Below are 144179 nucleotides of genomic sequence, written 5' to 3' on the forward strand. Positions count from 1 at the left end.
AGTACAAATCTAAATCTCTATTTTTTCTCTGTTATGTATTTAGAAACAATAGGAAGACTAAAGAACAATCGAAGTTCGATTCACTTCAACTACTATCTCATTCCATTGTTCTTAAAGCACGTTCGTCACGGTTTTCTCGAAATCATTTACGTGAATGTAACGAATATGCGATGAACACACAACTCTGATTTCCTATTCATACTGCTAAACAAAAGTTGAACACTTTCGGGACTTTTCTAATTTTATCATACGTAGTTCATACATAAGGGGCTTGCTGCACCAGTCAGGTTGGAGTTCTAGCGTAACGTATTCGTGATGCTTACATTTTGAATGCCTTTCGTTGGTTTGATCACAATATTTCAAGCAATGCCAAATATAGAAAAAACGCTCATTTACAAAATTGGCAAGCAGTACCAAACCACGTGTAAATCAATTCAGTACATCGAGCTTCGTCAAACTTTGTTACAATATTCCAAGAAATAGAATATTTATATACAAACTCATTTTTCACGCTGGCAGCCATATTGGATTACAGATAATACGTTTTTGGTATTTTGTGGATATCTACTATAGACCATAAATGTAAATACCACATTTCGCTTCTCCAACTCCAGTGGTTTGAGCTGGACATGCGTTCGATACATAGTCCGGCATTTTGAACTCAAGATGTGTTTTTGAACATTTGGTATCTTTTCGTCACCTATTGATCAACATTCATGCCAAATTTGGTTTTCCTAGCTTCAGCATTTGGTATGCCTATCTTTTTGACATAAGTTTTAAGCGGCCTTTTGTTTACATTTTGACCCGCCTCTATTTAGCACAGTGTTGTCTTAAAGAGTCGAGACTTGCTCCATCTTCTTTCATTGAACAACAGCTTTCAAACGATGTGCTACGTAACTCCCTTTGTCATTTGAAACTTTTGAGTTGTACCCCACCTGGTACCTTGTGGAGGCCCTGGGACAGGAAGTTTTAACTTAAATAGTTATACTTTGAAAATAATGCCACACGTCCTTTCCTGTTTTTACATTTGAACCACCGTTTCCGGTTTATAGGGGTGGCCATGGACTTTTCAATTAAGTTTATGTTTACATTTTGACCCGCCACCATTTTGCACAGATTTGTCGTGGAGAGTCGAGACTTGTTCCATTTTCTTTCATTTCACAACAAGGTTGGATTCCGTCTGGAACCTTGCGGGGCACAATGGGGCAAACATTTTTACCACAAAAAGTGTGCTGTTGAAAATGATGGGATACGTGTTCCCCGAGTTTTCCATCTACCCAACTGTACTGAGGATCGTATCACATGTAAGGCCGATAGTATTGAGCCGACTTACGCCAAGCGCAGAGTTTTAAGGATTTCTTTAATATGCCTATAGATCAACTCAAAGCTACTCTAGACCTTTGAAACAAGAAGGATTATGTAGAATAGGTAAAATATTCAGAATATGGTATGCTTTAGTGCAATGAATAAGGTGTTTTACCTGGAGGAAGGGGACAGCGCACAGTGGTCGAAAAACGGAATTAAGCCGGACAAAAATATTTGCCGTAGAACTGATGCTACGAGAGTATTTATAATGTTACGAAAACGTAAGGCAAACATTACCCGTAATATAGTATGCAGTTTGGACCAAACCTTTATGTGTAGCATTCTAATATGTATAGAAATAACTAATATTACCTGTGCTACTTTATGACGGCGCAACTACAGTTACCTTTTCTAATGACTGTGCGCTAACCGTGTCATGGGCAAACACAGAGACAATGTTAACAGAGAAATTATTAATTGAATTGAAACATTTACTTTTAAATATACATATTTAAATGGGAAATGCTACAACATACGCTAATAACAACATCCAACATGATGCATGTCTTCCCATAATTATGATTACAGAAGCTTATTTCTGCTTGAAATGTTGTGGTTTACATCAAATAAACATAAAGGGCCTTATGCAGAGTCGTTTTGATGCGTGATAAGTGCCATATTAAAGAGTTCGACTAACATATATTTCCTGCAGTAGTCAGGCCTTTAGTATGACGCTAATCATACGTCAAAACGAATCTGCATAAGGCGGAAAGATAGTAAGCATAATAAACCATTTGAGAATGCTCCAAGAGCATTCCAGAACGAACTTAAAAAGAATGGAGATATGGAGCGGGAAGGATAACTGTCATTGTTCCTAGATGTGAAAGTAAATCTTTTTATCCGCACCTTCTTCTCTTTCTCTCAAAAATTAGCAAAATATCATCTCTCTATGACTGACAGTTCTCGAGATATGGCTGCTTAAATATCTAGAAATTCGAACTTTTTTGGCCAATATCTGAGGAACGGTGGCCAGTTGGCCAGTAGACAATTAATCAATGGCCACCGGTTACTATTTGCTACCAAAATATTTACCATCCTCTTAGGTATTGATCAACGTCAATATCATCTCTCTACAACTTATGGTTCCCGAGCTATGGCTTTCTAAATATGTAGAAATTGGCCATTTTTGGCCAATATCACGGAAACGGTAAGTCATAGAGAGATGACATCCGCAATAATCAATACTTAAGAGTATGGTAAACATTTTGGTACCGATAATAATGGGTGGCCTCTAGCGAACTGACCATTGGTCAAACCAGTGGCCAGTTGGACAGTGGCCACCGGTTACTATTTGGTACCAAAATATTTACCATCCTCTAATCAACATCAATGTCATCTCTCTGCAACTTATGGTTCCCGAGCTATGGCTCGTTAAATATGTGGAAATTTGCCATTTTTGGCCAATATCACGAGAATGGTAGGTCATAGAGAGATGATATTGGTGGTAATCAATTCCAAACTATTGGCCAGTTGGACAGTGGCAACCGGTTACTATTTGGTACCAGAATGTTTTCCATCCTTTTAGATATTGACCAACACCAATATGATCTCTCTATGTCTTACGGTTCCCGAGATATGGGTCCTTAAATTTCTGGAAATCGGCCATTTTTTGGCCAATATCTCGGTAACGGTAAGAGTGACGCGAAAAATTTAATCACTTTCTCTGATAGTTTTTGATGCTCTATCGAATGCAGTGTTCAAAATTGAAAAAAAATCGCAAATAAGAGACAGACAGAGACACACAGACAGAGAATTCAGTAACGAACTTTTTAAGTTCGTTGAACACGAAAATACGTTCAGTTTACATTTACCTAAACTTGACCAAATAATAAAGTCTTTTTGAGTGTAAAATGTCCATTTAATTACAAAAAGGAAGCTATTCTTTTACTGTGAATTAGAAATAGTATGAACATCCACATGCATATAAATTTTATCCTGATGATATCTGGGGCTTCATTCCGCATCGTCATCGCTCTCATCAGTTTCGTCTTCTGCGTTATCTGTGTCTACCCCTTCTTCTTCAGCTTCAAGAAGCCCAGGCCCAGGCGAAGATATTTCGTTTCCTTGCAGCAACCGAAGTGCTTCCTGAGGCATTTTCCTTTTTGGCATTCGCTTTGCACTAGTAAGCGATGAGATAATTGGATCCGACGACACGAGCAAGTTGTGTAGTGTGTCTGTTGTGACATGGATTTGAGAAATCTTCCTGGAAATTTTTGTTCCTAGATTCCTGTGCCTCCTCCGAAAGAATACATATAGGAACTAAAAAGTGTTTGATCACCTGTGATCCGTGCATTAGAATTATATGCACTGTTGGTGGCATCCGATACCAAGCGTAATGTTTTACGTACAGCAATGCAGTTGCCTTAGTGTACTCATCAAATTTATCCGTTTATCACTTTAGTATCTAACATTGTACTAACAAGCAAAGGATAAACGTTTACATGTTCTTCAGTTCTGCAGGTCTCAGTTCACTGACTTCCTTCCGAACTTCTTCCACTTCCTCAACTGTAGACTGTGTGGTTTCTTTGACGTATTTAAGTCTGATTGGTCTGCAGTACTTTGTGGAGGAGGGTACTGGAGTTTTCTACACAATTACTTTGGAATCGGAATTAGTTACAGCGGTGAGTTGTAATGGCACTAGAGTAAACATGAAAACTGTTTCTGTTGAAATCCTGTTATCAGTTACTTCGTTGTGAGCACGAGCTGCAGAGCTAGGGAGACTCAACATGAATTCATTGTGATTGCTGCTGCCACCACAGCCCCATTTACAGAGCAGTTCCAGACGGGCGAAACACATGTATTCAGGAAATTGAATCGTCTCACACAGGCGCTTTGTGGTATGATCGATAAGACACTGCAGTGGAATATGTGCTCCCTCTTCTGAAACGACAAACCTAACACCTCTTTTTTCGCACTTAGGATGTTATCGTATGGAGGATAGATGTCTTCGTTTCGAAGTTTAGCCTCCTGCCTGGTATTAATATTTGAACTTTGACATCCTTGTTTTTATTAGGAAAGCCAACGTTTCATCATCAGGCAATGGCGTAGGTTGGTTTGATTGTATTCTGACTTCTCGCCAAACCTGACGGATTTTCACCGCATGTGAAGGAGAATATTCTGTGGATTGCGACAATAGATCTGCTGCAGCGTGTTTCCCTTCTGAATAAAGAACTGATTTAGTAGCAAATATAAGCTCTTTAGTTGGTGTCCTCGACCGTAGTTGTTCGTTTTTTCGGCGTTTGGATCTATCTGCTACCGACGAAAAGTCTTTGACTGGTATTTCATTAGGCCTGGTAATGCTGAGGTTTATCAAGTGGTACAGAAGCTGGAGTAATTCAGGGTACACTGAATCTTCTATAGAGCCAACTACGGTTTTGCGAACGAAATAGCTGATCTCTGTAACCAGCTTTTACCCACTTGCTCTGCAGAGTTGTACAGTAATCTTACGCAGAGTCGATTACGCAGCTGAAGCTCACCGTCTTCATTCACTTGTGCAGGATACTGTGAGAGCACGAACGTCACCAAGTATTCTACGGTATCAGCTGGCCTAGGTGACAACAGTTTGGAGTTTCGTTTGCGTAGGGCCTCAAACAGTGTTCCGTTTGTCACCATGATTCTTTATTGTTTTGCCTGTAAGTATACATTACAATGCAATTCTGTAATTTAAGATATAACAGTCCAAACATAACTTATAAGTTGACTTACTGCACAGCATCACATTCATATGGTGTTTAATTGTTTCTTATAATGATTCCCCATACAATTTACTACGCACGTCTGAAAATGAAAGTTAGTTGGACAAAAATACCCGCAAATCCTAAAAAAGGATAAAGTGAGACGAGGAAATATGTCGATTGCATAGGGAAACGTACTCTTCAAATGAATTCACATGCCGCAGACCTCTACTAGCCTCTTCTTGCAAGTTCTAGACTATTGAAAATCCATCTTGAAAATTTGTATAATCAAGTCATCGGATGATGTCATACTTAATAGTGTAAAATGTAGGAGCACCACATCCGTGAGAGCATAACAGGAAAGTGTCAACACGTCATACATTTAGCCTCTAAAATTACTTTTCGAAAGCCACACTTGCATTTATGAACCTTCATTTAGCAAAGCTTTTATTCGGATTAGCGTATCTAAAAACAGGAGTGGTAACAAAGAAGACACATTCGCGTGGTTCTGGGAAAGGAAAAATAAAGCCCCCGACAGAAATATCATGAAAATGGTATATTCAGTCTATTGGCAGCACACACTGAGAAAAAAAACAGATGTAGGTGGCGTACTTAAAAAGATAGGTTACATGCGTAATTCCTGTAGTTTTTGGACTTAACGTACTACTATGAGCAAAATAAATGACGCGTCTCTTTATTTTGAAGTTTTTTGAAAATATCTCCGTTTTCTTTATATGTTCGAAATTTCAGAAGGTTTCCCCAGCAGGACAGGTTAATAACAAACCCGTTTTTAATATTTGTGTTAGATATTAGCTTAAAATAAATAAATTAGAAGCAAAAAACATTAAATCGACAGAAATCTCGAGAATTACCAACTCTGCTAAAGTGGGAAATTTTCAAGAACGCGAGGGAGTTATGCAGTTCAACACGAAGCAGCGACATCTATGTCATTGAGAGAAGCGTGGATTAGATCTACAAACGAAAATTTTAACGAAATATTTCTAGTATGTCTTATTATATGCATTATCAGCGAACTCCAAATATATGAATCTATGCTAAGTATTAACGTATAGATAGTGCAAATAGTGGAAATTACCTATGGAAAAAGACGAATTGTTAGCCCAATCGTAATGAAAAATCGTCTTTACTGTAGAACAGGTTCAGCTTACGTAAGAAAGCAAATAGCTCAGTTAGATAAAGCAACGAGTTTGTATACCGAAGGTAGACGGTTTGAATCCCTTGGAAGTACTATTGTCATTTTTATCACTAAGGTTATTTTATTTAATTTTTATTTGGGAAAGAATCAAATTGTAACATATGTGTAAAACTCATGACGATACAAAAAAAAAGAGAGAGAGAAAATATCGTCGCATTTGCATTAGTGTGTCTAATTTTTGTTTGCAAACAGATTCGTAATTATTTCCCCTGTGCTCATTGATGCATAACGAATGTTTTCCAGTAAATGTTAATTCTAATTTGGAGAATTTTATAGTTTCACAATGTTTCTCACTACATAGTCTTCTATCTACGTGTTTGGATATTTTGATAATAGATTTCCCTATTAAATGTTTAATTTTCTCTCTAAATATTTGTCTTAAATTGAAATTGTTTTGAATTTACTACATAAGCAAAGTTGCCCGAAGGAGGAGAGCTCAAGTAATAGATATTCTACGTAAAAGCAACCTATTGTAGAATGATGATGCTTCTTACCTTCAGCACATAATCTTAACGTTAGAGAGTCAGAGAGAGAAAAATCCTGTTTTTCCTCCCCTATGACCACTCATCTTAAAGCTCTACCTATAATAATTCGTGTCACATAATTTCGGCTCTCCAAAGACATTCATATTTATTATTATTATTATTATTATTATTATTATTATTATTATTATTATTATTATTCCTAAATATGCCACCCTTACATAATGTTGTAACTTTAGACATATTAGTTTAAAGTGCTTTCTTTAGTAATAATTTGAGCAACCACGTCACAAAATTTAAAATGTATGATTGGACACGACGTTTTATTTCCCCTCCTCTCTTTTCAGCACCCTCCAACAGAAGGTATATAATTTCTGAGAAGGAGGGCAGACAAAATGAATAAGAAATATATTTAGAGCATCCTTTCCTCCTTCATGAATGTAATATCACGTAACATTTTTTATTCTACTGAAGACGACCCTAGGCCGTTATGGTTAGGTAACAAAAGAAATACCTAATATATTTATAGCGCCCCTTAACTATAATATTACCTCTTCTTTATTTGTTCGAGGCTTCCCTACACAACCAAGGGTGGCAAAAAGAATAGGAAAAGTGTCTAAAGATTACAAAAGACTTTATATTTTGTCAGAAACAAGGCAGTATATACACAACATTGCTTTCGTTAACAAGTGTTTCACCCTTGAGTCGCTTATAAAATTAGGCAGAATAACTTTTGCCCATCATTGTTCTAGAGGGATTTGTCCAGGATGGTTTGGTGTCGAGCTAATAAAGATGAGTATGTTTATTTACATCAATGTTAAAGAAATAGCAAACTTTCTGAAAGGAACTTACTTAGGAAACAGATCTTCCTTCTACTTAGCCAGAGCCCACTCTGAAAAATTGCATCTGGCGTTCTGAGTGAAAGTTCTATGGGACTATTAGAAAAATATATTCCCGTTTCCACGCTGATGGTAGAACTTCTTAAACAGTTATTGAATTACGTTCGAAGGGTAGGCGTAAATAGCACCCCCGCAACAATGTGGCGTGGGGACCGTACAAGCTGCAAGGCCAAAAATATACAGAAAGTACGCAGGGGCGGAGCAGGCCAAATTTGCACACGGGCAAAGTGACTTTTTGGCGCCCTTCCCCTAGTAGTAGCCTATATTTTACATTTTATCATAGTGTTTTTAATAGTTTAAACCAGGAGCGTCATTTCAGATTTTGCCTTGGGGGAGGGCAAGACCTCTTGATATAAGTAAAATTTCACGTTTTTCACTGATTTACTACTATTCTTATGATAAAATCTATATACATCTCAAACTCAGGGGGGGCAAATGCCTCTCCCTGCCCTCCCTAAATGACGCCCCTGTTTTAAACCCATTTTCAAAAAGAAATCCATTACCTAGGAAAACTTCACAAAGAATATGGCCCGCTATAAACAATACCAACTCCAGCCCCCCTGGTCTAGTGGCTAGCACGCCTGCCTTCTGTGGTACCGGGTCCAATTCCCGGTGGATTAGTGTTGAACGATAAAAGTGGTTCGGATTCCACTATAATTAGTATCCACATCTCCCTTGGCCATTAAGGCATAACCGTGGAACGCTAAACTCAAGCAAACAAACAAACAATACTTAATTCCCGGCACTCTTTATTCTACATGCCATCTCTCAATTTTTCGATACAGCCCCCTTAGTACTACGAAACTCTCTTCTTCCATAGTGAAATGGAAAAAGATCATATAATTGCCACTACTTTACAAGAATATAAACCAAAAACGTCAGTAGAAAGCACATTATAAAATTTACTTTTTGAGGCTCGTTTTCGTGCCCCTCTTTCTCTGGCGCCCCGGGCAGTCGCCCGGCCCTTAGTCCGCCCTTGAAAGTACGGACGCATAACTAAGGACTGCGGAGGAGAGGTTAACCTTCATGTTATGCCACTGGTTTGACGTGTTTGAAATGTTCAGTAAGTGATCGGTTAGTGAAATAATTTCGACGGTTACTGATGTTTAAAGTTTAGCTAAGACAAAGCTACCTAATCAAATTCATTTGATATCGCGATGTCAAAACTTGATTTTTCCTCACATAAAAAAGATAAAAACAATAGTAATAAAAACCCTTACTCGTACTGGGCTCCTAACTAACTAACAACCTAATTCTTACAGACCAGTTGCTCTGACCAACTGAGTTTCGATTTCTTACCCGAAAGAAGTCTGTTATATTAAGAGGCATGCTTTTCATTATCAAAACTGTCCGAAGTAATACGAACATGGCTTAAGAACAGAGACGGAACTGAATTACCACTCGATTGACCTTGAGGGCAAATCACCAAAGCGTAGCTATAAACGTAAGTTCAGCATGCATTTCTCTGGAGTTGTGTTCAGTATTCCTATCTGCCAGTCATGCTTGTTCGTAGGAGTAATATCTTACAAACCTAACCTTTCGCTAGAGCACAATGACAGAGAATCAGAGGAAAGGAATTCTTGCCATTGTGAACGTGAGATACCACCATGTGCAATAAAACTGACGCGCGTGTCCTTGAAGTGATATTTCATCGAAAATAACTCGTTTTCCTTTATATAGTCTATCCGAAGTTTTTGATGGTTTCAAAATGAAAAAATGTTACTGACAAACAAGGACGCATTTAGGGGTGGGTCCAGGGGGTCCGGACCCCCTCTAAAACCCCAAATTTTATGTAAATTTAGCGTAATTTTGGGGATTATCTTTTAAAATTTTATTATAATTTATCCCAATATTGAAGTCGGACCCCTCCCGAAATAAATTACTGCATACGTGTCTTTGACAATTTTCAATATATTCGTTAAATAATAAAGTGAAATAACTAAATTAGGAGCAAAATCTTTAACACGGGCTAAGTTTTGTCCACTGCCAATATTGCTAGAAGGGATATTAATAGCAAAAACTGCTAGTCAATGCTGAACCTTGGAACGTCATCCCGAAAACAAGCCTATTATTGAGAACTACATATGAAACATGTTATCAAAACTTATCCAGGTTTTATCTGGCATGAAATTATTATATACACCAAAATGCACTCTCCTAAAATGTGTATCTAAACATTGCTCTACGTATCTACGAAGCAATGAAAATTTTTTTATCGAAATATGTGAGCAGGAAACTCTAACAGCCAGCCATTTTATTTAAATCGTAATAAACCCTGTAACCGTACGTTAACGTGAGGACAAAGCTTGGTCCATTGGTAAATTGTTTGAAGAATAAAAATTCAATGTTCGTAGGTTCGAATCTATCCAGTCACCACAACATTTTATTCTTATGTGTAACGATGAAATAAGAAAAAAATGTATAACCGTTAAGACAAAACTTCAACCAAGTCTGAAGAGACCAATACAAAAATAGTAACACAATGAAGTCAACCAAAAATTATTTCACGTAGCGTTTGGACGAAATTACAGCTGTTAACAATTGCAGAAATAAAAACAGGCTGATAGCTGTAATGCAGTCTAGACTTCTGAATGCATTTACTTCCTGAAAACTTCCGTCTCGTCATTGGTATGCCGTTAATCATTGTAAAACCTTTCAATTGGAAGTGAAATGACACAAACTAAAACAGTTTTAAATCAATAAATGTCTATGTGTAAAAGTAGGTGTCTTTTATCTGTAGTTCTGAGTTCCTTTTACTTTGAAGTGACAAATGAGAGAAGAAAGTATAGTGTTCGAAAAAAAATCAAATTTGAGATTTCAACTAATTTACACGTATTATAGCCCCTAACACCGAAAAAGTTATTTTTCGATACATGTCTATCTGTTCGTCCGTCCGTTCGCTACACTTTTCTCTGCACTCGCCTAGAGGCCATACCGTTGAACTAATCTGCACCAACTTTTAGTTTAAGATTTTCATAGTATTTCCTATAGTTTTTTTTATTTCCCTCCTACTCCCAAAGCAAGGGTAGTTTCCTGTACGATGAAAATAGAAAAAAGATATTTTCTCATAACTGGCTCTAATGATCTTGTTTTCTTTCTTTTTTATAAATCAATATTTAATTAGCAACCCTATTTTGTGGTATAAGGCATTTATCTGAGAGAAATCTACAAGGGGTAGTTTATACTAAGGGGGTGAGTTTTTTCTCAGTGATTTTCTCAAAATAGACTCAAGTGTTTTCGTTCATATTTCATAAATAAAGATTTCATTAATAACTTATCAATATGGCATAACTCGTTTGTCCTAAAAAAAATGCGAGGGGTAGTTTATTCTTGGTGGAGTGTTGTCTGGGCGATTTTCTCAAAAACGACTCAAAAGAGTTTATTCATATTTCAAAAATAAATATTTCGTTAATAACCGAACAATATGGCAAAACTCGTTTGTCCTGAAAAAAATATGCGAGGGGTAGTTTACTCTTGGGGGTGTTTTTCCTCCACGGTTTTCTCAAAAATGAGTCAAGCAATTTTGTTCGTACTCAGAAATAAATATTTCATTAAAAACCTAGTAATATGGAATAACTCGCTTACCCTGAAAGAATCCTCAAGAGATAGTTTATTCGGGGATTTATTTTTCCCTCACTATTTTCTCAAAAATTACTCGGACAATTTTATTGATAATTCATAAATAAGTATTTCATTAATAACCCTATATTTTAGTATAAGTCATTTCTATGAAAAACAATTACAACGGATAGTTTATTTTTGGGGTCAAGGTTATTTCCCCGACAATTTTCTTAACGACAGGCGATTTTTGTTCAAATTTCGCAAATAAATATTTCATTAATAACCAAAAGTATATCTTAACTCATTGTTCGAAACAATTAACAAGAGGTAGGTAACTCCTGACGTGTTCTTTTTGAACGACTTTCCCAAAGTGACTCATTTGATTTTTTTCATATTTCATAAATAATGATTGCATTAATTGGTCTATTATATGTCTAATGAAAATGTGCTCAAAGTGTGAGTTAGTTTTGTAGTGTGGATTTTCTTCAATCGAAGTTTTTTATTCGATAATCTGACATTCGATGTATTTGAATAATACGATAATTTTCTTCGTATTATCCAAATACACACTTCAGTAACAACTGCGGCCTAACACAGTTATGAAATTGAATTGAAAAAGTTTAGTGCGGTGGCCCTGTAATTGAATATTTTTTGAGAAACTCCCAAGCTTTTTGTGGTAAACTCAGACTACTCTTTTTCGAGCGACAAAAGAGAGAAGAAAATATAGTGATTGTGAAAATAATGTATCAAATTCAGATTTCAACGGATTTACATGTTTCATGGCGTCTACATACCGAAAATGTGACTTTTGGACACCCGTCCTTCCGGTCCGTCCGTTCGGCACACTTTTATATGCACTCGCCTAGAGGCCATACCGTTCAACTTATCTACACCAAATTTTAAACTTAGGGTTTACTTAGTATTCTTACAGGAGCTTTTCCATTTTTTCCTACCACCTAAAATAAGTGTGGTTTACAAACAGCCGAAAATCGAAAAACGCTATTTTCTCAAAAATGGTTTTAATAATTTTGTTTATTTTTCAATAATCAATATTTAATTAACAACCCTATATTGCAGTATCAGATATTTCTCTTAGAAAAATTTACGAGGGGTAGTTTATTCTTGGAGGTGACTTTTTCTCGACGATTTTCTCAGAAAAGACCCTGGCGAATTTTGTACACACTTCATAAATAAATATTTGACCTTACAGCATGGTATAAGACAATTGACCTGAAAAATATATGAGTAGTAGTTTATTCTTGGACTTGAATTTATTCCCAGTGAGTTTCTCAAACACGACCAGTTGGCAACCCTGTATCTCGACAACGAAGCTGAATTCGAAAACTGCAAGAGGACCATTTGTCTCCTTTTGATGTCACGAATCACCTTCCGAAGTTTGTGGACATCTTTCAGGTTCACCCTTAATGAAGCTTCTTTTCGAAAAGTTAACTATTAACTTTAGGCATTGGTTATCTTTTTTTAAATCACAAATGTCGTTATTAATTTTAAGGCAGAGAACTACTTCTGAGAGAATAGATCTTGAAAAATAATTTTAAAACTTAGACTTTTGTTTTCGAGACATTCCAGACAAGACGAGACATTTTACAAGCTACCTCGTGTCCAAAACATTTGCCTCGTATTATCTTGGATGTCACAAAGCGCGTCTTGTCTCTTTTTCGAGACATGTCTTATCTCGTGCGCATTCGTTAACACTTGGAAAGGATTATCTTTCTACTCAAAGCATTGTTTTTATAATGGTTGCATATTTATGATAATTGCTGTCCACATAAATTACAGTCCTTTCAGTTGAATTAATTTTTATTATTATTATTATTGAAATTGCAATATCTAGTTTAACGTTGGGCGATTATGCACCTACGCTAAGGGAGAATGATGATGAATGAAATGGTGAAATGAAGAAAGTGGGAGGAAAATGGAAAATCTCAAGAAAACACATACCCATGCACACAGTATTTGTCCACCTCAAATTTCACTTGGCACGAAGTGGAACAGAGCCACGGACCCCCTGCACCAAAGGTCCCTGCAATGCTTTATTATTATTATTATTATTATTATTATTATTATTATTAATAATAATAATAATAATAATAATAATAATAATAATAATAATAATAATAATAATTGAAGCGAGCTTAACGAGTTTCAACCGTACGACTCAACCAACGTTTGGGTGCCTGTTCGTTCGTCTGCTGCTCTCATAAAAGACATTTCATTTTAATGAAACTAGTAAGTGCCTTCTTTTAGCTCTGCGAAGTAACTATTGCTTGGAATATGAATCTGCAAAACATAAGAGGTAAAATTAACCAAATGGTGCAAGTTTCCACTTATATATGCAAAACAATTTTGCAATATCAACTACGTGAATCTTGTCCCATAAAGAAGCCGAAACCCCTACACCGAAGAGCCCTCCGAGATTTGATCATTGTCCACACGGACTGAAATTGTCATTTGAAGCCAAGACTTTAATATGAAGCCAATAATTTCTTTAAAATAGACGGAAAATTCGGAAGTTATAATCATTTTCATATTTTTGCCTTTTTTCATACGGGAGCCGTAGCCCCCTATACTGAAGAGCCCCCCCCCCGGAGATTTGATCATTGTCCACTCGGACTGAATTTGTCATTTGGAACCAACACTTTAATACGAAGCAAAATATTTCTTTAAAATAGACGAAAAATTCGAAAGTTATAAACATGTTAATAATTTTGCCTTTTCTCATAAGGGAGACATAATAGCCTACACTGAAGAGCCCCACGAGATTTGATCATTGACCACTTGGACTGAAATTCTCATTTGAAACCAAAACTTTAATATGAAGCCAAAAATTAAACTTTTACATCAATTTAAACTGACTGGGTTCCGGTTCACCCCACTATTGTTTAGTTTAGTTAAGTGGTAATTTGTGACAGCTTCACATCATCAAAAGAATGTTTCACTTCCCCTCCCCTCCCCCAGGAGTTCGTGCTGGATCCACACTGGAATCAATAGACACTCTTCCTATTCTTTTTGTCACCCTTGATTGTGTAGGGGCTCCCTCGTACAAATAAAGAAGCGGTAATATTACAATCAAGGGGCGCTATATATTAGGTATTTTTTTAGTTACCTACCCCTAGCCGCACAGGGCCATCTTTCGTAGAATAAAAAATATTACGTGATATTCCAATCATGAAAGGGGAGAGGATGCTGTAAATATATTTCTTATTCATTTTGTCTGTCCTGCTTATCAAAAATTACTTTCTGTTGGAAGGGTACTGAAATGAGAGGGGCAAAATAAAAAGTCGTACCTCTTACTACATGGTTGCTCAAATAAGTACTAAATTTGTATTATTATTATTATTATTATTATTATTATTATTATTATTATTATTATTATTATTATTATTATTATTATTATTATTATTATTATTTGAATGTTTTTGGAGCACCGAAATTTTGTGAGACGAACAATGATATGTAGAGGTTTAAGATGGGTGGTCATAGAGGAGGAAAAACCAGGATTTTTCTCTGTCTGACTCTCTAACGTAAAGATTATGTGCTGAAGGTAAGAAGCATCATCATTCTACAATATGTTGCTTTTACGTAGAATATCAATTACTTGAGTTCTCCTCCTTCGGTCTACTTACCTTATGTAGTAAATTCAAAACAATTTCAATTCAATACAAATACATTGTAAAACTTTTCCGTAATTAAACATCTAGGGAAAATTAAACATTTAATAGGGACATCTGTTATCAAAATATCCAAACACGTAGATAGAAGACTATCTAGTGAGAAATATTGTGAAACTTTATAAAATTCTCCAAATTAGAGTTGAGTTGAGTTGATTTTGAGTTTTACGTCCCGTTCAGCAGCGAGGCTATATGAGACGTGGACCTACTGATTAACGTGGAATCCGAACCACATGAGCTCCCGCCGGGAATCGAACCCGGGTCTTTCTCCAAATTAGAATTAACATTTACTGGGAAACATTCGTTATGCGCCAGCGAGCATATGGTGAGCAGTGAGCACAGAGGAAATAATTACGCAACTGTTTGCAAACAAAATTAGGGACGCTAATGCAAGTGCGACAACGGCATTTTTTCTTTTTTTGGTATCGTCATGAGTTTTACACATACGTTACAATTTGATTCTTTCCCACATAAAAAAATAAATAAAATAACCATAGTGATAAAAATGACAACGGCACTTCCATGGGATCGAACCCGCTACCTTCAGCATACAGACTCATTGTTTTAACTAACTGAGCTATTTGTTTCTTTACGTGAACTGAGGCTGTTCCGGTAAAGACGATATTTCATTACGATCGTCCTACCAATTCGTCGTTTTCCATAGATAATTTCCACTATTTGCTCTATCTTTATGTTAATACTTAGCATATATTCATATATTTGGAGTTTGCAGATAATGTATATAATAAGACATACTAGAAATATTCGTTAAAAGTTTAGTTTGTAGATTTAATCCACATTTCTCTCAATGACATAGATGTCGCTGCTTCGTGTTGAAATGCAGAATTCCCTCGTGTTCTTGAAAATTTCCCACTTTAGCAGAGTTGGTAATTCTCGAGATTTCTGTCGATTTAATGTTTATTGCTTCTAATTTATTTATTTTAAGCTAATATCTAACACAAATATTAAAAACGGGTTTGTTATTAACCTGTCCTGCTGGGGAAACCTTCCGAAATTTCGAACATATAAAGAAAACGGAGATATTTTCAAAAAACTTCAAAATAAAGAGACGCGTCATTTATTTTGCTCATGGTAGTACATCAGACGTATAACTGGAAACGCATCTTTTATAATACTTTCCGTATAAGTGTTCCATCTATACGTACTTTCCGTATGAAACAATATAGGCGGTCAGAATCTCACATACAAATACACATATATATAACATATAGCTGAGGAATGTAACATAAGTATATGCATGTGATATACGGAAAACTGTTAGATGTCAGACATCCTGCAACGGCATGATGTAACAACTAAGGGCAGAGCCTATGTTGTATACGGGTAACATATGCTCCGTGCTGATTTCTATAGTTAGCAAGAGGATACCGTATATTTGTACAATATACGGCTGTCCGGAGAACGGATTTTTCTCAGTGCAACCCACCAAGATTTATTCAATTTTGTGATACTCAATTTTACGACTTTTGTCCGGCTAAATTCCATTTTCAGACCACTGTGCGGAAGGATTTTAAAATGATGTTGTACGTTGCCTTTTCGCGAGAAAGCGGTTGAACTGCTTTGAGGTTAATTTTTGAACAATTTCAGTGGAATTTTTAGTGTTATTTCATCTAAATTGAAATATTTTTCTAAGAGGAATAAAAAATTTTCAAATTGCTTACAAAAAATACAATAGGCCTACTTCTCGTGACTCATAAGTTAATGAAATGAAACTTGGCATATAAACTCTTCATTAAAAATAAGTAAACACGTTTAAAAACGTTTTCGAAAATTTTGATTCTAATGAGGAAAAGGAGTCAATTTTTAAAATATTTTATTGTCTGATTTTATATTCCTAAAATGCTTAACATAAGGAAACGACTGATCCGTTTCCCTATACAAGTTTGGAACATATGTAGCATTTAGGTTTTGCTGGTTTATTTATTTTTATCATTTTATTTTGTTTGAAATACGTATCCTAAATGGGAGGGGACGAGTTTAAAGTTTTGCCAAATATGAAGTATTTCAGGTCTTTGTTGTTAGTGAGATAACAATTGCAATATAAAATCATTACAAATAAGTAAACCTATGATTCGGCGTTTTCAAAAATTCCGCTTTTAAAGAGAAAGGGGCAAATGTATTAGGGCTTACATAAGTGAAATCAAACTTGCATCAACAATATCTTGGAAACAGGAAAATTTAATAAATAAATTTCAAATATTTTCCATAAATCTTATGTTTCCCGTCCGAATACCAGGCATTCAATTAGTTATTGAATAAGAATAAAGGTTTGCCCCTCAAGCCGAAAATCTGAGTTTAGGATGCAGGCAGTAATGACATGAAAATGTTCCGTGGGGTGTTTCGAACAAAATAACCTGTTTGATATGACGCATACAATGTGAATTATTTTCCCCGAACCTGGACTTAAAGGGATACAAATGTAATCACAGTCAAGGCCATTACCAAATGGGAGGCGAGATATTCTGGTATATTCCTCACCTTCAAAAATACAGTCTGTTCTAGAAGGAGAAAGGTCATGAGCTATGGACAGCCAGATGCACGGGCGTCTCTGGCGGGGAAGACGAGGGGTACACATCCCCCCAATGCTTCGAAGTACAAAATATTCAATATTTTATTCTAATTTAATTTATTTACTAATGACAGAATAACTTATAAATGGCTATGAAACGATTATAACAGAGTTTTTGTTATACCTCAAGGGGGTTCATGAAGGTAAACAGAAAGGTAACAAATGGAATCGAAGATAACAACAGATGGGCTAGGTAATATCATTAGATTGAGTTTCTTTGATGCCCCCCCCCCCAAATTTACATGCCAGAGACGCCAGTGGCCAGTTGGCTTTTATTCTCAACATATCTGATCTTATTCTACTCTTATTTTATACGCCGAAGTTTGCTTTTCTTTAATTCAAAAATAAAATTTCTAGTTTAACATCCCAGGATGATACACGAGGCTAAAGAAAACAGTGATATGAGGTGGATGATAATGATGAAATGGCTGAAGTAGGAAGAAACGGAGGAATCCAGAAGAAACCCATCCACGCTTTACTACTGAGCCATCGCGCCCCTTTAAATCAAGTAGATTTCCTGTGATTCACAATGTTGGGTCAACTCTGAAAATTCTGTGCTCCAACAAGAAATTGAACTGGTAATACTAACAACGCTATACAAATTATAGTACTAAACTTTGTCGATCTATAACATGTTTAACTATCTTTGGGAGAATGAAAAACTGAATTCGATTCCAGAAAGCATCAGATTACTTTTAGAGAATTATTAAGCCTAATAGGACTTGGTTTCACAAAACAAAATACAACAATGTACTTGTAGAAGTCATAAAATAATATGAAACAAAAGCATTAGAACAATGACAAAAGTTACTTATTTGATTATATCTTATTATGTAGAAATTGAAGTTATTTTATTGTATATATATTTTTTTCTATAATGCGCATGCTTCAAACCTTGGGATAAAATCTTGAGTCAATTCTGATCATGACATTGGACAAACAGGACACACCATTGAGTTTGCGGCAAACTATATAAAATGCCTCTAAGCAGACAAATCGGAATTGGCAGAACACAATATAAAGGAAGGGCATGCCATCTCGTTTTTTCCTCAAGTTGGGAATATTGGGATAGGAAAATAAAAGAAGCCATAGCAATTTTGAAAGAAGGCAGTAATCTAAACAGAGATGTAGGCTATCAATTCAGTAACACCTGGATTTCCCTAATCAGAAAGTATTAACCACCAACTAGTTGCAGCCAGTGATTAGGCCAACAACTGATTGGATACTCCATTAGCTAACCAAATCCCATCTTGCCCACTCCTGATAGTATATATATGCGTATGGGTGATTCTCCAGAAAAGTATACAGTTCGCGGCATAGAAATTGTTACAAAAATTCTAAGTCTAAATTAATAACAAACATTTGCCCCGTTTTCTTATGCATCCAGAAATACATGTCTCAATCGATTAGTTGCTTCTAGTACGATTCAACTTCAACTCCTCCCCTCCTCCACCTCTCCTTGTCTAAAGCAGTGTGTGTGACGTAGTACACTATTTCCATTCAGACGAAAAAAAATAGGAATCAAGTTTACAATGTTATAGCTTTAAAATAGTCTCTTTCATTCGTTTGTTCTGAAATATCTTTTAAGAGCCTATTTTTTTTAAAAAAAAGTCTCACAATCTTCCCATAGCTTCATTAATACCTTTAGTTTCATTCTTTTCCTTCTTTAAAGACTGCAAGCTAGTAAGATGCTCCCTAAGAAATATATGGAAATTGCCAATAACGGCAGTAAGTTTTGTGCTTCCTAAAGTCTGTAATGCACGCACAGAGCTCGAGAATATCTACTGACAGAAATGAATGTTATTCAATGATTCATTTCATTTCTTTCCAGTAATTGCAAGCAAATGTTCCAAGAGTGTCATTTGGGCAGGACAGGAGGGTGTAATTTCCCCTCCCTTGAGCTTCATAAATACATATTGTTTGAGCAAATGTGTAGTAATACACTAAAAAAAAGGGAAAAATTTTTGTCGGCGGAGACTCGACCCCCCCCCCCCCCCCGAATAAAATCTAAAATGACACTGCTTTCAGCAACAAACCTATAGAGTTACGATAGCACATTGCTAGAGAGCTTACATTTGATTTCAAGAGTCGAAGGTTTGATCTCAAGAAATGTGAGTTCCTGGGCGACATTGAGAGAGACAGACAGAGAGAGAGATTGAAATATAGAGATAGAGAGGAACGACTTATATACACAGATTTAGAACTGGGGGAAAATGATCGGACAGCATTTGTATTATGCCGAAAATTGTGATTTTCTGAAACAGAAGAGGGGAAGGTTTCGAACTGCGAGGATCACATTAGGCAGTTGTCGAATTAAGGTGGAGAACACTTTTGAGAGCATCAGATGATTACGAATGAAGAGAAAGATCTTAAGAACTGAGGAATTAAGAATTTAAAGAATCTGCAGCTTCCGAGACGGGTTTCGAACCACGAACCTTGTAGTTATCGAACCATGACTTTATCCATTCTGCTACGGAGAACTCTACTCATACACGTACGTTTCCTTTAGCTACGTTGAAAGCTAACTTAATGAGATATTCCAAAAGTTGACTTGGTGGATGCGCCGTTCTGATAGGATATAAATCTCTTGTAACTTAGTTGCAATGTGCATAATGAACTTCTCCTTGTTCAGAACACTTTTTAGGCCAGTGTAAATTAGGTTACATTTGATAGAACCATCTGATAAAGTAGTGCCAAATCCTGTGCGTCATTGTCTGTTAGGTGAATGGTTAATGTAAGTTACTCCTACGTGTATGGTCCGAGCTTCGAATCAACATCATTCTTATTGATTATTTTCTTTTAGCTACGCTCACACTGTGTATTCCACAAATTCAATTTTGAAGTAATGTAGTCACAGCTAGTTTAATTCGAAATTATTTTCAAATATGATATTTGTTATTACATGAGTTTCTTTAACTTGCGATGTTTCAAACTTGATATTAAATCTTACAACCTTAATGCAACTCATTTCCCTACGGCATATCATCATGAATGTTTGCACAACGACGACAGTCAAGCGTTAATACAAAATTCAGTTCTTACTGTAATGTATATATATATATATATATATATATATATATATATATATATATATATATATATATATATATATAAAGTTTGACTCAGAAAAAAACGTACAGGGCAACATTGACTCTTGGAGGAATTTCAAACGTATTTACTATACGTATAAATTACCATCTCAACAATCTACTGTGGGGGCTAAGACCATTCCAGGGAGGAAAAGGGGTTATAAGTTAAAAAAAAATAATATAATACAAAAAATATAGGTGTCAAATTCATAGTTTTCTGGTTCGAAGAGGTGAATAGTGGCTACCAGATGGCACTCCTCACTTGTTTGTAGCCTTGCATAAATGGAAAATTGTTTTAAAAGTATATTTTACATTCAAGTATGATTGTTTTAAAAAAAGCTTGTCTTTCAACATTATGTTTTATAATTATTTTCGTCTGTATTTCTTATTTATAATAACATGTTTTCTATATATATATTGTATTCTATGTTATACGTTTCTTAATTACATTTTACGCCTTACATTTGAAGAGGAGCTTATGACAATTCAGAGCAGCAAGGACATACACAGAATGCAGGCCTTGGCAATCCAGAGCTCCTGCCCTACGAAATCACTACTTTTCTGTAAATTATAGATGCTGATAGACATTTTAGTAAAACATGCCCTCAAAACGCCTTGTCTACGCCCCTGCAAAGCAGTGAAAATTTAGAGAGTGAGCAGTTAGTAATGTTTCACCAGAAGTTACATCTCCGATAATTCCGAGTGTGATATTAGTATTTGTGCATTATCACTTTTCACCCGCAGTGTATTGAAACGCACTAAAAAGAAACTGTTCTGAAGTCTTCAGTGGTTCCCCCTATGACCTCATGCCAATAGGGTCAACCTTGGACATATCCATATCTGAAATATCACCTTTTATCTCAGTGATTCCGAAAATTATCCATTCGACACAAATATAGGATATTTTCGATTACTTTTGCCTGTCACTCTCCCATTGTCAACTCCATGCAAACCAAGGCTTAATTTGGACTTACGCAGCATCCACAGTGTCCCTATTCATCTTTGCACATGAATTCGACACTAATATCGCTCGTATTTGACGTCTTTTACATTGTATCTTCACCTCTTGGTAGGGGTGGTTTCAGTGTCTCGCCCCCATAACTATGGAGAAATATCAACCAACGTAAGTATAATTATAAATTACCATTTGAAAAGTAACTGTACACGTGACCTTTTTCGGAGAGGAATTCGTTAACTACTTTTCCGATATCAATGAATTGCCTTTTTAAGTAAAATCCTATACTCAAACACAAATCATGTCTTTCAAAGCTCTAATGGAAAACGAAACGAATCGTCGTATACATTTTACGTTTTTGAAGAGAAAAAGAGCAAAACATTGCACAAACGTACAATAGTATCATTTGCATGCAAATTTATAACTTGTAAAACGTGCTGGCTTGATAGATGCGGCATTAGTGAACTGTTTTTCTGCTGGTGGTAATACGTTCGAATCTCATCCATTCTTGTTGCGTTTTTCTTTTACCTACACTGAGTTTGTGCATTCCATATCTTCAAGCTTGAACCAAATCTAATACCAGTTAATGAATTAAAAGTAGCTGACATTATTATCAAATACGAGACGTTCTTACAAACTTTCATTAGCTTACATTACTCAACTTTGATATCAACTCTTCCATCTATCATTTAACTAATTTCTTGACTTGTATTGTTACAAAATTCATGAATCCTGACGGAAAAAATGCTTTACCAGTTAATGGTGACTGTTTGAAAGCAAGTGCAAAGTATGAGAATAAAGTTTGTCATACCTGTAGTTTCCTGTGGGGAAGAAACAAACTTGTGAACCAAAGGTTTAAGAACAACTCAAGTTATTAATATAAACTTTACGAGAGATTATTCACTTATATCATCATAAAAGAAATACGAAAGACGTTCTGAAACGAAGAAATACAACATACAACTTTGCAAGCGGAAGCAAAGAAACCTAAAGTAACAAAGAATAAAGACGAATTGTTTACGGCGTAGTGATCGTGGTTGAGTGGTGTAGGCACTGGATTAGTAATTTAGAGGTTCGTGGTTCGAATCCGCGGCGAGCACTTTTTACTTCAGGATTTTTGATGGCGATTGATCGACGATAACACACGTTGTACTATATTCAGATATTTGAATACTCGGAGGTTTCAATACTTGAACTATCAAATCTTCAGGAATAATAATACTTTTATTATCTCATAGAAGATTAAAAGCTAGGAGCTAATTATCGCTCCGGTCATACCGTTACAAGCATAAACGTGACATTAGGCAAGAATATTTGTTTTGTTTAATGTTACCCACGAGAAGAGAAATTTATCATCTTGTTTCTAAAACGAATAAAATAACATGAGAATTAATATTTTATATTCGAGACGGGATAAAGTTAACTTAAATTATCATCTCGCTTTAGATATGAGAATCGAGACGAGACGAAAATAATCGTAAACATTTCTCGTCTTGTTACGATTCTCGAAATTGTGTATGTCCATTGTTTAAGTAACAATTGCTCTGTAGACTGAATCTTATAAGCTTTTTGCTACTTTGTATTTTACAGCTCATTGAATTATGGTCTGTGTAGGTTTTTTTTAGCAAAGCTTTTATAATTACCTCTGCATATCCTAAAAATTAGTATATCAGATGCCTTACTGTTGAGTGATATTCAATTATTTCTATTACAGTTATTTTTCTTAAAATATACAGTAGAACACTTTCTACATAAAACGTTAGTGGAAAGGTTCTGTTTAAAGTGTGAGTAGTCGCAGAGGTGTATCTTGAATGTGCGGAACCCATTTCTCCCAAATCCTTACGTTTAAGTAAGTTTTTCCAAATTTTAGGGCAACTTTAAAACTTTCAATACCATTCTTCTTCTTCTTCTTCTTATTATTATTATTATTATTATTATTATTACTATTATTATTATTATTATTACTAAGTTTTGTTAATTTAGTGGTTCACCCTTTTCCACTCAGCTCCCGTCTAGTGGGTATTGTGCTGAATAAACACCGTATGTGTAGTTTTCTCCGGATTTCGCTTCCTCCCAGTTTCTTTATTTCAATATTTCTTTCATTCTCATCATCGACTTCTTCTGTAGCTTAGGCGGCATAACCATTACTTAAAAACAAATTTTTGTATGGTTCTTCTGAGTTCAGTATCCCTACTTTCTACATGAAATTGACCTTTTAACTTTCCGTTTAACAATTAGCTAGTTGTAGGGACGTATGCAGAGGGTATGTCCTGATCGTCCTGACAATTTTCTCCAATCCCGACTATTTTCTAAATTTTGCCTAACGCTAGGGGCGATTTTACAGATTTTAATATAATCTGTCCTCATACGGAATTTGTCTTCTATATGATTATTATTATTATTATTATTATTATTATTATTATTATTATTATTATTATTATTATTATTATTATTATTATTATTATTATTACTGATATTTGAGACCTAAATATTACGTCCTATTCCAATGCAAACAAGATAAAAAAAATCGAAAGAAATTTGTTGGACCCTCTATAAGGATATATTGCCTTATAAGAGATACTTTGGAAGGGAAAGAGGAGGGAAAAGAAGGTGTCAGCTACTGGACAATATGAAAATCGAACCTTCAATTGCCTTAACAGAAACTAAGTAGGATTTGTCTTCATCACGATACATAGTAATGCCCTTTCTTTCGGTAAAATACATTGGATTATGTTTGCGTTATATTGATATTTTAACAAAATATATATACAAAAAATAGTTCGTATTTACCAATTTTAGTTGAACGAATATATGAAACATGTTGAAAATGACGAACGGAAATACTATTATTACTTTTGGCAAGAGTGGAAGAATTTAGAAACAATTCCACAAAGTCGTTTCAGATAAATTTATGACTTATACTAGACCTTAAGGATGACCGTTTTGAATTCATGAATGGTTTGCGAAACACGCCAAGTTTTCAGACAGTAGGAATCGAGAGTGTAGACTGTGACGTTATGTTAGTTTTCCCCGTGTGAAGGAAGTCGTTTCAACTCTAACTTGTAAGAACGAGAGAAATTGACTATGTTTTATGTTATTATACATCAGAAATATCAACTTTGTAAATTATAAAATATTTCTAAATTTCGTCGGAGGGACTCGAACCGCGGATCCCTGACTCACGAAACGACTGCTCAAGCCACTATCCTAAGACTGCTCTTTTAAGAAAGAATCAAGAAACACTTGTGTATATAACAAATTGCAAACGTTTACGATTGCAATATTTTATTAACGATGAAACACTGATTTCGGCCATGATAAAATATTATGGTCCAGAGAATTCAAGTTTAATTTTTTTAAAAAGACCCAAAGTATCTCCGTAACTTATCTCTATTATATTCGGTTATTCACGTTTTACAAGTATTTCCAGTAACCTTAAACGAGAGGGACACGAACACAGATGCATCGAGGACATTTAATATTTCAAAGGCTCTCCCGCCGGGAATCGTAACTGATACCCCCTACTGAACTATCTGGTGGGTGAGGTCCCTAGTTCGTTCCCAAGACAAGTAAGCTTGAGATGGACAACATCGTGCTCGTGGGTCTTCTCGGGACACTCCCACTTTTTCATTCCACCAATTCGTCCATCATAATTCACTTGCTTTAATCACAAAACACTCGCTTTTATCATAATTACTTGCTTTGCATTAAACGTAAAGATTATATTTTCAAGCTGTTAACCCAATATTTTCAAGCTGTTAACCCAAACCAATCCGAATCGAGAAACAGTTGCATATTATTGCTCATTAACGTACTTTCACAAAAAAAAAATATGTAGAAAAGAAACGTGGAATCGTAATTCCATTCAAAAGTGAAATAGCAGACTTATAATACCTTCACCTAAAACGAAACACGATTACGATTCCCCGTTTTTTCTACATATTTTTTGTGAAAACATTTTAATGAGAAATAATATGCAACTGCTTCTTGATTCGGATTGGTTTGGGTTAACAGCTAGAAATTGTAATCTTTACGTTTAATGTTCCACGATTATGCATGTTAGGTTGGGGAAGACTATGATTAAAGTAAGTGAACTATGATGGACAAATTGGTAGAATGAGAAAGTGGGAGTGTCTCGAGAAGTCCCACGAGCACGATGTTGTCCGTCTCAAGCTTACTTGCCTTGGGAACGAACCAGGCACCCCACCCATCAGATAGTTCAGTTGGCGGGGTCTCAGATCCGATTCTCGATGGGAGAACCTTTGAAATATTAAATGTCCTCGAAGTATTTTTGTTCGTGTCCCTGTCGTTCAACGATACTGGAAATAAATGTAAAACGAGAATAACCGAATATAATAGAGGTAAGTTACGGAGATACTTTGTCTTTTTTTTAAAAAAAATTAAACAAATTCTCTGAACTATAGTATTTTATCATGACCGAAATCAGTGTTTCATCGTTAATAAAATATTGCAATCCTACACGTTTGCAATTTGTTATATACACGAGTGTTTCTTGACTCATACTTAGAAGAGCAGTCTTAGGTTAGTGGCTTGAGCAGTGGTTTCGTGAGTCAGGGATCCGCGGTTCGAGTCCCTTCAACGAAATTCAGAAATATTTTATAATTTACAAAGTTGATATTTCTGATGTATAATAACATGAAAAATAGTCAATTTATCTCGTTCTTACAAGTTAGAGTTGAAACGACTTCCTTCACACGGGGAAAACTAACATGACGTCACAGTCTACACTCTCGATTCCTACTGTCTGAAAACTTGGCGTGTTTCGCAAACCATTCATGGATACAAAACGGTCATACCTAAGGTTCAGTATGAGTCATAAATTTGTCTTAAACGACATTGTGGAATTGTTTCTAAATTCTTCCACTCTTACTAAAAGTAATAATAATATTTCCGTTCGTCATTTGAAAACAAGTTTCATATATTCGTTCAACCAAAATTGGTAAATACGAACTATTTTTTGTATATATATTTTGTTAAATATCAATATAACGCAAACATAATCCAATGTATTTTACCGAAAGAAAGGGCGTTACTATGTATCGTGATGAAGACAATTCTTTCTTAGTTTTGTGTTAAGGCATCCGAAGGTTCGATTTTCATATTGTCCAGTAGCTGACACCTTCTTTTCCCTCCTCTTTTTCTTCCAAAATATCTTATAAGGCAATTCATACTTATAGAGTCCAACAAATTTCTTTCGATTTTTCATAACTTGTTTGCATTGGAATAGGACGTAATATTCAGGTCTTAAATATTCAGTAATAATAATAATAATAATAATAATAATAATAATAATAATAATAATAATAATAATAATAATAATAATAATGGTATTAAAAGTTTTAAAGTAGGCCTAAAATTTGGAAAAACTTACTTAAACGTAGGGATTTCGGAGAAGGGTTTCCGTACCTTCAAGATACACGTCTGCAACTACCCACATTTTAAACAAAAGCTTTCCACTAACGTTTCATTAAAAAATTCTACTGTACGTTTTAAGGAAAATAACTGTAATCGAAATAATTGAATATCACTCAACAGTAAGGCATCTGATATACTAATTTTTAGGTTATCCATGGGTAAGTATAAAAGCTTTGCTAAAAAATACCTACACAGACCATAATCCAATGAACTGTAAAATACAAAGTAACAAAAAACTTATAAGATTCAGTCTACAGAGCAATTGATACTTAAGCAATGGACATGCACTATTTCGAGAATCGTAACAAGACGAGAAATGTTTAGAATACTTTTCATCTCGTCTCGATTCTCATCTCTAAAGCGAGATGATAATTTAAGTTACCCTTATCCCGTCTCGAATATAAAATGTTAATTCTCGTGTTATTTTGTTTGTTTTAGAAACAAGATGATAAATTTCTCTTCTCGTGGGTAACATTAAACAAAACAAATATTCTTGCCAAATGTCACGTTTCTGCTTGTAACGGTATGACCGGAGCGATAATTAGCTCCTAGCTTTTAATCTTCTACGAGATAATAAAAGTATTATTATTACCCAGATAGCACGTATACTTGCGGCAAATTTTTGCTTCGTTTAGTGGAGCAAACAATCTGAAAGTTTGCGAAGGCAAAATTTCTTAATATTTATTAAAAGCTTTCAATATGATCTGCAAATTTCCGCTGATTTATAGAAATAAATTCACCACTGCAATTAATTTGCATCTTTTTTGAAAATATAGCGTCGAAAGTTTGCCGTCACAAACAGTTTGCAACTCTGTAAAAAACTTGTTTCGAAAAACTTGCTAAAAGCAAATATGTGATGATATTACCGAGTGCGCGCGCATGATATCCAGAATTCACTGCGCTACATCAACTGTGACAAAACAAGCGGGAAGTGAGAATCAAGAAAAACCAATACATCAGAGGACTCCAGAATAAACTCCTGGTCTTTTATCAGATGTTTTTATTGACCCAGGCAGCCTGACGTTATTTTGTGAATATGTGTGAGAGTAAGTACAGGAATATGATCGTTGAGTAAGTAGATAAATTGCGATATCCTTTGTCTGTGCGTTTATCGTTCGCAACCCACCCAACACAAGTACATACTTATCATGTGTAAAGAATGTTCCTCGAGGTACATTGGAATGTACATGATAGGTACGTGAATAGAGCAATCATGTGAAATACACATGTAAGGAATAAGGTTACTTCCGCCCAAAAGTACGTGCATGACACATACCGAGGAATGTATCTATTATGTGTATATCACGTACCGTGTATGTACTTGACACATTTACTTGGCATTGGCATGTGCCAGGAATGTACTAGGCATGTCAGTAATGTTCCTTAGGGCAGTGCTATGCAACTGGGGGTGCGAGTACTTAAATACTAAAACCTTAACGCTTCATTTTTACGTTCGAATTTAGAAGCTTGTACTTTTAAAAAAAGCCAAGCAACTAACTCTGAAAATATATGCCCTCCTCCGGCATCTGTGTGGCAATTTAACTATCTATGAAAATACTACATGAACATTCACGAGCAACCGAGCTCTAACCTATAATCTTAGCATTCAAACCTTTGATTTACGGTTATTTGTGATTTCACGTTTATAACAAAGACAAATATTTTTAAAAGAGTGTAGTTTAAATAAATTACTGAAATAAATATTTTTCACAAAGTTTATCCTTTTAAATTATTGTTCAAAGGCCTTTGCCTTTAGTAAGCCTTCTCCGAAATACATGCAAATGAATTGTGCTGCCATCTTTGGAGCTCTTTTAAAATACACATATATGTTTCTCGACAATGAGATCTCAGAAACTACAGGCTCTAGAAAGATGACGTTTTCACTGATCGATTGCAAATTTCATGTAGATTGTCCAGTTCTAATTGAATATTTAAAAAACATGGGCACTATTTCTTTAGTACATTTTTACGGGTACATTGGAAGTGTTGAAATTTCAAAAAAATAAAATACAACATCACATCCTAATCATTACACATTCCAACACCACACTGTTGTATATAGCGGTTGTATATGTCTCCGGCATTTGTTTCATAGCCAAATAATAATGGAAAAGGAAGGATAACCATTTCTCCAATCTAAGATGAACTTTTTTGGGGAGTGTTTTTCCCAATAAGCACCATATATAGAACTGACAATATATTAATTTTGTATGTAATGTATTTGCTTATTACATACTGCATGCAAGAAGAAAGAAAACACTGGTCGTACATGAATTAGAAACTCCAACCGGAAGTAGGCTCAAATCTTGCAAACGGTGCGAGATATTCAGAAAAATAATCGAAAAATCCCCCTTTATGATACCCCTTGGCTATTTTTAAATCAATACGTCTTTAACTTGTGTCTGTAAAGAGACATGTACAGATGTTGTAAGGAATGATACGGCGATATATGCTCATATGCGAATAATGCGCTGTGTAGAGAGCGCAGGTTCAGCTAGTTTCTTGCAAAAATTCTTCAATCGAAGATTTATAATCGCCACTGATTTTCAATTTTGTCGATATTATCTTCAAATTCCACAGAAGGTGAAAGAAGAAGCTAAATCAGTAAAAGATGTTTCACCGGTTTCAAGCTTATTGCCACTGAAAAGCGACATTTCCTGAAGGATGTCTATATTATCAGGCTGAATTTCTTTAAGGAGTTAGTTTATACTTAAACTTACGTCTTCCCGAAAATTTTATTTAACGTCTAGTTTTAACGTACCGGTTTTGAACTAATTCTCTGCTGTGTAACGTCACAATATAACCATCAATGCTAATTTTATGAGGACAATTCTGACAGTGGGGTTTAGAATGTTACAACCTAGAGAACGCATCAAACGTCAGAAAATTGCAAAATGACACACACAATATATTACAATGTGGCTAAACTCAGAAAGTGGCTATAGAAGTGCAAAGCATATGGCTAAAAAGCCACTATTGGCTCTTTGGAAATTATGTGACTAACGACGTTCTCAAAATGGCCAGATCTCGTCACAAAGTGGCTAAATTGGCAACCCTAGTCGCAATACGAAGCAACTTACGCACAACCATGCCATGGTACATGGGGTATGTGCCATTCACATTCCTCACATTCCAGTGAAGCATGTAAAAGTACCTTTCAAGTGTCAGAAATTCCTCGAAAGGCACGTACCTAGCGACACGTGCTATGCATATGAAATGTACATTTTTCAAGTACCAGGTACGTAAATGGTACGTATGGAACTTAAATGGCACGTTCCTAGAATGTACCTGGTTGGGTGGGAAGTTTCTTATCTTTGGCAAGTAGCTAAAGATGTTTAATACTTGCCACTAAGAAAAGACGGATCCACATTATAAAAATTTTGATGTTGCATAAAGTTAGGTTTCACTTTATAAATTTGCAGGAAACATTACCTGATACATTTGCAGCAAACATTACCTGATACATTTGCAGCAAACATGATCTTGCGATCGTGAAAACACTTTCTGCAATGTTGCTGCAAACCTTTTAATATTTTCACCAAATTCATCAGCTCATTTTCGGAAATTTTGTCAAAGAAAATTTGCACAAAATATTTGCAGCAAAGTCCTGGTAAACTTTCTTGCTGTGCAGTCGCAAACATTTCGTTTGTATTGGCAGATGTTTTCATTTTCTGAGGCAACTTTGCTCCAAACTCAGCCAGCGTCAACTTCGTTATTTGCATTGAACCTTCGGCAAATTTTATCATTTGAAAAGGCAAGTGTTTTGCAAACTTTTTAGTTTGCCTTTGCAAATTTTTAAACATTTTTAAAAAGTTTTCTGTTCTATCTGGGTACTATTATTATCCCTGAAGATTTGATAGTTCAAGTACTGAAACATCCGAGTATTGAAATATCTGAATATAATAAAACGTGTGTCATCGTCGATCAATCGCCATCAAAAATAATAAAGTAAAAAAGTGCTCGCCGCGGAATCGAACCACGAACCTCTAGATTACTGATCCAGTGCCTTGCCCACTCAACCACGATCACTACGCCGCAAATAATTCGCCTTTAGTCTTGTTACGTTAGGTTTCTTTGCCTCCGCTTGCAAAGTTGTATATTGTATTTCTTCGTTTCAGAACGTCTTTCGTATTTCTTTTGATGATGATATAAATGAATAATCTTTCGTAAAGTTTATATCAATAATTTGAGTTGTTCTTAAAGCTTTGGTTCACAAGTTTGTTTCTTCTCCACACGAAATTACAGATATGACATTTAATTCTCATATTTTGCACTTGCTTTCAAACAGTCACCATTAACTGGTAAAGCAATTTTTCCGTCAGGATTCATGAATTTTGTAACAAAACACGTCAAGAAATTAGTTAAATGGAGGATGGAAGAGTTGATATCAAAGTTGAGTACTGTAAGCTAATGAAAAGTATGTAATAACGTCTCGTATTTGAAAATAATGTCAGCTACTTTTAATTCACTAACTGGTATTAGATTTGGTTCAAGCTTGAAGATATGGAATGCACAAACTCAGTGTAGGTAAAAGAAAAACACAACAAGAATGAACGAGATTCGAAAGTAGGACCACCAGCAGAAGAATCCCGTTTACTAACCCCTCATCTTACAAGCAAACACGTTTTATAAGTTATAAATTTGCATGCAAATGATACTAATATACGTTTGTGCAATCAATGTTTTGCCGCAAAGTAATCGGTATCGTTTCGTTTCCCATTAGAGCTTTGAAAAACATGATTTGTGTTTTAGTATAGGATCTTTCGTCTCCTTTAAGAATCAGTTCTAACAAATACAACTCAATTCACACATCAGTAAAAAAGAAAAAAAAACTCGTACTGCCTTAGAAAATATTCCTAAAAGGGCGAAACTGTATCATGCACCCGGCGTAACTAACAAGAGTGTGGTGAGGGAGTCCTACAGCGAAAAAGGGCAGTAGTATGCCCCGACGTATATTGCGCCGAGTCTGCAAAAATTTTCTCGATTCTGATTGGTGGAGAGAGGTCACATGATGTTAGACCCCGCCCATGCGGGAAATTCAAATTTCCAGGTCACGTGGTATGACGTCATGAGTCACCCTGCGGGGAAATCCCTAACTTTGGATTTTTGAAATTCGTTCCCTTTTACGGGTAAGATTAGTGTTTTGATACCTGTTTATGATTGGCTGACAGATGTCACGTGATCTTTGACTCTGGGATATTTTAAATTCGTTCCCTTTTATGGGTAACATGAACGCTTTGGTACCACGATGGTGATTGACTGATAGAGGTCACGTGATCTTAGGCTCTGGGGTTTTTGTTTAAATTCGTTCCCTTTTACGGGTAAGATGTGTGCTTTGATACCTGATTCTGATTGGTTGATAGAGGTCACGTGATTTTAAGCTCTGGGATATTTTAAAATTAGTTTCCTTTTACGGGTAAGATGAGTGCTTTGATACCTGATTCTTATTGGCTGGTAGAGGTCACGTGATCTTAGACCTTGGGATTTTTGAAATTCGGGTATCCTTTTTGATAAGTACTTTGGTACCTCGATTCTGATTGGAGGATAGAAGTCACATAATTTTAGACCCGCCACACGGTGAACAGGTTACAAGGTATAACGTGGGGAAAATCCCTCACTCATTTGTTTCCTTTTACGGGTAAGATGAATGTTTTGGTACCTCAATTTTGATTGGTTGATAGAAGTCACATGATCTTAGCCCCCAGCCTATGAGGGAAATACAGAGTGATATGAGGTGATCACCCTAGACCTGGATTTTAGAATTTTGTTCCCTTTTATGGTTATCCTTTTTTGGTACCTTAAAGTTCCCATGGATGGTTCAACCTCCTCCTTAAATAACCCTTTTTGGTATCATGATATTGTACTGAAGTTTACATTAAATATTATCGTTCTCTTTGACAGATAAGATGATTACCAGCTTTCTTACCTTGATGGAGAGACAGCTCGAATTATATGTTTACGTATGGAGATCCTGTCCTTGAATTAGTAGTCTATGTCTCTGAAAGGAACAATGGTGAAAGAGGGGTCCATCCTTGTCGCTTGTAGATTTCTTATAACACATTGTTATGAGTTTAAGCGATTTTTTAAACGCTCAGTTAGCGCTTCATTAATGGAAACAGTGTTGCCAGATTTTTCTTACCTAAACAGCTCCGATTCTTTTCGAAACGGTTCCGCAGAGTGCAAAAATTTTAAACTAAAATTTTTTCTAACCAAAAAAAATTTCAAAAAAAATTCGAACTAAAAAATTTAAAAATTTTTCGAACAAAAAATTTTAAACTAAATATTTTGGAACTAAATTTTCAAATCAAAAATTTTTCGAACAAAAAATTTTAAACTAAAACTTTGGAACTAAATTTTCAAATCAAAAATTTTTCGAACTAAAAAAATTTTAAAAAATGTTCGAACCCCAAAAAAATTGAAACAAAAAAATTTAAAACTAAACCAATTTTTAAAAACAAGTTTCGAACTAAAGATGTAAACCACATCTAAAAATTTTCAAATCAAAATTTTTTCGAACTAATTAAAAATCAAGTTTTGGACACTAAATTTTCAAATCAATTTTTCAAACAAAATCATTTTAACAAATCTTGGAAATATTTCACACCTTAAATCTTCAAGATTACCATTATTTGAAAACAAGTGTTCAGGGTTTCAAGAAATAATAAAACATTTTTTTTTCAACTTGTTGTATTTTAACGAAAGGTATGTGCTCTTCCCATACAAGTTTGTTAACATAATAAATACAGGATCTAGTTAATGAATATTTTGGACGTGTCATCATCTTCGAATCTTGTAGACGTATCCTGTAAAGAAAAAGAATAAACAATGGATTACTTTATGATTTTTTTCTGAAACAATAAAAACGAGTAAATATTGATAAGAGAGAAATAAAACTTACTCGTAAAAGATGGATGTGTTTTGTTTCATCTTCCTCCTCGGGTACGAGATGACAGCATTTCTTCCACTGATGGTGGTGTTGGTGGTTTATGAACTCTTCTGGGTACTGCATTTTTCTTTGTGTTGCTGCTTTATGGTCAAGGTTCCCCCTTGGGTACGAGATGACTACATTTCTTCCACTGATGGTGGTGTTGGTGGTTTATGAACTCTTCTGGGTATTTCATTTTTTCTTGGTGTTGCTGCTTTATGGTCGAGAAAAAAAGGAAAAGGAAAAAAGAAATGGCGGCCTCATTGGGTATTTACAGTTTTTTCTTCATCTTCTTTTTCCAGTTCCAACTTCCGTTTTTTAACGTACCCGTACGGAACCGTATCATAAGAATTGAGTTCTTTAAATCGACGTTTTGTGTATCGGATGCTGTACATTTTTTCTTCTTTGCGTGTGACAATGGTATGGTCTTTGGTCCTGCATATTTTATGGGGGATGGTAATGGTGACTTGTCCACGGCATTGATTTGTAATCATTTCTTTTAGCGTGTTGAAATTTAATTGCTGTCCTGCATCATAGTTTAATGTAAATCCTCTAATTTTACATACGTAGCTGGTGACGTTTGTGTCTGGATTGTATATTTCTAAGCTGTAATTTTTCGGCCCTCCACTAACAAATGTCTTGATGTACGCTCTTTGTCCATAAGACTCCATCTCATCCGATAAGCATCCCAAGTATGTGGAAGGCTCAATGGTTGGCTCCCCAGGCTTTTCTGTAAATATCACAGAATCCGTGTCGAAATATAAAACACGTTTCTGCAACATTTCCAGGTACTTGTACAGTTCCAGACGTGCCTGACATGTTGTAAATGCACCTAACACGACATTGGTGTTTCGGTTTTGAACAGGCACATGTTCATTGTACTCCCAGAACGCATACAACATCGTATCATTGATGGGTACAATTTGGTGGAGTTTAATGTCGGGGGAAGTTTTTCATAAAATTCTTCCGGCCGATCAATAATTGTGGTCTGGCTAAAGTTTGTACGCTGAGAAAGCTTTCCCCATAGAGCGTTAACACAAAGCTTAGATAAACTTCTTCGTGCAGGATTGTTTTCAATTTTGGTCGGATCCAATGCAATACCTTCACGCTCCAGGACGGTTTGTATAAATTTTGATTTGTCTTCTTCGGTGACACATGAACTGGGCCAGCCAGAAGCTTACATTTTCGATTTCAAAAACGTATTGATGTATTCCGTGAACAAGCCACCTGCTTTCGTGATGGGGTCATATTGTTCAATGTCATAATCCCAAATTTCAAAGATTTCCACCGGTTGATATCCTAATTCTATTGCCTTTTGTATTTCATATGATACCCATGTTCCAGTGAGGCACCGCTCCTGATCGTTGTGCGTACACGTTGCTGTAGGGTCTGGGTTCATTTCTTCGGCACAAGCAGCACACAGTGGAAACAGTAGTTTCTTGTTGCATCGGTAAGGCAGGAGACCATGATAATGATGTCGACTTGACAATATCGCCATTTTGATCAGACCATTGACTTTATTTATTGTTGGTATATTTTCATCACCCTGTAGATAAATTCTAGGATGTCCTACAGGGTATTTAGCACATTTATTTATGTAAGGATAAAGCGAAACAATATCGAAATATTTTATTTTTTCTTCTGCTTTTTCGTCAACTTGATGGTACAATTTCACACAATTGGTCCTTCCTCCAAAAAAGCTATCTCTTGGATTTAAGGGTCTGCGGTTCATGTACGGGTGATTCTTGAGATACGTCGCTATTGCTGGATTTTGTTTCAAGAACTGTTTAAATTCGCACTCCCACATTTCATGTACAATGTACCCCAATTCACGCAGTCTTGCATTTTTTCGTTGCGTTCGTTCATAACGGAATTCCATGGTATCTTCTGGATTGCCGTAGATGGGCTGATTACGGCCTGTAGTAATACACACTTTACAGCCGTGATAAAAACAGCCGGCATGCTCATAGACGTGCTCCTCTAACGTCTCAGGATCTTGATAGTAGCCATCAACATGGAATCCCGCAATAAACACTTCTTTTTGTCGTGCCGCATGTAAGATTTGTTTTCCTTCGGTTTTTTCAATGTAGGCCAGCCATTGCATTGCAGCGATCGATTGGGTACTTCTCCATCGATAGCCATGTGCCGGTAGAATTCCAATGGTGTTGGGTTTGAGGAAATTCCGGCGGAATACTAAATTGGAAGCACTTGCAATCGTTATCGTCTCCAAGAAGGGATTCACTTTGGTTTCTGCTTCAAATGACGTCATAAACGAAACGCATGCTTGTCGCAGTACATTGACATCTTGAATACAATAGTTGATAATTTCCTTCTGGAAATCAAACGTGTCATTACGATGATCGTTGTACCACTGCATGAACTTGTTCCTGTCTTCGACACACATTTCATCTGCACCATAATACTTCGTTTCTGGAAGTGGTCCAATATACGATTGATTTTCTTTGATGTTGAAGAAATGCGGGAAGTAGCCTTTGGTTGCGAGTAAATTGAACGCTTTTGACAATTTGCTTAATGCCATAGGCAGGAAGTTCAAAGAGATTCAAGGTTAAACTTAATATCTTGGTCCCATTTAATATGACGTAAGGTCTCCATTGACATTGTTCTACCATGGTCTTTAGAATAAAATGTCCATCGTAGCCCTTCGAATTGTGAGCGAGACAGAAAATCCTATTTATATTGGGACGACGTTCCCGCAAGTATTGAAGAAAATTATAAACTGGATCCTCTCCTCGGAAAATATGCTGGCGCTGACCACACGTACTGCAAGACTGATGGATATTATCGTTTTCAACACATGCGTAACATACTTGTTGTGCAACCAATAAATTCGGAACGTGGACAAACATATTATCGCCAATATTCGTGTCCTGCATAGATTCTATATCATAGAAAATCAATAAGGCTTTCTTTGCGTGCATGAGTGAAGGAACACCAGGTTTTAAGCATTGTCGATCTGGAAGCATAAAACATTGATGCGATCCTGGAACAATCTTCTTACATACATTACAAAAGATCTCATTGCAGTCATGAATACGTTGTCCACTTCGTACAAAAGAATATATTCTGTAACATTTTGTACATTGCTTCACCATTTTACATACAGGTTCCCCTTGATGATATACAATATTACGATGATTATTAAAACATTTTTCGCCGTAAAATTGACGATTGCAGTCGTTGCACAGCACCAGCGTTTGATTCTTGTCGCATAGAGGTCTTTGTAAACATTTTGAACATGTTACAGGACAATTTTTCACATGTTCATTACGTTTACTATTCTTTTTATGGTACGCTTCACAGTAGAAATTGGTTGCAAAACAAGCAGTTAAAGATTGGATGATGTCAAAATGTCCAGCCAAACAAATCAAATTTATGGGAGTGCGATTTTGATCGTTGGGTCCCTCGTACATGATGTCATGGCCTGTGAAACTAGTATAAACAATAATTTTATATTCTTTGAGGTATGACTGGAATTGCCGAATTTCATTTACACTGGCACCATGATCCAAATTGACTCCTGCATTTGAACATAACGCATCGACTTCTTGATCTACAACACATTTTCTTTGATGTTGATACTGTGTATATCGTTTCATATCTGTATTCTTGTATTTTTTCAGGCCAATAGCAATAACAAGGGCGTACGCCAGACACCTTGAATCTTGATTTTTTACACGTACAATCCCTCGCTTGCTTCGTAACAATTCTTCATTTTGTAGTACTCCTTGCCGCAAACCGCCATAGCCACGTGGAATATCCACACGATGAAAATGAACGGTGAATGGTTTGTGTAGGAGAAATGAATTGTTACTTTGTAAAACTCTTTCAAACGAGGCCCACATCGTCTCCAGTGTCAGGTTTCGGGCTTGGCGAAAACTCACCCAAAATGGCTTATTGGTGTTGCGTGGCGATATTACCGATAAACCAACCATCGCCTCATCGTCGACATTGGCTAATAAATGGTCCAGCATTGCTTGAAAACTATTATGAACGTATTGGATAATATCGGTTCCTACGGGTGGTGCGTTAAATTGAATTTCGAGCATTCTACCTTCAATGTTAAATCGTCTATAATGACGTGTGATTTCATTACGAACAGTAAAACCCGATTTGGCCATGGTTAAAAAAGATAAAAACAAACAAACAGGTACGATAAAATATGTAAGGGAAAAAAGGAATTGAGCAGCGTGATTTACTACAAAAGAAAAGAGAGAAATAAAAATCTTAATCACCTGATAAACAGGAAATCATAACGTTTATGATAAATTCTTAACTAAGTACTTCATGTAAAGGTCCTGAATTTGATTCCCTGGCGGGTGCGTTCAGTATCCCATTATTAAAGCACACGTACTAGAAATCAAAGTTTTTTTTTAAAAAAAAATAATTGTGTTACTGAAATGAGTGTTTTATTGCTGTCATACTCGAGACCATTACATCAGCATATAACTGACCTACCATTCTACAGTGATAAAAAGAATGCATGAAATGAATGAATGTTTTAACAGTGCTGAGACGTGACAAAGTACGCGTAAGCACTTTTTCCTCGACTTTAAAATGATGCGTTTGCAAGTTGAAGAGAACCACCAAACATTAACGTTACACATATGTAATTGTCAAAACAAAATCTGTATAGCGTAAAACTTTTAACCAACTATTCATGCACTCTTTTTTTTATTGTGGCTATGCAGTTAGCGTACATGCTTTTAATATGGAAGGCCCTGGTTCAATCCTCGGTGGGTTTGCTTTTCACGTCGGAGCGCTGTCAAGCTTTTTCTGAAATTTAATATTCTCACGCGTTATCATACATTCTTTTCAAACTAAGCTAAATGGTTAACGTACACACCTCTGGCCCTGGTTCAATCCAGGGCGGTTGCTCGAATATCACGTTAAGCTGAAGGCACGTTAAACTAAAACAATGGTTTCAAAGGGTATCGAGCAATGTTATTCTCAGGCATAGTTTTAGAAATTTTGTAATGCATTCTTTTCAAAACCAAGCGCACACATCTCTGGCCATGGTTCAATTCCCGACGGGCGCTCAGATTCAACATTAAGCTGAAGGGACGCTAAACCATATCATTTCTCGTGCTTAGTTTTAATGTGTGGGGGGTTCCTGATTCGTACTCCCACTTTTCCCATTCCACTAATTCCACATAGCCTAAATATTTCGTACTAAAAGTAAAACAGTGTATTAGTGATCCGCCCACAAATATGAAATAAAAATGATTTTCGAATCTTGTGTGAAAAATAAAATCTCACTGAACTTACCTCAAATTCAATGAACAAAAAGTCGGTGCAGTAAAACTTAAATGAAGACACTTTTAAAAAACGGACCTTCTCACTTGACAGTTGAGAGCGGTGTAGAATTTGAAAAATGAAATTTAGATTTTTATTTAGGTCGCTGTGAAAACGATGTCATCATCAACCAATCAGAAACGAGGAAATTTATAAAATGATGTCACAACGATCCAATCACAACGCTGCTTTTGTCATGAATCACGAACCAAAACGATGTGTAACAATCGATCGTGACGTCATTCATGTTTCTCAATAGTTACAACATCTAGTATCGCAATTCCGATCATGACATCATCCCAAATGCTGTCAGGATCATGTCACTACCTGTCGTAAATTGTGACAACATTTCATTTTCCTCATATTCAGTAAGAAAATATCAATGTTTGCTTTTTTCCATGAATCATGCTGACACGTTCGTAGTAAAACTAAAGTAATACGATACAACATTCGCTGACGCTTGCATTTCAATCATATGTGGTTCTATGTCAACCCACAAAGAAGTCTATCAGCATTTTATTTTAATCCACGAACGGAAGCGTTATACTGTCAGATTGATTTTCTTGAAGTATAAGTGCATCCTTTTCAAGGAACATGGTTCAAAACCCACCAACCATGATTAAATCCGATCTCATTTAAGTGGTTAGCATACACATCTTTGGTTTGAAAGACCTGAGTTCGATTCCTGGAGAAACATTTATTAGGATTTTTCTTTTGAGTTTTCTTAAACTTGGTTTAAATTTCTAGTTCAAAAATTTTAAAAGTTTAGTTCGATAAAAAGTTTGATTTAAAAATTTTTAGATGTGATTTACATCTTTAGTTCGAAACTTTTGTTTTAAAAATGTTTTAGTTCGACAAAATTTTGTTTCATTTTTTTTAGTTCGAAATTTTTTTGAAATTTTTTAGTTTCAATTTTTTTGTTCGAAAATATTTTGTTTCATTTTTTTAGTTCGCAAAACTTGTTTTGAAATTTTTTTAGTTCGAAAAAATTTGAGTTTAAAATTTTTGCACTCTGCGGAACCATTTCGAAAAGAATCGGAGCTGTTTAGGTAAGAAAAATCTGGCAACACTGTTTCCATTAATGAAGCGCTAACTGAGCGTTTAAAAAAATCGCTTAAACTCATAACAATGTGTTATAAGAAATCTACAAGCGACAAGGATGGACCCCTCTTTCACCATTGAACCTTTCAGAGACATAGGCCACTAATCCAAGGACAGGATCTCCATACGTAAACATATAATTCGAGCTGTCTCTCCATCAAGGTAAGAAAGCTGGTAATCATCTTATCTGTCAAAGAGAACGATAATATTTAATGTAAACTTCAGTACAATATCATGATACCAAAAAGGGTTATTTAAGGAGGAGGTTGAACCATCCATGGGAACTTTAAGGTACCAAAAAAGGATAACCATAAAAGGGAACAAAATTCTAAAATCCAGGTCTAGGGTGATCACCTCATATCACTCTGTATTTCCCTCATAGGCTGGGGGCTAAGATCATGTGACTTCTATCAACCAATCAAAATTGAGGTACCAAAACATTCATCTTACCCGTAAACGGAAACAAATGAGTGAGGGATTTTCCCCACGTTATACCTTGTAACCTGTTCACCGTGTGGCGGGTCTAAAATCATGTGACTTCTATCCTCCAATCAGTATCGAGGTACCAAAGTACTTATCAAAGAGGATGCCCGAATTTCAAAAATCCCAAGGTCTAAGATCACGTGACCTCTACCAGCCAATAAGAATCAGGTATCAAAGCACTCATCTTACCCGTAAAAGGGAACGAATTTAAACAAAAATCCCAGAGCCTAAGATCACGTGACCTCTATCAGTCAATCACCATCGTGGTACCAAAGCGTTCATGTTACCCATAAAAGGGAACGAATTTAAAATATCCCAGAGTCAAAGATCACGTGACATCTGTCAGCCAATCATAAACAGGTATCAAATGCAACTACTTTAGCGTTAGATGAAAGAGAAGTTGTGAAGGGGCTATAGACTGTGAAATCTTCATGAAGAACAAGATTGATTGAAAGTTAACCTTAGAATGAAATAGCTAAAGAGCTAATCTTATATAACTCTCATTGATAGTAATGTTCCGTATTTGTTTAGACGCCTATTCTTTTATAATTTTACCTATGGTGTATGGGGTCCTTGGTTCGATCCCCGCTCGCGCCGAATGAACTTTATTATGGACAAACACTGTGTGCATGAGTTTTCTCGGGTTTGTCCCGTTTCCTCCCACTTCTTCATTCCACGATTTCATTCATTTCTCAGCATCAATGTCACAATTAGCGTAATCGGTATAATCGTGGGACGTAAAACTTAAATATTTCATTTCATTTTTCTTTTATAACTGTATCTCACTTTTCCTGTGACGAGAGCAACATCTAAGCGAGCATTCAGTGAATTAAATCACTGAAACCTATATTCATAGCACAATTGTGCACATGAAGTTGAGCCCTTTGGAAGTTTTTACCATGGAAAGCAAAGAAAGGCAATACATTGATATCGACAAAGTAGTTAACGAATTCCTCTCCGAAAAAGATCACCTGTACAGTTATTTTTCAAATGGTAATTTATAATTATACTTACGTTGGTTGAAATTTCTCCATGGTTATGGGGGCGAGACACTGAAACCACCCCTACCAAGAGGTGAAGATACAATGTAAAAGACGTCAAATACGAGCGATATTAGTGTCGAATTCATGTGCAAAGATGAATAAGGACACTGTGGATGCTGCGTAAGTCCAAATTAAGCCTTGGTTTGCAAGGTGTTGACAATGGGAGAGTGACAGGCAAAAAGAATCGAAAATATTCTATATTGGTGCCGAATGGATAGTTTTCGGAATCACTGAGATAAAAGGTGATATTTCAGATATGGATATGTCCAAGGTTGACCCTATTGGCATGAGGTCATAGGGGGAACCACTGAAGACTTCAGAACAGTTTCTTTTTAGTGCGTTTCAATACACTGCGGGTGAAAAGTGACAATGCACAAATACTGATATCACACTCGGAATTATCGGAGATATAACTTCTGGTGAAACATTACTAACTGCTCACTCTCTAAAATTTTCACTGCTTTGCAAGCGCGTAAACAAGGCGTTTTGAGGGCCTGTTTTACTAAAATGTCTATCAGCATCTATAATTTACAGAAAAGTAGTGATTTCGTAGGGCAGGAGCTCTGGATTGCCAAAGCCTGCATTCTGTGTATGTCCCTACTGTTCTGAATTGTCATAAGCTCCTCTTCAAATGTAAGGCGTAAAATGTAATTAAGAAACGTATAACATAGAATACAATATATGTAGAAAATATGTTATTATAAATAAGAAATACAGACGAAAATAATTATAAAACATAATGTTGAAAGACAAGCTTTTTTTAAAACAATCATACTTGAATGTAAAATATACTTTTAAAACAATTTTCCATTTATGCAAGGCTACAAACAAGTGAGGAGTGCCATCTGGAAGCCACTATTCATCTCTTCGAACCAGAAAACTATGAATTTGACACCTATATTTTTTGTATTCTATTAATTTTTTTTTTTTTTACTTATAACCCCTTTCCCTCCATGGAATGGTTTTAGTATCTTAGCCCCCACAGTAGATTGTTGAGATGGTAATGAGTATTTGAACACCCCAAAAACAATGATTCTAATGGAGTTAGATTAAATAAAACGTTGCCATACCTTTAGAAAATGTACATTTTCAGTACGTAAAGTATGATACACCAATTTACAGTCAAGCGTTTATATTTTTGATTCATTATTATTGTCCACCTTTGCTTTTGATTACAGCCTGACAAATTTTGGGTAAACGTGGAACTAAGTTTTCTAATGTGGATGTGGTTATTTTGAGCCATTGGTCTTGTATTATTCGCCATATATCTTCTTGAGATATAGGGCAACGTTTCCGGACCTGTCGGTCCAGTTCATCCCAGATCAGTATGGAGTTCAAGTTTGGGGACTGTGAGAACTATGTCATGATATTTAAGATATTTTGTTATTCTTGTGCCTCAAAGAACTGCTTGCACAGCTTGGGTGTGTGTTTAGGGTCGTTATCGTGTGGAAAGATACACCCAGCCCAAATTAGACGGATTGAAGAAGGAACTATATGATTTTGCAATATGTCCTTGTAAACTTCTTTATTCAGTATTCTCTGTATTCCTACAATATCTCACACAGCGGAACCACCAAAGCAGATCCAAATCATCACAGAGCCCCCGCCATGCTTGACTGTAGAGACGGTGCATGGTTCAGATGCTCTCCCATCAGGCCGCCGGCGGACAAATACTCTTCTCTTGGACCCAAACACTTCAAAGTTTGATTTGTCGCTCCAGATGACCTTTTTCCAGTCAACAGTTGTCCAGTTTTGATGTTCTATTGCCCAATTGAGCCTCTTCTTCTTGTTTATCGTCTTGAGGAGTGGTTTCGATACTGCTATGCATTCCTTCAGACTAGCATCCAGTAACCTTCTTTTGACTGTAATCACTAGAGACCGGGTTTTAAGGTGCAAAAATATGGTAGGAAAGAGGGAATAAAAGGGGTTGAAAAATCATTCAAAAAGGTGGTAATAGGAATATAGGATTTTTTTATTAAGTGCTATGGTATACAGTTACATGAATATTCTTTATGCATTACACCAGCAAATATATATATATTAAATCTTGGCTCTAAATATTTGACGTAAATTGCAAAATTGTTTTATTTAATCTCAAACTTGTACAACATTCAACTTGATAATGCACAACATTTCTATGTTTTCGAATGTTAGTTTCTGTCGCTCAAAGCTCAGAAGATCCTTGTATGTGGAGACTTCGCTCGACATCAACGAAAACCAGTGGTGTACAGGAGTGTAGCCAGCAGGTTTTGTAGGGGGGCCCGTCGTTTTTGAGGGGGGGCAGCTACATAGTGCAAAGCCAAAAAAAAATGTGTTGCTGGTAGTGGTTTTCAGGCCTGAAAGAAAGGAAAATTTTGGTTTCCTTCTGGGCTTAATAATAATAATAATAATAATAATAATAATAATAATAATAATAATAATAATAATAATAATAATAATAATAATAATAATAATACGCTAACACTATTTTAGTTTATTATTATTATTATTATTATTATTATTATTATTATTATTATTATTATTATTATTATTATTATTATTCATAAACTATATTCAAGATAGTTTTTTTATTATGCTTAATCAAGAACTACTGCCCTGGACCAAACGCTATACTTTTGTGCATAACTATAAAGGTAACCAAGAAAGTTCTGTCCTTTTCGTGCAGGTCTGTGTTCAATTGGACCTCACACCGTGAGTTGAATGCGAGTGGAGATAAGGCGAACGTCAGTTATTGGTGTGGGTATATCCAACATACTACCTGATTGTGGCAATTCAGATACATCGTGAACTTGCGTAAAGACAGAGGGAACATAGGACATCCACAGAGCGTCATAGGAGCATGTATGCTGAACGAATTCAAATGGATGTCAAACGCCGCTGTAGCGGGACAGAAGATATGCCAGGTCTTTGGTGAGGGTGTCGTGACGACGCGGACAGTGCAGCGATGGTTTAACAAGTTTAAGGAGGATGGCAAAACACCCGAAAACACTACGTGCCAGAAGACCCACACATGTACAAAGAGGAACTGGGACTACAATTCAGTGTGTGGAGAAACCATTCGGCAGCAAATCCATCAACTTGGGAATCACTACAAGTTGGGCCGATGGGTCTCACATGCTTTGACTCCGGGCCAGAAGGCAATGCGGCAGTCGCCTGTGTTTATTTATTGTTTCGGAGCCATTTCTGGACAGGGCGTTGACATGTGATAAAAAGTGGGTTCTACACGAAGCTCCACGGCGCCGTCATCATTGGTTAGCATTCCATAAACCGATTTCAAAACAGCCGAAACCAGCACTGTACCAGAAGAAGGTCCTTCTCTGTGTTTGGTGCATCGTGCATCGGGAACTGCTACCAGCTGGTCAGAGTATCAATGCAACTGTGTAGTGTCAGCAGTTGAGCTGTGCTCAACACAAACTCAAAACTCTGGAGCCATCACTTCTGAATTGCAAATGGGTCCTCGTTTACGGGACAACGGTAAGTCCCACGTGGCTAGGATGACTCAGGACACCATTTTCCGCCTTGGATGGGAAACAATATTGCAACCACTATATTCCCCGGGTATTGCACCGTCCGATTATAACCTGTTCCATTCTTTGGACAATCACCTTAGAGGACGTCAGTTCAAATCCCTAGTAAAAGTCCAAAATGCACCTGATACCTTCTTCGTTTCACGGCCCACCAAGTTCTACCACGATGGATTCCATGGCCTTCCAGAACGTTTTCTGAAGGTCGTCAATGCTGATGGGGACTATTTTTGATCTTCCAGGTTAGGTGACATATCGATGTTCGAAGGTGGTGGGTGAAAAAACAACAAAATTTTTCTTGGTTACCTTTATATTTAAATTTAAGACCTTGTATACAGAACTTATCTACACAAGATTGATTTTCTTTGAAATTTCACTTAATTTCTTTACGGTTTCCTGACAAAAATATTTATTTATTATTCGTGACTAAAAAAAAAAAAAAAACAATTATTTTATTACAAAGTAGAAATAAAAGAGAGAGCGAATGAAATCCAAATTGAATAAAAACTTTGTTTCTCATCAAATTTTCCATCCTCTATGTCTTTTAAAACACTTGCTAAAGCAAATAAAAATATACTGTACTTACAAATCAGTTTAATACCTTTGTTTTATTGCTGTATTTGTAGTACCTTGTTAAAACGTTTGTCTTTAAACTGTCATATATGAATCGCAGTAAATTGTATAATCTGCTGTCACAAAAAAAGTATCCTATTTTTCGATCGGTATAAGGAAGAGATACTATACTATTTTTCGATCGGTATGGAAAAATAATATTTCTCCATACTATTTTACCGTAAATTATTAAATGTCAGTAAACTTTGTTACCTTTAAATGAATGAAGCGAGATAATTTTACTATGATGTTTTGAAAGCTGGTCATTTGGGGGGGGGGGGCAGGAAACCATTTGGGGGGCCTGGCCCCGATGGGCCCCCCCTTGGTTACACCCCATGGGTGTATATCTTGTAAGCACACGGAAAGGAAATTCAATTGACGTTGCAAAGGTTTCTACGTCCGGATTGTTTCGCATATTCAGTTCAAATTTGTCCCTAGCAAATCCGTCAAGATTGCGTCTAAATTTATGGAATATTATGTGTAAACTAGATTGAAAATAAAACACATTGCCCTGTCCATTTTTTTAAAAAAAAGAAAGATAGAAAAAGGGGCAATAAAGATGCTGAAGGTTAAAAAAAGTAAAAAAAGGGGGGACTTTATTAATCTTGCATAAAAGGTGCAACATTTACGAGAAAGGTGCAACAAAGTGCGTTCATTTCAGTTCGTTTTATGCCCGGAAATACATATTTTGAATTTTAGTTACTATAACAATTATCTTTTCGGAAAAGGTGCTGCACCTTAAAATCCGCTCACTAGTAATGACACTCACAGATTTACTGCGGCCCACATTGGCGTCTGCTGCTATTTCTGGTTCAGTTAAGCGTTTGTTGCGTTTGCTCTTCAACACCATGTTGAAATCTTCCGTCGAAGTTGTAACCCGGGATCTACCTGAACGACCGTTGTTGGATGTTGTGCCTTGAGTCTTGAACATTTTGATGATGTAGTGCAGACTTGATAGTGGTACCTTCTGCAGTTTTGAAATTTCTCGAATACTTTTGCTGGATTTATTAAGACTGATGATAATTCCTCTACTCTCTTCGGAATATTCCTTTGGTTTGCTCACTGTGTTGAAAAAATAAAAGATAATATTAGTACGCCGCAGAAAATAAAACTTTATACTATTGAGGCACGTTTCCTAGTCACAAACGACAAGATTAATAAAGCAAACGCGGTTTATGGGCTTACGTAAATATAAAACTGACACACACAACTGACAAAACAAAACGAAATTACGACGAACGTCTAAATGCAAAGAACGTTCTATTTATTGTTTGTCAGACTAACAATGTGATCACAACAATAATGTGGACAATATTTTAGTGTCAGTAACATTGAGACGATGGGTTTCAATGAACTACAACCAGTAAATATGTCTTCATTGCTTTATTTTGACTGTACACCAAAATATGCAGGTGTTCAAATACTTTTGGACGATAGTGTACGTACGTACAACAAACAACTAAAAGTTTCAGGTGGCTGACAGTGGTCGAAAGCGAATTGGACTCCTCCTAGCCTGCCCCTAGCTTCGGGCATGATTTCAGCTTACCTATTTCAAAACTTAATGCTAAGTTACTGCTCAAAACTCCTTCTTTATGAAACCCATATTTTGCTTCGCCATGGTTCAATCAACGACTTGTAAGGCAAAACGTTATCGCTCTTGAACTTACAAAACATCAATGTTTCAAATGCAATGAATGTTTTCAGAATAGCATATAACGAAGGGGTTCGGGCCGAGAACTGATCAACCCCCCACGAAGTTGTTTTGCATTTTTCTGCAATGAACTAGGGCGCTGATTGGCTATTGAACACTCTTGAATTGAACTGTTTAGAAGAGTACGGAAACGAAATCTCTTGAGTGAAACTATTTATTTTTATCAAATATTCTTGGATGATGGTCTTGTTCAAACTTTCTTTGACCGTATAAACAAAACTGTTATTGCAAAGTACAACGCCAATTTTGGGTTGAGTTAACGCAAACCGTTACGGAATAAGGTCCTTAATTAAGTATGGTGAGTAAGTATCTTCAAAAGACTAGGCTGAAAGGACGAGGATGAATAAAATATTGCCTGATTCACTGTGTAGTGACGTCATTTTATCGATATAGTCAAAATGGCGGGGACTAGGGTGAGTGTGCGGGATCCTCCCGTCAATCTTTTTAACACAGCTTAAGTCAAAATTACAGCATGGGAAGAGTGTGTGTCAACGTCAATTTCAGATTCAACAATTGTTATGCTAAATGCTTTTCGTAATGAATTGAAGTAAATTGTCATGTTGTTTGAAATATATGACACGTAGGCGTGTTCTACGTTTCGAACTAAGCATTTGTAAACAATGTCATGCTAATTACATTTGTATGGAATAAGAAAGTGTTTACTTTAAATTTATGCCTTATTATTAGTAGAAAAACAGTTTGAACAGAGAATATTGAAACAATTCAATCTAATGCGTTTGTTGTTGATAGGCGTAACAAATCCTATTTCTTGAAAGAGCCTAGGAAGATGAGTAATATCGTCTAAAGGGCAGTGCACTGCAATGGAATCAAATTTACGTGTATTAAGTACAAACGGAAATTAATACAGCTACTGTGAGTGAATAGAATATCATGTCTGTAAGAATTTTCAATCGCATGGGAGACTACTGTTTTTTTTTTTTTTTTTTTTTTTTTTTTTTTTATACACGTATTATTGTGCTGGTTTGCTATGTGCGTTTTTAAGAATTAACAGACCAGCAGCGTGACAGAAATGTCTGGGTTTTGAGTATGTGAAAGTCCATAGTTCGTTCTTTTCGGGTTTTCTACCAGAAAATGTTTTGGTGTGTAATAATGCACATTCAGTGTTTTTGATTGGTATTTACATTTTAGTTTGTGCATTCATAATTACGAAATTCATACTTTCTTATGTTTTTCGTTTGGTTAGGCTACTGTGTCGGTTCTTAGATAAATCGGTTGTAGATCTTAAGAAAGATATTTTTAATATATTTGATAGTTAAAGCTAATATCTGCACATTGACGCATACCATGGATTAAATTTGAGAAAGCTCTAGAATGCTAGTCTGCTCACTAGGTGAAGGTTTGTTAGCCAGGGTGGTTCCTTTGTCAATGCTCAGTACTCAATTCACATAATAATGCCGAGTGAGTGAAGGTGGGTTAGTAGCCAGGTTGATTACTTTATTACAACTCAATGGATGTGGACCACTGTTCTAGAACCCTGCCGTTAAATTTAGTGTGAGGGATGGATTTCAGGATAGTAATATTATTACTGCAAAGTTTACTTTTAGATTGTATACTGCTTGAATTCTGGTACTTGAATAATAATTTTCAGAAATCAATATGACTGACTCTAGTTTGGATAGGAGCCCTTTCAGTCATTTATTCATGGTACTCCAAAAATCTGAAAATTATAGGTACGTAGAAATTTTTGTCCGTCGTAGAAGTAAGCGGAAAATAAAGCACTCAAATACGTATAAATAACTTATTAAAATATTGAAAGAGAAATTTCGAACAACGCGGGTGGAGCTACTTCGATGTGATTCCTAAACTGCTCCGGGAACCGGGTCAGATGAATTGGTTGCAGTCACTGTCCGAGTCAAGGTAAAACTTGCCAGTATATCTTATGGCTGGATTATTCAAAAACGTTGCAACAAGCAATTTCTTCAGCACTTGCTATTTTTTAATGTTGTCTCTGCATGCAGAGCCTTATTTTAACCCAGTTAGGTGAGAGTTACTCCGAAAGTGTAATATCGAAATTTAACAAATTCCAGTTTTTAGGGCTGAAGTTGATAATGAAGGGGTGGAATATCAAAGTTATTTTTATTTATGTTTTTGTTATAATTACATATAGTACTATACTCAGCATGGCTAGAGTAATTTTTGCAAAGTTTTAAGTATTATACCTCTCGTGGGACGTGGATTTTTTTAAAGTATCTATTTACCTACCTAGGATAACGCAAAACTATTGTAAAAAAAAAAATAAATAAAATAAAAAAACTACTTTACTATTTGACTCTGAACAAAGTTATGGCTTCCCAAAAAGTACATGGAGTATGTTTATGCTACTCCCAATCATTTGCTTCTGATCTGAATACTTCGCCAACTTGAATTGCAGAACACATTCTTTTAATGTGTTATTTCTCTGTTGATTGTCTTACACTTTAAAATAAGCTTACAAGATTGAAGGGAGAATAAGGTAATTTTGAAAATTAAATAGAATTGATAACCAGTCACGAATAAAAGTAAAATTAAGTGTTAAATGTAGTAAGAAATAGAAAGAAGAGGGGAAACACTAGACTGATGATTATAATTGAATTAAGAATAAGTACAGCAGGTAAAGGACCATGTTTCTGAACCAGGGTTATTGGAATTTTTCCCGACCGAAATAATTTTCAGTCGGATGGGAGACTACTGTTTTGTTTTGTTTGTTTTTTTTTTTTTTGTGGGGAGGGGGTAAAACCACCTTAAAAGAAAAAAAAAACTAGAAATATACTTGTAAAACTTAGATTGGAATGATAACTTTAATGCGACCATAATTAATTCCTTAAGTCGTGTTTCTCAGTACAGGCTTGGTTTCAGAACAGAAAACCATTAAAAGATGTGTTTTGAATTATACATAACAAATTCTTTGGCGCTAGATCAAATTCTTGTGTTCAACTGTTATCTGAAGCAAAAAAAAACAGTGCAATTACGTTCCCTTTGTTGTTGTACATTGCATATTAGTTCAAATAAATAACAAAATATGCTTGTCCGTGTGTCAGTTAATTACAAATCAAAAATGCTTGACCTAAAAAAGGCTTTTTCAATTGTGCATTTGGATAATTACACATTATAAACCCAAACCAGTTGCATTAAAAAGAAAACAAAATAATTTCTTGTAATACACAAATCAGATCCTTTTATCTTATTTATTTATTTTTTGTAACAATAATTTGTATCAAAGACACTACAAAGCTCACGTAAAAAATGAAATTAGTAAAGACTTACCTCTATTTTCTCAGTACTACGTCTGGATAATTAAGTACACATACAAAAACGAAAGATAGTTCAATTAGAAAGGGAATCGGGAAACTCGAAATTTAGCGTATCTGGTGGAATAAGTGACTTATAGTACAATTATTGCATGCTACAGAGGTCCTTCAATCGTAAAATATATGGTAACAAAGCAAGTTGACAACTGAAAATGAGATTTATATATATATATACACAACATATACAACAATTTATATATTTATGCTTTCCATAAATATTTTTTAAATCCAATGGACATTTCTAGATTCTTGCATTTTTTTGAAGAAAATTGTGACTTTGAGTTAAGAAGCTACCGCTTCAGTGGTAGAGGGTTTACCTGTAATGCGTGGGGTTCTTGGTTCGATCCTAACTCGCGCCAAGTGAGCTGTGTGGTGGACAAACACCATGTGTATGGGTTTCCTCGGGGCTCTCCCACTTTTTTGATTCCACCATTTCATTTATTTCTCATCATCACCGTCTCCTTTAGCCTCGCCGGCATAACCATGAGACGTAAAACTTAAAGATTTTCGTACTATCATGGTTCTAAAGATTTTCGTAATGTCATGGTTCATTCATCGTTCTCTTCAGAATGAAACAAGCTTTCAAATGGTACCATGCACATCTGTGCATGGTGTATGACAGAAGAGAGCTTTGGGATAAAATTTTTAAAAAATCGCTCCAATAAATCCCTTTTGTTAATTTTTTCATGCGGGCCGGCTACAGTTATCCAGTATAATCTACCTTGAAAGTTACTATAGTCTATACGTAATGCGTATTCCAAGTTTTGTTGAAATTTTTAGAGCAATTACGAGGGAGAAATATTTCTCAGTTCTGTTTAACAATACAAACGACATACCGTCGCAGAATAGAAGCTAGTAACAAAACTTTTATCCTAATACGCATTACATTCAAATTACACCATCCAATTACCACTCGCTAATAAAAATGCAACAAACCTACATAAATAGCGTTAAAACAACACTCCCTTCCCTTGTTTGGCTTAGAATTAAATCATATTGAGTTCTGGATGTAAGAAGGGGAATGCGGAGAGAATAAGGGGGAAATTCTATGATGTTCGTTTCTTAATATGTGCGCATGAACTGTACACCTAAAGTACTGATAAACTTTCTTTTCCTTCCACTTTTGTAAATCAAAGACAGAAATATTTCTACGCTACCCCAAAATATCTGGCTTCGTTTCAAGCCCAGACTTAAGGGTCTTCATCACCTTATGTCGTCGAACACAAAGAATAGAAAATGCATTTTGTTCTAAGGTCATATCCTCTGAACATAAAACAAGCATACAAGTTTTAGGGGGTAATTGATAATAGACATGTATGACACAGTGTTTGTGTCAAAAGGATTATTAAAGCAGTTTTCTTTTATCTTTGGCCCCTGACTTGAGGTATTATCGTAGTATTTGCCTGGCATGTTTTAAGGAAAATTAAATAAATCTTCAGTCAGGACGTCTGGCACTTGAATCCTGAGTGTCATAGGAGATTTTATTCCTATTCTGTATAGTATAGAATTACCCACTTCTTTGTTACTCGATAAAATTGTCTACTTCCTCCTTTCGAGAAATCGAAATCGGGAATACGAAGTGCAATGTGTGTCCCACGAAAATCGACTGAGTCTTCATAGATTCCATTTATGCGACAAAGGAATTCCGTAGTTTCATTCCAATGATGAGTAATGAATTCCTTTTTATGTAAAGATGATTCCTTTTATATACGTTGTTAAGGCACAAATTCACATTCATTGTCCAATTTTTGAAAATTCATAACCGTTCACAGTCAGATATCAAAATTTAAATCTTTACTACAGTTTTCTCATTTTTATAAAAATCCATATCTCACCGGAAATATCATACTTCAAACTTTGCAAGAATTACAAAATTTCAAATTTAAAAAAAAAATCCTTTAAACATGTAGGAAGCACTAATCAATGTTGTTACTCTAGCTACAGGTATAGTGAATATAGTACCATATGTAATTACAATAATAAAAAAAAAAAAAAAAAAATCAACTTTGATATTTAACACCTTCATTATAAACTTTAGCTCTAAAGTGTGGAATTTGTCAAACTTCAACACTAAGGTGATAATTTTCACGTATTAGGGTTCAATTCAGGCTTTTCATGCTAAGAGACAATTTTGTCTCTTAGCATGAAGAAAAGTTGTTTGTCATAGTGTTTGAGAATAAACCAGTCCTAACGTTTACGTAACGTCTGCAAAGTCAGTGATGGCACGTGGCGCTCAGCAAAAATGAACACTACTCACAAATGGGCTGGGAATAAATTTTAAAAAGCTCTGTGCTGCCAGTGAATATAATAATAGTGTATATAAAAAATAAATAAATAAAAATGGTCAAATAAAAAGAAATAGTTTTAAACATCTCATATGGATTGACCTTATAATTTGTCAGGGAGCACCTCAAACAGAAGGGTGAAAGTAATAAGAATTAATGGCAAAGGGAATAATCTAGTAATGATACTGACATATGCACTTACCACTATTTAGACAACTGAGGTTGTTGAGGAGAGGGTTAATTGTAATGGAAGATTTCTATGCATTTGTGAGAGAAGTTCAGAAAGGTAGTATAGATGGGAGAAAAAGGAGAGGAACTGGTCGATTTGTGCAGCAAAATTCGCTAGTACCTGTAGTTTAAAGCATTTACCCTAACAAGCACAGGTGTCCAGATGCACATTGAAATTCTCAATAGGTGGCCGGAAATGTCAAATAAAGAAAAAAATGTCGGAGTAGTTTAAAAAAAGCGAATGACCAGGGCGGATATTTTGTTTCTAATCAAAACGTTGTGCTAGCTGAAGTGGATACTCAGATGGGGAGCATGAAACAGAAAGCTGGATGCTGAAAAAGTTGAAAATTAAGTGAGGAATTTTCTCATGAAAATTCGGAGGAAACATTTAAACGCGGAAAGGGTAGATGTAGGCACTACATGCGGTGGGAACATTTTCAACTTCGCATACATAAGGCTTCAGAAGAAGTAGCAGAGCACTAGGAACAAAGAATGTCAACAAAAAAGAGTAATGGATTTTGGAACAAATATTGCAGAAAATAAGTGAAAGGGAGGCTTGGAATAGGGATAATACAGGGGAAGAAATTAGATAAGGAATTAAAGAAGGTACCAACACAAATAGGAGAATTTTACAAAATGTAAGGACTAAGAAGAATTAGGAGTAGGAAAATAGCACAAAGTACAGAAACAGGAAAATAATTGAAAATTTGGAAGAAACCAGGGGGCATTATGACGGCAGTAGGAGATAAGAACGTGAGATTAGGGAGCGAAACGCCATTTAGTAAAGATTATATTGAACACTTGTATGAGAGTAGATACGGGCAGCGTGGCTTCGACGTTCCGTAGGAAATTAGTAAGCACTAGTCACATAACGCATGTAGCGAAAGTTTTACTACAGATACGGAAGAGGAATAATTTAGGATTGGGGAAGATAAGGGCACAAGAAATGCTATTGGTTTATTAGGCTAATGGATCAAAGGTTTGTAAAAGAAAACAGGCAGTATGCACGTAATGTTTATGTACCCAGAAAAAACTTTTTGATTGAAAAAAAATGAAATCTTTAAGTTTTACGTCCCACGCTTATGCCGGTTAGGCTAAAGGAGACGATGATGATGAGAGATGAGTGAAATGGTGGAATGAAGAAAGTGGGAGGAAACGGGAGAACCCCGAGAAAACCCACGAGCACGGTGTTTGTCCACCACAAAGTTCACTTGGCGGGGGCTGGGATCGAACCCGGGACCCCAAGCACCAGAGGTGAACTTTTTGATTGAGTGAACTAGAAATTGTTGATGCGAGTTCTATAGAAAGTTTAGTTAAAATAGAAGGATCAAAGACAAGAGAAAATTAAATATGAACCAATAAATTGAGTGTTCGAATTTAAGGAGAAATAACAGAGTAGAGTAGTGCAGAGCAGAGTAGTGCAGTTGGAAGGGAGTTTGGTAGAGATATTGCCTCCACCAATGTTATTTAATATACATATGCGAAATATTCTGAAAAAGGGCTGATTAGGCACTACGCAAAAGTGACAAAAACGATTGGAAGCTTTAGAGATAGTGTGAGGAAGAACGGAGAGAATTACCAAGGTGGGACAGAAACCAGTGAGGAAGTGTTGGAAATAATAGGAAAGAAAAAAATCGATGTTAGATGCAATTATAAAGATGAACTAGATGGGAACCAACAATATTCTGAGGGTCGCAGTAAAAGGAAAAAGACGGAGGGTGCGAAGGAGGCTGTAATTGATAGCAGTAAATCGAATAATAGCTACATGAAGACGAAGCGTTTTGCTGAGGACCGTTGTGGATGGAAACTTCTCGGTTTACGGCAACTGGTCTGTTAATTCCAGAAAAATATCGTTTATTTTACCAGCTGTACATCTGTGCTTCTGTATTTCTTTAAATTACTTTTCTGCTATTTTTTATTCCTTGTTTTTTGTTGTCACAGCGTAAATCGTACAACCTTGATACCCTGAAATTAAATAGACTTCAATTTGACCTCCTTCCACCTAATAACTCACGTTTGAAAATCTGGTCGTGAGCTCACTTGTTACTTTTTTCGGTGGTTACACAAGATTGGCATTTGTTATAACGAGCACAGTTCTTGCATACATTTAACCTTTCCTCCAAGTCCTGTTTTTTAATGCGTTTTTTTTCATATGGGGGTACAATTGTCATTCGCTTGCTGGCGGCAGTTTCGTATAAATTTTGTTGAAAAATTGAAATTTCTTTTCAGTGATATTCATGACTGATGAAGTATAATGTCGGAACTGAGAAAACATATTATACTTTTATCTTGTTGTATTTTTTTATTGTTGTGCATGAAATACTTCACACAGTTGTCTGTCGTTGTTCGTGTGAGGTGCGTAGAACTGGATGATACTAAATTTTTAGTGTATCTATATTGCAGAGAAGCTTTTTACTTGTAACTCACGAAAGCACGCATATAACAGTTTGATGCGTACATTTCAACGATCAGCTATCTTCAGTGCGCGTTTCTTAGGACATCACATTACTTGTAGAACTGCATATTCTGATTTGTTTTTTTGTTCCATTAAATAAATAGTATTCATAGATCTTGATTGCTGCCTTAAATTTCCCTGTCCCATATAAGTTCCCAGTGAGTTATATATCATTACAATACTAGTACATTGTTGATACCACTTAACTTAATATTGAGAACCGGTACAGATATCCCACTGAATCACTAGTAGTTATTTCTTAAGAGCTATTTTGTATTTTCCATCTTACCTGAATCATATTCCTTGTTTGTTTTAATGGAATTCTTCAACATGTATCACTGCCCAGCTCACTTGTAAATCCAATCTTACAAAGAACACCTTATCCAGAATATTCCATGGAATAAATTTCGGTTTTTCATATTGTTTAATGTTCGTTGCTATATTTTAGCAGTGTACTTATAGTGTACTACAATAGGAGCTGTGAAAGAAAGTTAAAAGAAAATGACGGAGGCAGAAGGTAAGTTGAGTTTTCTTCGAACAGTACTTGATATTACACTCGTTGGCTAAGTTTAAACATGGTTCTAATGCTCAGGACACCACACTGATATTTGATCCTGAATTTGATATTTTAAGCACTAGTGATTCAGTGGGATATCCGCACTGGTTCGTGTCAAATGAAGTGGTATTATCAAGGCACGATTGTATTGATATACAGGGTGCTTCAAAAGTCTCATGTTTTCAATGCAACATTGCCGTTAATAAAGGAGCTGGGGCTGGAGGCGGATATATTTTGTAAGAGTGTGTGAATGAGGCATGTTTGAAATGGGGGCTGGCCATTGACACGTTAGTGTAAAAAACACTTAACTTCATTCACTTATGTTGTGGGTCCAGGTAAACGACAACGTTGTATTTTCATTTAACATTAGGCGCATAAAGTGTGTTCAGCCCAAACGGCTCGTCCGATTTAAAAAATTCCTTCACTTTAGATTGAAAACATATTAGGAGACGGTTTGTTTCCCCTCTTACGTTTTGTTGTAACTCTGATAATAACAGAATTACCCTATGTCATGGGACGTTTGAGACTCCTTGTATAATTCACAGACATCTTTTGCCGAACAGGGAAATTTAAAGGTAGTAGTTCCAAATCCTTAGTACTATTTCTACAATGGAGGAAACTCATTAGTATATATGGTTCTACAAGTAACGTGATTTCTTAAGGAACGCGCACTGAAGATGATGATTATTGGTTGTTGAAACTTACACGTCGAATTATTATATGATTGGTTCTTTGGTGGATACATTTTCTTCCTGATTACTGGATGTGCATCCGTTATTAAATAGTTAGTTGTTTGGAGTTGGTCCTCTTGATCATCAAGAATATTTATACGTGAACTTACAGCTTAACGTGGAATACGAACACATGAGCTTCCAAGAATCAACCAGGCATCATTCCTGCACAGGAGGCGAGATCACAAACGATGTAGACACGGAAGAACTGAGCTTTTTACTAGCAATGGGGAAAAAAATGTATAGAAGACCTCGTAATAGACATGATCATTTTTAGAAATAAGAAGTTAAAAGAACAAATCGAGATGGTTACTGTTGTCCCCCAGTTACATTTCTCCTGTCAACACATGCCTATATAGTACATATATACAATAATGCATGGCGGTAAATTGTTATTTAGGTTGTGATTGGTTCAGGTGATAGATGAAAATTTGAAATATACGATGCATTTTCAATACTTATTAAAGTAAATTATGAAATAGAAGACGATTGAACAATACATGGGTATGAATGGAAGGATGTAAGAGAAGAAAATGTTTGCCAACTATTTTTAAGTTATTTTCGGAAATACTTCGTGTCCTCAATACACTCTGTCTGTAAAGTAAAAGAGTATGTTGGAAACTGGAATTAGGTAGCTGGAAACAAGCGAAGGGACACGTCAAGGTAGTAGAACTAGTAGTGATACCATATATTCAGTAACTTTTCATGCCTCATTATTAGATATTCACTGGTATATGGCAATTAATATTCTTTCTACGTAATGAACTCTACCTCTTACAGTATGAAAAGCCCGATTTCTGACAGTATGTCAAGCCCATAGTGCTATGTAACATGTATTAAATTCCGTAATTGGATTTTGTCTTCATTATTCTTTACCATATGGAGTATTCTAGAGTGAATGTCTCAGTTGCATGTTAATTATATGATGCATTTTGTACCTATAAGATCTTAACTTACATGAATCATTGCACTAACTAGTTTAATTTTGCAGCAGCTAATTTGTGGGTGTTGCTGCGTTTCGTGAAAGATAAAGTTCTGTGCTAACCTGTTACAACCGTACACATTGATTGAGCACGGTAGCAATAGGTTAGTACTACTCTCTAACTTAATAAAACGAATAATATGACATTCATTTTCTGTTTCTTTAGAATTACTTCATGTATCAGCGAAATTTTAATGTGATTTGTAAAAATTGCTGATAAACGGAACTGTATATAATGATAACATAGTACAGCCATGTTCTAAATAATTGCAATGGCCAGCCAATCAATTTTTAAAAAGGCTTTATGTAAATATATACACAAGTTTAATTAAAATGATCATGGCATATTTTTGCTAGGATATAGAGCTGCAACGAAGTGCTGACGAGGATTGCATTTGTTTTAACGAGATAATACAGTTTATAGCGAAAAGTGTTATCCCAATTATACAATTTTCTGAGAACTAAAATATATGACTTCTTGTAGAAAATATTCAATATATATATATATATATATATATATATATATATATATATATATATATATATATATATATATATATATTCCTACTACACTTACTTTCAAAGTTTTGTGGAAAATATACTTAATTATTGAGATTTCTTTTTTTTTTCTGAAACAATATTCTAAAAAATTCCGTTCAGATACCTATTTCGATATTAATAAACTGTCTTGCGCTCATTTCACAGGTTCGAGCATTATATGATTTTAGTGGAGAGCCAGGAACATCAGAATTGTCAATCGTTGCCGGTGAAGAGTTGACAGTGACACGGCAGGATGTTGGCGAAGGCTGGTGGGAAGGAATCAACCATCGTGGAGAAACTGGATTGTTTCCAGCTGCATATGTTGAAGTATGTAAATGTTGACATTGTAGAGGGCACTAGTTCCTAAGACAATCATCCATCCATATCTGGTGGAAGTTACACTTCATTCAAAGATTTCTTTAAAATGTAATTTTCTTTCTATAATGTGCCTATAATTCACGTTTTCTCACCAATAGTCTGTGTAGTCACGAATGTTACGTCAGGTTACGCTCACTATCCGTCTTTTATTATGATGCCTTATGAGTTTCTGGGTTTACAGGACGATTGTCTTTGGAACTAATTTATATAAAACTTTTTTGTTTCAACCATATTTATGCATATTATGATCCAACATTTTTTCAGCCATGGGCCAGATCTAAATGTACAAGGGTCATTGTTATGTTTGAGATTATCATTATTATCCCAATGTAAGTTTCAGCTTTGTTGGAGATATGCTGAAGCCAAACAAGAAGCGAATACGAAGTTGAACCAGAGTCCAACCATTGGTTTATTACACTACTACAAAAATATGTATTGCATCTATAGATATTGACTTAAAACTCACGATGATATTCCATATAATTTTTAATTTGTGTATTTTTATCAGTACAACGATTTGTTTACAAATACGGAAGGGACATAGAAGTACTGAGCCCTAGGTGGCCAGTTGGAAAAGACTTACAGAGTTAGAATTGTCTTATTTGCTCCCAATTACATAATGCACTGGCTTAAATGTACATTGAAGTCCAACATTAAGTAGTCGAAAAGGTAGTAAGCTGTTTGCACACGAGATGGCATTAGTGTTCCAAATCATGGTATATGAGTAGAGGGGGTTTAAGGCGTAATGTCATTTGACAGTTAAAGCTAATAGATATGCAAACAGTGGTGGAATTCTTATAATAAGATGTGGAGATGAGTGAGGTTTCCGCAAAAGTGCGCGACATTTTACAATTGATTTTCATAAAGGCGTAAATGCACTGAAGAAATTTGTGTGCGGGGTATGGGCAAGACAATTATCAACAGCATAAAGATGATTCAGCAGGTTTCGTTCTAAAAATTTCAGTATCTAAGCTGCCTCTTGCAGTGGACAACCAACTACTGCAAAAATGGATGATATTCTGGCAAAAGACCGGCACGTAAGGAGTCATGACAGCCAAGGATACATCTATCACCAAACAGTTTTAAAACATTTCGAGAATATTCGACGTTTGGGTGACTCGATTGAATTACTATTGAAACTTAACGGACTTGAAACATTTCTAAAGCTGTTGACCATAAGTGATGAAAAGTGGATAACCTACAACAATATGCGAGAAAGATTGTGGTCGAAGCGATGAGACGCTCTATAGTCCATGGTAGAACCAATACTGACTCTCAGCAAGGTAATGCTGTGCGTTTGGTGAAGTTGGAAGAGCATCGTGCATGACGAGCAGCTGCCGCCGGGCAGAATATTTTTATCAAATATTCTTGAATGAGGGTCTTGTTCAAACTTTCTTTGACCGTATACAAACAAAACTGTTATTCCAAACTACAACGCCGGGCAGAACGATAGATTCGGATCTGTATTGCCGAGAATTAGCACGAGTGCACCTAACAATCCAAGACAAACATTCAACAGAAAGGATGTCGTATACTACTCTAACAGCGTCAGACCGCTTACATCTTTAACAATCCGACAGAAGTTGCGAGAACTGGACTGGAAGGTTTTAATATATGCACCGCATAGCATAGACTTTGCACGGTAAGACTATTCTCTCTCTCTGTATGTGTGTAACTCCGTCTCCAGAAGGTGTTAATTTCAAAAGAGGCCTGTAGAAACTACGGATCACAATTTTTTGACCATCAACCACAGAAGTTCTATAGCGACGGGATATTGTGTTGCCGAGAAAATGGCAGGTCATAGAAATTGTCTATATGTGGTTCCGTGTGTCTGGTGTTTTTCTCAAATCACAGTAAACGTATTGACTTCCACTTTTTAGACAACCTGATATAAATGTAGTAAAAAAAACGTGAATAATTCTGCTGAATTTTTGACTGCGTGTAGAATAGTTATGTACCACGTTCAAGATCCCTGTATAGCGTTGTATGATCTGTAAGTAACAAACTACTTTCGCGTGTGAATATCTTGTGGAAGTTAATGTTGTATTTACGTTGAGTCTTGTAGACTCTTATATCGTAAGTTCATGTTAAAAATACACTTTTTTGGAGGGGATAGGAGAATGGGGTTCGTGGTGATTTTATTTATTTGTTTTGGAAAACGGTCTTGGTAGTTCCGCTAATAGCGTCTTCAGCGATGTATTATAGTATAGATTCTGAATATGTGTTTTGTGTGACAGTATAGTTGATTTTTTGTGATAGTTCGTTAGTAGATTGTTTTGAGTTGAGTTGATTTTGATTTTTAACGTCCTTTTTAGCAGCGAGGCTATAGGAGGCGAGGACCTACTGATTAACGTGGAATGCGGACCACATGAGCTACCGCCGGAAATCGCACCCGGGTCTCTCATGCCAAAGGCGCGTAGGCTAACCGCTTAGCCACAGAGGCTCAGTAGATTACTTTTTACCGCACGATACACTAATTTAAAATGACTTATGTATTTACTTATTCTTCGCTAGTGTGTTTGTTTCCTTTTACTTATTTTTAGTTTCATTTCTTTGATTTCACACGCACTTTCTCGTGGTCGATTGGTTAAATTGATTGCTTTCAGTGTGCGTGTTCCCAGGTTCGATTGCCGGTGGGGCTACTTGCCTCGGATGCAAACCTGCTTAGTGATTCGGATCCCGATTTATACAGTAAGTGTTTCTGGTTCGATCCTAGCTGGTGTCAGTTGAGCTTTGCAGTGGATGAAAACCATGTGCAGAATTTTTTCGGGGTTCTCCAGTTTCGTTTCACTTCTCTTCATTCTACCATTTTATTCATTCTTATCGTCACCGTTCCGTTTAGCCTGTGCACAACTGTGAGATGTAAAACTGACAGAGTTTAAACAGTAAATCTCGTTTCATATAGCGTCAGTGCTGGAAAGGGGATCCTTAAGTCAAATCAACCCAATCCAAATTTGATTTGTATTTGTATCCCAGAAATACTATTTCTTCACACATTGACTGTAGATTTTGTCATTCTCCTCTGTATTTTTTTTTTTCTATTCTTTCTTTCTTGCTGTTCTACAACTTTGTTTTCTGTTGTACCTACAGTTTGAGAGATGATAAAGAAAGTAGAGAGAGGAAGTTGTTGTAAGTAAAAACGGGTTTCCACTCTCTAAGTAGTTGGTATCTCATTATGTATCATGTGATAACAATCAATTAAGGTATAGGAGGTGGATAATTGTTTGTTCATTTCTTTGTCACATGACTATGACTTACGAAATGTAGAAACTGAACTTTCTTCAGGAATCTCATTCAGTCATACCAAAGGCTAGTGTGCTAACCACTTCAGCTACTTGAGGACCTTCCCAATTCTTAAAATGATTTTAAACGTGATCATTGTGTACTGAGGAGAATAGTTATTGAACCTAACGCAGTTCTGGGGAATACTGTGTTTGAGAGGGTAAAATGCTTATTTTTGCTGTGAAGGGTCATTGGTTAGAATACGGTCATGGAGTTTGTGATGTACAACATCGTGTCCGTATATTTTCTCAGGTTCTTACGTTTCCTCCCACATTCTCATTAAACGAATTCTTTCATAATCATTTCCTTTCATTAACCATCCATCTTCTTCAGCCTAAAGATCTTATTTCATTTTACCTGAGTACTGTCATGCATACAACATTTAGTACAAGAAAATATTCTTGTGTACTTGCACAGCAGACTCATCAATGAAGTTCTGTGTTCGTTTCTTGGAACTATTCATTGTTACATTCTTTCTTCAATACACCAGTCGACTTTGTGACAACAGTATCTTCATATTTTTCCGCACTTTATTGTGTGAGAGGTGGCATTCTTTACACTTGAAACGAAGGATATTCCATATCAACATTATATCTACCGGTATACTTATATATAAAATAATGTGTGTGTGTGACAACTGATAATCTCATAGAAAGGAGTCGCCTAGAGCCACCACATTTGGTACATAGATAAATATTGGGAAGGTTCTAGAACACAGGTCCCCTCATATAGGTTAGTAGCTAGGTTGATTTCTTTTGTACCAAAGTTTAATATTTAGTTCACATAGTATTGCCGTGCGAGTCTTAGCGAGTGAAAGCGGGTTAGAGCCCCGCAGGGCACGTTGTTTCCTATCTTTATTACAGCTCAGCGGGAAGGAGAACCTGTATTCTAGAACCTTGTCATAAATATTCACCAGATATAATCCTGTACGTAATCCTTTTTTCGAATTCCACCGGGGGGTATTATGCGGGTTCAAGATGTATGTATAAAAGGAGATAAATGCTCGGGAAACCGGATATTAGTATCAAATTCATGGTTTTCGGGGGTGCTAAGATGAGTAGTAAGTCTCGGTTCAGACGAAGGAAATACATTGGTTCTTATCATTCATGCCACACTAGCTGCGGACCCGCAGCGTGCAAAATTAAAGTTGCGGGGACTGCTGGATCGCAGCGAGTCCGCGCAAGGTGTAGCGAGTCGGCAAACTATTATTGGCAATGAGTCAAGCCACACTAGCAGATTTTCCCGCGCCCGCAGAAATGGAAATCGAAGAACTCTTTATAAACGAAATTCAAAAATATCCCGGGATATGATATTTAAAGTGTGAAAAATATCGAGACAGAAATAAAATGCGAGAGGCATGGAACAAGATGTGTGAGACCGTAGGCCTATGCGAAAAATTTAATGAAAAAGCCAAGAAAAAAACAACATCGATATGTATTATTATTACTTTCTAATGTGAGAATCTAATATTCATGTTGTGTTACTAGTGACATAGTAACACCTTAAAACTAGAGTCAAGATATCGTCAAGTCTTAATTGTTTTGTTTTTCGTTTGTTTGGTTTTCTTTTTGCTTTGTTTTGTTTTTTGTTTATCAATCCCTTGTATGTGGTTATCTTTGACCTTTCCTTCCTTTTCCTTTTTTTCCCTTCCTTTTTCATTTACTTATGAAATAAAGGATACGAAAATATATAAACATTCCCAATGATGATACCTCGCCGGTTTTGAATGCTCAAGGCACCGGCTGAGAGTTATGCGGCTGAGCGAATGTAATAATAATAATAATAATAATAATAATAATAATAATAATAATAATAAATTTATGTAGTATTTACATTTGATTTTCATTTAGCATCCCTTATTCAGCAGCGAAGCTATGAACACTTTATTCTGATATTAACAACAATGGACAACAAATAAGTTTGGAGAACGAGCCTCTATTTTTAATGCAGTTCCTTGATGAGATTTCTTATATCACTCACTCCGAAATGAATGGACCATTTGTAACACAGCATTATACTTTAGGTCGAGGTCATGTATTATATAGCCGCTGTGCTGAAGTCCAAAACAACCATCAACATAATAGCAGAACAGAAAAGAAAGAAAGAAAACATCGTTTTTCGGCTGACAATTTGTCGTCCATTGTTAATATATTAAATTTTAGAAATATTAGATTAACACGAAAATTAATTGAACATCAGGGTACTCATGAGGTTAAAAAAGAAAAAGCGTGTTGGGTGCGTAAGAAAAATATTATTGGTTCTAATATAATTGATAATATTGTGCACATCGTTGCTATTTTAGAGATAGCAACTGAATGTTTCTTGACATAAAGACCAACTTAAAATCTTGCCATGAAACTCTATCTAAGTAGCCTACAAAATAATCAGCCTATCTGTTTTTGTTTTCGTTTGCTGCATTGCCTCCTTGTGATGTGCTACACATATTGGGGATTTTATCAGATCCTTTTATAGTTATTCGTAAAATATTTGCACCACCTTCCTCCTGATGATCGCATTTCAATAAAAGTGTAAAAACACCATTAGATACTCTATTTTTGGCATAAATTTTGAACTCCCTTATCCATTTACGACTGTAAATAAATAAGTGGAAATTTTGATATTAGATAAATGTTCGCCCTTCCTCTTTTAGCAGTGAAATATAAGAAAGTCTTGAAACATGTTCCATTGTTTTTATGTAAGAGTTTATTTGGAATTCACATCTTTAACTTAAGAGACAGTCAGACACGGCACTGTGTGAATAAATAAACAGAAATGTTACAGTTATAAAGATATTCCCCTTTTCCTACCTTAGAACTGGTCTATTCGGAAACACTAAATCCAAAATTTTTTTTAAGAGTTTACATTCGGAATTCCCCATCTCCAATTTAAGCGAATCCTCACATTGAACACTTTCTCAATATATAAAGGGGAATTTCACTACTATAGAAATGAAATGAAATCTTTGAGTTTTACGTCCTACGGTTATGCCGGGTAGGTTAAAGGAAACAGTGATGATGAAAATGAATGAAGAAAGTGGGAGGAAACGGGAGAACTCGAGTAAACCTAAGCACACGGTGTTTGTCCACCACAAAGCCCACTTAATGCCATCTGGGATAGAACCAGGACGCCACGCACCAGACGTGAACGCACTACCACTGAGCCACCGCGATCCCGCTACTATAGAAATCCCCCTTCTCTTGAAGAGAAAAAGAATAAAAACGCTGGAACCTGTGCTCCATTATTTTTATTTAGGGTTTACATTCCGAATTTTACATCTCTAAGCGAAGTGAATTCTCTCCTTCGGCTCTTTGTGAATAAATAAAGGAAAATTTTACTGTTACTGAAATGCCTGTCTTACCCCCCTTAGGAGCGAAATATTGGGAAACGCTAGGATCAAATAAGTGTCTAGCGTTCAAATAAGTGTCTAATTTTTAATTTAAAGTTGCCAACATATGTCAAAAAATCGTAATTAGTCACGCAATAGTAAAACCACGCTAGTGGACGCTAATAATAACTGAAAATGTTTATGAATAGGTCCGCGAATGTCTTACTTTCTGCATTCATACAAACGATAGTTAGTTAACAAAATTAGCTTACATTTAATGCAACAGCTAACATTTGAATTGGTGGTATCGGAAGTCTTATGATAGTACTTTCTGCTTTAATTTTATCCCTTAACTTATTTTCGTTAAGAGTTCATCAAACGAAGTGCTGCTCATGCGAAAATAATTAAACAACTTCTCTTCGTCATTGCCTAAATCAATAAACATGCAAGACAACTGTAGTTGAAAATAAAATAAACTGTTTTCTATGTTGGATTGAAACGCCCGCCCGACTTCGTTGCGAGCCTACAGCAGACTTTCCTGCTCGTCTGAACTGGTTGATTTGTGACGCCCACGCGAATCTGCTGCGGGCCCGCAGTAGACTTTTCTGCTCGTCTGAACCGAGCCTAATACTCCCGATGCCGTTCAAGCCCAAGTTTAACCCTATCGTCGCGGAGGAGTGGAGGGAATAACATGTCCAAAATGACCGATATTAGTGGCAAATCCATAATTTTCGGGATCGCTAAGCTGATTGGTGACGGTCCTAATGACATTGAGCCCAAGTTTAGACGAGAAGAGACATTCTTCAATATTTATTTATTTTGCTCATATTGAGAGGGACAATGTCGTAGGTGTTGGTATTCTTTTTCTTTCTTTCTTTCCCAACACCGAGGGCGCCGTTCTTCTTTATATATTTCACTGATGTTGACAATATATTAGACCCTTTTTATATTTGTTTCACTCATTTCTTTACCTTCAAATATGATATATTGCATAATCATTATCCTTCTCGTGCGAAGATCGGATTTTTCATCTATCATTAAATATAATGGTTGCGCGACCATCAAGAATTTGTATATTTTCACTAAAGTTTATCTTATTGACAACGTGCTGAGAAAGATTATCCGATTGCTTTTAAATTGCCGCCATCTTGGATTTAGACACATGTTTTCACTGCTGCGCATGAAAATAAGTATTTCTAGTGTTGTAGAGAACAGGTTACTAGGAGAGAGAAAAAGTTGCGGTTTGCCACCATAAAACTGAGAAATTGTTCTTTCATAAAGCACATATAAAGACAGAATAACGTTATGTTAAAACGAGTATTCAAGATCTCGTATGGGTCACCAAAAGGACAAAATTTGCCAATTTCGAATGCCTGTTAAATCAAGAGTACTTGAAATAACAGGATGGGGTTTTCTGCACAAGAACTATGCTTATATACTTTCCAGAAATTGTGAAATACAGCTAGAGTTCAAAGTCCATCATGCCAATTTTTGACTCCGAAAATCAAAAACATTTTGGAAAGTTTGAAGGTCAAATTTCTCAGAACAGGGGCAGGAAGAAATCCGAAATGTTCGCCCTAGATACTCCTATTAGTTCTGAATAGAATCTATGGATCTCATTTTGTAGTTTGCACTGATGAACGATTTACAGACTCTCAAACTCCTTATATACAGGGTGAGTTTTTTAACTTGAAACTGCAAAATATCTGGAGAAATAAACATCGGATTAAGAAAAGTGCTCAAAATAAAAAGCTTTTTTTTTTTTTTTTTTTTTTTTTTGCCGATATTTACCTGTCATAAAATTAGTTCCTCTAGGGGTGAGGTGTCCCATTTTTGGAAACGTAAATGAGTGTCCCATTTTTTATTGTAGATATGGATTCCACGGGGAAAAAGTAAGTTAATTTATTCGAAATCTTTTTTCTTTCGATAGATGACACTATAATCAGTGACCACTAGTTTCACTAAGGTTTCTTCAGTTCGGAGATCCCATGTTTCGTTCCAGAATAACTGCAATAATCAGTACCGAACAAATTTTTGTCTTAAACGTTTACTCGACCCGTGGTAGGTGGCGCGACAGATGGCTTTGCATTCGGCGTGAATTCATATACTTCAAATGTGTCAGTGCAATTGCGGTCTGCGGTGTTAATCAGGCATTTTATTGGCTGTTAGCTATCAGGCATTTTATCGCTGCATATCTCCGTAGTCATGAGACCCCATTTACATTACTAGTTCAAAAGCAACAAATGAACGCAGTTCAAAACAAATGAAGGAACTCAATGAATGTGGTAAAAATATCCAGTTGAATGTAGTTTCCATAGCATCTAAAATGTGAACTAAAATATACTTAAAAAATAATACAAAATATATGAATGAAACAACTGGTAAACAAACTTCATGGTTAAAAAATGGATTAATGTCTATATCAAAAGATGTGAGTGTCAAATATAAAAATATATCGGATAACGTCTAAGGTTTCGTAGTCGTGGACCAGGGAGAGATGCAGCCGATAAAATGCTTGTTAGCCAACTACGATTATCACCGCACACTGCACCTAATCACACTGTCACATTTGAATTATATGAATTCACTCCAAATGTAGAGTAATCTTCCGTACCATCTATAAAAATAAATAAAACTTAATAGCTCTTGAACCACCCGACGGATCTCGATCAAATTTTCAGGCTGGATCAAATTTTCGAGGTTCGGATTTTTTTCTTTTCTTTTTTCTTTTTATTTTCACATTTACGGTAGAACCTAGGGGAGATTTATATATAAACATAAATGAAACTTAACTCTTAAAACACCCAACCGATCTCGATCAAATTTTCAATATAGATGACGTTCGGGATTTGGATAATTTTTATCATTTAAATTTGATGGTGCAACGTAGGGGAAGGGGAGGCGAAGATATATATATGTAAAAAATAAAAATCAATGACTGTCTATGTGACTTCACTCTTGAATCACCTGACCGATCTCGATCAAATTTTCAACATAGATGAGGTTCGGGTCTGGGATGGTATTTATCTATTCACTTTGACGATAGAACTTAAGTAAAACTTAATAACTCTTGAACCAAACAATCAATCTGGATCAAACTTTTAACGTAGATGAGATTCGGGCCTGAGATGTTTTCTATTGTTTCACTTTGGCAGTAAAACTTTGGGGAGGGGGAGATATATAAAATAAATTAAACTCAATAACTCTTGAACCACAGGGCCGATTTCGATCAAATTTTCAACCTAGATGAAGTTCGAACATGAGATGATTTTTGTCATATCACTTTGACGATGTAACTTTAAAGAGGGAGAAAGAGATTTACAAATGATCGAAAATGACCTATATTAGTGTCGAATCTATAGTTTTTTGAGGTCGCTGAGATGAACACTGACACTTCTAATGTCTTTTAAATCCAAATTCAGCCCCGCAAATTGTGGGAGGAGAGGGGGATAAAAATAATCGCAAATGGCCAATATAAAGGAGCGCTTAGTAATAGTAAAAGTGAGTGACTAAGAAAACATATTACTATTTTTTCTTAATTTAACCCAGCGAAGCGGGTAATTGATGCTAGTATATATATATACAGGCGCGGATCCAAGGTGGGCTATAGGTACTATAGCCTCCCCCTTGACGTTCAAGTATACACTGGATAAGGCAACAAACTATGGTTTATCTCCTCCCTTGATCATATCCTGAAATCTGCCACTATATATATCGGCCACTATATACTGAAATCGGCCACTTATAGTAAGCCGTCAAACAAGCCTTCCTTGATTTGATATGGAATGACCCAAGACTAAGTAGAGGTATTAGAGCTAGCATTATCTTGTTACTGATAGTTAAAACATGTTTTGTATAAGACCGTAGAATTAGTAATTTTTGTTTTTGTTTCGTAGGAAATTACACCAGTTAAGAGCCAGCCACCTGCCATGCCTCCACCTCCATTACCAGAAGGCTTTACAGAAACTCCAGCAGCCCAAGATTGGAACACGGACCAGGACTGGAATCAACGAGACCCTTGGAATCAGGATCAAGGAGGTTACAATAATCAGCAGGCAGGTGACTCTAAGAGAAAAAGCGTAGAAAAAGAGAAAGAGCCTCTTTCTCATCAACAGTCTCACAGTTCTGCTAACTCATCTAACAAGGTGATAATTTCTCTCTCGGTGTGCTAACAATTAACCAGAGCAGAGCAGAATTCCAGATGTTGCCGTAGTAGCTTCTGTAGACCCACATCAGTGCAGTAGTAAGCAAATACATAGGAAGCAACTGCATCATGTAGTTTTGTTTTTATAGTTGGTACTTGCATTCATTATTCAGTGTCTTAGTTATTTATTCTAGGGGTGCACTTCGGCTTCGATTACTTTCAATATATAGTATTTTGTGTTAGCCTCAAAGTGTTGAATTTTAAAAAAAATCTTGGTTTTAAACCTTAGAAACATTAATAGGAATTAGATGTAAAATCTACATAGTTAGACATTCCCTTGGAAAATATACTTGGTTATTTCATTTATTTAATTTTTCCTCAACTTGAAATTATTATCGGTAACAGCGAAACCAATCGACCTCAACTACAACATTCGTACTTATCATTTAGCGTAGACCTTATAATACTGACTTGATATTTCGGATTCAAACAGAACCCTTTATCAAAAGATAGAAAGTGACTGAGAAAATTTGAAACTGACACGGTTAAATATATACAAGGAAAGAGGCTCCGGAAATAATCCATGAAATTTCTTATTAAAAAAAAAAAAAAAAAAAAAAAAAAAAAAAAAAAAAAAAAAAAAAAAGATATTACGAAAAATTTAGGGAAAGCACACGTATTTGATATATAACCATTAATCTGTAAACCGGACAGAAATCTAGAAAAACAATGGACTGAAATCAGAAACTACGTCACGGTTAATATACAAAACAGTGGAGTTCGTTAGATTACCGCAGTCATGTGAAAAAGACATTGGCAATTCAAAATTCAAAAAGAAAGATCAGACTCAGGTTAAGGGAGTATATCGAAGGTTATAGAAATGAAATACGTTTTAGACATTCGAAACATTAAAAAGAAGATGAACGAAATACTAACGGAGATAAAGGCTTTTCACAAGACGAGTAATAATTTAGAGGGGGAAATGGCAGAAGGATGGAAAATTATATGAATGAACTACAGTTGAATTTATAATTTGGATAGATGAAAGATGGAACAATCTTATTTGCTACTATGCGAGAGTTCGTTAAAGGAATAGAAAGAGGTGATTTCATCCTCCATTGATAAATGTTAAGCTCAACGTTGTCGTCATAAAAGCTGAATGTCAACATTTACTGACAAATTTCGTGGATGATGGTAGTATAGCAAATGTTGATTCTGCGTCACCCTTACTTCTCTATTTTATAAGACAATACGCTATTTAACTAGCAGTTAAACTTAAGTATGTAATTTAGAAGGCGTTACGTGTGATGATGATTAACTGCATAACTGTTTCATAACTTCATAATATTTTACAACAGAGCAACCAAATTTGTTAGTACTTTGGTCATATTGGTAAGGCGCCCAATGTTAATAAAAGCAACGTTGCCAGTTCAGCATGCTGTTCCCTTGGATCCTCACCATACCAGCAATATAGCATTGTTTGGAAAGGAATTTAAGGTGTTCGGGTACTGTCACACATCATTGTGCACATTCACCGTGTCATTTTTGCATTCCCTTACGTTTTGTTGGAACTCCTTTGTGAACACATTCGAAACCAGATACTATTGGTAACCTGTAAAATGACGGTGTTAATATTTTTTAAAATGCCATAACTTTTCCTGTATTTTACTGTATCACATGTGCTTGTCATATCCTTGTTGTTTCGTGTCTATGTAAAACAGTAAAATACGAGTAAATAGTTTCCATTTCCATTACTGCCGGGAATCCTATTCACAAATTTTAAATTGCGATGCAAATGTAAAGTTGTTTCACAAATTGCTACACAACAAGCAATATAAATAAGTAATAATAAGAATAAAAACGGTGCTGGTGCCTGTATACATAATATTTATTGGATCCGATAAAATTCGAGGGTGAAAGTTTCAAAACGCTATATCCAAGTCTGCTATTTCAAATATATTGACACGATATAACACTAAAGAGGGAATAAATTCTGTAGGTAATAAGCTTTACTATCGTTAAACTAACATCGTACCCAAAATGGCTGTTCATGGTTTCAATTTTGTAAACTTAAATTATATGAAGTCCTAATAGAATAGCCGAAGTTCACATTAAAATGTTTCCCGGACGCACCAACCGAACTGAAAGCAAAATTCAATGCCAAAACAAAAATGGATTTGTATCTGTTTCTTGATTTATATATTTTTTGTTGTCTGCCAGTTTGAATTTAGATAACCCGTACAATGCACATGAGAAGATATATTAAGGTTATTATTTCAATCCAAGTTTTGAAGTGTATTTTTAGATTTTTTTGTGGTGTGTTTTTAATGTTAGTTTTATCCCCCACCCCTCCGAAAAAAAAGCTTACTATGTACTTTTAGGCTGTGGTAGACTCCAACAACCCTGGTTTGGACGAGATGGGAGTAATTTAAATCATTGCAACGAATATGTTCACAATGATATGGTGTTTGACAAATTTACCAAAATACGTATATATCAAAAATTGGAATGAAAGGGAGTATAGATTTCTGACGATTAATATGACTAGAAAGAACAGTAAAAGGTGCGAGCCGCCGTACTAAACTTTTTCATCTCCATTTCTGAAATTAATTCATGCCATGCTGCAGTTATTACTTAAATATTTATTTATGAAACATGAACGTAATTAAAATAGGTGTTTCGGAAAACTTCGCTGAGGATGATTTATCTTCAGAGTGAACTTCAGCTAGTGGACTTCTTCATGAGATATTGCTTATGCCATATTGTAAGGTTGTTAATGAAATACTTATTTATGAACAAGTTCGACGAAAAGTTTTTGAGAAAGTTGTTCCAAAATAGAATATCTGGTTTTAATTTTATCACATACTTCGTATAGGGTTCTGTTGGAATTGGAAATACCTAATCGACGTTATCATTATCCAATTCGAACAGAGTGGTAAATCCGAAAGTTAATTATGTACTCACCCAGAGCAATATGGATTACCCCTGCATTGGTTTATAAGACAGAAAATTTCTGTGTTACCAAAATTGAGATTATATAAGAATTTCATCAGGATACCCGTAACAATTGGTTTTATTTTTGAAAATCGATAGAGATAAATTTACACTTTAATGAATTAACTGCCCATTATAAATTGTTACATTAAACTTCGATAGAATAATGATACTCTAAGTTAGAGTGAAGTTTTGTCTAAGGAATGAACTGTGTGGCAGATATTTCCTCTCAGTTGTATAAACAATCATGTCATATTTGATTTTCCTGGCATTTTAAAATTACATTCCTTTTGTACTAATGTAATATTTATAGTGAGAGTCGTCATCGTGCACCTCTGATTTTTATTGATTCGATGATTGCAGAAACTATACAAACCACTTAAGTACATTTTAATATTATTTAAAAATTATATTTTTGATATTTCTGCATATTTTTAATTTTTCTGCATTCAGTTCGGTATCCACCCTTATATTGCAATTTTAGCTACGTGCTAAGTGTGATGCATTTTATACATAAAGGTGCAGATACCAAGAAAAATTCAAAGTTGTCTAGAAATGAACTTTGTAAAAGACGTAATCGATGTAATCTGCGCAATCATCGATTCATTATTATACCTTCTCAGTAAATTGCTTGATTTGCTCGTTTAGGATGTGTCTAGGATATGTGTGTAGCATGATTGTCATTTTCATTTTCTTTTTGTAGATATATACATATATATTCGATAATTTACATTGTTATTAACTGTAAAATTCACTTAACGGTAGTTCACTCAATATACAGGATGGGGAGAATTAATTCCCTAGCGAAAATTGCTTGTAACTTTTTCCATATTTAACCAATGTTCATGAAACAAAAAGCATTCTGTCCCTTACAGCGGTAGAATTGTTACTCATTGCTAAAATTTCACATAAACACCACCATTGTCCAGCGGTACGTTTGCAAGAATTTGTCGAATTCGCTTATCCAACTGATCAAGAGTTTTTCCTTTTGAGCAATAAACAACTTCTTTCGCTCACACCCAGAGAAAGAAGTGGCAAGGCGTTAGGTCAGGACTCCTTGCTGGCCATTCAAGGGGTCACGAAGTCTCAACCAGCATCTTGGAAAATAGATGTCGAGTCACGCACGGATAGGACGTGTGAGATGAGGCGGAACCTCATCTTGAATAAAAATTAGGTCGTTGTAATTGTCCCATGTGAATACAATATCGTGAATATAATTTTCAAGCATAGCAATGTACCGTTCTGCATTCATTGTGTCCCGAATGACGTATGAACTCACAACTTTGGTAGATTTCATGCCGCACCACACTGTGACTTTTGGGCTAGGCAACCACCCTCGAGTCCTCTCCTACCCAATAATAACAATTGAATCGGTTAACAAACCCTCCGACATGAAGCACGGCTTCATCTGACTACAGGATATTACAGAAAAGATCGGACGAGTTTTCATACAAAGCAAGTATCATTTCCCGATACTCCAATAGATGATCACAATCCTCCGGCGATAATTCTGACACTAATGTATTTTCTATGAATGGACCTTCAACTTTTCTTTCAGAACAGTTCGAATTGTGTGTCGGGTTAAACTACTTTCGCGAGATCTAAGTCTTTGTGATTTCTGAGTACTTCAAGTGAACATTTCCTGAACCACTTGTACATTTTCCTTTGTCCTGGTTGTTGAGGGGCGACCACGTCTTCTAATGTCTGCTACAGAACCTGTGTCCATTAGCTTCGAATGACAATTCCTTACAGTCTTTGCATCTACCTAGGCACAAGGTCCTTTCACACTTTGTCGTCATCTTTGTACTGGTATCACGAACTATCATACTTGGTACGGTAATGCCAGCTGATCCCGCTTACGCAAAGTTAGACGTTGCGTCATGGTCCGCTGGTGATACCTGCAATGACATAAATGAGATATCATGTAGTAAATTGTTTCATTGTAAGGAAGAAAATGTTTTTTGTTTCAAGAAAATTGGTTAAGTATTAAAAATTTTAAACAATTTTTAATAGAGAGTTAATTCCCGCACATTTTGTAATAATAATACTAACAATAATAAATAAACTGGAATTCTTGTTTGAATTTAATATTATCTAATTTAGTAGCACGCGAATGAAGCATTGAAAAATATTGACACTCCTTGATGAGCAAATGAAATTTTAATATCATATACATTAAAAAACACAGAAATTAGCAGGCGCCTATATAAAAGGCAAAAATACGTATATCAATCTCATTATCTCATTATGGTATTGTTTATATCCTGGCATCATTTTAGTATTTCTGAATTTTTTCCCATTTCTTCACGTCCGTAAGCGACTGAGCGGCTTTGAACAACTGATTCTTCCTATTGAAATGAGATCTGAACCTCTGGACATGGTTTTAGCTTGGACTTTTAGCCTGTAATCACACCCACCGAAAATGAGAACGAACGGACATTCATTACCTGATAATTCAGGTCTAGGACACTTCATCAACCTGCCACTTGCTTTAAAGCTCAAAGCGATTACATCGTCAAAAGAAACTGTCATTTCGTCAAATGAAACGGACACACCGTGTAACAGGGACAAGTCAGATTGTCAACCTCTTACTTCGTCAAAAACTCGAAACAGTCACTCCATAAAACGGTCACATCATCAAAGAAACAGTCACTTCCTCGGACTGTTCGTAAAATGTACAGGATTGTTTTCCGTCAAGAGTAATAATTGAAACAGAGGATAAGTTAGGCAGCATTGAGTCAGCGCTGAGTTGCCGCCATATTTGGTCCAGAAATTGAAAATATATAGTTTTTTTTTTTTTTTTTCTTTCTTGTGTGGGGAGAATGTGTAGTTAACTTTGCAGTAGTTGATAAGATTGTTTACTGCAGAATATACTTTTCTGGAAAAATATGAAATTCAAAGGAGCAATTTGCTTAAAAAGAAATCATTTAATATATCTAAATGAAAATCGAGAACATGCTTTCAAAATAACGGCCTATTATCTCTAATGAAATATCCGAAATTAATGCATAATGGTTCTTTACATATTGTTTCAGAGAATACATTTATTAGCATTAAATGTATATATTTTAAAATGCAGTAGTTCCAGAGAATTTATAGCAACTGAAGCTTACACTAAGCCTCACAATCTGTTGCTTTCGAATGTGTTTAATTTAAATATCTGCGTGTATATCTTGAGTTTTAAATGACGTGTTATGACAAGTAGTGTTTGGCTATGAAGAAAATGATACAACTTTGAAAAAATCATCCAAGGAAACCATCGCGTACAGTGTTAATCGTTCAGAAGCCTATTTTTAAGAACTAGAATCGACCCTTCGCTCGCTCAACGCTGTACTACCTGAGTAACGTTTCTCACGAGACGAGAAATAAGGTTTTCTCATCTCATCTTGTAAATTTTGAACAAGTCTTCTTCCGTTGAGTATGAAAGTTGAGATTTTCTGTAAGTGAAGTACATGCAACACTTCCTTAAAGGGGGCCGCGGTGGCTCAGTGGTAGAGTGTTCACCTCTGGTACTTGGGGTTCTTGGCGCGATCCCAGCTCGCGCCATATGAACCTTGTGGTGGACAAACGACAAACACCGTTTGCGTGGGTTTCTTCGGGGTTCTCCCGTTTCCTCCCACTTTCTTCATTCCGCCATTTCATTCATTTCTCATCATAACCATCTCCTTTAGCCTAACCGGCATAAGCGTAAGACGTAAAACTCAAAGATTTCATTTTTCATTTTACTTCTTTAAAGCCATTTTTTTTTTTTTTTTTTTTTTTTTTTTTTTTTTTTTTTTTTTTGGTGGTAACTCGGTGAGATATTTAAACTCATAAACCGCGAAAGAGCTATAATCTGCCATTTTTGTTTGTTAAAAACAAAGTATAAAATTCAAAGTCACGTATTCTCTCCAGATAGATATGTAAATGTTTAATAAAATTGTAGTCAAACACACACACACAATGAAAGAAAGATAACAAAAGATTTAACATTTTTTTAGTGAGTTGTTACCAAAATTTGACCCTCAGTTTCACTATAAAGAAGGTAATTAAAAAGTGTACACGATGAAATAGAACGGGGCCGCGCTGGCTTAGTGGTAGAGCGTTCACCTCTGGTGCGTGGGTTTCCTCGGGGTTCTCCCGATTCCTCCCACTTTCTTCATTCCACCATTTCATTCATTACTCATCATCACCGTCTCCTTTAGCCTAACCGGCATAATCTTGGGACGTAAAACTCTAAAGATTTAATTTCATTTCACGATGAAATAGAACTACAATTTAAGAGCTACAATATTCTTCGATTCAGATTTCTGTCTCTTATAGTCCCTGAGATGTTAATGTTTTCTTGAACAGTCATGTGAGCAAAGGATATCTTCTACCGTCAGAAGTAGCTGACCCCGGCAATGTAAGCGCAGATTATTGTTAAATTATTGGTTTTGATATGCTACAGTACGTAGGAAATTAAAACACTGAATATAATTTTCTTTTCCAAAATATTCATATAACGAATTTACCTTAAATTGGATGATTTGATTTGGATTTGGTAGTGAATTACATTTCCAGTAATGAGAATACGGGGTATATTTTTCTCTTCAATGGAACATTTAGTCAGTCAATGTGTTTTATATTCTGCAACATTTGAATGAACTTTGTAGATAGATTGTTCATATTTTAATGGTAACGCTTAGTATATATTATGTTGACAAATGCTCTGTTGCGTAATTACAACTATGGGAAAGTTCCCGGCTTCAATCTCCGGTGGGAGCACACAATACAATTAAGAAGAAATCGATCTTATTGAGAAGTCAGCTGTAACGACGATACCTTAATATTTTCTGTATTTTCGACATTGGAGTAAGAGTGGAATCTTGTGCACATGAGAAATTCTCCAGAAAGTATATTCCCATGTGCAATTTCTAGTAGAAGTAGTGTACTTGCAGTATTGTTTCAAACATGTGTATCTTGTAAAATAATGAAAATTGGTAATCAAGTGGGTATTGAACCAGTAACCTCTCGCAACGAAGGTAATGTTGCTGAACATAAGAACGTTTTCAGTAGGAGCATAAATAACTTCAGTAACAGTACAACTTAATTTCGCAAGCAGTAACCGTTGAAATTAGCGGTCGTCACTTATTTTTCTTTCTTTCTTTCTTTCTTTTTCTTTCTTTCTTTCTGTTTATCCTAGACTTGATGAATCTTCACTCAATAGTTTGAGATATGGACGTAAATAGGCAGATCACACATCTGTTGATATATTTTAAGGTAAACTTCGTTCTTTTGTGTACAAAAGGTTATTGAAATATCGTGTATTCCTTCAATAGAAGGAAAATATTGAGTTCTGCCGAGACTCTTAAAGTGATTCTTTACAATATAGTAGCACAGAATGTATTTTTTAGTATCAGTTTTACCACATATCTGTAACTTGGCTCCTAAACCGTAAGAAGTTGAAAGAAAAAATAATAATAATATAAGAATAAAATAGAATAATTTAACATCTCACGTTCGTGCCGTTTAGGCTAAATAAAATGAACGATTAATGAAAGTAAATCCTTATGATAGTATTGGTGGAATAAGAATGTGGGAGGAAACGGAAAAATCCATAGTGTCTACGGACACTATGTTATTCAACTGAAGCTCACATGGCCTAGCATGAAACTAGGGATTCATCCCATCACTCCAGAGGTGAGCACAGTACCACTAAGCCACCGTTGCCCCATAAGAATTTCAGTGTTAGTTGCCTTGTATACTTGTGCTGACATATTTTTGTTAATATGCACTGATTTTTAAACGCCCATAATAAGAAATAAAAACATTGAATACTAGGAAATCATAAAGCAGCTTTGGAATCTCTATCATTTAAATCATCTAATGCAAGCAATAAGTGAGTAAATATTAACGAATTGTGTATATGTTATCGAATGAACTGAGTGACTGTGACACACATTAATGAAGTTTTAACTTTAATTAGAGCGAGTTGTACTGTATGGTATTTTAAAATGTACCATACAGTATACTATCGTCTTTATAAGAGCTCTGGATTTGCTTTTTTGATTATTTCTAAAACAAGAGAACAGCAAAGCACTGCACGTAAATTTAGACTTTATAACAATTCATTATATGACGTAACAATCAAAAAGCGGTCAAATTACACGACTGCTACGAAGTCTATATTGGGGTATGTTTTGTTTATCCATTGCTTTAGAAGTGATACTTAAAAAGGATTCACAGACATCTATTAGGTGTAAAGCAAGTCAACAAACTAATTTACTTGTTTGATAAGTAGTTGCTTATATATGTATTACTTTAGTTTACCTTTGATTTTTTTTTTTATTGCTTGCATGTACATTTATATTAAAACTTGCCTTTGGCTAGCTGGGGGTTCCGTCCCGAGTTTGATCGGCCTACGGCCTCGCATTTCTTGTCTGTCGGCCTTTGCATCAACAGTGAATTTCGTGAACTTGCTCTTCATATTTCCTGAATTTGTCCATCCGGGGCTTCGCCCCTACACACTCTCTTTGCTCGTCCTACGGTCTCGCACCTCGTGAACCCACAATTCTATCATTTCTTTTCCTATTTCAACTATCTAGAAGATAAGATTTTGTATCCCAAGAAAAGGCCCATTTAAATAACATGGGAATTTCTTCATCCCCTTTTAGACCCCTATAAAATTTAAAATATTCACTTTTGGCAATTTTTCTGTCGGTTAGTTCCGGAAAGCTACAACCATGCCAAATTTTATCATTGTAGCCCTACAGGAAGTGCTCAATAATTTATGTCAGCTCATGTAGTTTTATATATAGTTAAGATTAACTAGTCGCAGGTGATAGAAAAAAATCCTCAGAGAGAGAGAGAGAGACCATTAAATAGTGTAGCATCCTATAGTTGTTACAGTACTAACACACTAACAATATTAAAGGATCCTTTTAGTACCAAAAAGCGAATAAAAAGGCCTATTTTCATTGCAGTCCTAATTTATGTGTATTTCATCAGTAAGAACATTATATTGAAAAAGATACGAGCAAGTTAGGTATTTGTTAACTTGATGCTGTTATGTTGACAAGTTAAAACATAGGAGAGTACCGAAATTTTTACTTAATCAAGTGGTGCAATCATTTGTTAGATTATTTTTTTTTTTTTTTATGTTGATCACTTTTTGTTGTTAACTTTGCATGTAACAAAACATGACGTTCTTTGTTGTTGTATAGCTTAAAAGCTTCATTGTGGAACTATTGTTATGCTTATCCCTGTCCAGTATCTAAATGCTCTGTTGAAGATAGTGACTAGTTGTTCGTTTTGTAGTGTCTATGTCTTGTTTCACTTCATTGTAACGTATTAACGCGTGATCTGATAAGTACTTTTTACTGCAATAATAATTATTATTTGTTTTGTCGGGAGTTTCCTGCCAGAAGGCAAGTTCTCGTTCGTATACCGAACGTAAGTAGGCTGTACCTGAAAGCCGGTAGAACAAGGATATCATGACCAATTTCCTTTTCCCTTGCTTTTAATGGATGTATGGAAAATTAGTAATTGTAGAACTGGAGTCAAGGAAAGGGAATGCAGTTTAGAGATGTATACAAGAAATATATACAATATATACAAGAAACAAGTAATTTCGTTTTTATCATATAGATTATCGAGCCTATCCCGTTGATTTAGTAGCTAGTGCGTAAGCTTGCACATGGTCCCGGAATCGATTCCTAGTGAGAAAGCGTTAAAATTTGAACTTCGGATGGTCCTGATTCCACTTTAAATTGTAGGTCCATGTCTCTCATAGCCTCAATATTGAAAATGAACACTAAAACTTCAACAAACAAACACAAATATGATATTATATAGGTTGTTATTTGGGCAGAATAATTGTTATTCCTTGATGTGGTCCTGTAAAGACATCTTACAGTGACAGGAAGTAATATCTTGGACAAGAGTAAGGAAGTGGCCACTAACAATGACTTAATAGGTTCTCCCATGAAAAGTTTATATTTATTTAATAAAACTAACTCCCACCATTGTGACATACAGAAGTTTGTTACACGTAAAACTAAAGTATAGCATGTCTACTCCGATATAACATTTAACCCGGAGCAATGTGGTCTGATATAGCCTTGTTTTGCCTAGTAAAATTGATTTTCCTTGCAGTTAAACCGGATTGGACTTGGCCGAGAATAATTATTGAAATATGACATCAGTTTTGGATACTTATCAATGTTCGTTTACGTATCATATCGAGCTTCGGTACAGATTTATCTTTGTCAAGCATTCTGTGGGTGTAATTGCTATAGGAAAACGATCTCTATCTGTAGGTATGTTTGTGGCTTAGGCGCTTAAAATACTTTCAGCGAAGTGGTTTGGTAGAGTATTACATTGAAAGGCAAGCTCTTTGTACAGGAAATCTGTTGTAAGGAAATTCAATGGCCAACTTCCGTGCACTGTTAAATAGTGACTGAGCACAATAAATGCGGTGATTTTATTAACAGTATTATTGCATGAATTTTTTTTCTTTCTTTAAATCCTAAAACCTAACATAGAAATTTTAATTTTTTAACACATGGTACAATCTGAAATATTAATTGTAATCCTTGCAGGGCTATGAAGGAATGGAATGGGATGACGATTGGGACGATGATTCAGAAGGCGGTACACAAACAGGAAACCAAAATAGTTTAGGTATTCCAACTCAAATTTCCAAATCCGGAAGCACTGGAGATGTTAGTTCTATTGGTAAGTTAGACAATTTTTTTTTGTCGTTATCCCTCTACTTAGATGCTAATTTCATCATTAATGTTTATTCTTGTGATAACTAAAAATAATAAAGTCGGAAAATATTAACAGCAGGGTTGGCTGGTTTAAACCAGCTTTTTTTTTTTTTTTTTTTTTTTTTTTTAAACAACTGGTTTAAACCAAAAAGAAAAAAAGTACGAAAAATGCTTTAAATCGTGTGAACTTAATGGTGACGTTTGTACATATCAAACCATCTGCATTAGTTTATCTGAATAACATTTTAAAACATTTTTCTGAGCAGAACAAAGAAAAGGAGGGAAAGCAATATAGATGAGGAAGAAGAAGGAGTTATCTATGAAGTGAAATGTAGTGAGTGTGACATGAAATACATAGGGGAGACGGGAAAAAGGCTCATGGACAGATTGAAACAACATAAAGATGATGTTCGAATGAAAAGAGAAAATAATGCTATTTACAAACATCTGAAAGAAACGGGACATAGGATAGATTGGGAAGGGGCTAGAGGTTTAGAAAGAGAAAAAAGAAAGATTATTAGGAAGTAGAAGGAAGCGAGAAGAATAAAGAAAGAACAAGAGAAGAACTTAATGAACTGGACAAGTGGTATAAATATACATGAGCAATGAGAGAAATTATTAGAAGTGATAGAAAAGAAAAATGCATAAGACTGTTAGTGCAATTTGAATATTTTCAAATTTCTGTTATTTTATTTTATATAAAGATCAATAGAATTGTAAAATTGCATTGACAATTAACATGTATTAACAATGTAATTATATGATATTGTTACATATTACAAATTTAAACAACAATTAAAATTATATAAATGAAAATGCTAACTAACGGCTGAGGAAGATATAAGATTTGCTGTCATCTGTCTTTTCTCAATGTCTGATGAAGAGGACGTTAGGTCCTTGAAACTGTAACAAAAATCGTATAGTTATTAAATAATTCATTTTGTTCTGGTCAGAAAAATGTTTTAAAATGTTATTGTGATTATCCAGAACTATGGAGTATATTTATTAGTTTATCTGCTTTTAACCTTTTAATCAAGGTGTCCCATGTTCAATTCTCGGTCGAACCGCAACCCTTCTTTCGTGTGTAAACCAAGTAGCGGTTTGAATATCACTTTAAAGCGATTCTTCTTTATAACCTCGGTATTACATAAAGATGTTAAGCCTGAACATACGAAACGAAGCCACATTATATGTTTTTGCCTGCCTGAATGCTTGTTTTATAAAGAAGCAAAGGTTGCCTAAATATATTGATAGACATTGGCAAAATTTGTCGACTGCCAACGTAGCTTCCAGCGTTAGCTTGGATTGGACTTCGTTGTAATTTTATTGAATGATATCTACATACTAAATTTGGAATTTAATACCTCAGTTTTAGCGTACTGGTTATGATACGTTAACCTTAGATTTTACATGCAAAGCAATAACAGGATTTGCTTTGCGTTTAAAGTAATAACAGGATTTTCTCAATGGCTAACGCGGGAGTTTCCCGATTTATATGTAATTCTGTATAATGGTTTCACTTGTGTAACTATTTATCTTTTTGTCCTGAAATGACTCTTTACAGTTATATTAACAAGTATGTAAAGATCACTACAGCGTATTTTTAATCAGGAGTCCTTCGTGAGTGAGTCGGCAGACTCATTGCATTTGTGGCCAATTAGTCCCGGTTTCGAGTCCAAATGGAGGACAATTTCTCTTGGAAGTAAGCCGGGAAGCTGTTTGAATTCCGCTTTAAGCTTATAAGACCCCTTCCAGCATAACCCTGCTGTTGCATTATAACACCAAGGCGAAACAAACTTATTTCCGTCCATATGTAATATAAATAGATAGAGCAAATTATTTAAACCAGAAAAACCTGGTTTAAACAAAAAAAATAAGTTTTTTTTTCAATAAAAACCATAGTTTTGCCAACCCTGATTAACAGTTAGGTTTTAAACCAGTAGATTTTTTTTTTTTTTTTTCTGCAGTAGCACATAAGTTTAATAGAAAACTTTTGAAACATATATAAGTCTCTGGCTTCTGTCTCCGGTAACTCGTTGGTGCCACTATAAATCCCGGAATACTTCTCTTCTCCCAGCATCAGTAGTACTGAATTCGTTTCTATTTGTGTACCATTTCGGGCCATGGATATTTCAGTATTCATGCAAGTGTTACGGGATATGAAGTAAGGACAAGTTAGGACATCTTTATTTCATGTGGAATAAAGTGCATGTATTCTATATCGTCCCTCTCGAGACAAAGGGGCGTATCTATTTTTTTTAACTTTTCCAGGAGACAAGTTTAAAGATGTTATTATAAGTTTATATTATCGTGTTCTGTCAAAATTTAATTTGATCTCGTAAGTTACATATCTGACACGAAGGATGTCAAACTAAATTTGAAAACAAGACGATAGAATATATAATGAGAAAAAGTTTAAACTTGTCTCCTGGAAAAGTTAAGAAAATGAGATACGCCTTTTGTCTCGAGAGGGACGATATATTTTAGGAAATCCTATACCAAATCCTTTCCTGATAGACTTGATCTGGACAATTTCGTAGTCGGATGGGGAAGATTGTGTCGTACAGTAAAATTTAGTTACCTTATTTGCCTGAGTGTAAACCGATCTTTTGTTTTTATTTTTTTCTTCGTTGAAAATTGCCTCTCGGCTCAGAGTGTGTGTCGACAAACGACACTCTCTATCGACGCAGTAGGAAAAGTTCCGAGAAATATCCCCAGAAACCTACACAAGTAAATGTTTGTTGTTGTGTAGAATTAATGTTATCGGGTCATTGGTTTTTCTTCTAATTGTAGTGGTTTTAATTTTTATCAAGAAAAGAAAGAAATTCAATTTTTATATTGCTCATGCTTCCATTTAGAAAATATTTTAAATATTGAGGGGAAAAAAAGTAAATTTCTTTAAGAAAAATGCATGTTAATTTAGCAGAATTCATTAGCATTTAGCCAGAAAATTTACTCATGCTTCGTATGTTTCACTAATAAATTTTATTTTTTATTTTTTAAATTTTTGTTTTAATTTTTGTTTCGGTTTACATCAGCGTGACTTCATTCAAATAAATATTGCATATGAGCGGTACTTCTGAAATGAACATCCTTTAAGTTGATATAAGTATAGAAGCCAGATGAAGTGTGTCTTGGACGAAGTCAGCAGTTCTTCCAGTAGTTAGGTTGCCGGAAATGATATTAATTGGTATGACAACTTTAACAGTATTCTCATGCTTGGTGAGAATAGCTTTAATGGCTGGAATAATGCGTTGTGGAAGGCAATTGGAAGCTACAATTTTTCTTTATTAAAAAAAAAAGAAAAGAAAAGAAAGAAAGAAAAAAGAAAAAGAAATCTTTTGCAGGGCAAAATGTAGTTCCAGAAAATATTTCCCTATTCATTTCTCTGGGAGGAGCATGCCCTGGGAAAGAATATTGGACGAGAGAGCAACAACATATGAAGTATTGATTGGGGGAGAAACACAAGAAGGAGCAAAATAATTAGGATAAGAAGATGGAACATACATACTATGTTACAGGGAGAAAAAATAGTAAAATCTTAAAAATGAAGAGATGAAAACAAATAGTGTAGATTTGGTAGGAGCTTATGAAGTAGATAGATGGTGGGAAATTGAGAAGCAAAGATATAAAATAGTTTACTCCGGTAATGAGAAAAACAGTCGTAATGGCGCGGGAGTAATTCTGGATAAGCACCTGAAAGTAGAATTCGTTGGTGATATAGTTATGATTCTAAGAGCCAAGGGGAAAAGAAAAGTATTTAATAGTGATAAATACGTACGCTTCCGCAGCTGAACAATAGAGGAAAGTTATGAAAAAATAGAATAATTCAGGAAGAAGAGGGTACATTCGTAATTATTTTGGCAAAGTAAATGAGAGAGAGATTGATCAATTGTGGTAAACAGAGGTCACTCATAGTTACGAATACTTGGTTCAACCAACACAAGACAAATGAGCAGGTCATACCGGGCTAGTATAAAAGTCGTGAAGACCTTTCCCGGGACTGAGATATTCGATTATTGTGCGGGCCGAAGTGAATTTCCGACTGAAAAAGGTAACCAGAAGAAGAAAGAAAACTTGCAAGATAAGAAGCAAGAAATCGGTTCATATGAAAATTCGTAAACATTTTCAGCAATAATAAACCAAGGAAACAGATACAGGTACAAACGTGCGATGGAAGTTCACATTTATCAGACTACAGAAGTAGGATGCCAGGAATAGAAAATAGCTAAGAAACCATTAGTTACGGAAGAAATGTGGTAAATTAGGGAATAAAAGAACTGGAAATAGGATAACACAGAGGAGGGTAAGGTATGTGCGTGACTTGTATGAGAATACTGATAGACAATGTACTGTAGATGTCGAAAAGAAAAGTTCTCATCTGGATGGTAAGAGATATCTTTCTCGAAAATGAACATCAAGTTGTTGAAACAAGGCGTGAACTGGTAACCCCTGATTAGAGAACCGTTCGCTTTTCAGACGCCTCGCTTCCTAGCCATGCTAACTTTCGCATAATGGTAGCGCGTTGGGTATTCCGCTATCCTTATTATTATAGACGTACCTACGTCACAACAGGATATCAAAGGTTGTATACAACTGTATTCTGGTGTACGATGGTACCACAATTCACAGCAGAACAATGCCCAACTTTCGTTTTATCCTTTACACTAACTGAGGAAACACTCACTCACTAGAACACAGTAACGTCCCGAGATATTATTCAACAAGAGAAGTTGTTTGACCGTAAAGCCCTGGTGGCGAGTATGCATGCTCTTTAGCCGAACATTACATACCTCTACTGCTAGTTTCATTCACTAGGTTAGATAAAAAAAAAAGTCGTTGAAACGTTAATGTTACATTATGTAATGCAGATTTAAAAAAAAATTAAACATTACTCAGTCCTAATACAAATAAAAGATTTTAATCTATCATTTGTTTTGTGGCACTTAGGGCCCACAGCTCCGATACAAGTTGAAAGAGGACAGTGGAACTCTTTACGCAATATTTCAGCACCGGAAAGTACTCCAGATTACATGGGATGGCAAAATCTGGGTGCCGTAATTAGAGAAGTTGAACGTACTACTGTGTAATTGACTGCTGCCGAATAAGTAAAGAACTAATCCTATGAGATATCCATCGTAAGCCTGACAGTGAAGCTCTGTAACTGGTATGACATGATAGTGTCAGTGATGTAAAAAAAATAAAATATGCAGTGATGTATACTTTCTCATTATCTGCAATATAATGACTCTCAATTATGTTCGTTTGTATGTGATGATAGCTGATTTGTACTTTTTGTTTTATAGGACGTGGTGAAGGAAAGACGACAGTCAGAAGAAATTTTAATCGATTTTCAACGTTCGTGAAATCAGGTGTTGAGAGTTACGTTCTAGGTAACACTTTGAAAAATATAGTGAGAGATGAAGATAAGGTGTACATAGTGGTAAGTATATGAATCCTATAGTCTTTATCTGATATGCCATGCTGCACACTTCTGGAAATTATACAATTCCAGGAAATAAAGCATTAGATCATAGCTATAGCAGCGGTAGCAATGTTTTGATGCAAGTTTCGTTATTCCTCTTAGAATAGCAGCAAAATCAGTTACCTTTTTCTGTAGTGATTTATTTTCATGTTCCGTTATTACTATAGCTTCTTAAAAATACGTTACATTTTCTGTACAGTATTCATTTACCTCAACATTATTTGTTGTGCTTTACTCAATATCGAACCTATATAGAATAGGATCTACTTTTCAGCCATGACCTAAGTTTTGGAAATCAGGCTTGGTATGAATTGGAAACTTGTGAGAATGTTTTGCTGCAACAGGAATCAAATGCATGTGATTTTCTAATGCCACAGTTCTCAAGTTACCTTCCATTTGCTTTGTTCTATTCAATTCCAGTAAATTGTAGCTCCATTTTGTTAGGTTAGGTTAGGTTTATAATTTCGATAACAGAAACATATACAAAATCATACATACATACAGGGGATGGACAAAAAAATCTAAAAACACTTCATACGGGACACGTAAGTTTGGCCCTCCACTGTACAACACGTGTTGCGGTTGCCGATTGTTTTTTGTTTTCAATGTATCATATGGACCTTCCTCTTCCGACAGCAGTAACCATTTCACCTGTGAGTGTCGTGGTGTGAAAGTGGTGCGGTAAAATGGGGGACCTGACAGACTTCCAAAGAGGCATGATCGTTGGTGCCCGTCTGGTTGGAGCTTCAGTGGCAACAGTGGCGAACATTGTGAGGGTATCGAAAGGTACTGTGACCAATGTCAAGAGGGATTACACAATTCATGGGCAAACGACGTCTGCAAAGCACAACAGTGGTCGAAAGACAATCCTATCAGATAGGGACCGGAGGGCATTAAAACGGATTGTAGCAGCTAAAACGAAGGCCACTGCAATGAAAATTACGTCTGAACTCAATTCCGGCCTACAGAATCCGGTTTCATCGAAAACAGTGCGACGGGAACTTCATAAACTGAAAATTCATGGCAGGCCCGCTATCGCCAAACCCGTAGGCACAGCAGTAAATGCGAAGAGGCGTATCCAGTGGTGCAAGGACTACAAGGCGTGGACTCATGAGCAGTGGAAACACGTAATGTGGTCCGATGAATCGACCTTCACCTTGTTTTCAACAAGAACACCGTCGCAGGCCTATGATACAGACTGTCTGCTCCCAACTGTAAAGCATGGGGGTGGTTCTGTTACAGTATGGGCAGTGATATCGTGGTTTTCTGCAGGTCCCATCATAGCCCTGCATGGAATGATGAATGCTAAGGCGTACGAGGCCATTTTGGGGGACCAGGTTCTACCCATGGCCAAAAAATTGTTCCCTGATGGTGATGGCATCTACCAAGTTGATTTGGCACCCTGTCACGCTGCAAAAACGGTGAAATCATGGTTTGAGGAGCATGAGCAGGACTATCACATCTGCCCTGGGTCCCACAATCACCAGATCTGAGCATCATTGAGCCATTGTGGTCTGAGTTAGAAAGGCGTGTTCGGTCTCATTACCCTCCACCAACGTCCCTTAAGGAACTGGAGCATATTCTGGAGGAACAATGGTACAAAATTCCACACACCACAATTCAGGAGTTGTATACGTCCATTCCACGTCGGATCCAAGTTGTTTTGGACGCAAAAGGAGGCCCCACACCATATTAGGTATGATTTCCACACTTGTGCAAACGTTTTAGATTTTTTTTTTTTTTTTTTTTTTTGTCCATCCCCTGTATATGTAAATCATCCGATCGGAATCACATTTTGTATGGTGGTAGACATAGACTTGCTATATAAGTATATGAAATATTATGGTGTATATGCTTTTGGTTCTCTAATATGGGTGGTCCAATTTTGGATTTAAAAAAAAAAAAAACCCTCATTCAACCGGGATCAGTCTTGGTATGGCTGTAGACCTTGATCTGCGTTGTGTAGGCTTTGAGTTCCCGAGTTATACACAACTAAATTTGCAAATCATTGAACATTACAAATACAATAAATAGCATTTAAATAGCAATTAAAGATCAGTCTTGCACAGAAAAAATAAAAATCTAATGAGTGGTGATATTTTTTACGACTATGCATATCTCACTTGTATTTCCATCAATGCAAAAAAAATTAAGCAGAAAACTCACTGGCTTTTGAACAAAGTTCGTGAACTTGGAAGTGTAATTTTACTAATAATTCTGATATAATAAATCTTTGTCATTATTATTATTATTATTAATATTATTATTTCTGTTAAATATTTAGGAAACAGAGGATGGAAAAATAATGTGGCAGCCGACCATAGAGCCTTATTCTTGTGTTGTTGCTTCCCCTAAGAAAGAGTCAAAGCTTAAAGGACTGAAGAGCTTCATAGCGTATCAGTTAACTCCTACGGTAAGTGATCATCAACTAGTGGTGGAAGATAGGAACAATCTTATTTTACTCTGAAGTAGAAATATTAAAATAGTAATAGACAGTTCATAAGTTGAAGAATACATAGCTAGTATTGATACATAAAAATAGTAGTAGTTCAGTGTTAAAAATTAAAAGTTTTTTTCTTTCTTTTTTAAATCAAGAAGTCATAAATAAATAAATAAAGACAGTATAACTACGTCATTCCAGGAGTCAAGATATTTAATGAGTAGTAATTTGTACAATTTCGTTTTTTTGTAAACTGTATACTTTCAAGATTTTTGTAAAGCTGTTGAAACAAATTTGGAAACTTCGTATTACTAGCAATAAAATGTATTCGCCAGATTTGTAGATAATTATTTGAATACATTGTGGATATTGTACAAGCCATTGAATTTTACAGATGTGTTAAGTGAAACAGTAGTGCTATTAAAAAACAATCACATTTTTTAATTACATGTATTATTTTATTTTATTGTAGTCAACCAACATACAGGTCTCGAGACGATATAAACATTTTGACTGGTTGCATGAACGCTTAGAGGATAAATTTAGTTTAATACCCATTCCACCATTACCAGATAAACAAATATCAGGTAATTTATCATTTTCTTTTCTTTTTTTCGCTTCGCCAGTAGTTGTAGTTACATTTTTTCATATAGTGAATATACGGTAAATTATGAGTGCGAAACTGTGCTTACGGAGTAAATAGCCGCTTCTAATGTTAGAGCTATCTCCTTATCAAGAGGAGGGAAAATTGAGTACAGATAGCCGATTTTTAAATGTATATTGTATAGGGGTTGCAAGGACGCAATATTATCTGATTGCTCATAACCTTATTGATTATTTTATTTTCACGTTTGTCTATTGTGCTCTAATCTAAAGGTGAAGCTGGGAAATATATACTTGATGAAAAGAAAGAAATAGTGGATTAGAATTAATCATGCTCAAGACGAAGCGTGGTTCAAACTCACGGGAGCGCCCTAATATAAAATCTAGAGCAGAGATTGATTTTACTAGTCGTAAGGGCATTTTTCTTCGTGACTTGTTCTTTCACGGAATGCAAGTGTTCCTTATTACAGCTCGGAATCCATATATATTTTTTATTGTACTTTCCAGAAAGACTATATTTCTCGATTCTTCGTGAGTTAGTTATGCACGTTATTCTAATCCTGTCAGTTTCTATGTTGCATAAATATTACAACGGTAAACTTGTTATAGCGCTAAAAATAGTGTGTGTGTAAAAGCTCCATGTTTGTTTACATACTTTTCAATTAATTGGTTGGTTCGGACAATATGACACTTTTGACAGAACAACTAAATTAATCTTGTGGCAGCACATTTTATGTGAAAAGAAGCTACTTGGGTAGTGAAAATTTAAACAATTCCTTGCATCTCAATATACTCGCCTCTGGCTTTTGAAAAGAAAAAGAAAAAAAAAAACACCTCTAACTCTCTTTTATAGGTTTTGTATCCACAGGTGTAGACACAATATTTTGTTAATGAGCCTTGCAAGAAAAGTTTAAGAGAGGTAAAGAAAATATGTCTTTGTTCAAAATAAATCTTTCTGTAAAAATGAATACGGTGCCTTCCATTTCAACTCAGGCAAAAAAAAAAAAAAAAAAAAAAAAAAAAAAAAAAAAAAAAAAAAGTACCATCACCATCTCAGATATTGTTGAAACTTTTTTTTTTTATAGCAACTAGGCATGTTTTTAAGAGACATATTTTTTTGTTTTCTCGAAAAAAATTTTCCTGCCAAGTAATGGGCCATCAAAGACTGGGAGTACAATTTACAAATTGTAGAAGACATGGAAAATGGTCAAATTCGGAGCCCCACCATTCAGCTATGGAGACAGGTAAAGATATAATTCTTGTTGTGGTATGTACATAGGGATATAAATAAACTGTATTTTATTATAGTTTGGTTTGCGCATGCGTATCTTTTTGTACATAAATTAACAAATGAACATCAGTATATCTGAAAAGTCGAAGTTTGCGAATTTTTTTTCGAACGCAAAATTCTGTTTTTACGGTTGGTAAGACCTAGTTACCCGCTTTCCGAAAAAAAAAAAAAAATCGCTTCTGTGTGCAACCATTTCATCGCAAAAAATTCGAGAAATTGTCAAGTTTTCAAAAATCGCCATTTTTGGGTGCCATTTTCTCGAAAACACCATTTTTTTAAATTTTGAAATTTTATCAGATGGTTGAACTTTACATGAATAATAAACACACCAATTAGCATTCTCGACCAATGCTTCATGAATTAACTACAGCCTTTAGAAGTTAGCGCAGTTTCGTTAACTTTGATGTCACAGTTGGCAACACTGGAAAAAATCAAAGTGCAACAATTTGATGATGTTTGTGATTCACATTCATTAAATAACGAACAAAAGTTGTTTCCTAACTGTTTTTTATTATTTTGATCAAAAATGCTCTCTAAAATAGTAAAATGAGTCTCTCCCCTACTCATCCGTTTTCTTAAACCGAAGTAATCTGAGGTGGAAATTACGATTACGAAACACACACATTTTAAGTTCACTTACAATGGTCTTCGAAAACAAAATTTCACTTTTTTTTTTCCACATGAACCAATCATTTGCTTGCTTGATGTCTTCTTCACTAACAGCATGTAACCATGCAGATGCTCCAATAGGTGTTGGTGCACTCACAACCCGTAGCACATTGCCGATAGTCACAAAACACTCATTTTCACTTCTCTTATGCTCTTCTCGAAACCTGTACCCTGCTGAAAGTCCATGTGGAATCATAAACAGCATTTCAACTTCACGTAATTCATGATTTATTCATAATATTTCTGCTACCCACCACTGGTTATCAAATATTCATGTAACAAAAGATCCTTTTTGCAGACTTCTTAAATCTACTCTTTGAATTGCAGAAGCTCGATTTTGGGGGAAGCATGAAGTTAGTTCATGGTGACCCGTTGCTGCCATAAAAACTTCGCCATTTTCCGAAAGCCAAAAGTGACTTCGTTGAATACCAGTTACCGGTCGCACACTTTCATTTTATTTATTTATTTATTTTTTTTTTCTTCGGAAATCGTCGAATTTAGTTCCAGGCAACAAAAGGAGAGTAATACCCGGAGTTTGTACTTACACCATACTCACGAATTCCTCTGCAGTTTTAATGTGTATCTGTTTTTGCCTAACATTATGCCGCGTTGCCACATTCTTTACAACCCCTCGAATAACGTCGCAGAGACTTATGCATGGCAAGTTTCACTGAAAAACCACTGGCTTATTGGACCTGTCTGCATCTCGAACATCTGAAAGCGATTTTTAAAGTGGAATGCAGCACCATCAGAAATCACGGACACGGTTTGGGAAATTGTAGACATTTATTTTCACGTATTCGAACCTTTTTCTATAACTTATATTTTCGCTTTTCTTTGAGTATTTTTAGAATCTTGTCTACGGCTATGAGTACATGAGCCGAATCATGTGTTTTGTCGTCTCTTATTACAGCAAAACTGTCAGTTATTTCATAATAATATAACACTGCCGTAAAGATGGAAATTCGCAGTTTTTCCGGTGATAACCCTGAATTTCACTTTGCAGAATAATAGTCCAATTTTCAGCGAAGTCCACATGAAGTAAAATAGAATTCGTATCTTGAAATTTTATACGATGCCTTTCGGTAGCAATTAATTCTCTTTTGATTTTCTTGATGTAGTCATGAATTACAATTCTTACAGTTAGATCAGCAACGTACGATAGGAAAACAAAGTGGCACAGTTTTATATATATATATATATATATATATATATAACGAAATCATTGTTTTCCCATATGGCATATGTAACATTTTCATTTTCATCAGGATCAAATAATTAGACTCCACACTTATTCCATCCACTGCAGAACATTCACCACATTCTTGAAGAAGACAGCTGTCATTTTCTACGGATCATACTACCAAAGAAAATAGGTCACTTATAACAGCTTCAATTCAGGCTGCACCTTTGATTTGTTGCAACGCAGTAGCAGCTAACTTAAAATTTGCACGATACACACACACACACTTCCCTCGCAGGTTGCGGACTGACCCACTTTGGTCGAATACTATAAAATTTCGAGTGACCCATTCTTATGCTCGGATTGTTCTGTTTAAAAAGTCCGTAAATTTCTTTGATGGAACGTGTGTAAGGAAACGTTTCGATTTTTTAACTTTTTGTCTATTTTCGATCACTGTAATGACAACGCACTTATTGGGACTTTGGAGCATTCCAAATCATCACTGAGGTAATAGTTCAGGCTTTTTATAGTTCATCTGAATTTATTGGATGGCCGTTTCAAGTAAACTTAAAATTTGTGTGTTTCGTAATCGTAATTTCCATCTTAGATTACTTCGGTTGAAGAAAACGGAGGAGTAGGGGAGACTCGTTTCATTATTTCAGAGAGCATTTTTGATCAAAATAATAAAAAACAGTCAGGGAAAACTTTTATTCTTCATTTAATGAATGTGAACCACAAACATCATCAAATTGTTGCGGTTTGATTGTTTCCAGTGTTGCCAACTGTGACACCGAAGTTAACGAAACTTTCCTAATTTCAAAAGGCTGTAGTTAATTTATGAAGCACTGGTCGAGAATGGTATTTGGTGTGTTTATTATTCATGTAAAGTTGAACCACCTGACAAAATTTCAGAATTTAAAAAAAATGGTGTTTTCGAGAAAATGGCGCCCAAAAATGGCAATTTTTGAAAATTTGACTATTTCTCGAATTTTTTGCGACGAAATGTTTGGACACAGAAGCGATACAAATTTTTTTCAGAAAGCGGGTAACTAGGTCTTACCAACCGTGAAAACAGAATTTTAAAATTCGAACCGGAAGTGCTCGAAAAAAAATCGCAAACTTTGACTTTTCAGATAAACTGACGTTCATTTGTTAATTTATGTACAAAAAGATACGCATGCGCAAACCAAACTATAATAAAATATACTTTATTTATATCCCTATGTACACTCATGTCCAAAATTATTGTCGCATGTCTATAAACATGTTGTAGGAATATAATTTGATAACGAATTCGTCCGGTATTTCTTATAATGTTAGTATGTGTATAATCGACCGAGACGTGTATGTAGCAAATTTCATGTCAAAAGAGTAGTAAATAGGAACAATTCAACGAAAATAAACTTTCGTGTCTATTTAGCGACATCTTGCTTTACCCATTCTATTTTTTTTATTATTATTATTATTTTCCTATGAAATTTGCCACAAATATACATTTCCCGATTATACACATAGTATCAGTATTAAAAGTACCCTGCAAAATCATTATCAAATTATATTCTTACAAGAAGACAGTTATAGATATGCGACAATCATTTTGGACATGAGTGTACATACCACAAAAAGAATTATAACTCTACATGTCTCTATAGCTGAATGGTGGGGCTCCGAAGTTGACCATTTTCCATGTCTTCTACAATTCATAAATTGTACTCCCAGTCTTTGATGGCCCATTACTTGGCTGGAAAATTTTTTTCGACAAAACAAAAAAATATGGGTCTCTTAAAAACATGTTTAGTTGCTATATAAAAAAAAAGGAAAGTTTCAACAATATCTGAGATGGTGATGGTACATGCTCTGCCTGAATTGAAATGGAAGGCACCATACAGAGCTTTCAAAAGTGAGAAAGTGGCTAATTTATTTTTAATGTACAGTCATGAATAAAGGTTTTTGTTCATTTACGTGAAGTACTTTTGTACTGTAAGCTTCGAACAGAAAGCTTGATTTTTTAAAATTTATTCCTTAATTATTATTTAAAAGACCAATTTTGTTTTCATAGATGCTTATTTTGTCTGGTTGTGGAAAAAGGACTAAGTTCTGTTATCGTCAACTGATAGACTCTCAACTGTTATCGTCAACCGGGGATAAAGTTTTTCTCGTAATTGTACATACAAAGTTTTTCTCGTAATTATACATACAAAGTTATTCTCAGATGTACGTACTGTAGTTACGCCACTTATTCCTCGATTATTTGTCTGATTCAAAGTGGATCGTCTGAATGGAGAATAGTTAAGTTTTTTCTTATACACTGTCTGAAAAGCTAGACATCCCTAATTGTTAACGCATTTCATACGTTGGCATGCCTTATAAAGACTTAAAAAAAAAAAAAAAATATTAATGCTTTAACTTGAGATGGAACAAAATTTTAGATCTTTATACGATTGTACTTTCATTTCGACCAGGCAACACTGCTTGGGCGTCCGTCAAGAAGGCTATCTACGCGTTGCCTCTAGAGCTCACTCTCAAATAAATCTCAGTTCACCAGGCATAATAAATTAGTCGCTGTATGAAACTCTATTTTCCATTTTCGTTACTAAGGCAGTATTTCATTTTCGTAAATTAAAACTTGAGATTTCGTGTAAACATATGGTTAGCTTTCTCGCTCTCGCCTTTCATGCGGTAGACTCAATTCGATTTCCTTTGGAAGCTCATTAGTACTGGTCCCACGTGAAATGATGTGTCCTTGGTGCTGAAAAGGAATGCTGTTGATCTTAAAGGTAATCTTGATCTGTTAATTAATCTGTTAATAGGGCTAAATACATGTTTACGATGTTTTTTGAAATATTTTTGAGTTTCATCAGGAGGTGAAATTCTAGTTTGGTGCTGTGTAAGACTCGGAGCCAACCATTTGAGCTCAGATATTTATGAGCTTGTGATCATTTCACGGGAAAGTGCCTGGTTACCACTTACCTTTCCCGTGTGTACTGTAGCCACTAAGTAGAAGGACCTTGCTAAATTATCAACATTTAAAAGACAGGTTGCTTGGCCTTTTGTAAACAACATTTTCGTGTTATGTAACTGCCATAATGGTGGGATATTGATCATAGTTCTCTTATTGCGTGAAATGCGTGAATTGGTATCACTGCGTTTCTTCTTCACAGTCGTAGATTAACATGCACATACAATTTTATTTTTCATCAACTTTTAGAGAACGAAAAACTGAAATTGACATTGATCTGTTAATGAGTATCTATGCATTTGGCAGGTACGCGTATTTTCCATTTCAGCGTTGATTAGAGAGCGATGCGTATTCTCTAAGATATATTATGTGGAGTTAGCTTGGGGCCCTAGAAGCCGTAATGGCATTGTATTCCGATTAAGTAGTTGAGATATTAATTTATATATCAACTTGTTTGTGCTTCCTAGGGAGGTATGAAGAACAATTCATAGAGCATCGCAGAGTCCAGCTACAGAAGTTTGTCGATTGTATGTGTAGGCATCCAGTACTCTCTCGATGCCCTGTTTGGCAACACTTTATAACATGTACCGATGAGAAACGATGGAAAAGTGGGAAAAGATCGGCTGAAAAGGATGAACTTGTTGGTGCTAATTACTTCGCAACATTTGAAGCTCCGGAACATCCCTTAGATATTGCTGTTGTGTAAGTTTCTTAAATTTTTATTTTATTTTAGTTATCTATTTTGTAATATACCGCAAGAAGTTCTCTCAGTATAAGTACAGTGCTTATGTAGACGCTAGCTATGTTTGTGAATCAGGGATCATAGAGTCATAAGTTCGAACCCAATCTGCACCGTGTTACTGTGTACTGGTCAAATATCATGTATGTGCGTTACCGCGAAGTGTTATTTCAAACGAGTGAGCAAGTGAGCTGAGATGTTGACGTTTTCTTCCATTGCATCATATCAATAATGTTACGATCATGTATTACTATTTTCACTTTTTAAGAAAATTGGGAGTTAAATGGTTTTTTTAACTGTAGCCAGATTGGTCACGTTCAAAGATTTTTTCGCCTATCAGTTTGGAAACCATACGACCTACCATATCACTGATTCTCAGTAATAATAATAATATATATATAATATAGTGGTACCGCCACCTTCTTAATGAGAACGGAATATTTCGTCTTCTAAACTGAACTGAACTGAACTTAACTAAACTAAACTTAAAGCCAGTACAAAAATTCTGTTGGGACTCCACCTTTGGACTTTCTCTGCAGAGGAGCCTTTACTCAGTTTCCATTTTTTATGTATCCAGTTAATTGCTCTTATTCATTATTAGGAAGAGAATTAAATGAAAACATCTCCTAGATATTTTTCGCAAAGTTTATCTATTAATTTAGTAGAGGTTTATAGAATATTTTGGTAGCATGACTAGTACACTGAAGAACACTATGTGAACAATGAAATGTATGTGTGCTCTTATTGAAATTCAGTTTTGTGGAACTCTTGATGCTTTTTGAAAACAAACAATAGCAGCTTTACTTTTCCCATTTACAGAAAGAGAAAAAAGCAAGAAACAAATCACTAAGAAATTTTGATTATCATTACGTTTATAGTATTATAAAATTAAGATGTAAGAATCAGACATTTGAAAATCATCTTGTACGTAAGGGTTTTTAGTTACAAGACTGCAGTAATATGCTACTGGACATCATTATTATTATTATTATTATTATTATTATTACTGTTAATAATAATAATATCCTGAAAGATATGCAGCTTTTTAACCATTATGAACCTGAGGTAGAGCGTGAAAATTCAATTGTATTTTTCAGGAAACTCAATGCTCAGGATTTCAGGTCTGCTAGGTGCCCTGATTCCGATAAGCTTTCCCTCAGATCAGGATTATCGAGTGCAGAGCTCTAATAATCGTGATCAATCCCATTGCTCCTTGAACCGAGCAAACAGGGAGATGTTCGGCCCTGCTGAAGGACCATATTCGTACGTGAAGACGTCGAATAGAATGACTTACAAAACATGATGCCGGCAGGAAATTCAGAGGAGCTCCTTACCTAACATTGCTGAGTTTTGATGCAAGCTTCCTGCAAAAGTCTGGTATACATTGTTGTTGTGTCGGAGACTAAGTCCCTTAATCTGATCCTGCAAGTCACATTCTAGGATTGCCGAATAACAAGCTTTGGCTTGAACTATAACTGTGTTGTTAGGACCTGCGGCACAACAATCAGAACTCTATGCCTTTTCCAGTTCCTACCAAAGCAATCCTATAAACATTGCTGCAATAATGGGGATCAATGTGTGGCAGCATCTTTGTATCCCAATGAAGGAGAAGTGGAACAGGTGGAGGTATGGCAGCACAAGCCATTAGAGACAAGGCCCTCTTTCCTACTTCTTTCCTGCTTTTCCTTCGGTGGCGTCGAATGGAACTTATTGAGAGAGTCTTTCTTTCATTGCTTAGACCTGTCGATTTAGCCACAGTTTCAATACTCCCCGTTGCCTTGCGGCCAGATATATTAAAGAGGTCAAGTACTGAAGTTATTTCTAAGGTCAAAAGTGTATGAAGAGAATTTCCATGTGTTTTTAAGTTTCTTGGTCAGGGGACAATTCGTTGATTGGCATTCAACGTATCTTTCCAGCATCGGGCCTCTCTGAGATGGGATGCATTGCTTAAAGGTATTTGTGTCTTAGGCGTAGTTCCCCCACTGGGATTCGAACGCTGAACCACGCGCATGGAAATACTTCCTGTTATCATCACGACTATGAAGGGACACTTGTTCGTATGAAGAAATATACTGTATATATAGCTACTACATAAAGAAATAAATTATATTTACTAAAGAATAAAAGAACGCCTAAAGGATTTAAGAAATGTACACTTTACTTTAGGATTATTATCAGTTCAGTCTCTGGAAGCTACTTACGGCAGTACGGCGATAACCCAAGACCATTTGGACATGTCCTTTGTATAGCAACACTTACGTTTTAAAGATTGCTTACAGATGGGGATGAGTGATGATTTTTTTTTTTGTATTTTTACTTTTAAGTTTTTTCTTTCCTTTTTTTCGGTCCTGAATATAAGTCCCGCGCTGTCCTGAAACGCTGTACATGTTTTCGTCGAAATCGTGAATGCTAAGTACAAGGTTGCTGTTGAGATTTTCCAAATACTGAAAAGTTATTCAATCACACAAAGGCTCTCTGAAGTGTTGTGAACTCCAGTTTTGATAATGAGTATCAGTGAATGTGTATTATCTTAATGTTTGTTCTTGATATGCGGTAATGCCGTGAATTTTGTAAATGTAATGTGTGCTTGTTACAAAAGCTACAACTAATGTTGTTGAAAAGATTCGCCTTTAGGCGTCCTTAGAGAAGTTTTATTGTTTCGTTGATCCACTATTATCATCCTTGGTGCAGTGTGAAAAAACTAGTCTTCTTAAATAATTACATTATGAAGTTTCTTTTGACTTGTAGAAGTGGATGATTATGTACAAGCAAATAAAAAGTTGAGTTCTTGGAACGCTTTGTTCTGCTGAAAAGTGTGCCTTCTCGACTCGTTTAGCACATTGCACTTACAAAAGTGGAAACGACAGTTGGAAAACTATATTTACCAAACCTGCACTAGTACAAGGAGTATTAGCAGGAAACAACCATTACGTATACCAACAATAATATATATATATTACCATTATGCAGAATGAATGAGAATGACGTATAGCAGGAAAATAGGGATTTCAGCTGTTCTGAAGTGAAACATTGCTATTCGAAAATTGTTAAAAATCTTGATCAAATGAACGAGAATGTGCAGTTTAAATGAAGAACTGAATAAGGAAAGCGCATCACTTAATCCAACTCAAAGTCGAAAGTACTCAATTATAACAAAAGAATAAATTGTTTTCTAACAAATCACGGAGTTATAATTTAAAAATTAATTTCCTGTATTAATTTTCGTAATTTTGTAATACTTAATGTAAGCGAAAAATTCGTTAATAAAAGTAAATAAATTGTATAATTAACTAATTAACCGTCAAACACATTAGTAAAGGAGAAGTTACGACACAGAATTTAAGGTCTTCATGTTTCTATTTATTTGTTTATTTATTTTAGTGTTACATTAAAACTATACATCATCTTTAGTCAAAATCAATTACTTTAGACTTTCGACCCTTCAGCTGCTTCGAAGTGATGCTCTTTAATTACTCAGTTCTTCTTTTAAACTGTATATTATCGCTTGTTTGCTCAAAAAAATATCTCACCAACTTCGAATTGCAGTGTTTCACCTCAGAAAATACTGTAATTGACAGCTTTTTTTTCTACGTTATTCTTATGCATCTGTATAGTGATTAAGGTAATAATAATTTATTATTGACATACGTAACCATTGTTTCCGGCTTAAATACTTCTACAAGTCGTTGTTTGGTCACTTATATAATATTTTCCACGTGTCGTTTTCTGCTTTTGCAAGTGCTGTATGCGCATTTCACAAATGATCTCGTATCCATTGACTTTGGTTCAAGAAGTTCAGAACACATACTGTTCTACTGAACATAATATTCCAAGGATTCAACCGTTTCTCCCTTTGTACATAGCCATCCATACAAGTCAGAGGCAACTTTTTAATGTAGTTATTTAAGCAGTGTAAGTTTTTGCCCACCGACAGAAGATTATATCAGTGGATGATCGAAACTGTGCTCAGTTTCTCTCCATTTAAAATACAATTGATGAGTCTTTTCAACCACTTAATAAACGTCCAATATTATCATTAAGCAATTTTTACAACTAACACTGTTAATTTAATACAGGGAGAAACAGACTGATAGTTGTGCAAAATTTATTCATGGTATGGATGGAGCTGTGAAAAATTTAATGGCAACATCGTTGGATCAAACAAAGAAGCATCAAGGGCCATACAAAAGAGAATATCAAAAAATTGGTCAGGCGTTTAGTGCTTTAGGACTTGCCTTCGAAATGGAGGGCACCACAGGTAAGGAGAGTAATCGGCTTGTGTATAGTATTGATTTAATTTTGAGTTTTTTTGTACTGTTAGTGCCCCCTCGCTTTTATGACATTGGTTGATAATGCTGAATGTTCAGTTAGCACTTAGTTCTACTATACTCCTCTTAAATTAAAACGTTTGTCTCTGAAATTTCGCAAGCACTTGAAAATATCATTTAGATTAGTTAATGTAAGTATAAGTATTTGAATGTTTGCAGTACATTTCATGCCTTGTGCAAAAGGATGTAAAATGATGATAATCTGAAACTAAAGGTGTTTTTTGCTTGTTTGCGAAACTCAGTTTTTCATTATAATTGTGAATAGTTAGGTTTCATTTTTTGATTTATGTTTTGCTTTATTATATTGCTTTATTATATTGCACAAATTCTTTCTTTCGGAGTAATAGGCTGCCGAAAACATGAAAAAATGAACTTTAAAGGTCCATAGCTTCAAAAATATGAGACCTACCGTAGTCGGGTCAAGAATTCACTTAGGAACTAATATGTGCGCTATCCAAAAATCTGAGTTTCAGAATCCTGTGGTACTTCCGCAACAATTTTTGTAGAGGGAGTTTTGTTACGGGCGTATAATTTGAAGTACTCACCAACTACATCTATAAAAATTGTTGCGTGAGTACCTTAGGATTCTGAAACTTGGATATTTGGATAGGGCACATATTAGTTCCTAAGTGAATTCCTAACCCGACTACGATAGGTCCTATACCTTTGGAGCTATGAACCATTAAAGTTCATGTTTTCGGCAGTCTATAATTCCGAAAGGAAGCATTTGTGCACCCAAGTTGGTCTATACTTTTTGTCTTATCTTGGTGTGAGGAATCACCTCCCAAACGTTGTCGGTGTTGTTTCGAAACACCCTGTATTTTTTGAGTTAATTTGTAAGTAAATCATACAAGGGCGTTCCGATACAGATAAATATCAGACCGTTTCTGTCGGTATGTTGATGCAAATTTGGGGGAAAATGCCACGAAACACCGCTATATACTAATTTTTATGTTTCTACATAGTCTGTAGATATTCAGACATTGAAGGGTGGAGACTTGAAATGGAAATTTTTATCCAAACTTAAAACTCAGAGGCCTAAGGTTTGCTTCTATATAGCTAATGTTGCCTCTAAAATTTTCATGTCTAATTATATCCACAAGTTATGTTCTTGAAAATACCAAATTTTGCAGGTGATAGGCACGTAAGAACACAGTCAGACGCGTTCGTTTTTGGGCGAGCAGATGACCCATTCTGACTTGATTTTTTTTCATCTATCTTATGTTGGTAAGTTGGATAGAGTCCCTTTGCAGCACCAAGGTTATATGTTGTCACAGTTTAGGGTGGAATCCGATCCACCGTAATGCGTTCAAATTTTCAGGGCTTTCCCATCGAAAGTCGAACCCGGAATCCCATGCACCAAAGGCGAGTGTGCTAACCAGTAAACCTGTGGAGGACATTTATCTCAGGATTTCACAAGTTCATAAGCTGTATGGTTCCCTCGTGTACAGTTACTATCGAGTGCCACCATATCGTATTTGGCGTAGAATGCCACCAAACTCAGTCAGTATGCGTTTGTTTATTTTCAGTCAAAGGATAGTCGATGAAGCGGAGAGATTTTTGTGTTCTCACAATATGTTGTGATTCCCATCTATTTTCTTGGGAATTTTTGCAGATTTCTATTGAGTCACCTTTTCTGCAGTCAGCGAAAAGTAAACAATATTATTGGAAAAGAAGGAAATGAATTTTCTTGAACTCCTCAATATGGAAAATGTAATAAGATAGGAAAAAAAAAAAGAAAAAGAAACACTTCCTATTCGTTAGGTTTGAAACTTTTTCTTTCTTTCTTTCTTTAGTATTGATTTTCTTACTGCTAATGAAGTATACATTGTCAGCAAAGAGTTGTTTCTGGAATTTCCGGACATGAGGCCACATCGAAGCACACATTGATGAATAGGTGCCGGCAGGAGGGATGATTGCTGGTATAATTTGGGACTTACTTTGAGGCTACGAGAGAAAATGATTGAGCCTTTGAGTTTCAGAAACTGTACATGGGGAAAACGTGTTTACTGTAAACGCGCAGTCACCGTAGTGGTCTTCGTCAGAATCCTTAAAATAATTCAAAAGTGCCACTTCTAATTTATTTTGGGTTGTGAATCACTTATTTGATAAATTTTTGAGTTCTGAACCGAAAAACTGAAAATACAGTGGTTAAGGCTACATTCTGTATTCGTTAGATTCTCCTACTTAGGTTTAGAGGAAGGGAGGTTTATTTTTGTGTGTCTGAGCATCATCTAAAAAACCGCTTGGTGCTTCCTAGTGCTAATTTACCAAAATCCTATAGGTCCGCGTACCTTCAAACTTTAATAATATTTAAGTATACCAACCATCAGTTTTGCTTGCTACTATAACACTAATATTTACTCTTTTTCACTACTACCCACAAGAACACTGTTGTTGTGGGTAGTTGATTTTGTTTCTGTAGATCACCTCAAAGAGGTGAACATTTAATGTTTTTCCGCCCTTGTATGTCAAATCAATTCGTTATGTTTAAACATTTGAGGAATACTTAATAATTGTAACATAATGTTTAATTGTTATCTACAGGTAGCCCAGTTGATAGTTTGACTCGAGCAATTAAGGTGACAGGCGATACATATAACGACATAGGGAAGTTATTTGAGGAGCAACCCAAAGCCGATTGGGAACCTTTAGGAGATGTTCTTCACATATACAAAGGGATATTATCTTCATTTCCTGACATACTTGCAGTGCATAGAGTAAGAATAGTTTACATGTGTGATTTTTGCACTATACAGATTTTTAACTTTATTTAAATTAATAGTAGACATCTTCGACATATCGCCTTATTTCTAAGCCCCATCCACGTCGGAGAGTGCGTGAGATGAAAGTTATCTTTAGTTGATTCTTGTGTGAAAATTATATCCTATTTTGTCAGTAGTGTCTGAAAACATTGAGTAATAGAGTATCGAGTAACAGAATGATCAAACTTAATCTTCGTTTCTTTAACCTTGCAATAATCGAGTTCATTCGACTATTAAGTGTAAATACTTTTATTGGATATATGTGATGTTTAGATTTTTGTAAATGTAAATAATACATTAAATATTATCGTAATGTTCTTATTATGCGAGTAATGTGCAAACTTTAAGGCGTATGATGCTGAATCTGTATCAATTTGCAGGATGCTCTACAGAAAAGGAAAGAATGTGAAAAACATGCTCATGGGCACGATGCCAAGATGGATCAGGCACAATTACAAGACGTATATCGAAGGACAGATGTAATTTCTTACGCAGTTCTGGCTGAAATAAATCAATTCCACACTGTACGAGCAGAAGATTTCAGGCAAGCAATGCAGAATTATCTGAAGGAACAGATTAATTTCTACCAACAGGTAAATAACTTTCAGGCATTGGAATCCTATAGCTGGAATACAAACTGGATTACCAAAAAGTAGAAAAAACATAATCGTACACCCTAAAATAGGTCCGCAATAAGCATTTGTGTTCAAGGCTTGATTAGGTAAGAGACGGAGGAAGTAGGAAAGAAAAACTAAATAGCAGAAAAGCAAATGTGAAGCGTGCAGGTGCTTGTCTGCAGGGTCCGATTAGAGTACAACAGGCTGAAAGTAGAGTTACCTTGGGGGCAGAACAGCAAGGGATAGGTCAATAAAAGTGCAGGAGAGCGATGAAATTGTAGATGAAAAGAATAAATTAATGAAGATAATAAAACTATTATGAAGAACAAAATAAATAAATAAATAAATAAACATAATGAACAATAAAAAGTAAATTGACAAAAATAAAAAAAAAATAGGTGTATGGAAAACATAGTAGGTGTAGGAAGATGGGGTAATTATAGACGGTTAAGATCGGAGGGCGGTTTGCGAATAGATAGTAATGTAAGTGTCATATAGAAGGACATAGAAGAGCGTGTCACATGTCTTGCTGAAGGACATAGAAGAGTCAGGAGGAAGGATTTTTTAGGAAACTTTCAAGGTACCTTTGACCATATTGCATATTTTAAATGCATTATAAATCTGAACACCATTTAATATTATTTTAATATTACTCAACTGAGCTAATTTTTCTTAGGGCAACGTTGGTATGATATTGAACAATTTCAGGGGCTGAGACTGAAAATAACCTCAGAAATCAAAAAATAAGGATCACACACATACAATGAAGTTATAATGTGGTAATTATTTTTTAATGTTGTTTGCATTGGGATATGGACGATTTGATTATAACAAGTACTTGAATTATCACCCAAACACTCAGTATGCTAATCTGCTTTGATAATGAGATTGGCATGTGTTGCTCGCATTTGTTTCTGCGTGAACTATACAGTAGCCGTGGTGATTGTATCTTGGAAATGCTGTAGGGTTTGACAATTTTTCTCTTGTAATTTCCCTTTCAAGGCACCTCATAAGAGAAAGTCACATACGCTGAGATCGGGTAATTTTGGATGCCTCAGAACGCTACTCACAATTATATCCTCCTCGAAGAATTCAGTGATTACTTGCATTAATTTTCTAGCAGTGTGAGCGGTTGCCCCGTCTTGTTGGAAGTATGCATATTGCAGCTTCTTGTTACTTGGTTCATTGGTAAATGTGATGAAAAGTTGTTCCACGTACCGTTGTAAATTGATGACTGTGGGAAGAAAGATGTGATGATCTCCCTGGCTGAAACAGTATGTCATGCACCTACTTTCTAGTTGTGCAAAAGTATCTTTCTATTTTTCTGTCATAGTGCAGTGAAATTCATGAGCATTGTGTGCGAATCGGTACAGTGAGTTCTGAGAATTTACATACCGACTTCGATGGAATTACACCTCATTTGTCATAAAGAACATATTCATATCCATGTATTTCCTTGCAATCTCGGACAGCATCTACTAACAACTGCACACGCGGTGCACAGCGTCTTTTCGTCCCAGTTGCTTCACAACGATCTTGTGAGATTTCATGTTAACATCTTTATTTGATTCTCCTGCGTGCTGTGCTAACCTCTTGCTATATATACGATGTTGCTTATATATTAACTAGTTTTAAAATTAATTATTTGCTTTAAAAAATTCTAGTGCGTAATGAAAGCAGTCAAGAACAGTAACGAATGTAACAATTCCAGTTTACAGTACAAAATATTGTCTCTTTCAACCATGTAACTTCTAAACTACAGATGGAAATCGCTGAAATTTTCAACAAATTAAATATGGTTAGAGGGAAATCGTTTCACAGACTCTAATACCAACAGATGAACGGTGTTGCCAACCCAACATAAAGTTACATTTTTTTTTTCAAATAACACTACATGAGATTATTACGTGGTTTAAATCTACAAGTTAAAGAAAACTTACAATACCTCATTTATTATTCGGTGTTGGGAACTAAGAACACTGTGGCATCAGAAACATCAACATTTTGGAAGACTCGACCACAGTAACACCACAACTGATATTGATGGGCAATGTACATTAAAAGTACCGTAGTCGTGGATATCATGATCATAATATGAAGTATTTCATTTAAATGGGAACGAAATTATAAGAAGTTGAAAGTTTCAGAAGGCATTATTTCGAAGGTCCTTGGGTAAATATCATGTCTAAGTGCGTATGTGGTTTCAAATAGACAAACCAATCGTTTTGTTGTTTACAGCAGTATGATATTTCAACCCGTTGTATCTGGAGAAATTATAAAACATCAGTAAAGTTTGCAGCACTGCTTAAAATTATATACTTGCAAGCACTTGTTTTAATTACATGTACCGAAAGCTATTGCTGTAATGTTATAAAAACAAAGGGAAACGACAATCATTTTAAACATTTTTCACAGCTACGTCATTTTAAGCAATGTTTGGAGGGAAGTACTGCTAGTGATCTACCATTCCCCGTTCAGTTCAATATTCCTAACTCAAAATGTTGTTTTGCTATAAGGTTATATTTATAACAATGTCTGGTTTTCATTTTATTTCAGATTGTTGAGAAACTGCAGAGAGCTCTAACTTTATATGACAATTAACATATTGTAAAACTTTGCTACAAGAAGGAAGACCTTGTGAAGTTGCCATTTGTGTAAATATGCAGCGATTTGCAGCTAGAACTGTTTGCGCTGTTAAGAACTAGAAGTTAAGATAATCAATTTTAGAAAGAATGAAAAGTATGACGGTATGTTAGCTTTGTTTTGAAATAAGTTCCTTAAGATCGAAGTGAATGTTGTACGTATGTTACTACAATAACATATGCTTTTTATAAACTTGGGTGTAATTTGTTTGGAGTCTTGTAAAATTATTATTATTATTTGTCTTTTCAGTGAGTTAGTATGCGTTATGTAGGTAATCGAATATTTGGAAGATTTTGTACGTTGGTACAAGTTAAGATTTCAGTGCTGAGAAACAGTTGTAATGCAGTGTGATTTATGTGATTGTTCTTTGTTAAAACGAAGTTTATGTACAAATTATTGATTTGTTAATGGATTCAAAATAATAATTTGGTCTGGTTCTAGTCCTGTGATATCTAGGTGTACAGGTTGCTAGCGAAAATGTGGAATTTGTAAATAGATGTTCAAAGAAAGCGACAAATTGGTGACAGTGTTTGAATGTTGCTTTAGCTGTAGTTGATAGACACCTTTAGTCACCTATTGGTGGATATTGAATGCGGTCCTAATGATTGTAAATTGTAGTGCTGTGAAAGTTACAAGAGCGCTGAATGTACATTCCTCATTTGTGATAATTGTTTATTATCGTTATGGACGGTTACAAAAAAAAGCAGCATTGAAATCATGACTATATGGTATTAACTCCATTTGAGATCCAATGCCAATAGATATCTGAAGCCGTATCGTTTGTGTTCATTTTGATCCGTCTTAATATAGACAGTGTACGCAATTATTGTACAGTGTACGCGTGTTTATACACGCAATTATATATATATATATATTTGTTTTTGTCCTAATAGTATTAATTGTGTGTCTTCAAAACACTTCATTTTCCTGCATCGAAATACAGGACGCAAGTTTCTAGTCAAAACTCGTCAACTGCATGTTTTGCTTATTTTCAGCTCAATAAAAGTTCGTGAAAACGGATTCCATAAATTAATTTGGTAGGCATAACGCTTGAATTGTATTGCTTATAACTTTTGTATATATATATATATAATATATATATATATATATATATATAACTGTTGTGTGTTATTAACAAATGTATATGCTTGATACAGCAATATATTTGAATGCAACCTGCTCTACTAACAGTAATATGAATGCTTTTTACGTATGTCTACTATATTTTCAGGTAATTGTCTTTCGTATTAGGTGCTATAATGAATAGGGTTGCGGTTACGTTTCTACTTTTAATGATAAAACGTGCTTTGCTGCTAAAATATCCATTTGTTCTTGAAATATCTTTGCACGTGCTTTTTACACCGTAAATCATTATATAGAATATTGCTTTATACTTAAGATTGTGAAGCACTTGGAAATAAATTATAGTTCCATTAAATATCTCTTGTGCGTTGCCAATGTTTGCAGATGACGACTCAGGAGTTGCAGATTAGTTTATTTCTACTGAAAATAGGTTACACTATACAATATTCTCTTCAGATTTCTAGGTTGTTTCGGGAAAGTAAATTTAGATGAATATACAACGTTATTTGGGTTCGGGTTTGCACTAGAAGTGAACTGGGATAAATTTTCAGCATTAGCATTACTTTGAAGCAAGTTTGTCTTGGCAGTTTACACCATGCAATACATTTGTTACTAAACTTCTGTTTGGAGGTTTTAATTTTTTTTTTTTTTTTTTTTTTTTTTTTTAAGGGCTTAGAGGAATTTCAATGGAATATTTTGAAAAATTCAATCGATTACTCATTGTCAATGTGACTGTGGACCAAATATGTGCAAATTTTGATTAGTTGAAATATAATTCACTTCCAGCCTTTATTTTAATATTTTTGGATGCAATTACAAATTAATATATAATATGCAAATAGCAGGAAGTGGGAAAAACCACTTCGTCATGTTACGTGAATTCTACAGATCTGATTCTGGAACGCAGTAAAATCTTCAACTAGTTCCATAGAAATAGAAATTTTGTTAAAATATTTGTCAAGGTGTTACAAGGAAGTGACGGAATACAATGACAGTATAGTGCTTATTACTAGTTTCTGAATGTACTAATGTTGGTTCTTTCCTACACACACACACACACACACACACACACACACACATATATATATATATATATATATATATATATATTTGTGTGTGTGTATATATATAATAGTGCATATTTACAAGTAATCATACTTTAAAATTTTTATTACTCGAATCTTATTGTTAGGTTCTGTTAGTTGTCTCTCGAGTGTTCATTCTATTTACATATAGAAGTTTGATGTCATGGTATGGCGATATACGAATGAAAGTGTTTGAAAGAAGAATGCAAGAGCAGAATTATAGATTGAGACACGTATGCATTAATACTAGTTTTGTGTTGTAATAAAATGATTAGAATATTTGGAAAGGTAAATTTGAGTTTAAAGAAGCCGTTGTTGTAGCAATGAATTGAAAATTGTTTATGTAGTCCTTCCATTGAAACCCATGTTTGAATGCATTTGAAAGAAAACGTGAAATGTAGTAATGAAGAAGAAATCAAACGCTTTGCCACATACGAAGTTTATCCTGAGTTTTGTGTCATGTTAAATGATAGTCGTTTTCAAACTTCGAAAGAGAATTATCTGAATTATTTCATACGTAAGTTGCAATAAATCTTTTTAAAAATCCACAAGATTACGTACCATGTTATTTTGCATATCGTTAAACATAATATGGTTTTATATAAACGTATTGATTCATTTTCTGTCCGATACAAAATTAGGTTCTATGGCATTAGTTTTGCTTTTCTTCTATTCGTTAGCGAAGAGTGAGTATTCTGAAATCTGAAACGCTATCCGCATGTTCAAAAATGTGCTTTAATTTAGAACTGAATGTGCACCTCTTTTAATCGTTTGAATTTTTCGCAGGCTTTATCATTTAACATACTATTCATAGACATATTTGGGAACTACCACACTTGTAGCAGAATAGTTGTATACATAAATTTTTAATAAGGCTTTCGTGTACTGATTTTAGCTTTTGTATGTATGTGAATGAAGTGAAGTTTTTAAGATCTAGTGAACATATTGGCAATCCTTAACCAAGATAGATTGAGCTAGGAGAGCATTATCCTTTCCACCGGGAATCAAACTCGAAACTTCGTGTAGCAAAGGCGTGCGCGCTAGCAACTGGACCAATGAGGGGGTCTGGTTAAATTTAGAGGATTAGAAGATTGTGAACTTAGATGTATGCTTCTGTTTCCCTAATTGCACATGACTTATCGTCTGGAATGCGTTTACTGAAAGTCTTAAGCCTGAATTTTGATACGAAATGATAGATGAAGGTCTAGAATAGACGAACAAAAAATACCTTTGTATTACACAGTGTATCTAGACAAGTTTCATTGCAAAGGTGAAAATATTTTTTGTTATTTAATTAGAACTGTATAATTGAATTGATTTTAGTCCTCATCTAATTTTCCTTTCCTGTAGGGAAAACTAACAGAGAATTTTCTTGCAAATATTCTCTGAGAAAGGAAAGTGTTTAGTGGGAAAATGTTCCTATAATTTTCTAGTAGATCTGATATATTTTGAGTTTTCCGTCCCACGGTTATGCCGGATAGGCTAAAGGAGACTGTGATGATGAGAAATGAATGAAATGGTGGAATGAAGAAAGTGGGGGGAAAGGGGAGGACCCCGAGGAAACCTGCTCACACTGTTTTGGCCACTACAAAGTTCACTTGACACGTGCTGGGATCGAACCAAGGACCCAGTGGACCAGAGGTGAACGCTTTTAGTAGATCTGAGTGGCGTAGTGGTGTTACAATGGTTAATATCGGTATTTGAAGTCAGATCTTTGACTTTTATAGTCAGTATGTTGAAATGAGTCAGGATTGTGCTTGTGGAACAAGAGTATTTGTACTTAACTGTTTTGATTTGAGTGTCAATAGATTTATTTGGAATAAGTAATGAAAAATATAAGAGAAAGATACGAAATACACGGTAACGACCAATTGTAATTACGAAACACTTTTGGTAGTTAATGGTATTTCCACTCGATTTAAAGATTGGCCACATACTGCGGATACTCTTATTTCGTTTCCATATTAGAAATAACTTTTTTTCCATATATATTGATAGTGCCATAGTGTTGTGTTGTCGAATATTTTAAAATTGGATTTCCTTTGTTCATTGGTTCGTTGTTAACCTCTGATCATCTTCGTGTTCCCTTACTCTGCACTTCACAGTATGCACGCATTAAGTTCTCTTTTAAAAATGCACGTTTCATCTATCGTGTTGTCTCTTTCTGTCTGTCGCTCACTCACTCACTCACTCTCTCTCTTCTCTCTCTTTTTCTCTCTCTCCCTCGCTCTCGCTCCCGCTCTCTCTCTTTGTGTGTAGCTTTACTTGATATCCACGTATAAATGATTGCTGTTATGCATTTACAGGAAAAGCTTGGGGTTCTAATTTTTCCTCTGCAGAGATTTTGCTCGCTTGTAGAAGTGCAATGTACGTATATCACGTACGGTATGGGTTGGCACGTTAATATTTGTACATATTATTTTCAACATGTTATTAAATGTGTGTGTGTGTGGAAGACTGTAATTAGAAGGATCATGAAAAGCTTATTGCAGCACTAGCAATGAATCAAACTTCGCTTTCACTGATGGAATCTGACATTGTTTCCTTTGTAGATTGGTGTGTGTCGTGCTTCAGCTAATCAGATAGGTTTTGGAAATCATTTGTGTATATATCTATATATATTGCTCTGTTCATATTGATTTTTTTTATTTATTATTATCATTTTCAATCACGCAAGTAGTACGTAAATATTATAGTTTAGCCATCACACATTACCAGTATGTGTATGTTATAATATTGGGAAGATATTTTTAGTTGAATATAAGAATAACTTACGCACAGAACCCCCATCCCTTTTCCGCCTCGTGCCTCTTATAGCTCAGCGATATACCTCTTCCGACGAAGGAAGAGACCGAAATTCAATTCCTTACCTTTTTTTTTCTTTCTTTGGTACTAAGTAGGTCAATTGCTAGCAGCTTGTTTTCTTACGTACTGTACACTTGCCACTGGACTCAGACGTAACATTTATACTACTATTAGATGTTACATTAACGGGCACAAGTTCGTATGTGTGTATATTAGATACACGATACTTTAGTAGTGTATATTTGAAAGAACATATATAAGACTGATATATATTTTATCTTATCCTTCAATGCGTGACTATTAAGTTGTTTATCTTATTATTCAATATTTGCTTATTAATCAGCGGACATCTAAAATGGTACAGTCAGCAACGAGAGTTGTGTTATGTTCTGTGTTTCAGAAAATATTTGGGAAATGAATTTTAGTATTTTCTATCGTTTCAGTACCAGTAATAAAGTGGGATTATTTGTACTTTGATTTGAGCACCATTTCTTTGTGGTAATCGCAGTATTGTTGATTATGGTATGATTCCTAATCACTTTTCCAATATTAGCACCGAAAAATCTATCGCATTGTTTTGTGGTGTATGAGGGTCTTTTCTAGGATATGCATTTCAATGATAGTGCAATGAGTTACCCAGTTGTTCTCATTTTTTACAATACTTCTGCTCGAACTGCCTTCACAGGCTCTCAATCATTATTACTTTCCTAGTTAATAATCGTAGTTGCGTATTTAATGGATAACCATAATTGCAGTCGGTTATATTATAATCAATGGCGTTAAAATCCTAGAAATAAAGTTTAAATATAATTTAAAAGAAAAAAGAAAACTGGTTGCTATGCAATTTAAATAAACTAAATGTTGCAATTCAAATAAATAAACATTTATTGTTAACTTTTACCCCACGTGATAGCATTGGAATGCAATTGCTAGGGGCGTTTTCTCCCTTTAGAGAGCCCTGTCAGGAAAACTAATGTGATTAACCTAAACTAGATTATGGTCCACTCATGGACCAAAACTTATCAAGATCAGTGCATAGGTCCCGAGGAAGTAGGTCATCAAACATCATGACATTCATTTTTATTTATTTCGAAATAAGGTAACACAGACAAGACCAGTTTTAACTTAAAAACGATTTTCTGCTTAACGAGGTAGTACGAACAAATTTATCAATACTTCGGAAGTACCATCACAGGGAAAGTATATTTCCCATCTGTAGCGATGTAATTGGCTTGAATTCAGTAATTAAGCTAGAAGCAACATCTGTTGGTGTTTATGAATTTTCGATTTTTTGGGGAGATTAAGTTGATACTGTTTTGACCATGCATGTCAAAATTGTCTCACTACATTAGTGATACACCAGCGGGTACTAAACAGTTCTGTTAAAACTCGAGTAATTCTCGATTCGAGGTTTCGAACAAAACGATTATTCGAGTAATTGTTCGAACAATGTATTTGAATAATTTTAACTTAATAAGTTTTGAACAGAGTATACAGAGATCCTGGTCAAGTTGATAATTAGCTTTTGTGAGAACGTTGTTGGACAACGAAATGAAACTTTTGTTGTTGACTGTAGTAGTTTGTTAAGGATGCATACATCAGGGAGTGGCTGTGTATATTTGTTATGAAGTTGTCATTCCTATGTTTTTCTTTTATTTCTTCGTAGATAATTGATTTTTAGTTCTGCATATACACTTAGTAAATTCGCACTTTTTATTTTTTATTTATTCTTTTTTTAGATAGAGAAATGATGAAATTTTGTTACCCATGTATTATTTATGATCTATTAAAGCGGAAGCAAAATGCGATATTTACAATTAAGGGTATTATTTATTACAAAGTTTAATTTAAGTCATAAGCATTAATCGCATGATTTCCATTACAGAAATGGATAAGTTTATAGAGATACATGTATGAACCTTCCGTTACTTAAACTTTTAATTTAACATTTTACGGTAATATTTCCTTTGTACGGTATTTAAGAAGAAAGAAAGAAAAGTATTATTTGTAATTCCATTCTTGCATAGTTTATTATCATTATCATTTTTTTTTTTTTTTTTTATTTTAAAATAAACTACTGCTTTTGGGTATGGAATCTATCATTTTCTAAACAAAAATGTCGTATGATGAAAATGGTACTTCATCGTACACGCATGGAAATACTGTACCTGCAAAATAGTATTACGAATATTATTTTAAGTGCTATTGATATTGGTCACATGTTAATCACCACACGTATGAATTCACCCGGGTTCAGATTAATTAACAATTGTTTAAATTAGCAACAAATATATTTGTATATTATCAAATTATTATAAATTCGAAATTGTAAGCTATGTAAAATTTAAAGGGGACAATAAATATGTTCATTTATAGCTGAATTTTTCGTCAGTTGTGAGTAAAGTAATTATTAATTATATTTAAAAAAAAAAATAATTTTTGAATGGTATTGATTTTGATAAATCTTGTAGCAACAGCGGTATGAGCAAAACCATAAGCATCAAAGCGAAATTTGGAGACAGTAGATTTATTTTTCTCTTTTAGTGTCACTTCATTCAGCGGTCGATTGGAGACTAGACTTGGGAGTCAAGCTCGAAAATAACAATTCAAGAACTCATCCGCTTAAACCGCAGCGTAGAAACAGTAGAACTATTTTCTCGTAGAGGAATATTAAGACATACAATATTAATTGTGAGAGTGTTAAAGATACTTTAGAATACAAATAAAGAAAGACTTGATAATTGCGTTCACCTGGCTTTTGAGAATAAAGCATTGGGATTTAATATCTGACGATTTAGATTATTTATCTTATTTCAAACATTTTCCACAGTATTTAAATATACTTCCTATTAATGGGAAAAAAATTCTTATCCACAGTTTATTATGGTTTCTATCTATCTGTCAGTTGGAAAATTGCTGCTACAACTAAGTCATAAAGAAATACATACGAAAATTATTATTTTAATGTGAGTCATAACTGAATGTAACGGTGAGGAATCTGCTTTCGCGAATAAGTTCTAGGTGACCAACTTTTGTATGATTTTACTTTGCATTTATTTCATTTTGTTTTCGCGGAAATCAAAGGCACTAAGAAGGATAGGGAAGAGACAACAACTCTGAAATCAATGCCTTTATTCATTTTTTTTTTTTTTTAATTCGTCACAATCTATCTTGAAACCTGTCATTTTTCAGCCAATTTTGTACATTAGTATTTCTTATTTAGGTAACGATAATGTTAATTCAAAATCTCTTGATTTTTTTTTTCTTTCTTTAAACACGAAAGTTCTTTAAACCCAACTTGCACATCTTCACTGATAGTGAGTGATACAAATAAGATGCTATGGCCAATTCAGAATGAAACTTGAAAAGTAAATTGATAACCAGGGTACGCCCTTAATCTGCTCGACTGTATTATTATTATTATTATTATTATTATTATTATTATTATTATACTCCGAGACTAAGGGAGACGGTCTCTTCGTATTGATTCACATATCTGATACATTTGTCACACATGTCATTAACTCACATTATTATGTATCATATGTTATAATTATGTAATTTTCTTAAAGGTCCCATAGCGATGGAAAAAGAGTACTAAAGAATATGTAGTTTTATTAATTATAGTTTGTTTTATGAAAAAGAAATAATCGTAGGTTATTATTGCAATTATGCTATTTAAAACAATTTTTAAACTATGCTAATTTCCCCGATTTCATGTTACCATACGCGATTGTGAAGGAAGATATATAATCTCAGAGTTTTGATCACCCACTAATATCAGAATTTTTGTGTGGTGGACATCATCGTATCCGTGGGTTTTCTCTGGGTACTCTTGTTTCCTTCTACAGTCTCATTCCACCAATTATTCCAGCGTCATTCCCTTGCCTTAACTATCTCTCTCTCTCTCAGTCTAACAGGCATAATCGTGAGACATTAAACTGAAAGATATCATTTCATCTCATTTTGAAGTCTCTCTAACGCATTTTTCCCCGTTTGACTTTGTGCTTAGCTTAGTGTTCTAACACACTACTCATTGGTATCGGAAAAAGGAGAAAATAGTAGGTAATTCTGTATAGTCGTGTATTTTTAGTACTTTTGTAACGACTAACTGAGAATTTAGTAACATTTACCCAGTGTGCAGACATTTGTAGTAAGCAGACAATATGTAATAAGTTATTTCTTAAGAGGAACATTTTTCCTTCAGATGTTAATTATAAACTAGTACATACAAATATATAACATACCTAAGCGAGACGAACCCATGCAGCAGAATATTCTCGTCTAGTTGCTATTCTTCTCTTCATTTTTCCCAGAACGTTACAGTTATGTTAATTCTCTTAAACATACAGATTTTATAGTTTCATAATGATTTATGATCATGGCTTGCATTCTTTTGTAATATTGATATAAAAGATGGGACCCGGTATTACAGGATAATCTAAATCACTTTTTGTGCTCTTCTATCAGGATTGGAATCTGTGAGCACGTGGGTCAAAATAAGCTCTCAAATTACGATGCTGCGAGGGAACTTTTTTTCTTTACCTTTCTTTTTGTTTTTAGTAGTATTCACTTCTGCATAATTACATTGAAACCTGATTATGTTGGTTCATTTACTGCGTTCATTGAAGAATGGCCAAATGACAGATATTTTGAAACTAAATTAGATTATACTTATTTCTATTGCGGAAACAAATTATTATATATGTGTTAGCCTCTGTTTTAGAAATGTTATATAGTAATAATTATTTTTGTGATATAAAATATCGCATGTAATAAGTATCTGTTTGAGTTGGTTGTTCAGATACTAATTACACATAAAAGTTACAGCACTTTCTTTATTCTTAGATCTATTCCATCTACAACGATGATTCAGATAAGATCCTCAGTTGCAGGAACATTTCGAAACATGCATGCTGCTTCATTCCTTAAGTAGCCAAACGACAAGGATTCACAAATATAATACATTCACTCTTTTAATGCTAGTTGACTTGAAAACACTGGGATGACAAGGACTTGCACCGTTATAATTTTTCTTTCTATTTTTACACTTTGTAACATTATTACGATCGTCATTTGTTATAAAATTCTTTGAAGTTTCCAGGAGGAAAGTGTTTGTGATATTTGAAGAAAACAAAGGCTATCCATGCTCAAATCCATCTGGACTGGACTAAAGCAATGACGCCGATTTGTTCATATAGTTATCGACAATAAGCATAAAAACAGTAAACAGTACCACCGTTTCCTGTATTTTCGGACAAGTCACTTTCAGTGGACAAATTTTCTACATTTTGTCTATTGTGTTTATTGACCTTCGGAGAGATATCAATAGAGAAATACCGGTACGTTCTGAAAGGGTTTCTTAAGATGTGAAGATAATCTCCCATAAACTGAATGTTTACTTAGGTGTTCAACACAGAAGTTAATTTAACATTAGTAGCATAAGAATAACATTATTTGCGGGCGTGCAAGTTACAAGATAGATAGGTGGCCAACAGAGTAATAGCTAATCCACGTCTTATTGTAAGCTGCAGATTTCATAGAAATGAGACGTTAGGGAAATATTCAAATTAAAGAGTTTTACTGTACTGTGTCTGTGTATAGTTTACGTAACTGAATCTGTTTTTAAAATGACAAGTATGGTTAATAATGATTTTATTTATTTATTTATTTGTGGAAAGTAATTATTAACATTATATGAGAAAGAGTTGAGTTGATTTTGAGTTTATCGTCCCTTTCAGTAGAGGCTATATGAGACGGGACCTACTGATTAACGTGGAATCCGAATCACATGAGCTTCCGCCGGGAATCGAACCCGAATCTCCCACGTCAATGGCGCGTATGCTAACCGCTTAGCCACGGAGGAGCTCTATATGAGAAAGACAGTAGCATATATGAGACGGTACCTGGTGCTTAAATTGGAATCCAAGTCATTGCTCGGGTTTGTATCCAGGGCGAGTACCCCACCAGTAATCGAATTCTGGACTTGAGTCCAAAGGGGTACTCCAAGATACATGCTTACATGAAATGGACGGTAATGCCCTTTAAGGTGGCCATGATGCCAACCCCAAACTCGGACTGAAATCCAGGAACTCCACATACTAGAGAAAGAGTTCCCCATGTACATTTATAAAACCCTAAACAACAAAAATATGTGAACTTATTTATGGCTTTTATTTTAATGTTCTATTTCTTCCTAGAGTATACTAAAGATGTTTTTGTGTCATTGGAGATCCCTGGTCAAAATTTGTCTTTTATTTTGCCATATCAAGGCTCTTGAAGATATTGATCCTTTTGAAGTCATCTGAAATTAATAGTGATACGAAATGATTGTTTTTGTAAAAGTCAGAATTTCACAATCAGAGATTTAATGGATAAGCAAGTATTCAATTCTGTGAACGTACATATTAAGAAATTTTGTTACTCACCTTGAAATACCTAGTTCAAAATGGGAATTGAATAGCCAGTTTTTAATATGTACAGTTTCTGATCTATGCGTGAAATGTCTGTGAACGTTTTAGGTAGTGTTTAGTGAATATTCAACATTGTCCTTAAAATTAAGTTGTAACTAAGTTTGTGTCATTAATTTGAAATGTTGCATTATTTGATCTATGAAGTATGCGTAATGTTCAGAGGTTTAGGTGTGTGGTACCTGGATGTTGGAATTCCGTGTCATGTTCCTTTTGAAATAATTTTGATATTTCTTTTTAAATAGTTTTGACCTTATCAATTTTTTCCAAATGTGTGCGTTACTGTAAAAATGAATCGTGATATGTGAGAGAACAGTTTATGTGTGATAATTATATTGTGTGTTGATTTCTTTCCTCTTTATATGTGTTAGCGTGCATACTTTCTGTACGTTTTTCGCAACCATTTTCCAAAACTGAAGTAAGTATCTATTTGATGTATTGACGCTGGCATATTTTGCTTCCCGATTGAATGTTTAAAGTGCGATCTTTGCTCGTTTGTTTTCTAGAGTGGTAATCTTTAGGGAGTTATTCACATATATAATAGTAAACTAGATTGCTGTATCAAGCGATAAAGCTTTCTAATATTTGACAGACACTAGAAATACGTTTGCTACGTAATTATAGCTTCCCGCCTTAAAATCTTTTAAAAGTTATTATTATTTTGTTTATTACGTTACTATTTTAGTTATGTTGGATGTCCTGTCTGGAAGAAAGTTTTACTAATATGGAACTGTATTCGGCACTGGAATAATTTACTATAGTCATAAGAGCTAAATGATCTTTACGCCTGATAAAATAGCAAATATTGTTCGTTTGTTATAAATAGTTATTGATATAATGAACAAAATAAAAATAAAGCTCATGATTGTCAATTCTTCTGGAATCAATTGAAATGTAAAGTACCATTGTCGAGTGATCGTTTTTACTCGAGTGTGAATTGACATTGTTTTCTAACCTGCAGCATTGAACATCATGTATTTTTGTGGCCTTATAAAAATGTTCTAAAAAAATATTGAAGAAAGTGTAAATTCGGAAATATATTTTTGTATAATAACATTGGTTTAAGGTGGTTGGCTTCATTGGGAATGTGAGTGTAGAAAAACCACGACACCTTGATAGTCCTTAATATTTGATTTTTGCACTGTTGTTGTATAGATTAATAGTAATCCTATGTTTTATGTATGCTAGGTAAAGTATACTTGTTGATTCAAATTTATAATAAAGATGTATTTCGACGTTTGTGCCCCTTATGCTCAAACAAGTTTAGAGAAATTTATCCAATTTTATCATCTAAAGATCTTGATAAAAATACATGTATATACTACAGAAAATAATGTAAATTTGATGATAACATGCCGTTTCTAACAGTAATTGTTAATGAGAATGCTTGTAAATGTAATGAATTTGTATATCAATATATAAATTAATCAAGTAACAAAGAAAGAAAAGCCGATATTTATATGATTATTATGTACAATAACTTCTGTGCAATTATGTAATTCAGCGATCTTGTCAATTTTTGATAATTTCTTTGGACAGAGATGATGTTTGCTGAATCGAATTAGGCAATATTTGATCATGGTTGGGTTATTTTGGAGATCATCTTTACGCTAATCTGCCTCGTGAATCTTGGATAAGACAAAATATGTCGAAAGAATATACTTTATTCTTGCATTGGGTATGCAGGATCAGTCCACAAAATGTGTGCGCTACACGTGGACGTGCTAAATGTGATGCCATCAAAGTAAATATTTCTTTCGTTAGTCCTGGCTGTCAGTTACAACTGAATGCAATTAATGGAAAGGGGATTATCCGTGTTTCTCTCCACGGTGTTGTGCTGTGCCAGACAGCACCTAAAGATTAGAATATTAAAATTTAAGTGTACAGTTAGTGTAGTATATTTCAGAAAACATAGCTTGAAACTAGATATGGTAAAAAAGTAGCAGATATGTTTGTTTTCCTCTCTTCATTTGTGTTGGCTCATTGTAAATTAAGGATTGAATTGTACGTGTACTAAAGATAGTGGAAATGTTTTGGCAGATGACTGTAGAAATTAAATTCATATACTGTTATAATCCATGTTAATTGTTGATTTGTCATGGGAAATTCATGTTATTCTTGAAACTGCGTTATAAAAAGATTGTTAACTTCGCTTTATTTCTACTTGTTCTGTTTTATATTTGTAATATCAAAAATTTATATTTTAGGAAAACGTGATATAGTAATGAATAGCATAGTAAAATTGATCAGACGTGAAACAAATGTGTATAGAATAATGATAAATGTTACTGTGTGTTAAGATCAGAAACTACAAAGTCACCTAATTTGTAGAAGAATTTTGCGTATATGAATCCTGTTGTTTCTGTGTAGCGAAGGCCAAATGCAAACTAGATTTGTATATTCAAATATACTAGTATATTTACGTTTGGGAATATAACTATACCTTGGAGTCCATAGATATCCGAACTATCAGTTGGTTGTTCGTGAAATTTTATTTTACTGACATAGAAGCAGCTCAATGAGTAGTTTATGCAAAATAATGTGTATTGTTTGAATGTTATAGAATTACTTCTATGTTATGTCAGACTATTGTAATAGTTTCGTATATTGTATCGAAATGTTTTTTGACGTTTGTTTGAATGTTATTGCACGTGAAGGTATCATCACAATGCATTCCGAATATGTAATCATTCTGACTTTTCTATGCATACAGTAGTTGTCACTTATGTGCTGGTACTAAGTACAAACGTGAAGTGTTAGTCATATACTTAGCTATGTGGCAAGTCTTGGTGGTTGTGTATCTTCTCTGTTAGTTGTTTGTGAGGAGTGTTTCAATTTCTGGTTATGTTTCGTGTCTTTCTTTTTTCTTTCTTTCTTCCGCTTCATGGGTCAGGTATCCGTATTTCTCTGCGTTGCTATGTTCCAGATTGTAATGATGACTCATACATAGATACAACTTCTGTTACAGAGTAAGATGTCATATAGAAGTAGAGTGACCAGAAAAAATAGAACAGTTATATGTTACAGAAATTTCTATAATTTTATTTTTAGAGGAAATTTCATAGAGAGAGTAATATGAATTTCATTTCAGTCCAGTTGAGCTTTGAGCGTTTTGTAGGGTGTTCGTACATTTTCTGTTTGTTTATTTCTATATAATTTATAAGTTTATTTGGAGCAGAAAATTTCTTCATATAATAAATTGAATTTATTATGTAGACAGCGCCTTGCAGCATAAAATCAGTTGAAATTCAGTTGTATAGCAGTTATTGAATGGACGCTTAAAATTTGTATTATCTTGATTAAATAACTTGGGTAGAAATTTCAAACAGATTTCACAAAATAATTCTATAAAGAAGACTACACAAGAGGAACAGGAGACTGTCGTGTTTCACCCTTATAAAATATTCAAGATTGAATGTTTGACAATTAATAAATCGACAATAACACATCTACAGAACTACACAGAGGCATCATTACCTTTTACAAATGAGGGTGTACACAATACACTACTCTGACATATAAGTAAATACACCCGCAGAGTGATATGATTTTGCGGCAACACCGAACGAATGTGAACGGCCGATGAGTATGATGTAGGTGATGGTGTGATATAGTCAGTACAAGTGACACCATGGCACTCGGATGTGGCTCTGGGGAACTAACGGAGATTGCATAATGCTCCATTCGGAATGTTAGTTAGCGCACCGTCTGCACGAACGGAAGTTAACGCACCATCCGTCAACAAGATTATTTTTCAGTCCAAATGAGACCTAATGACATGCGTAGACTCAAGACTAGACTCGGGTCGACTAGGACCAACGCTACACCTGAAACATGCAGACGTCCTGTTATTGAAAAGAGGAAGAGAAACTGGTTGGGACATTGGTTAAGAAGGAACTGTATCATGAAGAACGTGCTTGTGGTATGATGGCAGGAAAGAGAAAAAGGAGGCTACAGTTAGTTAGTGGTATCAAAACAAAAATCATACGTGAAGACAGAAGAGGTTAGCTGAAGATTGGAGCATGGAAGCTTCTCAATTACGGGAAGTGACCTGCTAATAATAGCAGACTACCTATGGTGATGATGACAATGGGTGATATCAATAAAACGGAGAAGTTACTCATTACGCCCAATTTTGAAGTAGTTACTCGCATTGGTATCAATAAAAAGAGAACTGAGCACTAGTCGTCTCGGCTGACCTCGGAGAAGCCCCGCCCTTTTGAAGTAACCACACCTCTATTCTTGAGCCGAGTATCTACTCCGCGTTTGATATCAATAAAAATCAAAGACTCCTCTGTGATGCTAGTAACTTCTCCAAATTTGTGGAGCAAGCTAAATAGGTGACTCCGTGCGAAATATGGCAGAGTATATGATTGTTTTACTACGTAGAAAAACTTATAAACTGCATAGAAATGTTGGAAATGGAGATTACAAAAAGCATTATAAGTTTATGAAAGAAAATGTAGTGATTAGCACAACATTTTTTTAAGGAGAATCAACCGAAATTCGGGGTGGTGGACTACGTAATGATGAAAAGATGCGGGTTTTCTTCAAGGGCGCCGATCCTGTGGGGCCCCGGGCCCCCAAAGCTCATGTGGGCCCCCTATTGTATTTATGAATATACAATATTTGGCATAATTAGAGTGCAATTTGTCTTAAAATCCTAATATATATACCTTCTGCATCTGAATGCCCTCCCCCCAAAATTTACAGAGAAATCGGTGCCCTTTACAGAGTGATCCGGGATTCCAGGTCGGAATGTCAGGGGATTCTGGTGTGGCTCAAAGTACTGTCTATGACTAACTGAAAATGGATTGTTTCCGGAAGTGTGCGTAATATACAAACAGCAAAGGCAGAGCGGCAAGAACAATATACATTTCTGGGTGCTATCGGAGCACTTGACTATATACAAGTGGCATTAAAGAAACCTAGTATTTTGGAGAGTAATACGTTAATAGGAAGAGCTATTTCGTGGCTAAGCGGTTAGCGTACATGCCTTTGGCATAGGAGACCCGCGTTCGATTCCCGGCAGGAGCTCATATGGTTTGGATTCCACGTTAATCAGTGGGTTCTGTCTCATATAGGCACGCTACTGAAAAGGACGTTCAACTAATAATCAACTCAACTCAACGTTGATAGAAAGGGTGTATACATGAGAATGTATTTTGTTTATGTCAAGGCGAAAGGGGACACGTATGATGTGGAAAACGCAATCAGATGGACGTGATTTATGACGTGGGTGGCTGGACTTTTTTAAAAAGAAAACAAAGGAGCCAAGTGTCTGATTTCGTTCTTAAAGCCAAACAATCTACAAAGACCTTGGACAACACGTGATATGCGCTTGTCGTGTTAATCTTGATATTGCTGGATTCCAATCAACATCCATCAGCTCAAATAGGTTCATTCCCATGGTTTCAGTATTACTTTCTTCTTTCCCGTTTTTATTTTTTATTTTTTCTTCTTTTTTATTTTTGTTTTATTCTCGCTCGAATATTAAAGATTCTCTTTTGAATTTGTGTCTCAGTCGTAGATGTATTTGATATTTCGTTGCATTTCACTGTAATTACCTTCAAAGTTTCGGCTTTCCTTCGTTTACTTTCTGGTAGCTGTGACTTTGAAAGTACCACTGGAAACTCTTTTACAATATCCACAAATGCACTTTGATTGAAGCTATCGTTGCTACTTGCCCGTTTCATGGCTTTTAAGATACTACGCCATAGGTTAAAAACAACGAAATCACTGCGCGATGAATAGGAGAAATGAATAATCACTTCTTTTATTGATACGACTCAGTGCTACGTGCAGAGGAAGCGCGAGTAAACGTTCATAAATCTGGAGCAGACTAGACCTAAGTAGTGGCTTGTTTTATTGATACGAAATTGAGGGAGGAGATTACTCCAGGTGTAGTTACTCCGATTCTCGAGCAGGACTTCTCAGGAGTACTTACTTATTTTTATTGATACCACCCAATGACTGTAAAATACGATTATGTTAAGTGTCAAGGGGTGGGGTCCAATTTGTAAGTGTAGTAACCTCTGGTTTTTTCGATGCTCACAACACTCGTGCGATATATCGAGGTATTACTAATTGCTATCCTTCTTTGACATGAAACTTTTATAGGGCAAAGTTTACCCCCCGACTAGAAGAGGGAAAATGGGATTTAAATTCTGCAGTGGCCCATACAGTTTTCAGACGTGAATCTCACAGAAAATATTTGGCATCTTCTGCAACTTAAAATTGGACATACAGCCATAGAAACAAGCAACAGGTATTTGAGGCAATTTGTGAATTAGTATCAGCTGCCAGAGAATGACACCGATGACATACCGGATACCATGTAATATAGAGTTAAAGCTTTGTGTGCTGCCAAAGGGAACTTCGCGTACTACTATCCCCAGCGTCAGGAATAGTTCCTTCTGTTCGTTGGTACTTAGCACTGGACATGGCTTACCTTTGGGTGTCTATTTACTTATGTCATGGTAGTATATAGTGTACACATACAAAATAAGTGATGGAAAGATACAGTGATCAGGCAAAGAATGAGGAATTCGGTGTTACCATAATGCCTAGAAAGTATATTTTTTGTTGTGTTGGAAGATTCGAATGTCACGCATCAATGTAAACTTCGAAAAGACATCACTAAGCTTCAACTAATGGTCCTTCCGTGGTTCTTCGATCTGGTGAGGTAGGCTTCCAAAAAATGAGTATCTTTCTGATTAACAAAATGACTTGAGAGATTGTGCTTTAATACATTTTTTCCGTCGATTACAGGAGTAAACCTGCAGAAATGTACAATTAGACATAAGCATAACAATATGTTAATTTATGAGAATGAACATAATAAGTGACATCTGCTCACCTTCGTAATATCGGGAATGTCCTCATTGACAGATGTTGCTGGTACGCATGGAGTTGACCTTGTAGCAATTTTATCAGATCTTTCTGAGTGGCTATTTGAAGAGCTTCTGTATTCCATTAGGAATGATCTTTGGGTATGTATTGAGCTCGTAAATTTTCGTATTGGTCGTGTTTTAAATGGACATACTTCTCGGTATAAAGAGTCTAAGTAACTGGTCGACCAACGGGTTGTTGGTTGGTCAGCATCTATTACTTGATACCGTGAGGCTATCCGTAAAATGAGCCACCCAGTTCCAGTTGTCTTGTTCTTATAGTAGATATTTACGATGAATTGATTACTATATTTCGGTCATACCCTAACTACGAATGCCTTTCACAGAATCGAGCTTTGTCATGATAACCTATAAAATAGTCTATATAAGGTACTAATGTCGATTAATTTTGCTTATTGTGGATTGTACTGTTATAAAGATGTCTCCCGTGGACTAAAAGGTGACAAATCTCGACCTACGATTATTGATTGTAACACGTACTGTTCACATCAGTTTAGTCTGAACGTGGAAGCTCTTTCGTTTTGTTTTGTAGGGAACCGCAGTGACCGCATCATGTGGATAGGTAAGTTTTATAAATTTCTAAGGGAGTGATTCAGTGAATTGAGAGTAGCAAATCGTTTAAAGTAGTTCAGTAGATGCAGCGTGTTTCAATTCAAATGAATCAGTTGGGCTATGGACAATCTAATGGAAAGAAAAGCTTTATTTATGTATTTTTGTACTATTAATTACTGAAAGGCTTTGTTACTTGTGATGGTATAGAGCCTTGGTGGCTATAGCATTGGTATTTTTTTTTTTTTAATTCCTTCAAAGTACTAGTATCTATTTTTTAATATGGATTAAACAAAGCTTTTCCTCTTTGAAATCTTGGGTCGCGGTAAAGCTGAGCAGATGTCCTTCTTAAGAAGATATGCTCGTATCTCAAAATTTTCTGAGACAGTCATCTGAGAATATTTTTCATTTCCTGGTCCTCACTAACTCTACGATTATTACCTAATCAACATTGAAAGTTTGAGGTATTTTAGCAGTTCATATTAGGTGGTTGGCTTGTTTTTGGAGTACGAACATAATTGTATCTTCTAATAGGTTAGTGCTAAATTATACGGCTCAACCCTTTTGAAATGATTTTTATAATAAATAACACATTTCAATTTCACATGGGTTCTTGTATTTGCAGTATACTTTGGTGAATATTAATGTTGTTCAAAACAGAGAAATAGGATACCCAGTCCCCGAGCAAGATGAAGTTTTGTAATATCATAGCAGTACTGGATTGCATATGAAGATAAATTTACTCAAAATTTACAGTAATTATTTCTCCAGAACACTGAATGTATTTTCAGATTCCCTTATTTTGTTGCTGGGAAACTTATCTTTGAGCAAGAATATCCTAAGATGAGTTATTGATTGAGTAATACAAACAAAATAAACCGTAGTCGTCTGTTCATGTCTTTCTATTCGTTCATGACTTGTTGCCGTTATTGTGTGATATGAACTGATAAAATCTCTTTTCATCTAAATATGATAGTATGTTCGAGAACCACAGTATACTTTTTTCCTTCGAAGCTTGATAAACAAACGGTCCTTAATTCTTTCATCAAGCAGTTCCTTCAATATACCTAATGCTTGGAGGTTGTTTTTGGCTGAATATTCTCGTCCAGTTCAATCGATTTCTTTACGAGACGTTATTTTATTTACATTTCCTTTTGATCAACACATGGGGATATGTCAGCATTTTAAAACACATTATGGTAGGAGATTCGAAACTTCTCATAAATGATGGTATTTTTTCTTTTAGTTGGATTGCTAGTTGCAAACAATACACAAGATAAGCATTTCACAGAAGTTCTATTCCATTCATAACGAAAAAATGAACATAACTAGTTCCTTCAGTCACTTTCTAAGATATTTTTATGACTTTACCCTACCTTAAACAATCTTGAAAATGTTGCTTTCCAGCTATACTAGCAATACAATATTCATAAATCTTCTGGACCGTTATTATATACCGAATAGTCTGAAATTCAGTTTAAATCTATTTGAATTATGGAGTTACCAAGGTTTTTTGTTAAATTGAAACCTGCAGCTATAGAGATTACTCATTCACATTTACGTACGGTGCTTCTATGGCTTACCACATCAAAACGCCTGAAGTATCTGAACAGACACTTTTCTCGAACACTGTCATATATAAACAAATTATCGTACCAGGTTAAAGTGTCAATTATAATACATTTTATAAAATGTTCTTATACGCAAACGACTATACCAGGTTAAAAGGTCAATTATATTACCTTCTAGTGTTTGTGGATTACGTAATATTGAGGAATGTTCTATACGATTTACTATGAATAAAGTAATAGTATTTGCTAACTTTTATTATTACGTATGACGAGAAATCAATGGTTTATCATAATTAAAAGTAATACAGCTTCTGATCTTTTATTTATTTATTTATTATTTTTTTAAGTAAAGCTATAAGAGAAAATAAGATTTTGGCACGTAAACTTTTCGTTTTGGTTATACTTCGAGCAGTAAATTTTGTTCGTTATCTTCACGGTCTGTATTGCCAACCAGATTCCAGTTTGCAGAAACTTGTAGTCCATTAGTTTTGCTGAAGTTATGCAAATAAATATGTTTTTTTTTTTTTTGCACGAATTATTTAGCCATTTTATGTCGTCTTATGTTTATTTTTTTATATCTAAAAGATCCGTAGAATGCACGAACTTTGTCTCTTCAAAGCATGTCGTATATGGTCAGCAGAATGAGTGTAGTGATGATATGTGTTTGAATCAAAGATATCTTGCTATAATTTAAGTGAAGTTTGTTTCAAAATATGTTTATGGCATTATTTCCGATGAGTTCTATAGTCTCAGATTACTTCTGTTATGAACATAAGTAGCTTTTGACAACTATTTCCTATGCTTCATACGTAGAAGGTTCAAATCAAATATTTACGTGAAGTAATATTTGATTGTACTACGAAAGCAATGTATGCACCTAGGCAATGTACTTTCAGAATGATTGAGTATTATTCATATTACTGTAGCTTTGAATCTGTCTGTAGCAGAATAAATACCTAAATCTCATCGTAGCAGCATCTACATGCTAATAACAATCTGTGTTACAGTTTCGGCAGTCTCTCTCATGAAGGTATGATAAATTACCGACTTAGTAACACAAGTTGTTGTTATTAATATATAGTTTTGGTGACATTTTATTATTTATTTTTAGTCAAAATTGTTTCTTTGAAATAATGGTTTTCTTTCATTGCCTATCCCATAGCTATGATGATATTTCATATATTGAATCAGACCGGTTGCTCTCATTACTTATATTATAAGAAACATAGTGAGCAAAAAAATAACAAAATAAAAAGATAACATATTTTGTATTGTTGACTAATAAGAGGTTGAGACGGACGAGGTTTCAAACTGTGAAGAATATGAACAACTACGTGCTACTTAAACATAAACTAAAATTTTCCTGGTTTATGCATTGCATACTGTTATTATTATTATTATTATTATTATTATAATTATTATTATTATTAGTAGTAGTAGTAGTAATTATTACTTTATTTCCTTATTTTTCGTATTCATTCTTGATACTCAAAGTTATTAATTTGAATATACTGTACTTTTAAAATTTCTGCACTAGTCTGAGGAAACTGGTCAAAACAAAGAAAATAAAACAAATAATGTGCTTGCGATACTCGGTGCAGTTTCATTGAAAATGTAATGAAAGTATGTTTATTCTTGAAGAATATGATGTTCATTGAGAGTGAGGCCCCATATTTTGCCATTGGTTTAATATTCATAAAGATTTTTTTCTTTTTTATATGTTAATTTACATGTAAATGTATCTTCAATTCGTGTCAGATGGATAGAACCAAATACGAAGGCAATAAAGAGAAATACTCAAATATAAGCAATTTTGTATATTTTGCCAGAAAAGATTTGTAATTATTTGTATTATTGTACATCTTATACTGTAATTAATGAAATTACTATTCTACATATGTACATAATATATATCTAAATATTTTAAATATATATATAACAGATAACTTTGATACAGGGATAGTGTCTTCCTACTGTCATCAGAAGCAAACTGACAGAGAAGTTAATTTGAGCTGCAGAGAAGTTTACTAATCAGTTCATGCCACACAATTTGATATAGTGTCCGATCTTACGTAGTCGACCAATGGGGAGCATCTCCAATATAAAGCAAAGCTCAAAGATAACGTCTTTATTTGGGCCTATAAAATACATATCATTCTTCTTTGGACTTTGATACTAATATTAATTTATGTTCAAGCTAAAATAATTGTGTATGTATATATATAATATATATATATGTATGTATTGTAAGCACCACTGTGTACATGTATTGTATCAATACAATAGGTATATGCTTTAGGAGATTACGTAATATTATTTTGTGTACCCATTCCAAACTTTTCTCTAGGAAATGAATACGTTCTATAAGCGTCGATATGAGACCTCCATAGTAATGTTAATGTTAAGTGCTCCAGAGAGATGTTTAAGGTATAACAAAAATATAGGTTCTTGTGTCTACGATTGAAAGTTCTTGAACGAATGGGTTTAAGTTACAGCAAAAATCCATTGACCCATATGCAAATGTTTTGTTCATTATTTTAACAACTTCAAACACGCCGTTTGGAAGTACTTGATTTCCAAGTAGATAGTCGTAGAGCTGTTGTTAATAGAAAGTTGCATTTGATTAACCTTTTCAAGTGGTTCGGATTTCACTATAATTAATAGGTTCACGTCTCCCTTAGCCGCCCAGGCATATACGTGGGATGTTAAACTCAACAAAAAACCTTTTCACTTCTGCAGCCGTCAGAGTGCAGGTGTCACTTTTTTTTTTTTGCCTCTAAATCTTTACCCCCCTCCTTTGTCGGTTTTTGGTTATTTCAAAGAAAGTTATTAATTTGGATGTACATTACGTCACGTTAAAAATTGATAACATTGAATGTGGTCTCTCAGGGTATGGACTCACTTTCGGCAAGGTGCTTCATATTCGAAAATTTGATAGGGGTTAAATTTTCCTAGGAAATTAATACCCCCTGTCGGTTTCTGGTTACTTCAAAGTCAAATGGATCATTATAAATTGACAACATTCTGTGTTATCTGTTAATACACACACACACTTTGGGCAAAATTAATTTATAACCGAAAATTTATAGAGAGGTAAAACATTCCATGTTCCCTCTCAAAAGACACACTCACATTGTGCAAGATGGCGTTATATCCGAAATTTTGATAGAGGGTAAAATTTTCCTAGGAATTATTACTCCTCTTGTCGGTTCCTGATTACTTCAAACAGTCGCAATGTAAATTAATGTAATTTCATGTTATACTTTCAAAAGCTGCCATATATCCGAAAATTTGATGATGGGTAAAATTACCGTAGGAGATTAATACTCCCCCTGTCAGTTTCTGGATAGTTCAAAGGTAAAGTAAAATGTTGTATTATTAATTGACATCATCCTATGTTTTATCTTAAGAAATTCAAGGTCTCATATTCAAAGTATTGATAGGGGTAAAATTTTCCTCATAAATTATTACTCCCCCTGTTTATTCCTTGTTATTTCAAAAAAGAGAGTAAAATGTTACATTATAAATTGAAATCATTCATATATCATATGAGGCGAACTTACTTCTACCAATATGACTTTATATCCGAAAATTTGCTTGGGAGGAGGTAAATTTTCTTAGGAAATTATAAATATTTACTTCCCTTATCGAATTCTTATTATTTCAAAGATGAAGTCAGACGTAATGTTAATTAATATTATTTTACCCTCTCGTGTAGAAAATACATTTATTTTGTCCCATCTCTATTTTGTATCCAAAAACGTGACCCCATGTCGGCTACTGGTTACTTTGAAGATACGGTCAGATATTACATTACAAACTGATGTCAGTACATATTATCTCTTGGGATACACCGTCATTTTGGACAAGACCGCTTTATATCCGAATACTTGCTTGGAACAAAGGAGTTTTTAAAGAAATTGTTTCCAATTTTAGTTTCTGGTTTCTGGAAGACAAAGTCAGTGTTAATATATCATTTTATATTACATTTTACAAGACACATGTATGCTATCTCCTACTGTCAATCCGAAGAGATGACATCCTGTCGGCCACTGGTTACTTTAGAGGTCTCTGTTATATTTACTATTATGCCTTAGGGGTCGACCACGGCTAGAATTCATCAGGTAAGTGATGGAGGACATTGGCTGCCACAATAATTTGACCAGCCTAGCAGAAGATAGCGAGACTTGAGGGCTGCTGCAAACCAATCTTCGGATTGACAATTGAAGTCGTCGTCGTCTTAGGAGACTCACTCAGTTTGTGCAGTCATATTTTATATCCAAGTACGTTTATAGATAAATTTCCTAGGAAATTATTATTGCCTCTAATTGGTTATTTGAAGACAACCGAAAATCTGAGCCTATGTTTGCTTCTGGTGTACTTCGAAAGCAAGATCAGGTGTATTTTAGTAATATAATTAAAAGTTAAATTGTTAGAAGACACACTCAATCAGGGCCCTCATGGTTTCTATCCAGGAATTTGGTGAGCTTAAAAATTTATTTGAAATTGTTTCTAGTTCCATGTCTGTTTCTCCTTACTTCAAAGAATGTGTAACCTTAGAGTATTGATTAATATCATTTTATATCTTCTGTATGGCACTTAATTTGAAACTACTTAGTTTTTATCCGATAGTGTAAGTTTTTGGTCACTTCGAACATAAAGTCAGTTTTACGATATTAATATAATTTAATATTTTCTCTTTAGAAACGAACTCACTTCGTGCGCTCGTGGTTTCTACTTATCACATCCCTATTCTAGGAAATTATTACCTCCCTTTTCGATTTCTGGCCTATTTCAAAGATACTTCTACATGTTAAAATACTAAAGAATATCATTGAATAATATTTCATCATACGGAATGTATTCATTTCGACTACAATTTCTTTCTACCAACAAATCTGACAGGGCTCTAAAGATTTTAAGAAATTATTATATCATAGTTGTCGGTTGCCATGAAAAATAAGTCAGATCAAAGGGTTTTGATTGATACTGTCTTAGAACCAACGCTATTTTGGTTAACTTTACCTAATAATTTGATGGTAAAATTTTCTAGTTCGTTATTCAATGTCGTTTTCTGGTTACTTTAAAGTCAAAGTAAAATAGACTATTAATTGAAGTGACTGTTAGTGAAACTTCTATCGTTCGACTCTATTTTGTTTGTGTGTTCGTCTGAGCATCTTCCCTCCCCCCGTTGTTTCAGAATAAGCCTCATAAAACTTCCGATTGTAATGGAACTTGGCATGTGCTCTCTTCCTAACCCTGTTGCAGAAATAACCCTGTTTGAAGTTGCAACCTATGATAAATGAGGGAGAAAGGGGACAAAATCCACTCCATTCAAGAAAATCACTTACAAATTGTGGAAAATTGTAACTTCACTGAAAGTTTTCTAAACGCTCTAAATTTTAAATTAAGTGTGTCTGCGCCCTTACATAACTTGTACTAGTCTTCGCTAAAGACCCTTTATGAAATAAACATGCCATACATTTCGAATAGCTTTAATTTTTGACCCGTTCCTGTTAATAGGCATAGAAATCAAATCTACTATGTATCTATCTATCTATCTATCTATCTATATATATATATATATATATATATATATATATATATTGTAAGAATCCCTACCTTCAGCGCAAGCATATGTTACCACAACACGTGCTCCTATTTACAAACACCACAAACAGACGAGAAACTACAACCAGGAAGATACGAAACCAAAACGCCGGAGCTCGACGAGGAACGAGCCACCAGGAGACCATCTATAAAAGCGAAGTCTGAAGAGGAAGCAGCTATCAGTTTGGCCTTTGATCAAATTACCTACACCCGCTTCCTAAGGTCGCTTTGGATTAGGGATCCTAACCATAACTAAACCTCGCGAAGCTGCTTTGGGCTGAGGAGGTTTTCTTGCAAGTTCACCTAAACCCTGCAGATGCTCTGTAGGCTGATTTGAGCAAGAGGGGCACCGTGCAAAACACCTATCTTCTTCATCTAGGTCACTCATAAGGAAATACATTATTAGATTGCTGTTTGTAAATTCAAAGATAACTGTATTTAGATTCTGTAATAAAATTGGTGAAGGAGAAACATCCGGACCGTTATTAACTCTACCTTAAAGACATTACATGGTGATAGGCGCGAAAGTTTTGTACGGGACGCTCTTTATATTAACGAAATTCCAACTTTAAATTTGGCATCACTTTTTCTACTTTTTTCCTTTTTTCTTCTTCTAGTGCGATTTATGCCAGAGACAAGGTCTGGTAGACAGATATATATAGAGCTGAAGACAACGAAACTTTTGGAATATGACAGAGGGCGCATGGCCACGTACACCGAAGATCTGGACATATTTTTTATGTTATACGACCATATGGTCACTATGCAGTCATGGTCGCCGGCGAGAAAAAAGAAGTCTTGCCTACATACCTTCAGGATACAGCTTTGGATTTAGGCTTACAACTAAAAAATCAAAATCAATACGGGACACTAACCTATGAAAATCTTAAAGCTAACAAGCAACGTACAGAACAAGGCACAATCAGATCCGACTCAAACTTCGCCCAGAGAACATATAATACAAAAGAAGAAAAAATGCCAAAGCTGCCCCCCATCCAGAAACACCGGAGATATGCTCCGCAACATAACGCACCACGCGACAATATGATATAAGGTAAACGTCGCAAGATACCCGTTTATTTCGGAAACGGAAAGGATGGGCATCACCAGGATATCAAGATATTTGATATGCTATAACACTGACTTGGCGGCCATCTTGAAAGCCGCCATCTTGGATATAGCGTAAGGTATTGAAATGAGAAGCGGGATGTATGATATATCAATGTAAGGTAAAATGCAAAGGAAAACCAATGATGTAACCGCGAAAAACATTGTGATGATATGGACGGGACGAAGTGTAGAAGACTCGGACAAAACAAACGTGTATTCGAAGGCAGAATAATAGGGCAAGACCCCACGATAAATGGTACGCGACTAGTAACTGCAACAGTGTCTGTGCATGGAAGTGCATCCGCCTTGACAGATTATGCCTTCCGAGGATATTGGGGTTCCGTTTGGAACAGTGAAAACCACAATTGCAACCCGCGATACGAGCACTCGTTGGGAGACTACATAACCTACAAAGGACTATCTCTTATGGAACAGCAATTCGGCACCTCACTCCGGAGTGTAGGATATATCATCTTGGATTGGTGATAAAAAGCACAACCTACCTGTGATTGAAGCCCACTCCTGGACACCATTTTGTACATTTCTTGCTGTTTAGTGCGAACAAGAGACATTTCGGCCCACGTTTGTTTAAACAACACTATCTGAAACAAAGTTTGTACGGATGAAAAAGGCCAGTCCTGTTCTAGCTTACATTTCTTTACGAATGTATCTTTTCCTTTGCACGGTCTGCTACACTGTTTCACGACGGTCCCAAACAGTCACAATATCAGAGAAAGGCAGTATTCTGCATTGACTCGATGAGTTCCCTGAGTTTTTTGTAGTTTCCCACGAGAAGGCTACTTTACCATACAATGAAACGACTCGAATTGTGTCTACTGGTCCCGAAAGTCTAATCCACATACACTTCTGATACATCGTGGTTGTTCAAAATCTCCATCATATGTTCAGTTGCTTGTGGTTCGTCCACTGTCGGTTCTGCAGATTGGACTTACACTTGCTTTGGAAGTACACTTTGCATCAGTAACACCACATTTAGAGGGTTCACCATTGCAGCTATACATTGGTGTTTGTAGATGAACGATACTGCGGACACATTCACTACACAAAATATTGCGCACTTTGGCTTGCGAATGCCACAAACACACTAAAGATTCTCACTGGCCAGCTCTTGCCGTCACATTCACTTCGTTCCATGTGTGTCAGTGAAACCAGTAGACACAATTCGAGTCGTCTCATTGTGTTGTAAACTAGCCTTCTAATGGGAGACTGCAACAACTCATGGAATTCATTGAATCAATGCAGAATGCTGCCTTTCCCTGATATTGTGACTATTTGAGACCGTCGCGAAACAGTGCAGCAAACCGTGTAAAGGAAAATAAGCATTCGTAAAGAAATGTAAGCTAAAAATTGCTGGTCTTTCTCATGTGTACACACTTTGTTTCAGATAGTGTTGTTTAAACAAACGTGGGCCGAAATGTCCTTTGCTTACACGAAATAGCAAGAAAATTGAACAAGAAACGTACAAAACGGTATCCAGAAGTGGGCTTCTATCACAGGTAGGTTGTGCTTTTGATCACCAATCCAAGATGATATGTCCTACACTCCGGAGTGAGGTGCCGAATTGCTGTTCCATAAGAGATAGTCCTTTGTAGGTTATGTAGTCTCCAAACGAGTGCTCGTATCGCGGGTTGCAATTGTGGTTTTCACTGTACCAAACGGAATCCCAATATCCTCGGAAGGCATAATCTGTCAAGGCGGATGCACTTCCATGCACAGACACTGTTGCAGTTACTTGTCGCGTACCATTTATCGTGGGGTCTTGCTCTATTATTCTGTCCTTCGAATACACGTTTGTTTTGTCTGAGCCTTCAACACTTCGTCCAGTCCATACCATTACACATATGTTTTTCGCGGTTTCATCATTGGTTTTCCTTTTGCATTTTACCTTACATTGGTATATCATATACCCCGCTTCTCATTTCAATACCTTACGCTATATCCAAGATGGCCGCCAAGTCAGTGTTATAGCATATCAAATATCTTGATATCTTGGTGCTGCCCATCCTTTCCGTTTCCGACATAAACGGGTATCTTGCGACGTTTACCTTATATCATATTGTCGCGTGGTGCGTTATTTTGCGGAGCATATCTCCGGTGTTTCTGGATGGGGGCAGCTCCAATTTGGCATTTTTTTATTTTCTATTATATGTTCTCTGGGCGAAGTTTGAGTCGGATCTGATCGTGCCTTGTTCTGTACATTGCTTGTAAGCTAGTAGCATTGAGTAGACCGAAAGTACCATCTTATAAAGCTGAACAAGAGCTATTTCAAATCCAGTAGGAACCTGACGAAGTAATAGATTCCTACTTTTTACGTAAATTAAGGGCAATAAGGCAGTGGTTACCGGACGCATCGGAAGAGCAGAAAATTCATCATTTAACATTAGGTCTTCAGAGCAATTTCTTCAATAAAAATAGCACTCGAAAGATTTGAAACAGTAGAGGCGCTGCAAACCAGGTTAAATCAATTGGAATCCGTCAATGATTTACTAAGGAAGGATGATCATGTAGAATTAGCACAGAAATTATATAGTAAGACTATTCATGGCTTTGAATTGATTATTTTAACAAAAGAGACACTGACCAAAGCTTAAAACCCACTTTATTTTAAATTATAATTTGTAACTGTTTCGGATATCTAGCATATCCTTCTTCAGACACTATCGAAACAGTTACAAATTATAATTTAAAATAAAGTGGGTTTTAAGCTTTGGTCAGTGTCTCTTTTGTTAAAAGAAATTATATATACTATATGGTCAAAACTCAATACATATCCCTCGTAATCCGTCTTATTTGTTACCAAACGATCTTAAAGCGGTATATACAATTCAACAACCTTATCAACAAACATATCCTGTGCAGATGCAACCCGCTTTACAGCCATCGACGACTTATCCTGAACCTTCACCCTGTCAGCTACCTATATCCAATTACCAAAACCAACAAAAAGTTATCGAACCTAGGGACGTTCCCCACCCAGAAAAAGTCTCCTCAATCTGATTTTTCTACTTTGGATAAAAATGGCAGAACTTTCCCTCGTTATTGCTCAGTCCAGTTCTAGGAATAAACCCAAGAACGGAAGACAGGAAAAGAAACAATTATTTTCAAAATGGCGGAAAATGGAATAAACAACGGGGATCACCACAGAATCAACAAGGCACCCCAGTAGAAGACCAAATACTAGTCTGTGCGGGTTGTCGAAAGCCCGGTCGCGGTGCTTCCCCCATGCCGTAAACGTCGCCACACCTAGTGGTCCACTTGCCGATAAATGTCGATCGTCGCTTTAGCGACGCGTCGAAGGACTGCCGCTAGTGTGCCACTGGCGGCAGGGTTTCGTCGAATATCTAGAGTCGGGGTATTGAAGTTACCATTGCGTAGCAACGAGGACTTCATTTTGGTCCGCGTTTCTTCGATTCGTCGCGAAGGGGCCAACATGAACTATCGCCAGTCACATGCATGCGGTTATTATTATATGTTATTTTCCCTAACGAATTGTTCCTAAAGTGAGCTTCAGGGGTCAAGAGTAACCCCTGCCTCTACACCATGAAGTGAAAAATCTTGAGATGAGTGCGTATAATTGTATGAATTTAGATGATAACTGTAGCCCACCATTTGAAAGTGAATATGGGAGAACCATGAAATAAAGTAAATAGACGTGCGTCATTTTGTTATATAATTACATGGCGAACGGATTTTATCTAATCTCAAACGGTTATAATCGAATATACACGGTTACAGGAACACTGTGATTATCTATATATATAAAAGAGAACGCACAAAATCCTTTGTCCGCTCATCACGCTAATACGGCTGAACCGATTTCTTTCATTTTTGGGGGGTTGTTAGGATTTGGACCCTAGATGGTTTTTATCATATCACTTTAATTTTCAATTAGCAGTGTCTTGAGATAATTGACCAATCAGGTGTCCATACGTACAAAAAATCCTTTGTCCGCTCATCACGCTAATACGGCTGAACCGATTTCTTTCATTTTTGGGGGGTTGTTAGGATTTGGACCCTAGATGGTTTTTATCATATCACTTTAATTTTCAATTACCAGTGTCTTGAGATAATTGACCATTCAGGTGTCCATACGTACAAATCCTTTGTTATTAGTTCATCATAGGTATAAAAATAAACGTACTTATATGCAACCCGCATGACCCTGTGACTCGGCGGGTTAACATAAATGACAGGCGCTATAAATCACTTGAAAGCGAAAAAGTAAAAATTATCTAAGTAACAAAGTTTATTGCGTTCCGGGATGACCGCAGCGAAGCGGGGCGGGTTGGGGTGACCGCAGCGAAGCGGGGCGGGTTAACATAAATGACAGGCGATATAATGTTAACATTAGTGCAATCTTCTATGGTTTTTATCATATCACTTGAAAGCGAAAAAGTAAAAATTATCTAAGTAACAAAGTTTATTGCGTTCCGGGGTGACCGCAGCGAAGCGGGGTGAACGCTGCTAGTATAAATTAAAAATACTCCAATATTTATGCCTCTACAAGCGACATTTTTCTCTATTGCTTCCGTGGCCAAGTCGGAAGAGCACACGCCTAGTATTTCAAAGGTTAGTGGTTCGCGTCCACTCCGGGGTACGTATTGTTTTAACTTAAATGTTTTTTTAGACTTTCCTTAATGTAACAAATTACGCATATATGCGATTTAACATATTTAGGGGGAGTAATTTTGTTGTTCATTGGCGTTTCGTCACGTCTCTGACGCTGGTGGTATTATTTTCAAAACGGAAGTGGCGAGATATCTCTAGTTGCCCACCTGTGGTCCACTAGAGCATGGGATCTGTGCGTTTTAAACGAAAAAAAAAAACGCATAAGTTTGCCCCTTGAAAAGGAGCCCAATACTCAAAAACAGTCAAATTCTAATACAGACAAGGTAGCAGTTAATAAAAACGATTCGCAAGATGTTAACTATGAAATTTCTATGCGAGAACAAACATCTGAAAGTTCAACGGACCGACGAGTAAACATTACGTTGGAGAATGAAATTAACAAGTCAATTTTGACTATTAGTACTAAAACAGGACCACAGATAGTTATAGTTGACACTGGTAGTACCGTCTTACTTTGGCCTTCGGACACTATACCTCCTGGTACAGAATTAATTCAACTTCCAACTGTTTTAAAAGGAATATCGGGAAAACAGATCTTTTTAAAACACATAGCTTTAATTACTTTTAAGATTGGCCAGACAACATTCAAGCATTATTTTCGAATCATCCATAAATCTATGCTGCCCGTTATTTTGTGCGTAGATTTCCTCCAGCGCACGTACGTCACTATTGATTTAAATAAAAACGTAATTTCTCTTTGCAAGAAACCAAGGGAGCAGAGAATCCCGACAGAGAAACAGGAAAATTCGCTGTCAGCATTTCTAACTCGTATCATAGAACAAGCTCAACAGAATTGTTTTTTTCTTGGGTAAAAAATATAACAATTGCTGCACGCTTGCACTATTATCTTTCTGTAGTAACAAAGAAAAAAAATGATTTCCTGGATTGCTTGAAAAGTACAGGTTACAAGCCCTTGACCAGAAAATTAATTCCAATAACTTAGTTACATTGACTTCTAATCCTAACAGCCACAATTTAACTTTACAAAAGAATACGCGAGCGGCGGCTCTTGAGAGAGATCAAAAATTCTCCCTACACAGCAGAAACACCACTTCCGATAGAAAATTCGTAACAGTGTCGTACAGATGAAGAAATTGAAGAACATTTAGAATACACAAAGAAGTTTTTCAAAAACAACGACTTTGATGTAAATCCCGACTTAAATAATGAAGAAAATCAAGCAATGTATGACTTGTTATAAATACAGAGATGTTTTTACATATGCTCTTGCTCTTGATGACAGGATATTTCAGGGGATATGTTCATAAGATCAGAATTTCGAAGTCAGCCGCACATCACGATAGATCACCACACATCCCTGTTTATATAACAGATCAAGTGGATAAGCAAATACAGGAACTAATTATTGAAAAAAATATAAGACCTACTGAGAATAGTAATTTCAGTTCGCCACTTTTGGTTCTACGTAAACCAAATACACAAGAATTCAGATTAGTTCTTAATTTACAAAAATGTAATAGTTATACCAAATATTTATCTGTCCCTTTTCAATCTACAGAAGACATTTTGAACTCTCTAAAGAAGAAAAGCTTTATATCAAGTATGGATCTCGGCCTCTTATTATCAAATCTTGCTTCATCCTAAGACGCCTCGCACTATTGCAACTGAGTCTACAAATTTTTTGTGACGTTATAGGTCAAAGGTCAATGCCCTTGGCCCGAGGTCAATGACCTAAGAATACCAAGGACACCCCCTCTATACTTTGGCAGGGGTACCTTGTCCCACTCCCTAAATTTTGGCTGGGGCTCCAACAGCACAATCACATAGCATACATATGCCTATCATGTTCTCTCAGGTACATGGGTACGTGTCTAGTATGTACCTTATGTACCTCTGAGAAAGAAATCACATGGATGGCAAGCGATAGTCACAGTCTATGTCCGCCCCTAAGCACATGCCTGACATGTACCTGGGGAACGTGCTAAGTTTGTTCCAGGTATGTTCCCCCATGTCGTAATCGTCAATGAACCACAAAATTACACCCTCAAAATATGTTAAATCGTCTATATGAGTAATGTGTTTACATTAAGGTGAGTTTAAAAAAACACTAAAAAGTAAAAAAAAAGTAAGTACCAGAGGAGGGCGCGAACCACCAACCTTGGGATTACTTGCCGCGTACTCTACCGACTTGGCTACAGAGGTGATGAAGATAATGTCGCTTGTAGATGGATAAATTATTGAGGTCTTTTGAATTTGGCTAATCAGAGTCCTTCCTTAACCGCATATATTCGACGATAACCGTTTGGGATAAGATAAAATCTACTCGCCATGTAATTTTATAACAAAATGACGAGTGTATATTTACTTTATTTCATGGTTCTTCCATATTCACTTTCAAATGATCGGCGACAGTTTCCATCTAATAAATTTGATGCGTTTGGTGCTTCTAGTGCACAATCGTTTAGAAAAAGAAGCAACAAATGCATCAAATGTGGGAGATGAATTTAGAACACCTAAATGTAGCATGACTAGCACATCTTGTGCTGTTAGAGTATCTAAAACAGTATGTTCCTAAAGGACGTACCTAGAACATGACAGATATATGTCCCGAGTGACTACATGAAAACAAATGACTGTTAGAGTGCGAAACTGAGCCAGGTGTATAAATGCTATATTTGTAGTACATAGTTGCAAATATCAATAAAGTGTAACAAGTACCTAAAACTGTAGGTAGCTGAAGTACATACTTAGCACATGACTATCATATGTGCCAAGTGTCGGGTACCTGAAAAGTAGCTGGGACACCCAAATGGCACATGTCTAACACATCCTGTGCTGTTAGGGGGTACATAGGACCACCCCCTTAAATTTTGGAAATTGCCAAATCTAAAAATTAGCTATGGTAGACTAGGACTAGGGTATGTACTACCATGAGCAAAATAAATGACGCGTCTCTTTATTTTGCAGTTTTTTAAAAATATCTCCGTTTTCTTTATATGTTCGAAATTTCGGAAGGTTTCCCCAGCAGGACAGGTTAATAACAAACCCGTTTTTAATATTTGTGTTAGATATTAGCTTAAAATAAAGAAATTAGAAGCAAAAAACATTAAATCGACAGAAATCTCGAGAATTACCAACTCTGCTAAAGTGGGAAATTTTCAAGAACGCGAGGGAATTCTGCAGTTCAACACGAAGCAGCGACATCTATGTCATTGAGAGAAGCGTGGATTAGATCTACAAACGAAAATTTTAACGAAATATTTCTAATATGTCTTATATGCATTATCAGCGAACTCCAAATATATGAATCTATGCTAAGTATTAACGTATATATAGTGCAAATAGTGGAAATTACCTATGGAAAAAGACGAATTGTTAGCCCAATCGTAATGAAAAATCGTCTTTACTGTAGAACAGGTTCAGCTTACGCAAGAGAGCGAATAGCTCAGTTAGATAAAGCAACGAGTTTGTATACCGAAGGTAGACGGTTCGAATCCCGTGGAAGTACTGTTGTCATTTTTATCACTAAGGTTATTTTATTTATTTTTTATTTGGGAAAGAATCAAATTGTAACATATGTGTAAAACTCATGACGATACCAAAAAAAAAAAAAAAAGAAAAAGAAAAGAAAAGAAAAGAGAGAAAATATCGTCGCATTTGCATTAGTGTCTCTAATTTTTGTTTGCAAACAGATTCGTAATTATTTCCCCTGTGCTCACTGATGTATAACGAATGTTTTCCAGTAAATGTTAATTCTAATTTGGAGAATTTTATAGTTTCACAATGTTTCTCAGTACATAGTCTTCTATCTACGTGTTTGGATATTTTGATAACAGATTTCCCTATTAAATGTTTAATTTTCTCTATAAATATTTGTCTTAAATTGAAATTGTTTTGAATTTACTACATAAGCAAAGTTGCCCGAAGGAGGAGAGCTCAAGTAATAGATATTCTACGTAAAAACAACCTATTGTAGAATGATGATGCTTCTTACCTTCAGCACATAATCTTAACGTTAGAGATTCACAGAGAGAAAAATCCTGTTTTTCCTCCCCTATCACCACTCATCTTAAAGCTCTACCTATAATGATTCGTGTCACATAATTTCGGCTCTCCAAAGACATTCATATTTATTATTATTATTATTATTATTATTATTATTATTATTATTATTATTATTATTATTATTATTATTATTATTATTATTATTCCTGAATATGCCACCCTTACATAATGTTGTAAGACATCTTAGTTTAAAGTGCTTTCTTTAGTAATAATTTGAGCAACCACGTTACAAAATTTAAAATGTATGATTTGACACGACGTTTTATTTCCCCTCCTCTCTTTACAGCATTCTCCAACAGAAGGTATATAATTTCTGAGAAGCAGGGCAGACAAAATGAATAAGAAATATATTTAGAGCATCCTTTCCTCCTTCGTGAATGTAATATCACGTAGCATTTTTTATTCTACTGAAGACGACCCTAGGCCGTTATGGTTAGGTAACAAAAGAAATACCTAATATATTTATAGCGCCCCTTAACTGTAATATTACCTCTTCTTTATTTGTTCGAGGCTTCCTACACAACCAAGGGTGACAAAAAGAATAGGAAAAGTGTCTAAAGATTACAAAAGACTTCATATTTTGTCAGAAACAAGGCAGTATATACACAACATTGCTTTCGTTAACAAGTGTTTCACCCTTGAGTCGCTTATAAAATTAGGCAGAATAACTTTTGCCGATCATTGTTCTAGAGGGATTTGTCCAGGATGGTTTGGTGTCGAGCTAATAACGATGAATATGTTTATTTATATCACTGTTAAAGGAATAGCAAACTTTCTGAAAGGAACTTACTTAGGAAACAGATCTTCCTTCTACTTAGCCAGAGCCCACTCTGAAAAATTGCATCTGGCATTCTGAGTGAAAGTTCTATGGGACTATTAGAAAAATATATTCCCGTTTTCACGCTGATGGTAGAATTTCTTAAACAGTTATTGAATTACATTCGAAGGGTAGGCGTAAATAGCGCCCCCGCAACAATGT

At 35.3% G+C, this 144179-nt stretch overlaps 1 protein-coding gene across 3 annotated transcripts; it reads left to right on the forward strand.

Annotated features, from left to right (window-relative positions):
• The first annotated feature begins 47989 nt into the window (after window positions 1–47989).
• Window positions 47990–112188, forward strand: SH3PX1 (sorting nexin 33-like protein SH3PX1). Of its 3 annotated transcripts, none has more exons than XM_081762003.1 (12): window positions 47990–48081; window positions 58919–59080; window positions 69635–69793; window positions 81438–81573; window positions 86915–87051; window positions 89378–89506; window positions 90006–90120; window positions 96706–96940; window positions 101054–101235; window positions 103853–104025; window positions 104451–104663; window positions 107244–112188. In XM_081762003.1, the coding sequence occupies exons 1-12, from the start codon at window positions 48067–48069 to the stop codon at window positions 107286–107288; spliced, it is 1701 nt and encodes a 566-aa protein (XP_081618129.1). In that variant the 5' UTR covers window positions 47990–48066; the 3' UTR covers window positions 107289–112188. The 3 variants fall into 3 exon arrangements, with proteins under 3 accessions (XP_081618129.1, XP_081618131.1, XP_081618130.1); XM_081762005.1 differs by lacking the exon at window positions 47990–48081 and adding an exon at window positions 48111–48215; XM_081762004.1 differs by lacking the exon at window positions 47990–48081 and adding an exon at window positions 48241–48541.
• Window positions 112189–144179: the final 31991 nt, after the last annotated feature.

Source organism: Thermobia domestica, chromosome 6 (genome assembly GCF_964235325.1).
Source record: "Thermobia domestica chromosome 6, izTheDome1.hap1.1, whole genome shotgun sequence".
In the NCBI taxonomy this organism is placed as follows: domain Eukaryota; kingdom Metazoa; phylum Arthropoda; class Insecta; order Zygentoma; family Lepismatidae; genus Thermobia; species Thermobia domestica.

What these genes read in the sequence shown, in the direction of transcription:
- SH3PX1 (XM_081762003.1), top strand. An exon ending in AAGATAAGGTGTACATAGTG is followed by an intron (nt 87,052 to 89,377) that starts GTAAGTATATGA and finishes TTAAATATTTAG; the next exon opens with GAAACAGAGGATGGAAAAAT. An exon ending in ACCAGATAAACAAATATCAG is followed by an intron (nt 90,121 to 96,705) that starts GTAATTTATCAT and finishes TGTGCTTCCTAG; the next exon opens with GGAGGTATGAAGAACAATTC.